General features: G+C 39.0%; 15 protein-coding genes across 19 annotated transcripts; 6 read left to right on the forward strand and 9 right to left on the reverse strand.

Annotated features, from left to right (window-relative positions):
- The first annotated feature begins 3,141 nt into the window (after positions 1–3,141).
- On the forward strand, positions 3,142–6,461 carry LOC126788278 (40S ribosomal protein S15a-5-like). The gene is made up of 4 exons (XM_050514251.1): positions 3,142–3,262; positions 4,113–4,290; positions 5,683–5,843; positions 6,006–6,461. Exons 2-4 carry the CDS (start codon positions 4,161–4,163, stop codon positions 6,102–6,104), a joined length of 390 nt encoding a protein of 129 aa, XP_050370208.1. The 5' UTR covers positions 3,142–3,262; positions 4,113–4,160; the 3' UTR covers positions 6,105–6,461.
- Positions 6,462–6,675: 214 nt separating this feature from the next.
- Positions 6,676–12,347, reverse strand: LOC126785971 (kinesin-like protein KIN-12F). The gene is made up of 17 exons (XM_050511664.1): positions 12,062–12,347; positions 11,907–11,960; positions 11,701–11,826; positions 11,398–11,481; positions 11,175–11,300; positions 11,007–11,066; positions 10,844–10,897; positions 10,637–10,729; positions 10,442–10,537; positions 10,123–10,271; positions 9,694–9,843; positions 9,444–9,573; positions 8,448–9,356; positions 8,262–8,354; positions 8,118–8,186; positions 7,258–8,031; positions 6,676–7,139 (listed from the first exon to the last, which is right to left on the reverse strand). Exons 1-17 carry the CDS (start codon positions 12,323–12,325, stop codon positions 6,897–6,899), a joined length of 3,474 nt encoding a protein of 1,157 aa, XP_050367621.1. The 5' UTR covers positions 12,326–12,347; the 3' UTR covers positions 6,676–6,896.
- An 8,687-nt stretch (positions 12,348–21,034) lies between these two features.
- LOC126786352 (uncharacterized) lies at positions 21,035–23,814 on the forward strand. Of its 3 annotated transcripts, none has more exons than XM_050512153.1 (2): positions 21,035–21,479; positions 22,250–23,814. In XM_050512153.1, the coding sequence occupies exon 2, from the start codon at positions 22,272–22,274 to the stop codon at positions 23,544–23,546; it is 1,275 nt and encodes a 424-aa protein (XP_050368110.1). In that variant the 5' UTR covers positions 21,035–21,479; positions 22,250–22,271; the 3' UTR covers positions 23,547–23,814. The 3 variants fall into 3 exon arrangements, with proteins under 3 accessions (XP_050368110.1, XP_050368107.1, XP_050368108.1); XM_050512150.1 differs by having other exon boundaries at positions 21,037–21,566; XM_050512151.1 differs by lacking the exon at positions 21,035–21,479 and adding an exon at positions 21,575–21,890.
- Positions 23,815–24,145: 331 nt separating this feature from the next.
- LOC126785977 (protein TORNADO 1) lies at positions 24,146–29,155 on the reverse strand. The gene is made up of 3 exons (XM_050511674.1): positions 27,618–29,155; positions 26,288–27,531; positions 24,146–25,932 (listed from the first exon to the last, which is right to left on the reverse strand). The coding sequence occupies exons 1-3, from the start codon at positions 29,119–29,121 to the stop codon at positions 24,523–24,525; spliced, it is 4,158 nt and encodes a 1,385-aa protein (XP_050367631.1). The 5' UTR covers positions 29,122–29,155; the 3' UTR covers positions 24,146–24,522.
- A 954-nt stretch (positions 29,156–30,109) lies between these two features.
- On the reverse strand, positions 30,110–33,575 carry LOC126789580 (heterogeneous nuclear ribonucleoprotein 1-like). The gene is made up of 5 exons (XM_050515779.1): positions 33,285–33,575; positions 33,122–33,208; positions 32,637–32,862; positions 31,234–32,419; positions 30,110–30,591 (listed from the first exon to the last, which is right to left on the reverse strand). Exons 3-5 carry the CDS (start codon positions 32,856–32,858, stop codon positions 30,578–30,580), a joined length of 1,422 nt encoding a protein of 473 aa, XP_050371736.1. The 5' UTR covers positions 32,859–32,862; positions 33,122–33,208; positions 33,285–33,575; the 3' UTR covers positions 30,110–30,577.
- A 9,449-nt stretch (positions 33,576–43,024) lies between these two features.
- LOC126787153 (uncharacterized) lies at positions 43,025–43,954 on the reverse strand. The gene has a single exon (XM_050513078.1). It carries the CDS (start codon positions 43,952–43,954, stop codon positions 43,025–43,027), a length of 930 nt encoding a protein of 309 aa, XP_050369035.1.
- A 2,266-nt stretch (positions 43,955–46,220) lies between these two features.
- LOC126788749 (probable inactive receptor kinase At5g53320) lies at positions 46,221–48,529 on the reverse strand. The gene is made up of 2 exons (XM_050514763.1): positions 47,362–48,529; positions 46,221–47,015 (listed from the first exon to the last, which is right to left on the reverse strand). Exons 1-2 carry the CDS (start codon positions 48,527–48,529, stop codon positions 46,375–46,377), a joined length of 1,809 nt encoding a protein of 602 aa, XP_050370720.1. The 3' UTR covers positions 46,221–46,374.
- Positions 48,530–63,160: 14,631 nt separating this feature from the next.
- Positions 63,161–64,845, reverse strand: LOC126788157 (probable serine/threonine-protein kinase WNK11). The gene is given in 6 exon segments (XM_050514121.1): positions 63,161–63,455; positions 63,457–63,663; positions 63,799–63,812; positions 63,814–63,890; position 64,136; positions 64,212–64,845. Coding segments are annotated over 6 exon segments (888 nt in total). The 5' UTR covers positions 64,740–64,845; the 3' UTR covers positions 63,161–63,394.
- A 4,770-nt stretch (positions 64,846–69,615) lies between these two features.
- LOC126788036 (truncated FRIGIDA-like protein 1) lies at positions 69,616–72,224 on the forward strand. Its single transcript, XM_050513989.1, has 3 exons — positions 69,616–70,506; positions 71,423–71,598; positions 71,684–72,224. The coding sequence occupies exons 1-3, from the start codon at positions 69,663–69,665 to the stop codon at positions 72,161–72,163; spliced, it is 1,500 nt and encodes a 499-aa protein (XP_050369946.1). The 5' UTR covers positions 69,616–69,662; the 3' UTR covers positions 72,164–72,224.
- A 3,163-nt stretch (positions 72,225–75,387) lies between these two features.
- Positions 75,388–96,095, forward strand: LOC126788391 (probable WRKY transcription factor 20). Of its 3 annotated transcripts, XR_007671361.1 has the most exons (7): positions 75,388–75,659; positions 76,995–77,141; positions 77,612–78,176; positions 78,258–78,423; positions 78,568–78,726; positions 79,508–80,115; positions 95,992–96,095. XR_007671361.1 is itself a non-coding variant. In XM_050514379.1 (6 exons), the coding sequence occupies exons 1-6, from the start codon at positions 75,447–75,449 to the stop codon at positions 79,980–79,982; spliced, it is 1,725 nt and encodes a 574-aa protein (XP_050370336.1). In that variant the 5' UTR covers positions 75,388–75,446; the 3' UTR covers positions 79,983–80,287. The 3 variants fall into 3 exon arrangements, 2 of the variants coding, with proteins under 2 accessions (XP_050370336.1, XP_050370337.1); XM_050514379.1 differs by lacking the exon at positions 95,992–96,095 and having other exon boundaries at positions 79,508–80,287; XM_050514380.1 differs by lacking the exons at positions 75,388–75,659; positions 95,992–96,095 and adding an exon at positions 76,496–76,578 and having other exon boundaries at positions 79,508–80,287.
- Positions 86,002–87,196, forward strand: LOC126787154 (uncharacterized). Its single transcript, XM_050513079.1, has 2 exons — positions 86,002–86,284; positions 86,505–87,196. Exons 1-2 carry the CDS (start codon positions 86,002–86,004, stop codon positions 87,194–87,196), a joined length of 975 nt encoding a protein of 324 aa, XP_050369036.1.
- Positions 96,096–97,675: 1,580 nt separating the features above from the next.
- On the forward strand, positions 97,676–98,795 carry LOC126787156 (uncharacterized). The gene is made up of 2 exons (XM_050513080.1): positions 97,676–97,880; positions 98,203–98,795. The coding sequence occupies exons 1-2, from the start codon at positions 97,676–97,678 to the stop codon at positions 98,793–98,795; spliced, it is 798 nt and encodes a 265-aa protein (XP_050369037.1).
- Positions 98,796–98,904: 109 nt separating this feature from the next.
- LOC126788395 (scarecrow-like protein 21) lies at positions 98,905–101,678 on the reverse strand. Its single transcript, XM_050514386.1, has 2 exons — positions 101,558–101,678; positions 98,905–100,844 (listed from the first exon to the last, which is right to left on the reverse strand). Exon 2 carries the CDS (start codon positions 100,716–100,718, stop codon positions 99,141–99,143), a length of 1,578 nt encoding a protein of 525 aa, XP_050370343.1. The 5' UTR covers positions 100,719–100,844; positions 101,558–101,678; the 3' UTR covers positions 98,905–99,140.
- An 11,101-nt stretch (positions 101,679–112,779) lies between these two features.
- On the reverse strand, positions 112,780–113,622 carry LOC126787157 (wall-associated receptor kinase-like 6). Its single transcript, XM_050513081.1, is given in 4 exon segments — positions 112,780–113,099; positions 113,102–113,323; positions 113,326–113,357; positions 113,615–113,622. Coding segments are annotated over 4 exon segments (582 nt in total).
- A 985-nt stretch (positions 113,623–114,607) lies between these two features.
- On the reverse strand, positions 114,608–120,296 carry LOC126787158 (putative wall-associated receptor kinase-like 11). Its single transcript, XM_050513083.1, is given in 7 exon segments — positions 114,608–114,996; positions 114,999–115,092; positions 115,094–115,646; positions 116,011–116,095; positions 119,368–119,392; positions 119,755–119,811; positions 119,928–120,296. Coding segments are annotated over 7 exon segments (1,572 nt in total).
- Between the last annotated feature and the right edge of the window lie 5,225 nt (positions 120,297–125,521).

Below are 125,521 nucleotides of genomic sequence, written 5' to 3' on the forward strand. Positions count from 1 at the left end.
CGAGCTAGAGTTGATCCTTCTAGCTCTTGCAACAACACAAAAATCATGTAAAGGAGGATACTTAAAGCTCATGAAACCCAAATCATGGAATTAACTAAGGCATCAGCTGTCATATTGCTCTCTTTCAAAATATGGGACAATTTCACATCTGTTATCTCTGTCATCATGCTACAACAACCATTCAGGAGGGAACAAAGAGGATGTATATCAAGATTGGAGCTATGCATAAGTTGCATAAGAATTGCAAAGTTTGATTCAACTTCTAGCTTAGAAATGTTTAGACTTGAAGCAAGTTTGAGACGATAAAATAAACCTCAAGTTTCAACATCCATAATTTTTCCTACAACCAAGATTAACTCGAAGGCCACTAATCCAAGCACCATTGTGGTCACGCAAAACACCACCGACACCAATTTTACCATAAGGAGAGACCCTATAACCATTAATATTCAACTTGTAATACTTCCCTGGAGGTCTCTTTCACGACAACATAATGTCCTTAAATCTGGAAGCGCCATTAGAAATTAGCTTGGCTTTCTTCAACTATTATTATTCTTTTTTGTTTGGCAAAGAAGAGACTTCTAAATTTCTAATATTAGCCGAGACATAATTTTCATATAATGTATAAGTATATGTATTTAGGGCCCGGCCCGGCCCGTCTCATTAGTGGTGGGCCTGAGCCGGGTCTTAGTACATTTAAATAAGTGTCAGACCGGGTATTTTTACAAATATGAAAATCCAAATCCGCCAAACTAAAACGGGCTTTTATGGGCCAAGCCTTGTGGGGGCTTGTATTAAAAAAAACATAATACTCTTATTTAAAGGTTTAGAACAATAAAAAGAGTTATTAAAAAATATTATAAAAAAGTCACAAATAAATTATAGTTTCGAAATATTGTGCGATATATATATTTAGTGACCCTGTAAAAATTTCGTCCATTTTGAACATAGTTTGACCATCCATACCTACGGTCAACAAAAAACGAGACGTTTTGACATAATAAAACCTCATTGACCAGGGGTTTGCTAAATGCGTTTCCTCATTGTGACCACACACGATTGATGACAAAAATTAGGTGATTTCAAATATGTAAACAGCTTTCTGCATTCGCATCTTGGTAATGGGTCATCCCTTAGAGCATATTAGGGTGTTTTGGTTTACCAGAAATTCTGATGGTCAAACAAGGCCCGAATTAGATAAAATTTTAAAATAGTCACTAACTATATATACCGATCACTTTGAATGGTGTTCATCGATTTTCGAGAAGTTTTCTTCATATAGTCGCTTCATAATGCAATAGTTTTATTATAAACCTAATATAAAAAAGTTATGATACAATAGTGGACACTTAGGCGATCGACAACTCCCATTCGAAATATGGTTGATCGACACCAGCAGATGTGATCGGTATATATATTTAGGGATACTGTAAAAAATTTGTCCGTTTTGGACATGGTTTGACTTTTTGTACCTACGGTCAACAACAAAAAGAGGCGTTTTGACATATTAAAACCCCTCATTGACCGGGGTTTTGCCAAATGGGTTTCCTCGGTGCGACCGCTGACAAAAATTAGGTAATTTTAGATATGCAAATAGCTTTCGGTGTTCGCATATTGGTAATAGATATTGCATTAGAGGATATTAGTGGTGTTTTTAGTTTACCGGAAATTCAAACGGTCAAATAAGGTCCGAATTGGATTAAATTTTTACAAGGTCACTAAATATATATACTGATCACATCGCCTGGTGTTGATTGATCCCAATAAGTTTCCTTCATATAGTCGCTTCATAATGAGGCGTTTTGACATATTGTGAAAACAAAAAAAAGCGTTTTGACATATTGAAACCCCATTGATCGGGGCTTTGCAAATGAGTTTCCTAAGTGCGACCGTGCACGATAGGTATCAAAAATTTGGTGATTTCAGATATCCAAACGGCTTTCGGCATTCGCATCTTTGTAATGGGTCTTCCCTTTGGGCATTTTAGTGGTGTTTTCGGTTTATCGGAAATTTTGACGGTCAGACGAGGTCCGAATTAGATGAAGTTTAACAGAGTCCCTAAATATTAGTACCGATAACATCAGCTGGTGTCGATTAATCCCGAGAAGTTTACTTCATATAGTTGCTTCATAATGTGATAGTTTTATTTAAACCTAGTTAAAAGTTATGATACATTAGTGGACACTTCGGCGATCGACAACTCCGGTTCTAAATATGGTCGATCGATACTAGCAGACATGATCGGTATATATATATTTAGGGACTCCGTAAAAATTTCGTTCATTTTGGACATAGTTTAACCGTCAGTACCTACAATCAACAAAACAAATAGGCATTTTGACATATTAAAACCCCATTGACCGGGGCTTTACCAAATGAGTTTCCTCGGTGTGACCGCGCACGATCGGTGACAAAAATTAGATGATTTCAAATATGCAAGCGGATTTGGACGTTCACATCTTGGTAATGGGTCATCCCTTTAGGCATTTTAGTGGTGTTTTCGGTTTATCGGAAATTTTGACGGTCAGACGAGGTCTGAATTAAATGAAGTTTAACAGAGTCCCTAAATATTAGTACCGATAACATCAGCTGATGTCGATTAATCCCGAAAAGTATACTTGATATAATTACTTCATAATACTAAAAATTTATTTTAAATTTTGTATAAAGTTATAATATAAAGAAATATACAATTTTAAATCTATTACTATTAACATATATAATATTTTATGTATAATTATTACTAAAAAAAACATATAATTTGATATATGTATAATATATTATATGCATGTATAAAAATTTATTTCTTGGCAGATTTTTGGCATACTGGATTAGGTTTCACACCTCTAAACTAAGTCTGATCATCTACCCACGGAAGCGGGGTTTGACGGGTTTTCTCGCAGGTCTGGCCGAGTAAAAGCCTATCAAACTTGCGGCCTTCACGAATTTTTCAGATCCACGTACTAAATGACGAGGTCTATATGTGCTGTGTACATCCTCACGAGTCACGACTCACGATTATGAAGTGAAACTCGCAATTTAACCATTTTATGCAACCAAATTTCTTTTAAGCCCCTACATCTGTCCAGGGTCACAGTTGTCATTTTGCAATGTACAAGGTTATAGTTCTCATCTGTTATAGGCACAAGAGAAGCATCTCAGTCCGCCTCCCAGTATTTCCTTGATTGCTTATTCTCCGATCAACTTGTTCGGTCGCTCAGAGACACTCCGGCTTCTTCTCCGTTACTCAAAAGGGTCATAGGTATTCCTCCATTTCTCTATGACTGAGTTTCTCTAATCTCTTCCCCGTTCTTCATTCTATTCTCATTTCTAATTCCCCCTTCATCCATAATCCTAAAACGGTCTCCATCATATAAAGCTGATAACAGTGAAATCGATAATGCTGTGGGTTCCCTTTTCTGGGCTATGTTGGTTTGGTTTAGTTCTGTTATGTTATGTTTTATTTTGTGTAGCTATAAGTTTACAGTAGTTATATCTTCTGTTGCTGGTTTTATTATTAAGAACTCAGATTGATAAAGATGGGATCTTTTATTCTTGAGTTGTGTTTTCTTTCACAAGTTTAAAGAGCAAGTGTTATTTGGGTTTGGAAGCTTACGTTTTGTGTTTAAATCTTAAACCCTGAACCCTAATTCTACTGTATTTTTGCATCAATTTTTGTTGTTCCTTTTAGTTACAGTTTCCAGATGGAAAGACTGGCCGACTCACCTGAGTGTTAATATGTTGGCTTGATTTGAACTGGAAATTTTAAAAGAATTGATGATTGTGTCATAAAGGATTTCCAGTATCAAAATTGGTTTTTCAGCACAGAGCACTTTAGTTATATGAAGTTTGGGTACGGCTGATTTTCTGTTTCTAGGTGAAGGTTGCTTGTTATATAGAAGAGAAAAGCATAATGGATGTGGGGGGATTTTGGTTTGCATTAAATTGGCAACAGTGCATCAATTGCACTATTATGATGTTGCTTTAGTCTTTCACAGATTTCAGCATTGGAATATATGCATTGTGATATTGGTTTTGAAGCTCACTGCCTTAAAATATACCAAATGGTTTGCCGCTTTTACCTCACAACAATCTCGTATTCTTCCTTACAGACTTCATCTCAGTCTGGGAATTTTGAGTTTGCATTTCGTAAAGACAAGATGGGTAGGATGATATTGAATAATGCATTGAGAGCAATAGTGAATGCAGAGAAAAGGCAGAAGGCTACGGTGGAATTGCAACCCATCTCCACAGTCATGTCATCTTTCCTGAAAATTATGAAAAATCGAGGTAATCATCTTATTCTCCTCCTTCTAGAACTTGATTAATAATTAGCTAATAAGCCAATTTTGCCGATTATCATCAGTCTTTAAGAAAATACAGAATTTAAATTGTATGAAAAATTGAGGTAAGCTTCAAATTTGGCTTCATTGAGTTTAAGTTTTCATTGCTCATCGTTGTTAGTACACATAAGAAAGAAAATGGTTGCCTGAACAAATTGGGCAGCGTTAGTCTTCAATACTAAATATGCCATCTCTCTGCATTAAAGATCTATCTAGCTTAACTTCAGTGGCCATAAAGTTGTCATTTTGAGGGTTCAGAAGTCATAAGTTGTATTGATTAAGAATAGATAAGTTACACAGTATGAATGGATGCAGCTTTATTTCACTATTGCTCATTTCCGTTAGCTCACGTAAACATAAAATGGTTGCCTGAACAGGTTGACTAGTGATAGTTGTCCATTTTCAGGAACACCCGACTAGTAGGGGCTAGAAAGCTTGATCCTGTTGTTTGATTTTTCCTTCCATCCAATCTTACCTTTTGTGTAAAATACTGTCTATTAGATTAGATTTATTGATATCATGGAATTTCAGTGATTAATCTGCAATTTTGTTATGAAACACAATTCTATCTTCATTTTGATGTGAGGCATGTTAAGAAAGTTTGAATAATGAGCCTCATATCTATGATGGCTTGAAGTTCTTTGGTCATGGTTTAGACTTTAGATCCGGATATGAAATGAATTTGTTGGAAAATTCTATGATTATAAGAAGATTTTCGATCTTCATTTTAAAAAAGTGGATTCTATGTCCACTTCCTCTTTGAGGTTGGGCCTCGGATACCAAACTGATGTATGAGCTAGTGATCAATTAATTGATATGTAGAAAAGAAACAAATAACGGATCAGGGGTCTGAGAAGTGAACATGAAGAATAACTGATGGAAGAATGAGAAGGAATGGAAAAAGGAGTGAATGAAAAACATGTGAGATTCAGGATGCTATAATTGTTGTCAATCAAGTCTGCCTTCTTATATCTACTACAATGCCTTAATACAGCTAGGAAAAGATGATTTCTAATACTTCTAGCCTACTTAGGATTTTTTTTAAGATACTTTTAAGAACTCATAAAACATTCTTTTTAAGAAGAATAATTAACATCAATGGAAAGTTGTATATGGAGTGGGTTGTGGGGGGAGGTATTCTGGGATGCTGCATTACCAATCTAATCTCAGTCAATACCTAATGGAGTGTTTGACTCTATCAAATGCATGGCAAATATTGTTTGTTTCAAATGACAATTATGTTTTGTTTCATTGTATGAAAATATAACAAATCCTTGTTATCTGCAAATGATACTTGTGAAAATTGTTGCATGTTGTAATGTTCCTGATTGCCTTCCAGGATATATCAAGGATTTTGAAGTTTTTGATCCGCATAGAAAAGGGAGAATTACAGTTCAACTTCAAGGCAGGGTTAATGATTGTCGAGCTCTTACTTACAGGCAAGATGTCAAGTCAAGAGATATTGAAGAGTATAAAAAGCAAAAGCTACCAACAGATCAGGTCCATCATCTCCCCTTACATCTGTCAAAGTTCTTGATTTCCATTTTCTCCTTTCATTATTGAAATACCTGTCACTGAAAGTCTGTCTGCATAGAGTATATAGCGAATTGAATTTCTTCATGAAAGTAATGGCTCAGAGTTTCTTGTATTCCTCCTGTGCAGTGGGGTTATGTTGTGATTACAACTCCTGAAGGTGTAATGGACCATGAAGAGGCTATTTCGCGTAATGTGGGTGGTCAGGTTCTTGGCTATTTTCATTAGTTATCTTGTCAGTGGAAACAGAATAGGTTCTGCTACATGTTGAGGTGCCTTCATCTGCAAGAATTTGTTGTTTTTCTTACCTACATATCAATTCTATGTCAGTCCTGTGCCAATTGATGATTTAGATCAATGGTAGAACATGATTGCTCCTCTATAGCACATATGCAATCACTTTCGATTTCACATAAAACGGCTGCTTCATCATCTTTCTATGTCTCGGTGTGCTTGCCATATGAAGACCATATGGTCTTATGATCTACCATCTCTAAATCCCACCCTGTAAACTGCACATGGAATGTTGACAATATGTATCTTTTAAAATTTCTTTTAATTTTACAAGTGTTCCTGATTAGGATTTGGCCTTGATGTGATAGGGACATGGAATGGTTATTGTTTCCATCAATTTAAGAATTTATTATCCAAGTGTCTGGCCTGGAGTGATAAATTGGTTGCAATTTGTTAACTGATAAATTGGTTCCGTAGAGAACTTCTTGTAATTCAATTAAATGAACAAAGTGCTAAACTGTCAATTGGGTAAGAATCATCCTACTCGGCAAGGTTTTCAGCAACACAAACATAATCGACGAGAATATGATAGAATTATGTAGCATGAATGATATGTATTAAGGGTACCCATGTATTAAAGCATACATGATAAACAATAAATAAAATGAATTCATAATAATGTTGAACGTAGCATGAACCCAAGTTGGGTTGCATGGCAGGTCCTCAGAGCGAAGAAGTTTCCCCAAGCCAGGTGAGTCTTCTTGCTTGATAATCAACAGTTACCAGTCAGTAATGCTCTTGATATATCGCTCCGAATTCTGCTCTCCATGCCTGATCATCATCTGGGATTGTGTTGTTTTGCGGAATGTCAGAGTCCTCCCGGTACATTGGTTGCAGAGCAGACTGAGGCAATTTACTTTCTGCCATGTACTGCTTCATGGTGATCATCTCCATCTTATGCTTTCTTTTGACCTTCTCTACTTGCTTCTTCAACATCTCATTTTCCTGATGCACATTCTTGAAGTTCTCCTGTGTTATGGGCATAAGACACTGAGATTAATACCAAGCATCACTCCAAAACTCTTAGTGCACCTATTAGCATAAAATGCAGTTAAAGTTTCATGTTCAAAGCCATAGTAGGAGTTACCTGTGCAACTGATGCTGCATGTTCAGCTTCTCTAAGCCGAACAAGGAGCTCTCCAGCGGCATGAACAGCTTCTGCAGTATCCCTGAGTTGAATCTTAAGACTCTTGTTCTCCTTCTTCAGAAGTTCCTTTTCCCGCTCCCTTTCCACTCTCATTACAGAGAGCTCTGCTGCTAGGGATTTGGAGAAACGAGATCCACGACCCTTTCGTCCGGCCTTTGCTGCTGCCCTCCTAACCTCTGCTATTCCTTCCATGATGGCACGGTGCTTTCCACTCAACTCATTATACTTCTCTTGTAGTTCAACATAGTGTTCCACCATTCTAGCGTGCCCAAGGACAGATCTATGAAGTGCATCATCCAATTCCTCTGTGCAATTCTTCTCCAAGTTCAGTTCCATCTCCACCTTCTCTGCTCTGCGGCGGATGGACTCAAGATCTATTCTCAAGTCATCAGTTAGGGATATCCAGTCACTCTCCATTTCTGTCCATCTCTCTCTTTCCTTCTCTAGTTCCTCCCCATTTAAATCTCGATATGAACCACTTTTTCGAAGTTGGATAGATCTTGACAATAAGGAGGATCTCAGTTTGTCAGTAGACCTTCTGACAGATGGATCATTTTGTACCAGCAACTTGCTTCTTAGCATCTGAACTTCCTTGAGAAGTGCTTCTTTCTCACTCTGATCAAATCGTGCATTCTCATACCCAAGATCCAACTCATTACGAACTTCCTTTTTCTCACATTCCTCTATATTCTCTTGTTGATGAAACCCGGTACACTGCAAAAATCAGTGATTAAGAGACCTTAAGAAAAAAGTGAAATTGTTGACCTGTCTTTGAATGAAGAAGTTAACATACTACCTACCTCATATGGTATCATTTCTTTACCAAACTCCGCAACTGAAGCATATTTCTCACGTTTGTATTGCTCTACCTGGAAAATTCAGATAATCATTAATGTAGATATAGAGAAGAAAATCATTGAGGTCCAAAAAATAAATAAAGTTACCAATTGAGTTACCTGCTCAATTTTAGCTGCTTGCTCCATGCAACGATTCTCAAGCTCCTCCCTCAATGTAGGTTCTTCCGTTACATCCGCGCCCTGAATCAAGGGAAAAAGAAAAAACTAAATTAAATCAGAAGGCAGTAAATGGGTTCATAGATGGCGGGGTTTGGTGGTTTAAGCTCAACACACCTCTTTCATTGCCTTAGAATCCTTTGCATCATCAGCTGCTACAGGCAATGTTTTCATGCTGTCCTGGACCTCATTGGTATCAGCATCAGGCACTCTTCTTTTGCAAGATGCACAAAGGAAAGAAACAGGAGGCTCATCTACTGACTGAGCTGAGGAAGGCTTCAGTGCCAAATGCTCAAAGGAGAAGGAGACTGTAGATTTGTTTAATGAAGAGTTCTGCTGATGATAATCAATCAACTTTAAGCCCCTTTGAAGGCTTGCAGCTAATGACTCGGTGGGACCAGAAAAGTTCCTGCTTGACCGCAAAGAGGATTGGATGTTTTCAAGGGACTCCCTAACCACATCAGACTCAAACTTGGAATTGTCTGGTACCTTGGTCTGACTAACTGAACAACTTGTTGCAAAAGTGACACTTTTCCTTTGTGTATTTCCAATTTTTGGAGACTCTGTCAATGTAGGGCCTTGAAGGACAGGAGACCGGCCACATAAGCTGATAGATATGCCACTTCTAGCTGCTGGATCAATAGCCCCTGAACTGGTATTGTTATCCGCCAATTTGAAGCTGGTCCTAGGAGGATGTTCATCATGAAAATCTTCCATATTAACTTCTTCAAAGTCCTCTACTTCTTTTTCTTCTGAGGAATGGAAGTCATCATCTTCACTTATCAAGTCAATTCCGTCTCCTATATTTTCCTCACAGGAACTATGTAGCTTCTCTAGCTGCTGACCTAATTCCCTTACATCCTCCTCATCAACATATACCTCCTCATCAGAATCATCATCTATGCAGGGTAAGAAAGAGCGATTCAGGCTAACACGTAACTGATTCAAGCTATCCCGCAAGTTTTCCCCTTCAAAATGTCCATTCCTACTGCCTGCTGAGGTAGACTTTGCTTTTATAAGTTCATCCTGCATAACAAGTAATTGAAAACCTCAAAATTGTATTATATTCAACCTGTGTGTGCGAATTTCACATTTGTCCAAAGAATATCATACCTTCAACTGACGAATTTGATCACTCAGATCATTAACAGCATCCTCAGTTATTTCATTTATTACTGGCTGGTTCCTGATAGTTTTCACTCGTTCTCCAAACCTTAGTGTTTGCAGTATCTCACCGTGATTGCTGCATTCACAACAAGAGTCAGTTCTCATAAATCTGTAAAATCTATCAACTTTCAAAAGGATGACAACACAATGACCACATGCATGTCTGCACATATGAGTATATGGCTAGAACATTTACTTGTTATCTGGGGCAACTGCACAGATGACTGTTAATTTTGAGTTGCCACCAATTGATTCCCGAAGTAAATGTGTTAAGCAAGAAGACTTGTACGGCACATCTTCAGATCTTCCAGAATCAGGTGCTTTGGCCAGAGTATTTACTAAAAGCCTGCACCAAATTAATACAAAGCCACATGATTGGACATTTGGACACAAGGGGATAACTTAACTTAAGCAAAGTATGAAAATACACTTATATTTATGATGTTTCCATATTCAACATTATGATCAATTTCTATGTATCAGAATGTTGAAATTGATCAGAGAAATTGTTTCTAATTTATCTTCTTTAGAAATGCGCCTAAAGAGCATTACACTATCACTGCATGTTGTCGACAATCTAGAATTCGATGGGACCATCATAATATACAATTGTTAGGAATCTTACCCAAGTCGTGATAAGGACTTCTTTACATATTTGCCTTCCCTTGCACATTGTCTACCTGAGTCCTCGTCTTTATTCCTTTCCAAACCAGCAAGATCAACAAAGCTCATTCTGCTTGTTTTTGAGCTACCAAAACACTTGGATGAGGTTTCCTGTGGAATCAAAGTAAAAAATAGGTGAATGAAGATACATGCAACAAATAATTATATAATTATTAAACCCCCTTCAGTCCTAGATATATATATATTCACAAGTAAACACAACCCTTTAAGAAAATAGAAAAAGTTTGGATCGCCAAACAGCAGATAGTATGAGATGATACCTTGCACCATGACTCAATGATGAAGGTACAAACAATATGGGACCTAGAACTCTTAGAGTTTGTGCTAGTTGCTCCAACTTTTCTACTTGAAAGCCCCTGCACCATATAGAGAGAAATTGATGAGTGTGGAAAGCAAGGAACAAAGAAATAGACATTTAGACCTTATTGACAATGGAAAAACTGAAATTTTCCCACCTTAATCAGAATTTGTGTCACATCCTCATAGCTGCTCACATACTCCTCGGTCAGATTCTCAACATACAATCCATTTTTGGGATCATCTTTGATCTACAGAAATTCGGGAAAAAAAACCCCATTAGTACTGTTAACATATTCTGGTGAAGCAAAAACAGAAAATAATAGAAACAGTGTGTGAAACAACTAAAAAGAGAAAATCTCAACCTCAAGGTTCCGCATGGTTGGATCAAGTAAGTCTCCTATCTGTTCATTATATACCTGTGATAAAGAAGAAATTCTCAACAGACAATACTACATAAAAACCCAAGAAACCTCAGGTTACCCTATAGTTTCCAATAGAATTTATATAAGAGTACAAAATATGTACCTCAAGAAACGAGCAACGGAACTGGTAGTTAAACTGTTTCCCTTCAGAGTTCTCCTGCTCCTATGTACAGAGTCACCCCAAACAAACATTCAGGAACACATGTTATATACAAGGTTAACTTTCAATATTTTAACTTTAGAAAATGAAATAGAAAAACAAGAGACATACTTTCTGTATCTCAGAGAACAGCATTTGAAACATACGAGGAACAATGCCCTGGCAACTATCAGGAGAGGAATCCTCAACCATGGCACTTGGCGGACCCCACAGCGTGTATGTCTTCCCGCTACCACTCTGAAAAATTTCAACAATACATAATCAGATTGGCATTACAGAATTCATTTACACTAGAAATGAATGCACCTTTTAGTCTAGGGTTATAAATGAATACCTGTCCATATGACAAAATCGAAGTGTTGTAACCGGCCAAGGCATTTTTAACCAAGGGCACACCAACTGTCTGGAAAACATCTTCCTGGTGGGAACCAAATAATACTCACGAATCAAAATCCACAAGCCTAGAAACTAAACCAGCTACGAAAAACTACCAATAAGACCATTTCCTCATCCTTCTATTGTTCAATTAATCCCTCTACAAAACAACACAGCACAATTCTCCATTCTTTTCATCTTTTGCTTTTCTTTAAACAAAAATCGAAAACCCTGATAGTTGAAGATCAGTTCGGTATCATACCTGATCGGATTTCGAATCAAAAACCGAATCAAACTCAAAAGCACGGTCCCCAACCGATATCGCATTGGGAGAGACCTTGTTAACAGTCCAATCTCCTCCTTTTGTAGGTCTAATTCTCACCACAACCTACCCAAATTTCAATCCCCAAATCAAAAAAATCAGTAAAAATAAAATCAAGCAATAACACAGTCCAATCTATCAAATACCTTCACTGCAGGATCCGAAGGTGCTTCGATTTCGTCAGATCCATCAATCTCACTCTGCAAATCAAACAATTTCAGTACTCAAATTTCCAGTTCAAGCTCCAATTTCAAATTACAGCACAACATAACAGTGATTAAGCTACTCTAAGCTTAGGTACCTTCGCCGGAGTGTTCTGAGTCGGAGATTTGGGCGAATCGGAGGGGAGCGGTAGTGGCTTGGCAGCGTCGTCTGCGGCGGGTTGGATGTTAGGGTTAGGAGGAGGGGTGTTTTCGGCACTGGGCGCGGCGGTTTTGGAGGCGAAGAAGGACTTGCCGTGCTTGGTGGAGATGGACCTGGGGAGGAGGTTGCGGATCGATGAAGCGGAGATGGTTCCGAGGAAGCGGGACTCGGCGGCAGTCTCGGTGGTGTTCTTCGGCTTCATTGTTTCTCTAGAGAGAGAGAGAGAGAGAGAGAGAGAGAGAGAGAGAGAGGAGAGAGGAGCTGTACAGATTTGAATTTGAAAAGCGGATGAGAGAGAGAGAGGGGGAAGAGAGAGCGTTGGGTTTTTAAGTGGGAGTTTGGAGATTGATGACCGTTATACAGAGGAATATTGTATGTGAAGATTTCAAATGGGAGTGGGTTTTTTGAAAAAAAAAAGAAATTAAGGGTGAGATTATTTAATGAAACCTGGTTAAAGTAATCCGAAAATGATAATTTTGTTGTACCGGAAAGGAATTTTTTTACGAATTAAACCCAAGATCAACTATGGATTTCAGTTCGCCGAGTTCTCTTGATACATCAAATATGAATTTTGCGCAATACAACGACGTTAGTGACTCCGTTAGTCGGCATACCATTACATATATAATTAAGAGTAAAATTGGTTATTGGTTTCTCAATTGGTTTTCTCTCTCTTACACTCTATCTCCTTCTCCTCTCAATGAATTGGGTCTGCAACTTTGAAAAATCTCACCACTGCCCAGAGGCGGACCTAAGAGAGCAATCTCAGCTGCTGCTGGGTGAATTTGAATGGGTCAGCTATGCTTTTTTATTTCTACTGGGTGGACTTTGATAAAAATAGGTAGAGATTGAGAAGTAGATAATGGGAGAAGTAGAGAGAAAAATAGATATGACGAGTGTTTGTAAATGATCACAATTCTATTCTTTTTCAATTGGAACTGATTATATGTTATCAATTATAATAAAATAATTGTTGTTGACCCATAATACTTCAAACAGTGAGAAAAACTACACATTCTAACTTGGATTACTGCTCAAGATGAATTATTAGTACTTACAGACATTTTAAAATCCCATGAATTAGTACACTTTTATTGTATTTTCTGAATTTTGTTTGCCTAATTCATGAAATATAGGAGGCTTATTATGTAGGTTCAGTGAGTGCTAAGAAGATTGCCTTATACTTTCTTTTTTCAGTCCATCTTAAATTTCTATACACAACTCCTTAATTTTCGATTTTTTATGTATACTAGGTAAAAATAGTGTTTAGACTTATCAAAATTTTTAATCATTCTTCATTTAAAAAAAAATTGCTCATCTATCTTTCAGACCTTAAATCCGCCACTGCCATTGCCTCTACAACTTGGAGGAGATGAAGTCTCTACCGCTGCTTCTAAGGGTCGCAGAAAGGAGGATAGATATTTGGATCTGCACTTTAGCTTTATCCTCTGTTATTAGATGAAATGGTTGATGGAACCAGCTAGATGGTGGATCGTTAGCCCGGACTAGCTTTATGACATGGGTGGATGGTGGGTGGGTTTGATGCCATCATCATATCAAAGCTTTAGAATGGGTTTAAACAGTCTGAGTGCAAAGAATTTTCGGAGCGATGGAATGGAAATCAACCTTTATTTATTGACGTTTTTCATCACAATTTGATAAGTTGATAACGCCACGTGTCATAAAGCTAATCTCTCCCTATATATAGATAGATAAATGAACACTCTCACCAAATCCTTCCTTGTCTATTTGATTTTCTCAAAGGTCCACATTAGGGACTCTCGTGCGAGCCATACGACTAACAATTGAGTCCTCCTCTTTCCGGAAATTACATATAAAAAGACCCGTCAATAAAGAGTTAAGTAATTAGTGAACTTTCATAATCTTATCTAAAATATGATTAAGATTACATTTACGATGACCGTTAGATTGAATAGTGTGCAAATGATCTCGATCATATGATATATATTTTTCGTTAGTTGTTTCAATATTAAAAAAAAAAAGATTGGTGGTGTCATAAAGAGTAAAGTTGGTGGATTATAATATAAAAGGAATTATTATGTTGTTTTAAAAAGAATTATAATATAAAAAATATTATTATCTTTATCGTATAATATTACCTATTTAGACATCATTATTATTTACATAAAAATATATAGATATTTCTCATTTTCACTAAATAAAATAATATAATACTAGATGAATAGTTACTTCCCCTTTGAACGTGACCCAATGAGTGGAAGTAAATGTCCACTTGCAGTGAACAATGTACTGACTTACTGTCCCGTGACCCAACAATACATATCTATATATATTAGGAAAAATTGCTAAAATAAATCCCATATTTGGCTGAAAATTGTCAATTTGCAACCCGAAGTTGCATTTTAGTCAATTTACTTCATAAACTTGGTAAAAGTTGCCAATTTGCACCATATCCATTAAATTTAACTGTTTTTATCCAATTTTACGTCACATGTCATGCACATGAGGGGTAATGTTGTCATTTTATATTTATATTTTTCTTTAAAACAAATTAAAATATTCTTTAAAAATGAGGATTATTATTTTTAATCAAATTATTTATTTACATCTTTTTTTTACATACTTAACTCTATTTCGAATTATATATTCAACATACCCACTCATTCAAATATAGTGTGTTGTGTATATATATTTTTATATGTACACATTTATTGTTAATTTTCTATGTATTTATTTATATGTTTTTAATATCTTTTAACATATTATATCACGTAAAATAATAAATATATAAATTAATAATATACTTCGAAAAAACAAAAAAACATAGTACCAAGTATTCCTCTTAAGTAATTTTATTAATTTATTTCATTATTAAATATGAATAACTATACAATGATAATACTGCCCCTCAAATGCATGACATACGACTTAAAATTGGATGGAAAACATTAAATTTAACGAATGAGATGCAAATCGGTAATTTTTACCAAGTTTAGGAGGCAAATTGACTCAAATGCAAGTTCGGTGAGTAAACTGACAATTATGGCCAAACTAATTTGGGGTCCAAATCGGTATTTTTGCCTATATATTAACCTAACGGGTGAACTTGCTCTAATAGCTGAAACGCTGAAAAAGCGACCCAAGGTGATCAAATGAGAAGATGAAGACGACCATCTATACCTCTGAAAAATCTGGGGATTTGGAGGATTGTCTTATACTCTTATTGGTCATCATGCACTACAAGAATTGCCGAACCATCTATTTCTTTGATTGCTTTAGAATTTTTTTTTCTCAGATCTTCATCCAAGTTCAAAAACCATTACTGGCAAACCTTATTAACCGACAGAATTCACTATTGCAAAACCTCACTTTCTTTATTATTATATATATATATAACATCACTACCATATTGCATAACTAGGTGTATAAGTGGGGGAACTCAAGTCCACCTAAGATTTTGGGAAAAAAAGTAACCAAGTATATGTTGTATGTACATATGTTATGGTTTTGTAGGTTTGGTTTTGGAGCTTTGTTAATATCAGCCAATCGAAGATTAAATCCCAACAAATGAAAATCTTTGAGTATTTTTTATTAACTTTCACGTTTTAATCTTCCTTTATTTCTTCTTTGAGTCTCTATTTTTTAATTTACTTTCAAGTTCCAATTAATCTTCCTAACTATTTAATAATAAGAAAAAAATGTGTTATCTCTCCTTTTCCTCCTTTTCTCTCCTTTTGCCGCAGCTGCTAGGGTTTCTGGGTCTTCTTGATTTCCTGAGCAGATTGGTGTGGTGTGAAGATCTGGATGATGCGCTAGTGTCTCAGGATGGTGGAGCTTTTCCACTCTCACTAGACCATAAAGGGGTTGACGGTAAGGTTGTGAGGTCTCCTCTCTTCCGGTCATGCCTATAACGACAATAGAAGAAGGGTTCTACCTATTTCCTATTCGTGAAAGGGGTTTTGGGGTCTTTGATTCCGGGTCCAATAGAGGAATGTACATGATTTATCGTCGTGCGTGTGACGTCGACAATTTGGTGGATGATCAAGTTCATGGGGTTGGGTTTTCCTCTACTAGTTTGATGGTGAAGGCGGCCATGGCAGAGACCAACGTTGGTGGTTATTTGGGGATGCCAATGGCTCTTGGGTGGTTCTCAATTGCTAGGTTTTTTGTTTCTTAGATTGTTGGTAAGTTTGACTTGGAGGGCATCTTTGGGATGGTCAAGTTCTAGAGGCTGGAATATCCATTTGGTTGGATTGGATTTTCAAGGCTCATAACAAAGTATAATTTTGAGTGGAGGATAGTCTTGATTAGCTTTGTTGCATCTTTTTTCATTTTCTTCTAAGTGTTTCAAGACTACTGAAATAAAGGTGTAATAAATGTCATTTAAAATGTGAATGTATGTTTGTTTATTTGGGATCTAGGGGCAGTTAGGTACTGAGTTTTAAGGGGATGCGCTTTTATTGTCGGACCTAATGGGTGTGTTTCTTCTTGTATGTATTGTTCACTGAGTTTTAAATCTGATTGACATTTCTACTAAAAAAATAAAAGTTCCAATTTTCCTTAAATTCTTAACATGTAGTTAATCTATTATACTTTCATTGAGCATTAATTTTGATTTAAGCTCTTTTGATCAATTTCTAAAAAATTTCTTTTCAGCAATCAACTAAACTTACGGTAATTTTAAATAGATTTATATTTTTATATAAATAAAGTATATATCTAATACATTATAGTTAAATATTTCATGCGCTGCAAATTTCTATGACTTCGGTCATTGAGAAAAAAAAATTCAAGTCCTCTCGAGTTGTGAATCCCACTGAAATTCACAAGTGTTGGTCGTTAGAAATCAAAGATCTGCGATAGCTTTCATGTAGCTTGATCACCTTGATGTCATCTGCCACAACTTGGTATCAGTATTTATCAACTCTGTTTCCATTTCCTTATATGCTATTACAATCGATATCAATGAACTTGAACGCACAAAACAAAGTTTTATTGATTAGTCTAGAGACTAGAGTAACTATCAAAAGCCCAACCTTCTTGCCAAGCACTAATTAGATTCGTAATTGTTTCTCGAAGCCCATATGCACGATTGAACTGTCTCGGTCTCTCTTAACTCTTAAGTCTCAAAGCAAGTCAAGCAGTGTTCATAAGTTGTATAATTAACTTGATGTTTGTATTGACGAATGTAGAATTAGGTGAAGCTTAATTTGTATAATTAACCTGCAACACGTGGATCTTAAAGTCAAGGATTACCCATTAATCTAGATAAAACATACACCTAAATGACCTAATTGTTATTCAAAAGAATTATAGACAAGACACCCCACCATATTATTCCACAGTTAACTTTCAAATATATATACACCTTTTTATGTTTATCTACATGTATCATTCGATTCGGTTTCAATAAGAGTCAAGATTTGCTGACATTAATTTCTTGAAAATCATATATGTAATAGCACTAGATCAATTTGGCCATTTGGGAGTCACTTCGCTACATGAATAATTATACTGTCTAATATACAAGTGTCATGTACCAAGTAGCCGTATGGAAATGCACCTTACAAATTTTTATATTTTAGAGAACTACATGTTTTTCGGTAGGTACTTTCTTATCTGATGGAGGTGGCAAAGGATTAAGATAATTAATCAGAATCACAGTCTTGCTTAGAAAGTGATTCAACAAAATCCGACCAATGCTTTTCAAATTCATGATCGAGTTGAGTTGGGCAGCACTCAGGAAACCCCCTAGTTAGTGTGAGGAAGACGAGGGCAAGACCATATTATGAATTTTTTTCTTTCTATTTTCCGACATGATCGAATAGATATAAATTACAGTCGAAAACTTCTTATACGTACAACCAACACCTATTTGATCGAAACAAAACGCAGACCAACCTAAAAATAGTAAAGCATGCATGGTTCGATTATCTATAAGCTGAGTGATGGAATGATCGACCATTTATGGCATCAACAACGAAGTTCTGTTATATATCTCTTGACATGAGTGAAAGAAGAAAAAACTTCAACAAGAGCAGTTAGGTGCCTAATGCCCTAATTATTCCTAATTACTCATCTAAAACTGATACCAGTGCAATTGGCATGCTGCTATATACTCTCAAAATCTCAATATATATATATATATGCAATGAGCCCAAACCCCATAAACTCTCTCATTTTTCGTATAATACAGCTGCAGATTTACATTAGTTTTTCGCATCGGATCCTCAAAATCTCAAGCCCCATCTTGAGTAAGACATGCAGATTGATATCCATTTGACAACCTGCTTATACCTAACAAAAATGGAATTTGAATTCTCTAGTCTATGACTCTATGCTGATGGTGGGATTAGTTGAACATGATCAAGGGTATATATTTGTTTTTACTTCGAGCATCTTAATTAAGCCTTGGTATGAATAAGTATGAACACATTTCAAAACCAAAGCCTCCATACGCCAATTATGGCACCAAAGGCTAAAAGCACTATATTGCAGCAAGAGGCATACAATGGCAAGTGATGAACACTTTAGTAGATGAAAATTTATGTATATGACATCCAAAATACGCGAGTCTTATCCTTCTACATCGACATCATCCAACAAAGAAGAAAAATAAACAAAAAGAATAGAGAAGAAACAAGGAAAGAGACGAATGATTCGATGAGGGGGAGTTGAGGGAGATGTGGACGGTTCTTCTAGAGCAATATAATCTTTGTCAATGTGGGAGACTCCTTCCGTGGCCAAGCGTCCCCCTAGCCTCTTTGGATAAATATGAATAGGACGCCCTAATATTGGCAAGGGGTCTCTAATATGTGATCTCTACTTCTCTAGTGGCCAAAAGTCTAAGTCGGAGGGGTTTGTATTTTTTTTTTCGAAAGAGATGGGGAGAGTGAGTAATGAGGGTCGTTGAATAATAGTGATGAGTTTGGTGGTGACCCTTTTATAAAGTCGACTGTATTTCATTTATTTGCCCCACCATAACTGCTTGTCACTATGCAAGTGTGACAAGTTTGGGTAGAGAAGTTTGTATTGTCAATAATTCCACGACTTACATAAAAGTAAACCGATTTTATGCAATGTGATGATATTTCATACGATATAGTGGATATACGATAACATACTAGTTCTCTATTTGTATGAAATTGTCTTCCTAAAGTTTAGAGTTGAAAATAGAGAATGACGAACTATCTAACATAATGCTATTAGATTGATGGTGCAAAATTTCGTATTCTATATTCAATTTGATTAGAAGTAATTGATTTCACAAAGTAATTGTTTCTACTTTAATTTCTAAGAATTTGATTGTCAGTGAGCGAACCCACAATCTCACACTTACAAAAACGAAACTTGTATCATTGGATAACTAGTCACATACTCTTGTGTTCGATCAAATTTCTCCCAATTGCTTCTTACAAAAATACAAAAGATGGTGAAGGCACCTTGAGTGGGGAAATAGCTTTTCCCATAAGTGGGAACTCTCCTACATGCTTTTAGAGTTTTAGGTTTAAACAAATCTAGTAACGGCTATTTTGCCTAACACGTTTTCAAAAGAGATATATTAAACATCTTATTTACAATCATTTGGGGAGGAGGAGGACAAACGAGAGTATTACAGCTAATTAAATATGTTTAGATCCAACTAATTAAGTGCTTTTCCGTTTTGTGTTAATATGTCCAATTGAAGCAGTAATCCAATCTATACCTGACATTTAATTTCTTACTTTCTAACTGATGAAGCTTTTTGCCCCCACAACCCTGATGTGTCATTTTTGACCGTTAACTACTTACTATATGCAACTTGTTTGGATCAATAATGCAGGCCTCATCACAGCATCTAATGTGAAACCTCTCATTATTATATTGTATTGAATGTAAATGTGAAGTGTACCTTCATTTTATCTAAATTTATAACTAATTCTCCGGGGAAGACTATGATACACCGAGAGAGGTATCTATCTGATTTCTCTAGAATGATAAATATATGTAAAAAAATAGTATATGTGTTAGTCGATGGGTTTTGGGTGTTTCTAAAATATACTCGAGAAACAACCAATACAAGTGGTCTAGTGGCATTGTCTGTGCTCCCAAATTGAAGTCCGATCTAAAGCTGTCAAAATGACCATTGTTGTAATGCATAATTGAAGCATTTCATATGAGCCGAAGGGATAAAAAGGACGACCTAGGAAGTCTTTGAGGAATTGAGGTAACACTAACAGTCAGCTAAGAAAAAGTGTGCCAAAAAAATTTACATACGGTTATCAAGTAGTGCACTCATCTCGCTACCAAACAAAGTGCTATCGAACTCTTACGGAGCAACAAACTATGTGATGTGAAATCATGAATACACTCAAAGCTTCATCACAATTGTGAGCTTAGTGACGAAGCAATTATAACAAAAAATTGAAAACTGCATTCAAAGATTTCTACTGGAACAAAACAACGTTATTACACAATCAGCAAAAACTACTGAGATACAAATAAACACCAACTTAGAGAACCATTTTTGGTACGAGCATAACCTCCTATGCAGCAACAAACTCTGTAATGTGAAATCATGAATACACTCACAACTTCGTATATGCATTAAACCTTAGCGATAAAGAGATTGTCACAAAAATTGTTTTCAATGTTCAAAGATTTCTACTAGAAAAAGACAACGTTATTACGCAATCAGCGTAAACTACTCAAACACAAATAAATCAGAGTCATTTCCGATACAAACATAACCTTCTTCTAAATAATTCCAATCTCGCTAAATATAATTAGATATTTACCTCATACATTTAGATATACAATTAGCCTCGTTTTCGAGCTTGATGATGGTGAACTCTGAAGCTCTTGATGCCAATGGAGCACTAAAACACAGCCTGACACACAAACACGAAAAGACTTGAAAGAGAGAGACAACAGCAACGGCAGTAGTGACAAGTCGTACATTTCCATTGTCCCCACCGAAGAGCGCGCACTGAGCTCTCCTCTGATTGGTCCGCCTCACTCCAACGCGTGGGACGGTGTCTCTGCCAAGCCCATCCTCCTCCTTCGTTTTCTACTTCTGTGAGTTCTATCCCTCTCTGGATCATAAAGCAATCAACACAAGAAAAAATTCTCCAAAAACCTTTTCTTGGAATTTTCATTTTATATATAAACCCCTCCATCACCCAAATTCAGAGCCTTTCCGACAACCCTCAACTCAACTCAACTCCCCTTCTCTTCTTTTATTCTCTCTCTCTCTGTCACTCACTTTCCTAAAGAAAACAGAGCACTTTCAGAGCTGAGATAGAAAGAAACAGTAACAGTAGCAGGGATCAGGAGGAATAGAGACAGATTTCAAGCATATCTGTTGATTGACTTTGGAGTCCCCAAAGGCAAAGGCAAGGCAGAAAAGAACAATACCACCACCCATCTCAGCTTTTGCTTTTGTTTACTTCTCTACTTGGTTGAATTCATTCATATTTTTGGTGCGTGGCTCAAAGGGGTTTGAATTTGAAGTGGGTTTTTTTTTGTTATTATGATCTGGGTCACTGTGCTTGATTGTGCTTTTAACCCCGTTTCGCTCCCCTTGGATTCCGGTTTGTGTTCTTGCTGTGTAGTAAAGTTGGGAGCTTTACTGGTTTCTGGTTTTAAAGGTCTTGTCTTGTTTTTAAGTTTGGGTTTTGGTTTGGAGTGAAGTCAGATATTTTTTGGGTTTTGGCTTTTGGGTTGGACGAATTAGTTCATCTCACTTCTGGGTTTTTCTCTGGATTTTGGGTTGTTTAAGTTCTGGGTTAACTGCAATTCTCAAGGTAAAGGTTTGAGTTTTGAACTTGTTCATGTGGGACTTGGGTCTCTGAGTTGTTTAAGTAACATGTGTTTAGTTTTATGTGGCTAAAGTTCTGGTCTGGTGTTGGGTTGGATTTGGTTTTGGTTGTGTCTGGTTGTTTGTATGTTCTTTAATTTCTAAGCCTCATAATTTATATATTGGGGGACTTGAGTTTTACTGAAACAATACTAGACTCTTACTTATGCTGGTAGGGTTTTGTATTTGGGAGTTGTCTTTAGTACAATATCGTCTTCAATTTTGCTTAATTTGTGAGCTATGGCTCTTTTTAATGTAGCATTTCAACCTGGACTGACTTCAGAGACCAATCTTTTGCTTTGTCAGGTTTCCTTTCCCTGGTGGTTTCATGGATTCCCCTCAATCTGTTGTGTCTCCATTCAAAACCTCTGTTGTTTCTGAGCCTGAGAAGCCGAAATCTGACTGTTTTGTTCGTGCCAACTCGGGACCATATTCTAATGGAATCGAGGCTGGTAGACAGGAAACCAATGTTTCTAATGTAGAGGACTTCATTGGTGTTGTTGAGGTTTATGTTCATCAGGCCAGGGACATACACAACATCTGCATTTACCACAAGCAGGATGTTTATGCTAAGCTGTGCCTGACTAGTGATCCAGAACTTGCAGCATCCACCAAAACCATAAATGGTGGTGGTCAGAATCCAGTCTTCAATGACAAGGTCCAGCTTAATGTTCGGACTGTTGATGCCTCTGTCAAATGCGAGATTTGGATGCTGAGCAGGGTGAAGAATTATCTTGAAGATCAGTTGCTGGGGTTTGCTTTGGTTCCTATGTCAGAGGTGCTCATCAAGAATGGAAAGCTAGAGAAAGAATTCCCTCTTTCCTCAACCGATCTCTTTCATTCCCCAGCAGGGTTTGTAAAATTGTCTCTCTCTTATTCTGGAGATTTACCAGAGCTGATGTCCTTGGCCGCAAATCCCATTATGGAGGACACAGAGATAACTGATTCTATTCCTTGTGAAGAATTAGATAAGATGGAGTTCCCAGACCCGGACATTGCCAATGAAGACCAGATGATGGTTTCTGAGTATATTAAGATCCCATGTTCTGAGTTTGAGTCTCGGAGCTCTGAGAGCTTTGTTACTGCTGATGGTGAAACTCATGTCAGTTCTGAAGTGGAGGTTCATGCTGCAGAAAGCTTCTCTACGGCTGCTTTTGGTTCTATTCAGGCTCAGAAGCTTGACTCTCCCCCGAGCAGTGTGTCAACCAATGGGGTTTCATCCCCATCAGTCCAAGCAAGCTCAGAGTCATCTGATGCTCCAGCAACTTCAGAATCTCTGAATCAGGAACAAGTTTCTGCCTCAAAAGAGAAAAGGGCGGATCTTAAAGATGGTGAAACTGGTTCATCTGGTGAGGTGCCAATTGACACAATCTCAAAACCTGTCGTCACCGTCAACATTCCAGAGCAAAATGTGGTGCAGCAGGATTTTGTAGATATGTACATGAAAAGCATGCAGCAATTTACTGAGTCTTTGGCTAAAATGAAGCTTCCTGTGGACATTGAATCACCAACCAGTTCAGGAAATTCGAGCTCTGATCAGAATTTAGCTACACCAAAGACAAATGGCTCCCGTGTGTTTTATGGGAGTAGGGCATTCTTCTAAGCTCCTAGTTCACTGGTTGATATGAAGACTCACAGGTGACTCTAGATTTTAGATCGAAGGCTAGTACTAGCTAGTAGTGAACTGTAATAATGTGTTCTATGTATTGTTGTGCTTTCCTTTGTATGTTGCGGTGTTTTTAGATGACTTGAAATCTGCCTTGTACCTGTTTCACAACCTGCTGTTAGTATATATGAACTAATGTTACATCTTCCCTCTTGCTCTTTGTGGCTACTTTTAATCTTAACCTTTTCATTATTGTGATATCCAATTTCATCTAACTATAGGCTAATGATGTTTATAATTATATGATTGATGTTATGGTCCCTACATTCACATGGTGATTGAAGTAAAAAGTTGTAAAGCCAAAGCTTTCGTTTGTTGTGCTTTCGGCCATTTCACATAATTTGCCAGATTTGGTTTAGGTTCAACTAGATCTTTACCATCTCCATCCATATGACATGGACAAGCTTTTAGTTAATCATCGATTGAATGATATCATTCTCTTTGTGCCTATTACATATGTTTGAGTTGTAGTTTTCTTGATGGAGCTGAATTTTATTTCCAGGTAACTGATATGGACAACAAAGTAAAAACTGAAAACCATCCTCTGCCTTAATGCTCTGTTATTTTTGAATTTCTACATTTAAGTGAGGGAAGACTTCTTTGCACCTCATAACACCAAAGAGAGTACACATGTTTTCCCAACCATATAAGATAGTTTCATATAATCAAAGTGGCACTTCTATTACTTCATGTGCTCTGAGGTTGATATGCCTCCTGCATATCCATGCAATTTGGCCATCGTCTTGGTACCTCACTGATATGGACAACAAAGTAAAAACTGAAAACCATCCTCTGCCTTAATGCTCTGTTATTTTTGAATTTCTACATTTAAGTGAGGGAAGACTTCTTTGCACCTCATAACACCAAAGAGAGTACACATGTTTTCCCAACCATATAAGATAGTTTCATATAATCAAAGTGGCACTTCTATTACTTCATGTGCTCTGAGGTTGATATGCCTCCTGCATATCCATGCAATTTGGCCATCGTCTTGGTACCTCACTCTCCATAAGCCAAACTTCTCTGCAATATCTTTTCCAGTTGAGCATCTCCGCTCCCTCAGGAAATCCAGAACCCACTGCTGTGCTGTTCTTTGATCTTGCTGGATATCTCTTGAGTTTTCTGCAGCTCTGCTCCTTCCCTGCATACGCCCAATTGCTGCAGCGCCGACAACTCCAGCTGCAACTGCCGTGCCGGTTCCTGCACCTGCTGCTCCATAAAGGAGGGAAGAATCAGCCAGGTGTGCAACTTCCCTGCTCAAATCAGGTATCATTTCACCCATCCCAGCAGCTAGATGAGCTCCTATCTTGAGAGCAAATGTCAGCAGTTTCATGAACTTGGTGGTGTATGGTGCTAAGGACTTCACAGTACTGTTATCAACCTGCATCATTTCACACCCCATCTGATCTTCGACAACATGCATCTCTCTACGGAATTCACACAACATGTGGAGTTGAATAGCATTCATTCCAGGAACCATGTTGGTGATCAATCTCCTGGAGTAGTTTTCTGTTCTGACAAAGTAGAACATGTTGGGCACTTTCCTCTCTTCAACTTGGACATTGTAGGTCACAAGGTAATTCACTTTGCGGTGAAGCTCATCAAGGAGTCTATGCTCATAATATCTCAAACCTTGAATCTCCTGTTTCAAGTCTCTGATTTCTTGCTCAATGATCTTCAGTCTCTGCAGAACTACCTCAACCCCTTTGGCGATTCCACCAAAAGTTGGTTCAACTGTTGCAAGCTCATCACTGTTGGATAATGCATTCTCTTCTCCATCTGTATTGCTGTCTGGTGGGATTTGCAGTTCTTGAGCAAGGTTGTATAGGTCATGATATCTGTGGTGCAAAACTTCTCGGAAATCATCATCTGATAGGAGGTCTCGAGCAAAGTCAAAACCAGCTCCCATTAGTTGTCTACCGAAATCTGAGATTGGATCCCATGTGTGCTGGTAATCGTACATGCTGTCTGCAGGAACAGAAAGTAGAGCCTGTTTCAGTTGTTGCAATGAAACACATTGTGTTTTCCTGCATCTGGGAGGTGTGAGGTTTCGGACACATTCTGGCCGTATCACGTTTTCAGTCAAGGTGATGCCATAGTAGAGGCTATGAATTGCTGGTATTATAAGCTGCTGGATGACTCTAAGCGTTTCTGTCAGGTTCTTGGTGGAGCATGCTAGAACATCAATGTAGTGACCAAGCTGTCCTCCCAGTTCAACTCTGATGTAGATTCCATTAATATTTATTGAGATTAGGTGCTTCTCAAGACTGTAAGTTGCTCCATGTTGGCTCTTCAAGGCCATGACTTTGTTGTGTAAATGCACCTGGATTTGCAACATACGAAGTTTGATGAGAACATAAAAATTCGTAACAGCACAAATTGTCATCACATTTCTAGTTTTAAGGTAATTAATGATTCTCTATTCATTTCCTTAGCATAATATAGATATCTCTGTAATGTGGGTATGATTGATATGCATGATTCATATGCCCTTATAATTTGAGTCTAGTACTGTTTGTCAATGTTATATAGAGAATAGCAGCATAAAATCAACATGACCATAGTAAATTTTTTCCACATTTCTCTTCAAACCTATTTTGCTTATAGCTTAAGAAAGTTTAGATAAATATCAATAGAACTGAAAGAACAATATATATAAGGATTGGGATAAGTCTTACCTGTAGTCGAGGAAAGAAGCCTGGTGTGAGAAACATGTGGCTTGAATCATCACATTCGAGATGCCTACCTGCAAAAATGCATTCAGGTCTGCTGAATTGCCATCTTTGTGGCTTTCCTCTGCCTTCTTCAAGAAGTGAGGGAATGAATAGCAATGAATTAGGGTCGGATGGGTCTTGTTGGTAACACAGTTCGAGTTTAAGCATCATCCTCACAAGGTCACTAGCATCTAGATTATCGAATATCTTTGAGCCTATTCCAGGAATTGGACTCTGTAGACTTCCTCTAAGAATCTTCTCCAAATCTTTCCTGCTGGTGAATCCATTATTCTCTGAGGAGCTTTGCTTTCTTACATCTAGTCTTATTAGTTGGCCAAGCACCTCCCCACAGAACCACTCACAATCCAAGATCAGAAACCCCAGTTCATCAAAATATATTAACTCTCCCAAGTGATGAAGGCAAGTAGCTACAGCTCGTCGTTTCATTTCCATCTTTGGTTTGTTATCATGTCTTGACCGAATTCTTAAGGACGGAACCTTCACTTGGCATAGCTCATCAAACTCTTTCCACTGCATGGCTGGCTTGTTGTATTTCTCTGACCTCCAGTCTGATAGCATTTGCATAAGATCATTGCAAAGCTGATAGATTCTCGGGACTCTTTGGAGAACCGTTTTGCTAGTCTTTATAAGGTGATGAGTGAGTTTACTCACTGATGCTGATGATCTTGCATCAACTGTGAACACTGTTGGGTAGAAGTCAACAAATCCCTGGAACTTGTCTCGCAATCTTTGGATTGAGTTTACTGCAACCTGCAAGTTCTGTGATGGCTGATTGACTTTGTCATAGTGTGTGAGCACGATAGTCACATTTGGTAGCATGCATTGCTGAACTGCTCTTTTTGAATTCGACACAATGAACCTGAGCCAGTACTGGAGGTCCTCTTCTATCTCGGTTGCATTCTTTGGCTCTCTATTGTTTGTTTTCCTATATAGACTGGACACTACGAGAAAGAATGATGCACTCCCATGCCCTGGAAACATGAGATCATGGAGGGAATAGAATTCATGCTGACCAGCAAGATTCCATATTGAAATCTTCGTGTCGTCATCTTTGAATGATTTGATCTTCACTCCAACTGTTCTAACCGCTTGCTCAACTGGGTTCACTAGAGATCTTACTTGGTCCACAAGGGGAAGCTTTGATAAATAAAGACTCTGCAATATTGTATTGCACAATGTAGTCTTGCCTGCAAACAAAATCCAAATTTGTTTTTCAAAAGCTAACAAGTAATTGAGAAAAAAAAACAACTTGTAGTCTTAGTTGGATGATTACCTGCATATTCTTGCCCACAGAAAAATACCCTGCAACTCTTTGGTACTGTAAGCGGCATGTCCTTCAGCAAATCTGTTTCTGGTTCTGCCTTCCCATTCTGACCCAATCTTTGATAGAGTCCATCAGTCTTTCCTGAAGCTTGCAATGGTGTTCTCGAAAGATCAATATCTTCAATCCAAGGATTTACCTGTAATGTCTCCATGATAGTCTGCAGAAGCAACTCTCCTTGAACACCCTTGCAGCCCTGTAAAGATAAGTATCTCAAGGAGGCATTCTTCTCCAAGCTCTTGAAAATTTTGACAAAATCATCTGATCTTAAACTCTCATCATCGTATATTCCCAACCGAGTCAAAGTCTCATTGGATGTCAGCATATGTAAAATGGCTGCAAGTCCCTCCCTTCCAATCTTGGTTCTCCCACCTCCAAATGTCACAGACTTTAAGGTAATGTTTGCTTGATATTTCAGTGCAGAAAACCGGCTCAAAGGACAGAGTATATGCTCAACTCCTATTCCTGCAAATCTGTTTCCATCCAGATACAAGCTCTCCAAACTCTGGTTCTTGAATAGTCCAGCGGCTACATATATGACTCCTTTATCTTTCAGGAAAGTTTTCGACAAGTTTACTTCTTTGAGGCTATGGTTTTGCTCCAAAACCCATCGAAACTCCTTGGCCCATCTTGACTTCAGCCGCACTCCACTCATGTCAAGTGACTTGACAGTTGAGTTCCAGCCAAGGGCACAGGCAACCCTGCATGCACCAGAAAGGTCCAGCCTGTAAATTCGAAGAGTACTGTTTTCAGGTAGAAACTCAACAACCTTAGAGCTCTGTTCTCCATCTTCTCCACTCCAAACATGAACTTCCATAGCTCTGTTCCTTGCTAAAACCGCAGAGATAAGTGGGGTTGCAGTAATGGAATTTGAGTCAAATATTGTTAGCAGCTTCAGTGTTGTGTTTACTTCAATCATCTTTGATAGCTCCTCTGCTCCCTTTGAGCCAATAGAGTCTTCCCATATCTGCAACTCTTCCAAGCTTTCATTCACTTTCAGAGCAGAAGCAAGAAATCCAGCTCCAGCAGACCCAACATTTGATTCAGTGAACATTACCTCTTTGATCACTGCATTCCTCTTCAGGACTTCAGATAGCTCTGATATGCACTCTCTTCCGAATCTATTTCTCCGAAACATGACCAGCTTGAGATTTGAGTTGCACTCAAGTAACACAGCGAGATCACGCAGCTGTTGGAGCTCCCATTCAATCTGGTGGAACTCCAAGTTTCTTAGAGACAATAGGGTTGCTTTGGATGCTCCTAAAACTGTGAGAAACTGTGTAAAGTAAGGGAGGCTGTCTTTTGAAATGTTTATGTTAATGGAGTTCTCGGTTTCCTGGTAGCAGCCTGAAGAGGGTTGTGAAAGGTAGAAGGAGATGTTTTGTAGGTTGAGGCTTTCAGATTTGAGAGCTTGCAGAAGCCATTGGAGACTTCTGAGGTTTTGGCTTGTTGCCATTGTTAGAATACTTGGAACTCTTCACAACTTCAGAAACATATATATCAGAAGATGTAGCCAAATCTTGTCAAGCATTCTACGATATATAATAGGGGGATAAAGCCTATTCTTTTTCGCTGTAATTGTCCAACCTTTACCTTTTAATGCAGTTGGTAATGATTCGTATTCTAAACTTACAGCTGAAGATTTAATGATTTATACCTGTATGTAGCCATGTAGGTAATCTTGGTGTACTGGTATGAACAGACCTCTACTTGTTTTGCATTGACAGTGCATGGCACCAGTAACTCTAATGTGATACATGGCAGGATCCATGCTGCAAGATTAATCTATTTTTGGACATGGCTGGAGGGGCAATGGAATTCTGTACTTTATTGACATTTGGGGCAGTGAGCAATGCTTCATTTCTCTTGTTTACACACTGAAAAGGACAAAGGGAATCCTATAAAGCAGAATGAAAAGGCAGTTTAGTGATGGTAGACAAACATCCCCTGAATCAGGGTGTCTCATATTATTGTGATTCTACTGTTCATCTTGAAGAGAAATTCTCAGGTGAACCACCAATCATATATCTCTATTTTGAAATTTGAATCAAGACCCAGTCTGGGGAGTCTTTCTATCACGTCCAAATGACAATGCAACTGTAATACTGACTTACATTCGGCAAATCCCCGGAACCCAAGAGAAAAGCAGCAATAAGAAATTAAGAATGAGGAAGGGGAGTGCAGAATTCACCACCCTTCTGCAGTTTCAAACACTCCAAGAAGGCCTAAACACCAATATATTCGAATGATAAATGCTGGAGAATGGCTATAGGCAAAGCTCTAGTAAAGTAGAAAAAGAAAAGAAAATGGTGGATGAATAATGAATTCACTGAGGTATATAGGTTATAGTTCCAGAAAGCAACCACAAACAAAAGAGTAATATCAGTGTTTTTGCAGACTTGTATAAAAGCCTAAAAAAAATCAATATCAAATATTTTGTGTTGGGAATCCCAGTTGACTAGTTGGGGCATCCATAGAAAAGGAGAAGAAAAACAAATCCAATACCTTCATAAGAAATATAAGAGCCAGCAGCTTAGCCAGGCTTACAGCAATAAAAAGAAAAGCATCAAGATAACACTCTTATCTCTTTCAACATACTAATCTGCCGTCTCGCTGGAGATGCAGAGTACATAACATGTCTTCCTGAGTATGTATCCGCAGTCTGATTTTACACCTCAATCAAATTCCAACAAAGGAAACCTATGTAACATAATAACAAAATTCAAACCTTACACAAAACTCCATGCTGATATGTCTAATTCAAATTAAGGAACCCCATTAGAATTGCATGATCACATTCCTTGTAAGCTCAAAATCTTTATAAGGGAGATATATAATATTCACAATCCGTCACTGTTTGACCGGTTTTGCTTCACTAAGATCACCCTCTTGATACTCAAGCAACAAATCTCCTAAGCGGCAATTCCTGAAGAACATAGCATTCAATCAGAAAGTGGAAACAGAGTGAATTCCATGAAATAAAATATACCAATCAGCATAAGGTTAATTTTTCAACATAAGTGTTCGGCATTGTCGGCGTAAAATCTGGAGAACTGCTTTTAGCAACTTCAATGTTAAAGGAAAGTGGAAAACCATGGATGGCCAAACTATTAAATATGTAGGTTTTGGTACTGGAAGGCTATACTTCTACGGTTCTACCTATGTTCTACCTATACTATAATAATCAACAACATAAATAGAATAGAATGAGGGAACAAACTAAGTTACTGAATTCTTTTCAAATGATTTATTGTTGAAGAATTGTTCTCTCTTACATGCATCTATACGTAAAGTATGCTATGAATTATATCAATGAAAGCACTATAGATGTCTCCATCTCAGGTATAAACATTCAAGTTGTTTCATATGAATTCAAATGAATCATTCAATCTCCTGATTTCTCTTCAAACTAAAAATAAATGACAGTATAAAATGAATAAAATCGCCAATTTTCATACCAAAAGATCTTCTTTCGGATTAATAAGTTCTCTGTACAATGTATAGAAAGAAGACAACTAAGCTTATGATGGTACTTTTGTTAAAAATCTTATTAAGTCAGGAGTGTTACCTCTATTTGGTTGTCTACTGCTAACATTGTAGCTTCCGATGTAATCCTGGGAATTATTGGCTGTGGCACCGGGAGCAATATCACCCAGCCCATAGCTAAATGTACTAGAACCTTCTAGCACAGGAGTGGAAGAGTGCCAAGTTGAATCACCATGAACTGAACCATTATGGTAGAAGTCTCCATATGACCCCTCATAACCAGCAGTCGATGTAGGAAATGATGATCCTGGGGTTACACCAGTCCCATTGATTCTTCCATATCCTGCTCCTTCCAACCCAAAGCTGTTACTTCCATTCCTGTAATTACTGGGACTAGAAAAGCCCGATAGAGTCCCTCTACCTTGAGTTGAAAAGGAACTGGGGCCCAAAGTCGAACCACTAATGCCAAACCCCCCATTTGGAGAGCTAAAGTAAGCCCCCGAACTCCCAGGGCTCATGGCATTGTTGATGCCACTATTTCCCCAGACATTCCGAGTAGGTGAGTTTACTAGAGAGGTGCTCCTTCCATTACCAGCATTATATCCAATAGGGTTAGTGTACCTGTTGGAATTTCCATTATAAGTGGGGCTCAACATCAGTGCATATCCTAGACTATTACCGAAGTTGGAATTCCCACCATAGTTTGAGCTCAACCCTGGCTCCAAATTCATACCCATTCCATATCTACTAGCCCCAATTGGAGAAAACCCCCCACTACGACCACTAGAAATTGGACTGAACCTGTTATCCATACCAACACCAATTCCCCCAACTACGCTCATATTGTAACCCTGAGCATAATTGTTAAGTAAGTTACTGGCCCTACCTGGACTATAGTTGTATCCTATCTGAGGGCTCCGGATGGGTCCTGGAGATTGCTCTTTAGGGACTGCCCTCTTGACCTCAACCATCTTTCCATTGAGTTCATGGAATGTTTTATGCAGAACTCTATCCACTGCCTCCTCTGAGTCATAAGTGATAAATCCGAAGCCTCTAGGCCTTTGGGTGTTGTGATCATACATTACTACAACATCAGTGACAGTACCAAACTGATCAAAGTATGTCCTGAAGTCATTCTCAGTGACTGTGGATGCTAAACCCCCAACAAAAATCTTTCTCGTGCGCCCAGGTCCAGGAGAACTATGTGCACCCCCAGATCTGTTTAAAATGTGCTGATCCTCCTTAGGAACAGCCTTCTTTGCTTCCACCTGGATTCAAAACAGCAAATGTAAGTAAAAGAATTGATGGACAACCACTAAAGCATCAACATTTATCCAATGCAGATTCCACAAATTAATTGCATTTCAACTTGGTTCATGTCCAGAGAAATATAAAGCTCATGCATTTGAACTCTACAAATCCTCTAACACGTTGCATAGAATGCCAGCTTAAGTAGATCCTGCAAAAAGAGAATTGCAAACTCACTGTGCGGCTATCGATCATGTGCTTATCCTTAACGACCCTGTCTGCGACAGCAGGATCATCAAAGACAACAAAACCAAAGCCACGAGCACGACCGGTTGCCCGATCCCTCATGATCACAGCTTCCACCACCTCTCCATACTTCTTAAAATATTCCTTAAGCTGTTCCTCATCTGTGTCCCATGAAATCCCACCAATGAAGATCTTGCCGATATCTGGTTCCATCCTTCTATGCAATTCAAAATCAACAAGACAACAACCCAATTCAGTTACAATAACAAAACACTTGGAAACATACACAATTCAGCACATATTGACAATCCATAAATCAAAGTTCACAATTCAATACGAAAGCCGAAACCTTTACTCATTAGCATAGTCCAATCCAATACAAATACACTACTCAATGTCCAGAAGAGCAAAACAAATAGATCAAAATGCAGACACAAGCAATCAAACTCAGGAAAAGATAGATTGCACAATCTAACCTTGTCCAAATTCAGACAGCAGGAAATATAAAGATTCAAACTTGGAACATCAGACCCTCACCAACAACCAGATCAACAAAAGGATTCCTAGCAAAACCCAACAGCATGAGAAAGAATCAGAGACCCAATACTGAAAAAAACAAGATCAAGATGGAAACTTTACCATTCAAAGGAGGACCCAGATAAGAGAAAATGATAAAAACTAAGATCTAAGAAAAGGAATATAAGTAATGGAAACAGAGGATGTGGTGGTCATCCTCCTCCTCTCTCTCTCTCTCCTTGGGTACAAAGGCTGGCTCTATCTCCTTTTCTATTCTATCTTTCGTGGCCATTCCACTTCCTCCGTTACATATAAATTAAATATGAGAAATATAAATAGAATGTGAAGCTGTAAGGTAAGGGACAAATTCTTATAAATAGACTGACAAATCCACTGGTAGGAATATATGGAGGAGCCAAAGGAGATCGATCACAGCGGATGTTTCTTTGCTCTAACAAGAGAGGAGAACATGAATTTCAAACAAGAAAAGCGTAATGATTTGAATTGGTGCAAATTACAGCTCCTATTAATAAAAGGAGCATTTACAAACACCATGTCAAATTTTTCATCTTTAGATTTTATGTAATTTACTTAAATAAGTTTTTTTTTAAACGCCGAATTATCATATAGTAAAAAATATAATGTACGAAATAATATAAATAAATTCTCACTCTCTAATCGGAAGCAACAATAATTAAGAGTTTGCGAAATGAAAAACTCATAACAAACTAGAGAACTCTAGAAATAGAAATCAACATCTTAATACTGATCTCTGCAGTCAGCCCAAAGTAACTAAACACGTTATGTTAGCATAGCTAACTTATTCTTGAGATCGAAAGAGACTTCAAACAGAGAGAGAATCTACCCCAAAGGCATCCTCTGAAACAACCACATCTTCATGGGCCTCCAAAACTTCCAGCTCAACCACCATAGCAGCATGTGAACCACTGGGCCCAACGTCATCCATCTACAACATCCTCTTAGGCCCAAAATGCTTCTTGCGGGCCCGCTGCGGCCTAGTCTTGGTCAGCTCGGTCTTCTTTGACCCAATTTTCCCTAGTCCAGTCTTCTTTGCCTTAGACTTGGGCTTGTTTTTTTTCCCGGGGATCCGCCCAACCTCTTTCTCTTCGGTGGGCTCACCATCTTGATGGGGAGGTGAAGATCGGCTGGAAATTGTAGCTCCAGGAGCACCTCCGTACTCAACGACACATCACCATTTTCCTCCTGCACAAGTGGATGTGCTTCCACAGCTGGAGTTAGCAGTGGCGGTCCCACTTGATAAGCTTTTCCAAACTTGGTGACTAACTCCGCCATTGTAATGTCAAGAATCGAGAATGTTAACGACGGAGGAGCAGAAGTGCCAGAGGAGTTAGCTACCGACCCAAGCCCGACGTCTAAACCCAACCCGACGTCTAAACCCAACCCGACCCAGAAATGATTAGGGTTAGGTTTTGTGAACATAACAATGCTCACCATTGTCGAGACGCTGGCCAAGCCGCGCGCTGCCCCCACCTCCTTGCTGCCGACCTTGGCTCCCACCGGATTGATATCAAGAACGCGAGGTTCCAATGTATCAGGCAGACCACAACAACCAATAGCTTCGTGATCAAGCATTCCACAGATCTTGCAAAACCCCATCGTTATATCATATCTGAAAGTTAGCATGGCTAGGATTTGAGCCGTGTCGAACTCATATAACATCGGGGGATATGCCTCCTTGATCGGATCTGATAGATTGTGGGTCATACGAAGCCTAACTCAATGCCCTCGATTCACCTCCTTCCCAAACACCTCTTCCACAACTCCCAACGATTCTTCGATCAACTTAAACACCTTTGGGGTCATCAAAGTCGACGGCAGTCCAAATATCTCCACCATGATGGGAAATCTCAAGATTGGCACCTCCGCCGGATCACAAAGCCCGTCAAAAGCTGCATCAACAAATAAAACCCTATTGTAGTACCAAGGGCCATTATCAACCACATAATCCCTCTCAGCCTCCTCCGTGAACTTCATCACATATCGATCACTCTACGCACGCATCTAGAGATGATGTTTGTATCCCCAGATGCACGTCAGAGCCTCGATCACTGCTTTCAAAGCCAGCTTCTTCTTCACAGCGAACAAACGTCCCACAACAAAAGGTTACCATGAGATAGCATTATCACCTGCAGCTCCTGCAAAAGAAATGGAAGTAAATAAATTGTTCAGAAAGTTTTAAGCTAAAGAAATCGGTGTTCATGAAACATTGATGTGATTATTGTTCTCCTTTTTTCTTACGTACTTTCATCGTCATTGTTTTTATTATTTCAACTTGTCTCCATTCATTTAAAGGATTTTTATTATTATTATTATTATTATTATTATTATTATTATTATTATCAACCTTAAAGGGTTTTTTTCGTTGATCAACAATGATCTTCGTTTATCCAATTATCTATGTGTTCAATTTATATGATTTGCTCTTTAATTGATGGATGAGGGTTGTGAAAGACTTTTTGTATTAATTGAACCAGAGCGATTCAAAACAACATATACTTTCTTGATTGTTTGTTCATAGTCTAATTCCATTGTTTGTTTATAATAGTTATTTAATTTTTTTCATCTATGTAAGTATGAAACATCCATTCTGTTGTTGTACTATCTGAAGAGAAATAAATTGAAATATGTGATTTTTTATTGATAACTTGTAATCTATGATCTTTTATTGAAACTTGTAATCTATGATTTTTTTAAATTGTAAAACTGGTTTGGATTTGATTTGGTGCCCTATCATCATATTTGACTAAGGTTGGTTGGATAACTTTCTATTTAACTCATGTTTGAACCTAATCAAATTAGTTTTACAAAATGAAAACATGGGGAATTAGTTGATAAAATATTTTACTATATATGGAATAGTTTTGTTGATGTAGAAGCTGGATGGGTTAGGAGGTAGAAAAGGGAGCTAGATAGAGGTTAGATAGAAAATAGAATAGAGATAGAGGGTAGGAAAGGGTGAACATAACAAGGGAGAACAAGAAGAGAGTAGGAAGAACAAAACTCAGGGTTTAAAAAATCAATAATCAAGTTTGTACTTAACTCAATACAAAACTCCTATTTATTGTAAGAACATGTTATAATTCTAAAACAATTAGGAAGACAACTCATAATACTACTAAATAAATCTTATAACTCTAAAAACAAATAATTCCTAAATTAACCAATCTTGAACATAAGACATTCTTGTAATTTATATTCTAGTGATACCATGATGGACTTGGTAGTTGTCATCAGGTCTGTCTTATTTTGTGTAGAATTGAATTTAAAGATTTCAACAAACTACAAAAGTGCAATCTTATTCATGCAAATTTGGGACTGCTTCAGACCAGTAAAGATAAACAGGCTTCTGTGTTGCCATTGTTCTGTTGAAACATGTCTTGTCTAAATTGGTACCTTAAGCAAATAACTAGGTGTAACCAAATAATCTTTTGAAAGATTTACCACAATTTGTAATCCAATGGTTTATAGACATTTTCATAGCGTGTTGATTGTAATTATTTAGGATGAAATTTTAGATTTATGATGACCGGGGTGCTCACAATTCTCTGTCACTTGGACAAGTCTTGTTTCTTTCCTAGAAGCATCTTAGATATTACTACTGATTCTACATCATTTGTGCATGTTTTAACATTCGGTTTCTTATGTGTTTACCATATAGTTAATAATCACAAGACTTTCAATAAAGAGAAAGAACGATATTTTTCAGGGTTTTCGACTCTGTTCATTGGTTAAGCTAATTATCTTAGGCTACCATATATATGATCGTTATGTGTGAATGGTCATATATTGAGTTTGTAATCAAACAACTTTAGATAGGATGAAATTGAAGTAGGAGGAAAGGCATTGAGAACATACTTGTTCAAATGATCTCCTAACTTCAGTATTACTACTTGAAAGTCTTCAATGTTACCAATAACATACTTTGAAGAAGAAAAAACATAATTCTTTTCTTCCTACTACGAGTCTTTAATTTTAGATATCCTTAGATTTTTAATTACTTGAAGCAGTTTTGTTCTTTCATCTCCCCATACTATCTTAACCATAGTGCATACCCATTTCTTTTTAACCAAGCTTGTATCACCCAACACGATTAAAGTGTTCAATGTCTTTGCTCCATCCAAATGACTTCCTAATTCTTTTATGGTTTAAGAAGTGTTTTTAAGAAAACAGAGTAGTTTCACTCGATACATCTCTTCTTATACTTTCGTGATCAATTGGTGGATTAGACATGAAATGTACTATGAATACTCACTATTTTTTTAGGGGAATGAATTTACTTCATTTAGCAATAACGTCATGCACGGCCACAAGAACTAAATACAAGAGGTGACAAACTACCTCTCATACAAGCTAAACCTAAGTAAAATAAATAAATGTGCAAAAACACGTTTATTATACAAACGGAAGCCTGAAATAAAATCCAACAAGCGAACATAACTAGAAATCAAATGCAAAACAAGCAAAATAAAACTCCAGGAACCCTAGAATTATTGAAGCACCCAACTCGAGCCTATGTCATCAATTGGGTACCCTACATTGGATGCTTCTAAACTAGAGCCATGGGTTACAAAAGTCGTGCTAGGCCCAAGTAAAGTGTAGAGAAAGAAAACTAACCAAACCACCAGACTTTAGTGCAGAGCCCAATAGGCTGGCCCATTGCCCAAGCCCAACATGCCTCACCCCAACCTACCGTATGGTCAAGCAGGAAACTCTGTCGACTGGAACTAGCGTTGCTTAACCTTTGGTGGACGAACCCACCCCTCCACAAACACAAGAGCAAATAATCTAGATCAAGATTATGTCACCTCAAAATCTGACACAGTCTTGGTTTTCAAAGGGAGAAGACAAAGATGACAGATAGAGCACCACAACTGCGATGAGATCTTGGCTGGATCAAACTCAACTATTGTCGGAATTGATCACTAAGGCCAAAACAGATCTTCAGGCCAAGCTCTGCCGCCCATTTCCGAGCGCTGGAACCGACTTCAACGCTGACGAACAAACCTTGCGAGTTTCCTTAAGATCTAAACATATCCTATATCTCCACTAGCGTACGGAGCTTGGATCCGCAACCGTGCTCAACCCGAGGGGGAGCGTCGTTGCCTTAGTTTACCGCGGAGCTTCGTCTTGTCAATATAAGATAACGCCACCTCCACGACGACTCATAGCTCCGGAAAAGAGCAAAGCTTATTTTTCCGATGGCACGTCTAAAATTACGTAAAACTATGCTTACTCACTAATTGATTGATAAAATCAATGAGTAACTATTCACATGTGTTGAAGTTATTAAAACTTTAATATTGTAGAAGTGAAAATGGAATTGGTCTACTCGTATTATTACGAACCCCTTTATATAGGGGAAATATTACATGGAAATATATCAATCAGTTTAATGGCAATGAATAAGAATTGTCCGTTACATAATTCATATCCATAATTAACTATATATTAAATACTGATTGCTCAATTGCCTCCGTCAGTTACTTTGACGAAGGCATACTAATAAGGATATAATGTTTTTCCTTTAACACTCCCCCTTGTGCCAAGTCAAAGACACAGTAGTGCGTGAACTGTTGCCTCATTAAAAACCTTGCCAGATGATAAAAACCCAATGGGACAAAATGAATCTTGGTCTAAGGAAAAAAAGAGTACAACACACTAATGACATGTGTGGGTCCTTAAAGTCTACCCCTCCCTATGACTCTTATTTTAATCAAGAGAGTTCGGAAAGCTTTCGCATTCCTATATCTTTTACATGTTTCTCAAACATAACTTTAGGCAATAACTTGGTGAATAGATCTGCCACATTCTCCTCAGATTTAACTTGGTTTACTTGAATCTTAAGGAGAGCTTGTTGTTGCTGATTGTAGAAAAACTTTGGAGATATATGTTTTGTATTGTCACCCTTGATATAACCTAGCTTCATCTGTTCGATGCAAACTGCATTATCTTCATAAATGCACGTAGGCTCTTCAGTGGTAGAACTTAAACTACTAGTTCCTCGAATATGAGTAATGATGGACCTTAGCCATACGCACTCACGAACCGCCTCATGTAGAGCAATAATCTCTAAGTGGTTCGAAGAGGTAGCCACAAGGGTTTGCTTGGTTGATCTCCAAGATATTACCGTTTTTCCAATGGTGAATACATAACCAGTTTGGGAACGGCCTTTATGTGGGTCAGAAAGATACCCAGCATCAGCGAAACCAACCAAAACATTATTTGGGGTTTCAGAGTAGGGGATAGTAATTTTGTCATCGACCTTTTCTTTAGGAACTGCAATTCCATTCGCGGATCCTCCTATCGTACTATAAGGAAAGAATAAACCCAAGTCAATGGTTCCTTTTAGGTGTCGAAATATGTTCTTGACACCACTCCAATGACGCTGCGTAGGCGCTGAGCTAAATCTAGCTAACAAGTTCATTGAGAATGCAATATATGGTCGAGTACATTGGGCCAAGTACAATAATGCGCCTATTGCACTTAGGTAGGGAGTTTCAGCTCCTAATACCTCTTCGTCCTCTTCTAGTGGGCGAAACGGATCTTTCTTTATATCTAAACTTCGACCGATCATGGGAGTGCTAACAGGGTGCACTTTGTCCATGTTAAATCGCCTAAGCATCTTTTGGACATATGCAGACATGTGGATTAGAATTCCACAAGCTCGGTGCTCTAGTTCAAGGCCTAGACAAAACCGATTTTTCCTAAGATCTTTCATCTCAAATTCGGATTTCAAATAGCTCGTGGTTTCTCTTATTTCATCAAGTGCCTATTATGCTCATGTCATCAACATATACAGCTACAATAGCAAATTCGGAACTTATTTTCTTTATAAATACGCAAGGGCACAATTCATTATTCTTATATCCTTTCCCAATCAAGTAGTCACTTAGACGGGTATACCACATCCGCCCAGATTGCTTTAGTCCGTAAAGTGAGCGTTTCAACCTGATTGCAAACGCACTCTGTGGTTTAGAGTCACTTGATTTGGGCAATTGAAGGCCATCAGACACTTTCATATATATCTCTGAATCTAGATCCCCATAGAGATATGCTGTAACCACATCCATAAGCTGCATGTCCAGTCCTTCGGAAACTACCAAACTAGCAAGGTAGCGAAACATTATGACGTCCATTACGGGAGAGTATGTCTCCTCGTAGTCAATTCCAGGGCGTTGTTAGAAACTTTGCGCCACAAGGCGAGCCTTGTACCTTAGGACTTTGTTCTTCTCATTACGCTTTCTGACAAAAACCCCATTTATGTCCTACAGGCTTTACACTTGGTGGGGTTAGCACCCGGACCAAATACCTGTCTTTTTGCCAGTGAATCTAATTCTACCTGGATTGCGTCTTTCCATTTAGGCCAATCTGCTCTTTGTTGACATTCTACAACAGAGCGTGGTTCGATATCATCATGATCTATTATTTCATGAGCAAAGTTATATGCAAATGCATCATCAATGTGTATGGAAGATCTTTCCATCAACTCATGTGCACTCTCATAATTCATTGAGATTTCTTTGTTCTTTGGAATCATACCAAACATCGGAGCGTCCTCCAGTAATGATTCATGGACATAACTATAATCAGAGATAATCTCATGAGAGGGATTCTCCACATCGATGATTAATGGATCTGGTTGTGCCTTAGTCGCCCTTTTCTTCCTTGGGCGAGTATCAGTCGAAGCAAGTGGCCTCCCCTTCTTCCTTTGAGGAGCCACGGCCTCAACCACACCTCCACTAAGTGTGGTTGCAGTGCCTCCTACTACGGCACCATGCCCATTGTTTAGGGACTTCTAACCTTGCAGGCATATTTGCAGCTGGTATATGTGATCTTGTCACTTTAGCGATATCAGAAAACGCATCAGGCATCGAATCTGCTACGTTCTGAAGATCGATTATTCTTTTCACTTCACTTTCACATTGTGGAGTGCGGGGATCAAAATGAGATTGAGTGGGGACAAACCATGATAATTCCTGTCGTTCCCTTTGAAAATCCTTTTTCTTATCTCCCCCTAACGACGGGAAGACTGTATCATCAAAGTGACAATCCACAAATCTAGCGGTAAAACGATCGCCTGTCAAAGGTTCCAAATAGCAAATAATTGTTGGGGATTCATATCCAACATAAATACCTAGTCGTCTCTGGGGACCCATTTTTGTGCGTTGTGGGGGCGCAATAGGCACATATACAGCACAACCAAATATGCGTAAGTGTGAAATGTCAGGCTCATATCCAGTAATCAACTAGTACGCAAAAAATGGTTGGCTAGCAGTAGGTCTTAAACGAATAAGCAAGGCTACGTGCAATATTGCATAACCCCATGCACTTATAGGTAAATTAGTGCGCATAACAAGTGCCCTAGCCACCATCTGTAATCTTTTGATGGTGGCTTCAGCGAGACCATTTTGTGTATGCACATGGGGAACATGATGCTCTACATCGATCCCAATAGACATGCAATAATCATCAAATGCTTTTGATGTAAACTCTCCAGCGTTATCAAGCCTTATAGACTTAATAGGGTGATTAGTGTGGTGAGCCCTTAAACGAATAATTTGTGCTAGAAGTTTTGCAAATGCAGCGTTTCGTGTGGACAATAATGCAACATGTGACCAGCGAGTTGAAGCATCCACCAGAACCATAAAATACTTAAATGGCCCGTATTCTGGATGGATAGGTCCACAAATATCACCTTGTATCCTTTGTAAGAATAGAATATTTTGTTTAGTATCTTTAGCATAGGAATGTCTCGATCCTGTTTTTGCCAAAGAACAGGCTTTGCAAAATGACTGATGTGCCTTGGAAATAGTCATTGAGGCAGAGGGAGGGAACACTTCTATTACTTTAGAAGGTAATAACTGCATTGGAGCAGTGTAACGAGCACTGTGCATTGTATTTGGTTGATGTCCCCTTTTATTTTTCCCTCGAAAGAAAGGATGTCCGTGTGAATTCTTTAAAATATGGACCATCATGTCCCGACCAGGATGTCCTAATCGGTCATGCCAAAGCCTGTATAAGTTAGTGTCCCAAATTTCATCATTGGTGACAGCATAGGATTCAATAATCCGAATGGTAGTAAGATATAGTCCATTGTCTTGACTCTTCATCTTCTCTAAAACGCATGTACGTCCACATTCAAGAGAAGTAAGACACAAATATTCACTTGCATTCTCACAGTAAGTGTTCAGATGATAACCGTTGGTGCGAATATCTTTGAAGCTTAACAAGGTTCAAGGGGCTCTAGGTGCATATAGAGCATTGGTGATTTTTAACAATGTGCCATTTGGCAAGAAAAATTGGGCAGTTCCTCGCCCTTTTACTATTTGGTCCGATCCAGTCATAGTAGACAAACATGAATTATAAGGAATTAATTCAACAAATAATTGTCGATTCCTTAATATAGTGTGGGTAGTCGCACAATCTGCTAAACACTCTATTTCTCCTCGATTCATTCCTACAATTAAATTTTGATATGATCATTAAATATATATCTCATATGCAGTAGTCTTCTATTGTAGGTCGAATGATATACTTTTCATTCCAATTTTTTTTATATGGATGTATTGCTTTACATCATTAATAGTGCTATTTCCGAACTATGTATAATAATTTTAAAAAACTTGAGCAACCTCAAATACTTCAGAATAAAATCTGAAAATTTATTAATAATCCAACAGTAATCAAAATAAGTCTCATACATAGAAATCCAATTTCAACAAATCATTATTGACAAAATAAACTTTAAGACCAAACTAATAGTCTAATTAAAATAAGGCATTACGCCTTCACACTCAACTTGGAAATAAATGAAAAAAAAATTAATCAAAATCTGGAGTATCACATGACTTGGCATGGTCCATCTTGCCATTAAAGTCTGAGATTGTGAGGTTGACATTAGGTTCAGGACCTTCTTCCTCTATATAGTGAGCCTCTTGTTCTCTAGACTCTCTATACCTCTTGTAATTGGCTGCGACTCTGTTACTTGCATGGCAGTTCTTATACCAATGAGCAGTGTCTCCACACCTATAGTAAGGTTCATTTCCAACTCTTTCCCTTTTTTCTTGGGGGTTTTTTGGTGCCTTTTGCACTTTGTGACCACTAGGTCCAGTGCCACCATGGCCACTAGAACCTGTACCACCATCTCTGCGCCATATATTGGGAGGACGTCCACGGCCCATTCCATGGCCCATACTACGGCCTCCATATCCTTTTCCACGTGGGGTATTGCCCCCACGTGTGTAAGGGTCAGTACGTCCAATCCCCTTTACTTTAGAGTTCTTTCCATCTTTCACCTTGCCATAGTTAGCCTCGGGAATTTTCTTTGTCCCAATAGGTCTGACATTATTGTTCAAAAGAACTTGATCATGACGCTCAGATACTTGCAACATAGAGATCAGTTTATGGAAGGTAGTGATTCTTTTGTTGTCATACTCCAACCTATACTGGTTTGCTAGTATAAAGGCCGAAGTAGGGAAAGTGGATAGAGTTTTCTGGATCATATCATCTTCTGTGAGTTCCTTGCCACAGAAATTGAGATGTGCTTTCAGGCGCAACATATCACTGTTGAAGTCATTAACCCTTTTGTAGTCAAGTAAGCAGATTTCATTCCACTGGACAGTTAATTCTGGGAGCAAAGTGTCATGAATATTCCCAAAACGTCCCTTTAGGGCATCCCACAGTTCTTTGGGTGTTTTCAACTGAAGGTACTCCCATACCAAGCTTTGATCAATATGCCGCCTCAAGAACATTAGGGCATTGGCTTTGGTTTTTGCTGACGGTTCATCTTTTTTGTTGGTGGGAGGATAAATGGTGGTTGTGTAGTCATTTCCCACAAATGTGGTTTCAACATCAGAAACCCAACGGTGGTACTCAATTCATTCTGAGTCCAAAATGGCAAATTCGGGTTGAGTTTGGTCAGTCATCTACAAAAACAAGAGTAAATGTTTATTAATTTCCAAGAGTGTGCTTTGGATTTCGAGACCAAATTTCATGGTGGTCACATATTTTCTTTCGATGCTTTTTGTGAAAATGTTTTATCACATAGTTACGTTATAAAACTTTGTAAAGCACATGATTTTCATTATCATGAAAATAATATATAAGTCGTGCTAAAATAATAATATTGATGTTAAGAACCTATGAAACATGCATATATTTAATTATTAAGCATGTTATAAAGTATAACACATTGATCAAATATGCCACAATCGTAAAAATAAAAATAAAATAAAATAAAATAATAATGGCATAAATTTACCATGCATAATTGAAAACATTACTATATAGCATATCCGCGTGTAGTAAACCTGACAAACAAATCATCTTGTAAACATGCGTATTTACGTACTTTAAAATAAATAACACATATGGTAAAAAAAAATAGAAACCAACTTTCACATTTACTAATTAAATTTCTAAAATTGTAAAAGGAAATGATTACGATAAATTACTAAAAAAACAAACAAAAATTGTAAAAAAAACTAACCTTGATTTACCAGAATGGTAAATATTTCAGTTTTTTTTTTCGAAACGGGTCGCGGGTCGGGGGTTGCGGGTCGCGGGTCGGGGTTCGTGGGTCAGAGTTCGCTGGTCGTGGGGCGCGGGTCGCGGGTCGGAGTTCGTGGGTCGTGGGGCGCGGGTCGCGGGTTGCCTTGTGGAGATTGTAGATCGCGAATCGGAGCGTCGCCGATCTTGCTTGCGGCGTGTATCCTGTCGCGTCGAAGATCGGGGGTCGGTGATCTGGAGGTGATGTCGCGGCTGGGAAGAGAGGCTAGCGCGCGGCGGGAGCGGGAGGCGAGCCGTACCGATCTGGGCCGCTGGTCTCGCCGATCGGAGTTGAGCGGTTGGTCACGCCGATCGGAGGCGCAGGTGCTGCTAGGGAGCGGCGATAGGGAGGGAGCGGCGACGGAAGAGAAAAAAAAACTTGGGTTTTCAAATTTTTTTTTGTGTGTGTTTTGGCCAGAATACTGAGAGGAAAGCTAACGTGGTGATAACGTGTAGAAGTGAAAATGGAATTGATCTACTCGTATTATTACGAACCCTTTTATATAGATGAAATATTACATGGAAAGATATCAATTAGTTTAATTGCAATGAATAAGAATTGTCCGTTACATAATTCATATCCGTAATTAACTATATATTAAATACTGATTGCTCAATTGCCTCCGTCAGTTACTTTGACGAATGCACACTAATAAGGAAATAATGTTTTTCCTTTAACAAATATGACACCAATCACCTTACCTTTTTATATGAAACAAGCAATATTTGATCCGTCTTAAAACAAAAGAACGTCTCATGATTACCCTATAAAAGTGCATACGGATAAGTTTGATTAAGATAGTGTGATATAAATCTTCTATTAATAAAATAAGAAGAGGAGTTTGAACTTCCTAAAAAATCATTATTTATTAAACTCTTAAATCTAATTAGTTATAGTTTGAAGGATATGATTATAATTTGCAAAATGTAAATTTGAAAAAAAAAAGATGAAATGAGAAAAACAAAGAGAATTTCAGTATAAATAGATAAAACTCCTCACGTTTAACTCTCTCCCACATGCTCCACTTTTCACTCTTATGTTCATCTAAAATTTTGTTTTTCACACCCAGGGTGTGTTAATAGTTAGATAAATTATTACCTCACCGATGCTTCTAAAGAAATCATATTTTGATTGATTTGTGAGACCATGGTGCATATAATTATGTTGTAAGAATTTTTTTTCACTACGGAGAAGTCTACAAAATGTGATAAGCTTATGAACCACACGTGTTGATTCATTAATTATTTATACACCAAGTATTGCACCTATAGGATGCGAGCATATATTTATGAACAACAAGTACTGATTCATTAATTTGCTTGCTTTTTAAATTCATTATCGAGCACACAAATATATGATTATAACTTAGGGAAAACATGCAGTGATGTTATAAGTTTGTATGTGTTGCCTTACATGAACATCTTGAAATGGCCATATATTTGTATCTCCTCTGCCACGGTGCCACCTTTACTTGCATAGGAAAACAAATTGATTATTCATACTCAACCGGCTCGCTTGTTTACTGGTGAATATAGAGAAAAAGGCTCTATGATCATCTACAATTCAGTCTAAAAGAAACCGAAAATATGCAAGCATAAACGAAAACCTCCAACAAGGCAACAACTAGTAATTTGATCCAGGAGTATCCCAAGTCTCAGGTATGATGGAGTGAAGCATACAACAGTCGTCTTCATAGGTTCCACACTCAGCAGTACAATCTGATGTATTCAAATTATCCTGCATAACCTCTTCAATCTTCTTATAAATTTCTGCTACAGTTGGCCGATTTTGTGGCAATGCTGATACACACTTGAGAGAAATGTTGAGCAAAGGAAATGCCCACTCCTTAGCAGCTTTAGCAACCTCCTTGTCAAAGACTTCACCAGTCCACTCCTCCTTAACTGTGGCAGTAACCCATTTAGGAAGGTCTATTCCATTTTTTTCTACAGTTTTACCCGTTAGTAACTCAAGAAGAATCACCCCAAAGCTATAGACATCGCTTTTCTCTGACAACTCTTTCTCTGGGGCTGTATAACCTATGGCGAGGATGACACATCCTTTCAAGGGGTCAAAGAACTTTGAAAAACCATACTCACTGATCAGTGGTTCATCCTTTTCATCAAGTAGGATGTTTGAAAGCTTTAGATTCCCATGAGGGGTGCACTCATCAGTCCTCTGGTATATAAAATTTAAGCCCTTTGCAATACCGCGTGCTATAGACAGCCGCAACCTCCATGGGAAATCCCTCTTTCCTTCAGAGCATTCTGTAGATTATTGATCAAGGGAATTCAGATTTATAATGCAGGTACTGATAAATGGTTCCTATTTTATGTCTTTTCTAAACTTTTTGTTTTTGATTTTCCTAAGCTCATTTTACCTTTCTTATGAATATATGAGCACTCGAGCTGCTTAAGCCTATTTCTTGCCACTAAATCATTGAAATTACCTACACTATGAACTATATGTGTTTTGAGATAGGAGTTTAATCAAAAGATTGTTGTGTGTGTTTGTGAAACTATGAATGCAGTGCAGAAGTACAAAGTAAAGTTCTTATTGGCATATGGTGACTTGATTCATTTTCAGCAAATAAAAAGTTTGATCTCAACTTACCCTCAAGCAGATTCAGGAGACTCCCATTGCTTTGATACTTGTATATCAACAACTTTTCATCATTGGTAGAATTGTAACCAATTAGAGGCAGGATGTTGGGATGCTTTATCTTCCCTATTTGATTCATTGCATGGCTAAACTCCTCAAATGGTACTTGCAACTTCTTCAGCCTTTTGACTGCATACAATGCATTGTTTTTCAGTATTACCTTATAAAGACTGCTGCAAAAGCTCTGGTTTCTCAAGTCAGCTGTCGCTTCAAGCAGGTCCTCCAACTTAAAACTTTCCTGCTCTTCAACAAAGAACACGAGCTCTGATCGATTCTCTACTGGCTTCTCTTCCTCTCTGACCTTATAAACTGGAGGGGAATTCGGAGTAGAGTACTCTCGAAGTGACTTCAGAATCTCCATTTGAGTAGCTAACTTAGCAGCTCTCCTTCCCGCAAAGAATATGAACACTAGAAATAGTCCTATCCCACAAAATAATGGTAACACTGTCTTCCATCCTGTGTACTGCTTGTGTTCATCATTTGGTGCAGGAGGAGAAATAGGGCTCCCGGACTCTGTCATTATCCTCATCGGATGCTCTGCCTTTTCTTTTTTCATGTCACCATATCTCTGAGATGTCCTTAATTTCTTTAAATGTGGATGAAACATATGTTCCTCTCTCGAAATTGGGATGTCCCTGGTAAAATAGTTGTTGGAGATGTACAATCTTCTTTGATACTTCAGTTTATTTAGAACCGGAGGTACCATCCCACTCAGAAGATTGTTGCTTAAATCCAAATAGGTTAGTCTTCTGCAGTACACTATTGAGTATGAAATAGTTCCTCGGATGTGATTTCTGGCTAAGCTAACAACTCGTAGATTCGGGAGCTTGCATAGTGAATCCACATCAAGTGTGCCACTAAGACGCAAATTTTCAAGCCTTATTTCTGTAATGCTATTGCCCTCGAGGTTGCATTCCACACCCTTCAGCTTATGCTTGCAGGAATATTGCAGATTGCAACCAACCTTTAATACATTTTCAGGATCAACAGCTTTAACGAACCTCAGCAATGAATCAAATTCCGATGACTCACTTCCCTTACATACTGTGGTGCAGAAGGAAAGAACTCCGATGAATAACAGCCCCTTGAGCAATAGATTGAAGCCGCTCCTGTTCTTCATTTTCGTTGGCTCTATTTCATTGTTGGACTGAATTCAGAAACGGAAGCAACTGCATGCGGTGGTTAATATTTTTTTGTTCCATTGAGGAATACCTCACATAAACGTCAAGGTTTGGTGTATTATTGTGGTGCGTCAGATGAGGACATGCATGTTTTGTATATTACAAAGTTAATCTCATCATATATGTGGAATAACCAATGTTGTAAATAGCTTGGTGATCGTTACCTTCTATGTACTTATGTGATTTATTCCACTATTTTATATTCAATGTTATTCACTGCTGATAACCAGAAAGGGTTAATCAACCATCCAACTTGTTATATTGTCGTATATTACCTTTCCCTTTTGGACTGGAGGCAAGTGGTTACCTACAACATCTTAATCAAGGGCCAACATAGATAGGATGTGAGAAAAAATCAATGTGTCTTCTGGAAATTCTGAAAACAAATTGTGGCAGTTTCCCTTACAGCCAAGCTTTGAAAGAACAATTCTAGAGCCATTAATTATCTGCTGTGACTTCACCTACAAGCACCAGATATGCTTATTCTCCAGAGGAAAGAATATGTTTTTCTCATTATCTTGTAGCCAGGCACTTTGCTTCCAACGTCATTGGGTTTGGTGACGCCAACAACATGAACAGAAAGAGCTATTTGCTTACGTTCATGTCACTTCCATACTCTTTTATCTTTTTTTTCATCGAAGTGCCAAATTTTTAACCCGCTACAACGTCCAATTTACCATTTTCATCCAAGCTTTTGCAAATGCCAAGAGTCAAGAACAATAAATTAATTATAACAAGGTATGTGACAAAAGATTATATTGGAAAATAGGGAGATTTCTCGTGTGAGTCGAAAAGTTATCTTAAGTCAGCGCGATTAAAAATATAAATTAGGATACCTACGGTCAAGATTTGGGCTGTCATTAACCTTAATTTGAGGCAAATGGGTGTCTAAATCTTTGATCCAGTTCGATTGATCCACCTTGAGGGGATTTCACCTCTTACTTGCATATTCGTCGAGAAGTCTTTACCTGGATTTCCTTTGCATATACCTTTCTTTCACCTCATTGATCTTTCTCAGTGAAGTATCACTTTATTTGAATCCTGTTTGAGTTAAAATACACATTTTTGTTCCGGGAGAATTACTATTCTACCCTTGTGTGTGTCTTAGCCTAATAGGTTTCCTGTTAGGAGATAGATTAGCATCTCCGTAATAGATTAGGACTCCGAATCCTACGGGATTGTGGTTTTGTAATACCTATATATAGGCCCCCATATCATTCAATAATACACAATTATTTCATCCTGAAACACGTTATCAGCACGTTGCCCTAAAACCCTGAACTTTTAGAGCCCTAGAAATTTTTTCTCTTCTCCACCGCCGGCCGCCGTCGTCTCCGGCCTCCGGCATCTCCTCGTCGGCGCAGCCCCTGCTCGCCGTTGTTGCAGCCCCCCCCCCCCCCGCTGCTACCCCCGCAGCCCCGCATCTTTGCGCGCAGACAGCCTTGCTGCCCCTGCAACTTCTGCCTTGCTGCCCTGCACGTAGCCCCTGCTCGCTGCCCCTGCACCCACGCACGCAGCCCTGCACACTGCCCCTGCATCACCCCTGCATGCCCCCGCATCGCAGCCGCATGCAGCCCCGCACGCAGCCCCTGCACGCACGCTCGCGACACTTGTAGCCCCGCTCGCGACCCCTGCACCCCCGCTCGCGGCCCTTGTAGCCCCGCTCGCGACACCTGCAGCCCCGCTCGCGACAACTGCAGTCGGGCACAATAGCCATTTGGCTTTATACTATATTTTCTTTTCCTTTTCCTTTTTCCTATTTCATTATTTAAATGTTCATTGGAACGTTTTTATTTCTAACGATATTTCACGTGCTCGTATAGGAAAAATCATTGCTCGTCGTACTATGGCGATGACATTCATGCCGCGATGCACGATACTTTTGCCATCTACATACGATTTCGATCGTATCCTCCCAAGATTTTTATGTCATCAGACGAAGATCGAAAAAGGAATTCAACAAGCAACTTCATGCATGACGATCGATTTGCAGAGCAATTTACTTATATGCGGTCTATTTGGCAGACCAACAAGTATGTTTTTCTTAAAGTTACTGCTTTTGAAGATATATATATATATTATCGGGCGCTATTAGCCTTTTTCATGTCTTCTTTTCCGACCTTTCTTATAACGCCGATGAGACCAAAGAGGGATATGATTCCCCTCTTGGTCGACGTTTTTCGTGTGACGGTCCTGGGGGAGTCACGTTATTATCTAAAAATGAAGATATCGATTTCGTGTGGTCGCCTGAGTGCACCGCTGTTTTGGGTGCGATCATGAGAATCGCCGATATGCATCGATTATTTTGTGACCATATACATCACAACCTTCTAATTCCGGTTACATACTTGAATAGTTTCGATTATTTGAAACCTATACAACCCTCGTTTCTTATGGATGCGTCGCCATCGCGACTGTTATTTGAATGTTTGAGTTTTCTTAAACTCATGTCTATAAACGATAATCTCAAGGTCTATGTACTCATTTATTTGAGTTGATTCATTACTCTGATGCAGCACTATTTGCTGACAAAAAGATCCCAAAACTAACGAATTCTATGACATTGTATTATCAGAGTTGATCTTGATGCATACTCCACATCAATGAAACGCATGCCATTTTTGGCACCTGTATCTATTTCTTGAGGGAATTTTGGAGATGGAAACGTAACATTCTTCCATTCTCAAGTAAGCACATTTTTGAGCCTCAGGCTAAGGCTCCGCCCAATCCGATATGCAAGATTTTGTTGCTACAGACTTTTGATTAGTCAATCTATTTTGACTATGTCTTCTGCTTACTATTTTTCAAGTATGACGTTTGCATTGCCATGATTATTGCTCGACTTTAGCTTAAGTCGTCTATTGGAATTGGAAGCTTGTTTGTGTTGTATTAAATATTGGCATATTCTATAAAATTTCTCGTATTTCTTGTTTATAAGATGGACTCGTGAGAATTTTATTTGCCTTGGCTTAGCATGCATGGTCAACGTTTGCAACTCACGTGGTTTTTAAATTGGCCGCTTTTGGGTTACATGGGACCCCAATAGCACTACATTGTGATTTTGGACCTTGAAATTTGGAAAACAGACCTCGGAACGTCAAAATTGACGTCGTTTTTTCCGGTTACTGTTCCGGCGTTTCCGGAACGTTTTCTGGCGTTTTACCGGCGTATTAGCCGCCTTCCAGCCATATTCCGGCGTTTCCGGCACACCCATCCGGTTCCGGACGGCGTTCCCTGTCGGACATGAAGTTACGGCCTCCATACCGGCCAGGTCCGGCCACCGTCGGCCGAATTTCCGGCAATCGGTGCCGCCGGCTTCCGACGACTTTTTCCGACGATTTTTTTTCCGTTGTTTCTCGTCATGTTTTCCGCATATTTCAGCAGTTCTTGCTGCCACGTTTTCTCAGTCCAAATTTCACCCGGTTTTGACTTATATTGACATGGTTTTCCGGTTAATTTTCCGGTTTTCTCCAAGTCGTTTCATAGCTCAAATGATTTTATTATTATTGGTGACCACCCGCACCAAGTGGAAGGTTTTCCACCGTAATTGTTTGGTATTCAACTACTCTAATACCATGTTTTTCCAACTCTTAAGTTGAAGAATGTAGTTCTATTGCCATGTGATACATTCGATGGGATTGCCATTTGTTTCAATCCCCTCTCTTACAATATCCTACGACGTATTGTGTAGAGAAGTTCACCGTGTCGTTGACTCTCTTAATCTTCATTTTGAGAATGTCCCGCCGTGAAATCGAGTGTCTTGCTAATTGCATAACCACCCACACTGTCCTACGGCGCAGGTAGTTGTTTTACGGATCTCGTGCGGAGATTGTGTTGTATATCTTCGTGCCTTGCTAAGTTTTAAAGGCCATTCATGCCAATGATGGATTTTCATCTTGATATTTGTGTTAAGAATGGAGAGGAATAAATCTGTCTGATTTCATTGACAGTATCTTTTTCAAGCTTCGACAGTAGCTTTGTTAGCTTGCAGACATAGTTTTGCTTGCCTGCAGCAGTAGTTTATGTAACTCAAGATTCTTTGAATCATGGGTTCGGTTTTACTGTCTTCTCGGTTTTGATATGATCATTTTTGGTCATTTTGAACAAGATATGATGATTCGAGTTCTTTGAAATTCACATTCTCATCTATTTTTCATGTTCACGAAGCGATTGGAGGACCATCTCACCCATGCTCCACACGGTGAGGCCGAGCCTATCCGTGCCATGCACGGTGAGGCCGAGCCTGCCTATTTCGGCGGCTCCATGGCATTAAGGCCGTCGGTGGCGGCATCCCCTCCTTCAAAGGAGCTTGTGATGCCTCCCGTGTCTTCTAATGCCTCCATGAAAATCTCTGATGCCAATCGCTCATTTTGCAAAGCTTGTTCTTTTGCTAGATTTCAAGGAAATCCTTATTTGCTAAAGCTCCAACCGAGAACATTCCATTCTTACAAAGTATTTAAGGTGACATTAGTGGACCATATCCAACCGAATACATACATTTTTTGGTATTTTTATGGTATAGGTTAAGAGCATCGACGTGTTGGTCACACGTCGCTTTGCTTTCCACAAGAAACGCTGCATTCGCTAAAGTTTTTAGCTATGATCATCATACTAAGGGCTCACCACCCTTCCCATCCTCTTAAATCTATTTGATTGGATACCGTTGGAGAGTTCACCTCCACGACTTTGATGATTTCGTTTTGCATATCTACTGGGATCGTCGTTGAACATATTATTCCTCATGTTCATTCACTGCACGATCTAGCAGAGCTCGGACTTAGTTATGGGTACTAACCTGCCGATTTTTGCATGGAGATATATAATGATGTTGCATGCAGCGACACTTATTCATTTTAGACCCATAACTTGCCAAGCGTTTAGTGCGTATTAGATGGTTACTGGATACGATCCCAACGTTCTTTTCCTTAAACGCCTATTTGGTTAAAGTTGTTTATGTGCCTCTATTGTAGTTATCTCAATGGGTCTACTTAAAACGATTAAGTATTCTGGTTGGTTATGATTTATGGATCACCAACACTTGTCCGCTATTTCCAATCTACAACCGTTGATCTCTATCCTGCGATATTAGCAGACGGTAACTTTGATGAGACATACTTCCTGTCGTTAGGGGGAGATATGGAATGCTCCCATTCCGGTTTTAACGCCAGGAATTGACGTGGTGTGGCACTATGTCTCATTAAGATCCTACACTACTCAAAGTGAGCAAATGTGGAACGCATTATCGACCTCCAGAAAGTCAAAGATTCGATGCTCAATGACTTTACCGATATTGCGAAAGTGACGAGATCGCACATAAATGCTGTGGTGTTGTCGGCGCCCGTGGCATTGCACCACAAAACAAGGGCGGCAAACGCAAAGATGGACTAGTAAGGGTCATAGCTTCGGTCTTGGCTCCTGCCTAGATGAGGGGGAGACCATTATTCTCTAGAATCAAAACTAGAAAGAAGCGAAGTGCGTAGGCACAAGTATTTTGCCCATCATCAAGAGATATTCTCTAAACATGTGTATCAACTAAGTTTCTGTGGGACGCTACAGACTTATTTTGTTGATGTTAGAGAAGAATAGAAATCTCACATATTGATCGTATACAGCGCGCGCGTGTGTTTAATGGATTGATCTCCCATGATTGATGATGTATTCGCTTATGCTCTTATTTCGTTGTAAAGCATCAACGATGAGCAACTTGACCGAAGTGGAAAGAATCAATACAGGCTGAACTAGACTTGTTATGTTGGTCGTTGTTCGTAAGTGTAATGAGAAAGATGAAGTCATGCAATATATGCAGGACTTATGACGCAAAGATTGTCTCATTATCCTAGTATTGAGTACGATGAGTTATATTCTCTCATTATAGACATAATTGCTTTCCGCTACTTGATCAGTAGTAGTATCCATGAAAACTGATTTGCAGCATATGATAGTGGTTATAGAATATCTGTAAAGGAATCTTGACGCAGATATGAGAGTGCCCGAGGGACTTTAAATGCCTCCAGACCACGGAGAGCTTATGTAATCAGATTGCGACGTTCGAGAGAATGTAGTACAATCGGTTGCAAGAACTCATACCCATATGTGTTCATATGAAGCTAATTCTTGATTCTCTATCCCGTCTAAGTATAGATGATGAAGAGATTCAATGAGCTATATATTCATACATGCTAGTGTTGTTTGGGACACTATTGCTTTCATTATGACGTGATTAACTATGCGCCTATGCATTGTCATTGGACTTGCATTGCTTCTTTGACATGGATTTAGTTCTACACTTAGTGAACCAACACAAATCCTATCCACACCAACGCCGCCAGCAGCTCCAGCAATATCAACGTACGCCTTGGTGTAGCAGTCGACACTGGTAGCGTAGAGGATGCGTACGGTTCCATCTTGGACCAAAATCAGTCCTTCATTGGTCCATTCCCCCATTCTTTTCGCGAAAGACACATTAAATGTGACAAATCAGAATCTGTCCAGTTTCGTAGGTCAACTTCAACGAGACCTGCAGGACAGCTCGCTAGATGAAATATGGTGAAATTGGTACCGTTGGAAAGGTCTATGTGTCTACTTTCCAGGGACATCAACCTTTCATTCATATCTATCATATTGAGTGAGTTATGGCCGTTTTAGCAACGTAGGATAGTCCTGTCCGGAAATTTGCAAGTCAGTCAACTTCGACAGAGCATTGTGAACTTCTCCGATCGGATTAGTTGTGAACCTTATGTCACTGGAAAGCCACGGGTGTCTACTTTTCAGAACATTTTACGGTTCGCTGATACCTATTTTGACGAAGAAGTTATGGCCGTTTAAGTGAATTAAGGTCATTCTATCAGAGAATCTGATTTTCATTGCAAACTCTTGTTTTGAGTTGTTATGCCATCTTGTTTCCTAAGATCTAAGTTTGGCTAAGTATAGCATTTATGATCTAAGGATGTGTAGCTAGATTAATGATTAATCATTAGCCCAAGACTACGTTTGAGAAGCATGTAATGAATGTTGTGTACGTTGTTCTTTGTACTCCATGATTATGGCACTAATCAGGGGGAGTTGTTTCGTAGACTTCAGGGGGAGTCTACCTCACATGATGCTATCAAATGTAGACGGTGCGTTGTGCTCTTTTTCCCTTCGATCAAGCTTTTGTTTTTACCCAAGAGGTTTTTATTTTGCTTGACAAGGTTTTTACCGAGGCAACGATGTGTGCACCATGCAACCTAGGCATGCGACACAAGGGGGAGTGTTCCGGGAGAATTACTATTCTACCCTTGTGTGTGTCTTAGCCTAATAGGTTTCCTGTTAGGAGATAGATTAGCATCTCTGATAGAGCGTTGGTTAAAACGTCTATAATAAACCCTGTAAAACATCATCATTAGTATAGAATAAGCAGGGATCGTTCTTTCCGGGGAATTGAAGGGAACTCTAAACTTTTAGTGTTAACAAATAATGGGGGGTTTGAGATTGATTATTAACTACTAAAATAAAACCTAAATTACTATTTACATGATCGACTTCTCTTTAACAAACTTAAACCAAATTTACTATTACACCACATAGTTACAAGTTTGAACCTATCATGCATTCTAATTCGACCAATTACATACTTTTTAGACACCAATACAATTAGAGCCTTAGGGGATCATCTAATCATGCAAGATTTCAATTAACATTTAGACTGACTTAGGGCCTAATCTAAATTTATATGCAATCAAATTCAATAACACTTAGAGTAGAAATCAAACAAGATTACATTTAAGCACCAAATCTTTATTGGAGACATGTTTCATGTGTGGCGTCACCCACCATGATTTCACATTCAAATTTCCAGAATTTTTTACCACTTTTAATCAACACAAACCGAACCTACTTAGGGCATGATTCGATTTGTGTCAATATGGTTGATGAATCTAGCACTCAAACACAATCTTAGGGATTGCATCCAACCACTAAATTCATATGCACATATCTGAAAATTATCTAAAAGTATGAGAAAGATGATTAGAACACAACAATAGAAATACAAACTCATTAATTATAAGAACATAGATTCGGCATAGTCTCAAAAAAATATCAAATACAATCTGAAAATTTTAAAACAAATACAAAACCAATATTTCCACATAAACAACAACTTACAATCTTCATAGACAAAGAATTGTAGATTAACACAAATAGACGAAGTCATGGAGATGAGTTGCGAGAATCACACGTTGTAGGAACCTTGGAGGTGTGTCTTCAATGGTGAAACTCGGTGGAGATGATGATGGTTTTGGGGTGGACGGCTTGGCTAATTTGTGAGGGAAGTTTATGGTGGTGTTTTGGTAGAGTTTTGGCTCTTGAATGCTAATGAGAAGTGATGATATTTGAGAGGTGAAGTCATGTATATATAGAGGAAAGATGGAGAGTTTGAAATTGCTTCTTTCTTCCTATAATAATGTCATTCTTTAATCCCTTAAATCATGGAAAGTTTTATTCCATAAAACATACCATGCTTTGATCCCTAAAACATGTCATGCTTTAATCCCTAAAACATGCCATGTTTTATGCCTTTAATGATCATCTTCTATTTAATTGTTGCATGACTTGGCTCCATCTTTTTTTCTTTAATTATCTCTTCAATCCAATCTGAAAATAAGAAAATAAAATCATAAGTAAGAGATAATTAGTTTCAAAACCTAACAAGGATTCCTAGTCAAACTAGGACTCTAGACCAATTATGCGTTTTTAACTCATGTAAGCAAAAAAATACATCCAATACCGCCCAAGACTCTTATTACGACTCAATGACTCAATAGTACAACAATAAGGGCTAAACAAAATACAAATTGAGGTAAAAACATGTTAAGAACGTCGCACAAAGTGCTTCTATCAATCTCCGTAATAGATTAGGACTCCGAATCCTACGGGATTGTGGTTTTGTAATGACTATATATAGGCCCCCATATCATTTAATAATACACAATTATTTCATCCTGAAACAATTTTAAGTTAATACGTGTTCGAGGCCAATTCATGTGGCCCAACGCGGTTTGGCTCGAGTATTTCGGAATATATGCGGTTTAAGGGTTACACTAAACTTACTTAGCGAGCAAGTAATCTATAAGGCTACTCCGGTTATACATCGAATTATTATTGATTACCAAATATATGGAAATTAATGGCATATTATTTACCTACAAAAATGGAGGTAGGAGGAAGATTTCGTATCAAAGGAGTGGTGTATGTGCTTTGCAAGTAATCTCATCAATTAAGGCACAAGGGCCGTGTGTTTGAGTGAGGAAGGAAGACGATTGTAGGTGAGAGCCAACGTGATGTCCAGAGGATTATGCATGGGTTTTGATCAAATAAGGATCACATTCCTTAATTAAAGGATTGTATTCATGAAGAGATATGCACGGCCGGAGGAGATTATATTCCTTAATCAAGTTGGAGGCATTCACATCCTGCATGCAAAAGGTAACTACTTAACCTAGAAGATATCCCTACGTCGATCAAGATCATGTGCTATCAAGGATTACCTTCCTTAATTATTGGATTCGAGAAGATGCGCACGAACAGAAGATCATATCTAAAGGCAATTAAATCTCTATTGCCTACAGACGTATTCGCTAAGGCAATCTCTATGGCTTAGATATGTTTCACTCCTAAAAATGTTATTATCTAGTATAATTACCTATGATGTAATCGTATCAAAATCTACTCAAATGTTTTTTTTGATATACCTAACCCGTCTGTCAAAGAGTCATACAAGGAAGTAAATCTCATCCAAGAGCAAACAAGCCTATATAAATAGAGGCTTTAGCGAAGAAGAACGATAACAACTCTCAACATACAAATCAACACATTTGCTAAATCTGCTAAATAAGACTCATTGGGCAAACCCTATTCAAGTTCACCTTGAGGCAAACCTATGAATAGCATCCAAACCGCTAAAGGTCTCATGCCCTTGGCAACTTGCAACCTGTTTCCCTATCTTAAAACTATGCTTACTCACATCTCAACGATTAAGTATCGATAGACGACTCGCAAAGAGACGCGAAAGAAGGCTTGGACATACCAGACGACCTACACATCGGACCAAGCGAGGTTACAGTTCTCATCCTCATCACATTCACCGACATTAGAAGTTAAAACAACGCAATCACATCCAACAGACTCTTATACGCAAGTACTGGCATGCCTACGCATACACACGCTCGAATTAGGAATGTTCGATTACCTAAACTCACAGGGAGCACGAACAAATCGACCTCTAAACTTAAATCTATCGTTGGGAAATTTAAGCGCCTCTTAACTTAAACCTGTAATTAGAAAATGCTAATTCTTAATGGATAAGTGTCTTTCTTTTATGTATTCTTTTTATGTGAGGATTTTGTTCATCATAATTCTAGAAAATGTAGCCATCAAAGACCGATAAATTTACTACTTATTATTTGGTGCTTCCTATTCACCGGTACTGTTCGGTACTGTTCCTAAGGACGAAATTATGATTTTGCCATTGGTTTTGCGGTATTTGTGATCATGTCATTCTCTCCAATATAATCAATCATGATCATAAACACGGGTAAAAAAACTCCTCCTCTTACTCTTTCTACTTCCTCGGCCATCCAATCAATCAGAAACCTTTCTCAGGTTGGTTTTGGTAATTTCATCGGCTATCTAGAAAGTGTCATTGAGGTAATAGGTCAACAGAAGAAGCAATCTTTCTCCAGCTGATCCAGAGGGCGGCCCTAGGTTTTTATCTTACGGTGAGGCTCTTATTTTCTTATTCATGTCGCTGATTTGTTATCAAATTTGGTGTCTTCAATTGGGGTTTCGTCAATTCCCATTTTGTTGGGTGGTGTGATTTTGGTTTTCTACTCTCTCTTTTCATTACGTTGTGTATTATTCTTCAATATGGATTAGGTTCTCTTAAATTAATTGATGTGGTTTGTTATTCATGTTCATTGATAATGTTTCTTTCAATTGGATTTTGATTTAGTTCAATTGAAATGAGAGGGAGAACCTGGAGATGAACCAATGAATGACTATATTAGATAGATGCACCTCAATTACAGTGTCTGTTGTTGATGTTGTTTGTCAGCTCTCGAGCTATGCTTAATGCTCTCACAATTCAGTTAGTTTGATAGATGTGGGATTTAGACATATTTTATCATATGTGAATAGATGATGGTTCATGCATATTTTGTCATATGTTTTGCACATTTGAATGTGATTCGAATATTGAATACATGATGATCTTCTTCAGTTAGTAGAGTAAATAAAAAGAACTTAACAAATTGATATATAAGAGTTCATGATCTATATGAATATATTCCAACTTAATATGTGAATCATAGTCCACATGAGTACCTACCAATCCAGTAGAAATGCCTCGGCTGCAGAGCCTTAAACTTGCTCTGATATTAAATTGAAAACTTCATGTATAGTGCTTCAATACACATTTTTTGCTGTGTTTTGAATTACTAAACCCAATAACTCTTGAATTACTTAATGTTTACGACTTCTCTCTGTGCTCTAAATTCCTCTAATCTAACAACTTAAGCACTTTAGAACATGTCGTAAAACACATTGATTTTGGCAGAGAAAAAGTCACACTTCAATGATTTTCACCCCCTATGTGAAAGCTTTTATCTCATTGAATAAATGCAGCTTTCAATCAATGAAAAGAGGCATCACAAGAATCTCAATATTTTAATTTACCCTACTACTCATATGTCAATATCAATATATATAGTCTTTGTTGAGAATGAAGCTTCACTCTGAAATTACAGAGTGAAGTTTCAATTTTGGCACACTTTTCGGTCAAATTTTTTCACCATAAGTAATTCAATATTTAGGTATGTTATTCAAGATCGTCTCTACAAAATTCATCTAATTCGGACATCGTTAAGGTATTGAAATTCGATTAAATCAATGAATAGATTAAAACTGTTAAATGTGAACTGTTCGTGTAAATCTCAATTTTAAAAGCTCAAACCATTGTCAAATTGGATGAAATTTTGTAGAAATGATCTTGAATAACCTACATAAATATTGAATCGTTTATGGTGCAAAAATTTGACCGAAAAGTGTGTCAAAATTGAAATTTCACTCTCGATAGGGACTGTATATATATATATAATCCCCTTCCAGAGCGGAGCCCCGCTTTGAAATTAAAGTGCGGATATCCTTATTTAACTAGTTTTCGGTCACTTTTTCGCATCTCCACCATTCAGTAGTTAGATATGTATGTGTAGATCATCCATACAAAATTTCATTCAATTTGGTGACTGTTTGAGCTTTCACAATTATGATTTACAAGAACGGTTATAGTTGGACAGATTCGGTTGGTTCATAGATTTAATAGTATTTCGATACCTTAACGATCACCAAATTGGATGAAAGTTTGTATGGATGATCTACACATATATATCTAACTACTGACTGGTAGAGCTGTGAAAAAGTGACCGAAAAATTAGTCAAATAATGACCTCCTCACATTAATTTAAAAGCGGGGCTCCGCTCTAAAATGGATTGTAGAACTTGAAGAAATTCTAGGTTCATTTCAAGTTTCAAATGACAGAAGGGTTGATGGGGAAGGCACACACAGTCCATCTAGGTGACAAGGTGAGTCAATCTCTAAGATCAAGAGCCGTCCATTAGTTGCTGAATAGTTTTTTTTAATAGTTTGGCATACTTGTCGTAGTTCTTATAGTTTCTACCTTTGGTGTTCTTCAAATTGATTCATATGATCGATATTATATTTTTGCTAGAGATGACGTGTGAGATATAATGCCCGTGGTCTTTTGTTTTTTGTTTATTGAGTTTTATACATGTCTATTGATTTCAGGAAAGGTAACCAAGTGATGGGGTGAGGGTGGATTTATTGTGGCAGTAAGAGGGAAGCGGTAGAAACAATGGAGTTCAGTTTCTTACTAGGATGGTAATTTTTCTAAACTTAAGACTTATTTTGTATTTTTTTATTTGGTCATGTTTGAATTAATTTTGGTTTTTTTTCTCTAGGAATATTTGAATATAAAGACATCAATTTGCATATATACTTCCTCATCAACTAAAGCAAAGTGGAGTCAATTTCTTTAAGCATATTTCGCTCTCTACACATCTATTAAAATTGTGGATAACCAGTGTCTGTTTCTAAATAATCCAAACTTTATTTTTGGTCTTCTTTCAATTTTTAGCGGAACTGAATATGTTTGCAAATTAAGGTTCCGTTGGTTTTGATTTCAGTTTGGATCATTTCAATTCATTGATAGTTGGTCTTATTGTTTTGGACTTCAGAAACCTTGAATATGTGGTGTTGGTAGTGTAAGTTATATATAAATATCACCACTAGTCAATCATAGTGATTTTGCAGCTTTAATGTACTTAAAGAGTGTCTAATTTTGTCAGATTTGTGATTTCAATTGTCAGAGTTGATAGTTTTTGCAATGTTTCATTAACTTCACGAACGATGACGCTCATGATTTTGCCATATTTTTAGAAGTGGACTTCAACTTAGTATAAAGAAAACTGATTGTACTCTCTTCCCCTCTGGGTTCTCCTCAATTTGTCACTTTTGACAGTGATTAGAAATCATGTGCCCTGAAAACTCTTTAATTTTATTGAACTAAAGCCCTAAACTCCAATAACATAACTATATATTGAACTAATACACTTCTACCCTAAGTATTTCAAGTTTTATTATTTTGAATAGAATAGCTCCGATATATATACATGTATGCATATATTTTCCTTTGCCTTTGTATCTTGAATTATTAAATTAAATAACACACATAAACGTATACAAATCCCACATCGAAGAGCGGGCATGTCCCTAGTGTACATTGATCACCTTATAAAGGTGGAAGTTAAACTAGTCCAACAGAAACAGAAGAAACAGGAGCCTTTGCCAGCGAAACCATATCCACATCCATATCTTGCCCAACAGAAAGAAATGTATGACAGCAAAACCACTAAGGAAATCAACAAAGAGAATCGATATTGGTCGGCCACCTCTACCCTTTTCATCATTAGGGTTTGCTTCACGCCAAGAGACGCTTTACAAATCAAATCCCCTTTGCTTGTTGTGAAGGTCATAAAATTATCTTAGCTAGGCCAAGGCAGCTGGCTAGCTCATTGCTCATTCAAGTGATTCAACTAATTACTCCTCATTTCTCTTTCATTTTCCTTTGACTTTACTTAATTAAGCTAACTTTGAGTTTAATCAATTCATTGTTTTGATTATCCATCTGATTAACAAGTCCAAGATGTGACACAAAGAGGATTCTCTCACTTAATCCGCGAAATGCTTTCAACTTTGTCGCTTTGTCCAAAGAGCTTCTCTCTATGGTTATATCTAGTTTGTTTTGTTTATGTTTAACAAACCATACGCAAAGGTGCTACTACGTAAGAAAAACGTTTGGAATCCAAACATTAAACATTGATCTTCATATATACATATGCAAAAGATTCATATGTATTCTCCCAAATGTACAGATCGAGCAAAGAGACTTCAACGTTCCGATGATTTAACCAACCAAATATAAGACTCGATATATATACTTCAGTTCCTATGCAAAAAGCCAAATAAAATCATATGCACAGAAATTATACACACTCGTCTCTGATGAATAGGAGCTTATTCTCCAAACATATTCACTCTACTAATAAAACATATATAAGAATATATGAATTTAAAGTTCAAAGACGATCATTGAAACCAAAACAAAAGCATCCACTCCGAAATACCATACTCATTAGTAGCCTAATAAACACATCAAACAATTAATATATGCTATTCATTAAGTATGTAGTTATTTATTTTCGTCATCATCGTTGTTATCAACCTCATCAAAGAAAGGGTCCTTGAGGACCAAGGCACCTCTCGATAAATGCCATCACCTCCGGGTCCTTGATCTTGTTCATGGCCTGAGGTCTCACACCAGAAGTTACCTTCTTGTATATTATGGCAATATTATTGCATTCCCCATAGGGCATTTCCAAGGTCACCATCTCTAGCACACACATTCCGAATGAGTATATGTCAACCATTTCAGTGTAATGCTCTTCATAAAGGGTTCATCTGTTATACATACACTGATGTGTGGTATAGATTGAATGTCATAACATGCACATGGGGTGTGTGTGATAATGTGTGGAGGATGAGGCTGCTGCATAACATGCAGCAGCGTAGGCTAGAATTTTCCCTTCATAAAGCTCTGGCGCCATAAATTTCTGGTGTTCCGAGCACTAAATGAGGTGAGTGAGTCTTCCCTACTATTGCAGCCATCCCCAAGTCACCAATCTTCACTTATTTAACCAATTCACCGCAATTCGGCAAAACTTTAGAAAATATGTAAAAGAAACAAGAAATTGTCAAATTAGTCCAATGATAAAACAACTCTATCCGACCAGTAGCAAACAACATCCTTTCTTGAACTGTCTTTATCTCTTAGATCTGCTCTTTAAACCCTAATCTAGAATACGCATGCAAAACTTTTGAATGGTTAGTACCATATTTTCATGATAGTTCGCCATATATATTGAGAATATACCCTAATCCTTGCCCTAAATGAAGAACTCAATTATTTACGCACTCTCATGATCTCATCTTATTGGAAAGTACCGTACCTGGCCAAGATTCCCATTAACAAATACATTGCTGCAGTTGAGATCCCTATGAATCACACAGGGCGCATGTGTATGCAAATATTCCAATTCTTTCAAGATCTGAAAGGACCAGTTCTTCAAGGCCTTCATCGAAACGTTCTTGTGCTTCTTCCTGTACTCTCTCAGATTCCCACTCGTACAAACCTCGGTCATGAAATTTAGAGTATTCTTCTCCTCGTCTCTCCACACGTTATGAAAAGCAATAATGTCCTTGTTCTTCAGGGACTTCAACAATCTCACCTCGGAGTAAAGCCTTTCAGTCATGGCGGAATCGTTGATGAAGTTCCTCAGTTTCACCTGGTTCCATGCCACCTCTATGCCCTCTTCTTGATCAAAAGCTCGGTATACCTTTTTGACTGCGCCGGAACCCAGTAGCTCGTCGTAACGGCCGTACCTGCGGGTTGGGTCGACTTCGACGAAGGGCTCGTTGTCTCACTCTGACTGGTTTGCACCTTCACCCGGCATATCTGCACACAAATGATGAATCATGGTTACAAAGAAAGACAGAGGAAATATATAGATCGAGATTCCAACTCTGACGAGAAATCAAATGGAAGCAGTTGATTTGAACTTAACGGGAGAAGATAGAGAATAATGAAAGCAAGATATATATACCGTGGAGCTTTCAGAAGCAGAGGTAGTTATGAAACTATCTTTTCAGAAAGGAAGAGATAATCGATGAAAGTAAAAGCTAGGTTTAGCAGCTGCGTATGGTATTTATAGGTAAACATATGTAATATATGTAGGAGTACGTGTTGTTAATGAAGGAGAATAGGTGTGGTTGACAACTTGACCGTGACTACTTCACAGGTTACTGGAATAGTGGAACTTGTGATCGTAGATTCCTTTATTGTTTAAGCTTAACTAGATAATTGATAAAAAGAATCTGCATGGAATCTTCCTCTCTGTTTTTTTTGGAACAAACAACGGATCGATTTCTTTTGAACATGCAGTTACGGACGTTAACAAAAGTTAGAACGAGAAATTAAAATGAGAAACACATTTTGATTTGTAATCAACTTCTTCAAAGTGCAGAAGCTCCACACGGCCAATTAACCAGAAAAGTAGTCTAGTACGCAAACAACACCCATTAGAAACTACATAGACAAATTTCTTACACATCTCCATCTCCACTACTATAACTGGAGACCCTCGTTTAGTCTTAATAGCTTCACAAAAAAATGGATATGTTAGAAATGATAACAGAGAGTGTAACGACCTTAAAATTTCGAGCAGAAAACTCAAAATTTCAACGTCAAAAAACACCAAAACAATCTCAACAAATCGAAATCGTTTTAAATGCACAGCGGATCATTACTGAGTTCACAATATAACTCAGACAACCAATTATTACAAACCAAATTTATAATTCAACATTTCATAAAATGGAAATGTAATAATCCTCACAATCTCTCACAAAACTCACAAATAAAACATCACAAGTTCTCACACACAAATTCATACTAGAAACCTCACCACAAGCAGGATAATGAACAACTTCGAGTCTCCGGAGTCGTCTCTCAATCTCCACTAATCGACACCTGCGGAATTATCCCCTACACCATCGAATTGGTGCACCGGGATTGTAAACACAAACCCGGTAAGCTTATAGCTCGTATGAATAAAATGAAAATATAACTCGCATATCAATATATACGAAAATCCACAAATCAACAAATATAAATGCACTCATGAGTCAATGGACGACCCATCTGGTTGTCCCAAAAATATATGAATGAAAGTGCTCATGAGAAATCGGGCAACCCTTCTGGTTACCCAAATACATTTATAATATGGGTACTAATGAACGCTGGTACACATCTGTTACCCCTCACGTAGTACACCGCCGATATTGGGCAACCACCAGTTACCCAACATCAAACAATATGAGTACTCATGAGCCGATAACCACCCGTTACCTCACATGCAGTACTCCGGCAGACAGACTAGAGCTCTAACTGTATCGTAACTTTCGCCCGGCCAAAGGCTAGGTTCCGACTTGCTAAACACGTACAATAATCCCACCTCATATTGTACCAAAATCAAGTCCAAGGACAAATCAACATTTTAACAATCTCCATGTTAACATCACGTACAATAATTACACCTCATATTGCACAAATCAAAATCACATGCTCGATAAATAAATCTCGTCATCAAAATGACATCATCACGATAAAATCATAACAGTATATTATATAGCAAACTATATATATATGTACCTATTTACCATTTATACAATATATATATAATCCGTTATATCATATACATGTCATATTTCATAAAACACGTCCGAAGACAAAACGTTTAACAAATACCATGTTAAAACCACGTACAATAATCACACCTCATATTGTACAAATTAAATCACTTGCTCAAAATATAATTCTCGTCATCGAAATGACCAATTCATATTGAATTCATAACAGTATACAATATAACGAACTATATATATATATATGTATTTATTACCATTTATACAGTATATATGTAATCCACTATATCGTATACATGTCGTATTCAATATTAAAAACTCTTGAAAAATCTTGAATCTCCGCAAGGGTAGATTCGTAAATATGTGAGATTTTACTCACCTTATCAACTCGAGCGTAATTCCACAATTTCCGAAAATAATTTATTTCTTTGATTTATCGATCACCTTGAAAATGATAAGAAAAGAATTTAGAAACGTTTTGTAAACCTTTAAATGCCGAAACAGTAACAATCTGTTACTGTTCAGCAATTTCTGGTTTTACGAATTTACTGTTCACTGTGTACTATTCATGTATTACTGTACAAATACACATCCAATATGTATTCATGTACGAGTACATACTGTTTACGTATTTCTGTACATACGAATACTATTCAAATGTAAATACTGTCTCAGTAAATATTAATTACTGATTTACCCTTCTGAAATTACTTTTTATATTTAATGAAAATAATTTACATTACATTTACCATACATAAATAAAATTTACTTTTATTGGATGTAAATTACTTTTTACATTCACTGTACGTAAAAATAAATTTTAAAATTTACTGTGTCGGAGTCACTGTTCACGCGCCGCCGCACGTGACGGCGCGTGGGGTGCACGCGCCACCTCCGGCAGGCCGCGCGTAGCGCTCACGCGCCACTCACTGTGGCAGCGTGTGGGGCACACGCACCGAGCCTAAAGCCGGCCCTATTTCTCTCCCTTTCTTTCTCCTCCGCCCCTGCACGGCCCAAGGCCACCTCCAGACCTCCTCACGTCCTCACACGCGCCGCCTAAGGCGGCGGTGCTCCATTCTCCACCTACAACTCCGATTCTCCTCCAAATCCTTCCAAATCGATTCGAAATCCTCCCAATCACTCCCAAAACATCACACAATCACACACAACAATCAATTTCATCAAACCTTACCTAAATCGCACGGTGGAGGCTTCGATTCGTCGTCGGTGATGCTTGAGAGGACGGCGACGTCGATCGAGCAGTGGCGAGCGGGTGCGAGGCTCAACGAGCTTGAGGGTTGCAGAGGAGGGTCACGCGGTGCTCCAGGGACCGGCGGTGAGGGACACGACGGCTTGGAGGCGGAGATCGTGGTGCGATGCAGAGGGAGGCTCGGGGAGAGAGAGAAGGGTCTCGGCGGCGAGCCAACGCGTCGCGAGCTCGGGGGTTGGAGGGGAAGGTCGCACGATCCTTCTGGGCTCGGCGGTGCGAGCCATGGAGGGTTGAAGGGCGAGATTGCCGACGGGGTCGTTCGGAGGGAGAGAGAGCTCGAGAGAAGAGAGAGCTCGAGGGAGGCGCGGGTTGGAGAGAGAGAAGGGGGTTTCCAAAATTGGAAACCCTAAACTGATAAATTTTCCTTTTATACCCCTTTCTAAATCGGAAACTAACTTCCGTCATTAATAACTTTTACGTACGACGTCCGATTCGAAGGCGTGATGCGTACACGAACTCGTATCGACGAGCTCTACAACTTTCGTGAAGGAAGTTTTCGCAACCGAGCGACGGAATAAAAATCGATATATACGTTGCGGTATCGTTATGTTTTTCTAATTAAACGTTCCGAGAACGTTTCCGTTTCGTAATGTCACAAACAATCAAGTTCATTTTAATTGAATTTCATAACTTTATAGAATTCAAATCAAACCAATATTGTTTTGAAAAATAGGGTCATTACAGAGAGTGATAAATTGAAATAATAATATTTATGAGGGTAAAAATAATAAAATAATAAAATAAAAAGAAAAAATTATAAAAAATAAGAAGAAAGAAGTTAAATCCGAGCAAATGCACCGGTAAAAAACTGGTATTTTTAATTGAAAGCTAAATACAGAGCTATGTTGCAAAAGTTCGCAATGCAGCGCGATTTCATGAGTTAAACGTACTCAATCCTCGTAGTTTATAATAATGTCAGATTATTATCAACGAGAAATCGTGTCTCACTAAGTACAACTTGGTAATGATGCTTGCAAAGCAAGCTAGGTTGGCGTTTTATTATAAATCCTCAATCACTAGTCATCATAAGGCTGTTTAAACTTCAAAGCAAGGTACTATCCTGATTCCTCTTTTATTGAAGCTCATTTAGGTGATGCTCCTTCCTTTGTATGAATGGCATAGCATTATGGAAAGTAATCATCCTATCTTGAAAAGCGCAAAAATTAAATGGAGAATTGAAAATGACGGATTGGTTGAAATCTGGAAAGATGGCTGGATTGCCAATTTAGAAATTTTGGCTTCCTCCCTGGTATATATATAAACTACTAAAACTAGTTATTACACACGTGTGATGCATGTGCATATAAGGCGTTTTCTTTAATTTATTTTATTTTATTTAGGTGGAGGAAAAATAGAATGTGAAATTGTGGGAAGTTATGAGGAAATTATCCAATATTTTTTCAGTTTTCTTTTTAATATATATTTTATATAATAATTAATTATTATTATAGTCTTTATATATTCAAAACTGTTTTAAACTACACAATAGTCTAAAGTTATTATGTGATTTCACGCCCATTTTGATTGACAAAATAAGTTCCGATTATAAGAATATAAGAGTCTAGAACTATAAATAGATAATAGAGACTATTTTAGAGAGAATTTATTTATGATAATCGAGTTCTGATTTCATATTGTGCATATAAAATTATGTGGTTGACAATTAATGCAAGGTACTTCACAATGTAATAAACGTAGTAAGATTTCGTTATGCGTAGAAAACAGTAAAAAATTTCTTATATCGTCAGTGGCAAATCAAGAAATTTCCGTAAAGGATCAGAAAATCCAAGAGTAAAAAAAATTCGATCGGAAAATCCATTATATCTCGAGTCTTTGTACGACACTAGATCCCTACCTAGTACTTTCGAGTCCTCGAGGCTATGTAATCTCGAACTTGTTTCTTTTGGTTCCGACGACCCAAAAAAACATGGCTCCGACGGCCGAAACAATCACGGCGGCGATGCAACAAATAGAGCCAAAGAAAGAGGAACTAAAGAAGGCCTTCGACGAGCTTCAATCTTACTCCGACGTCTTCTCTCTCTTCTCTCTCTCCTGGTCCGACCTCGACTCCCATTTCACCTCCCTCCACAACTCTCTCTCCCAAAAGCTCCACCTCCTCCAAACCCTCGAGTCCCAGCAACCTTCTTCCTCGAATTCACAGACCCAGATAGAAAAGGACCCGACTTTGCCGACCCAGATAACAAAGGAGGCAACTTTGCCGACCCGGAATCGTGTTAAGGTGAATTATAGTGATGAATGGGAGTTGGTGCCTCCTCGGCCGGAGTTGGTGGGGTTTTGTGAGAAAATGGATGTAGTTGGATTGAGAAAGTATATGAATGAGACCAAAAGGAACCGGGATATGATCCGGGCCGAGCTTTTCGGGGCTTTACAGCGCGCTCCGGACCCGGCATTGATGGTTTTGAATGCAATGGAGGGGTTTTACGTGGAGAACAAGGGTGATAAGGACGTGGAAGTGAGTAATGTGAGGAGGACTAGTGTTGTGTTGTTGGAAGTGTTGTGTGGAGTTTCGCCAAATGTGGGGGAGGAGGTGAGGGAGAGGGCCAGGAAGTTGGCATTGGAGTGGAAAGGGAAGGTGAGTTTGGAAGGGGAGAATCAATTTGAATCTATGGGGTTGTTGCATTTGGTGTCGGCGTTTGGATTGGTGTCTGAATTCAGTGTGGATGAGCTTGTGGATCATATGGTTGTCGTTGCGAGGTATAGGCAAGCTACTGGCTTGTTCAGGAGGCTTGGCTTGGGAGACAAGGTTACAGGTAGAATTTCTGTTGTGATGCCATTGTGAACAATTGTGACTGCTGTTTGATTTGCTATGGATGTTAGTCCATGAATTTAGTTTATTTGCTTAGCCATGGCTTCATTAAACTAAAATTTTGATTTTTGGTTCGAAGTTGATGATTCTAGTTCTGATATTTGAATTATGTTCGATTGTGAATTGCGTTTCTATTGGTCTATGATGTCTTAGTCTGACTGATTAAAGAGTTACAAATATAATTGCGGTTAAACTATAGAGGCTACTCTTTATAGGAAGAATGATAATAATGAGATTGAACTTGAGGCAGAGCGGCAGATAAGTTTAGCTTTTGCCTCTGATCACGGAGGCCAATCCATATAAATGGAGGACTGGGGATCTGGCTGAGCTGAGCCATCTATAATCAAGGTTTGGGAACAAAGGTGTGTAAGAAGTCTGAGGTGACAACATAATTTTTCTTGGAATAAAAAAATGTTTAAGCAAGCTGTTGAAAGACGGGTGTGTAAGAAGAGTGACGAGAAAATAGAACCTTGTTTTGTCTCACTGGTCGCTATGTAGTTTTTATGTCTTATTGGGACTCTACACTTTCCTTTTCATGTGGAAACACTTTGCATTGTTTGATGTCACAACGGAAAATGACCAACTTACTTCTTTTAGGAAGTTGTAGAAGCTAGGGTATGTGAGAATGTGGACTAAACAACAATATACACCCATGCTTGCCTCTTGTTTCTGGTTGTAGAAGCAAGGCTATGTGAGAATGTAGACTAAACAACTCTATACACCCGTGCTTGTTTTTAGTTTCTGATCTCCTGCCAATATCACTGTTTTCCGTTCTTGGGTTGGCCTTTTTAAATGCACAAATTGCGGACTTGTTGATTGTTTGGTGCCGATTTTAACTGTAAAATTTTGTGTGTTTGCAGATCTGATTCAGAAACTCATGAGCAAGGGCAAACATCTGTTTGCTATCAAGTTTATTTCTGAATTTGATATGACTGATATGTTTCCACCCGTTCCCATCTTAAAAGCCTATGTGAAGGAGTCTAAAAGGCTGGCCAAGAAAATTTCTGAGGAAGGAAATAACTCTAAGAGGGCAGCGGTAATTTGACATTCTCTTACAGGTGGTCTTAGTCTTTTAAATTTATCTCTTTGTTTTCCCTTAGATTGATTAAGTTCCTTTGCAGAATGAGGCCATAGCCAAAGAAAGTGGTGCTTTGAAATCAGTCGTTAAAATTATTGAAGATCTAAAGCTCGAGTCTGAATATCCACCATCTTCTCTTGAAAGGCGAATTGACCAGTTGGAGAAGGAGAAGGCAAACAGAAAACGCCAAGCAGCAGCTCCTGGTGGGAAGCCTTTTCAACTACAGCAGCAGTATGGTAACAAGCGTCCTCGAATAACTGCTCCTGTTGGCTCCACGGCAGTCTCAGCTAGCGCTGCAGGTTTGTTGGTAAAATCTCCTACTGCATATATGAGCTCCGCAGCTGCACCCTATGTCGTGTCGGGCACTGCTCCTCCAGTTGCCCCTTATGTGGGTTCATCAACTAGTACCCATTTATACTCATCCAATCAGTATGCGCCCTCGGGCCATTACCACAATCTAACTGTCTATGGTGGATATGGTGTACCCCCTCAATACCATCCATCTTACCATTCTCAGCAGTAACGTGTTACTCTTTGTTTCTATCATAGTATACCTAATACTATGCTATATTATCTATGGCAATACTGGTTACCAGAAAAGCAAATCTGCTTTTTTATCTACCAACTTGTTGTACAGCAACTAGATTGGGTAATTAAGATCTGTGATTGCCTGATTGTTTTCACATGTCTAATTACTTGCCGATTATTCTTGCATGCCCAGATTTTTTTTTAAAACCTTTAGAAGTACTCAGCAGGAAAGTAGTATAACTTTTTTTGAATATCATTGTTGCTGAACACCAACTCGAGTAGACAGAGTTTCTATTGACCTCTGGTTGCATCTGCTTTCCTTGTATCTATTTTCATAGTATGATTTAGTTATTCGTAGTGTATACACCCTGTGTTGCCAGTAAATATGGCAAATACGTTTTTCCTTTGATCAAACTGGAAAAAGCTATGCGTTTCTGGATGTGATTTCAAGTAGTATTGCTGTATTGGTAAGCAAGACTTTTTTCTTTGCGAAAAACTGTTTATTGCATTTTTAGTAGTACATAATGTTTTTCATTTGCTCTCTTTTACAGGGATTTTTTTTCTCTCTCTTTTTTAATCAGGATCTTGAACTCTTTTGGTGCAGACACTTGTTTGTGATCTTATTCAATCGTACTTGCTTCTCATTGAAAGCCTAAATTGCATCTATACCTTACCCCTTTTTTTATGGTTCCTAATATAAAAAAGCATGAGGAAAATTCTGGTTACCTGGAATTATTGTCATATCCCTTTCTAAATGTGTTTTTCCTGCATTTCGGTGCTGAACATAATAGAGCTGGATGTTGTTACCTTTCTCCTCGTTTCTTATCTGCATCTTGGCAGTGTGTATGTCATGGTTTCCTTGCCTTGTAGGCTAGTAGTTGCATATAAGGCAGAAATCTTATGAGGTGGGGGTCTTCATTTTGACTCCTTGTTGAGTCATTTGTCTATTGGATGGAAAATGGGTATCTCTAACACAAGAAATAGGAAGAACATTGTGATTTCTTCCATTAACCTTTATAGAATATAAATATGAGCTGGTTCAATATGCCTTTTTTTCTTCATCAATTTTTGTTCTTAGCTACCTGTTTCGAGAATGCAAGTCAATTCTGATCCACCAGTATCTCTCTCTGGATCACTCTACTGACTTCTAAATCCATGTGTGTAAGATTCCAGTTCCTTTAGTGATCAAGGTCTACAATTTGATCTCAAAATTATGATTTAGGATAAGGTAAAATGTTTTTTTTGGGGTAGAGTTATATATTACTTATCTTCAACCATTTGATCTAGATCCCTGGTAGATGACTAGATGAGTGTTGGAGCTGAAACTTTGTGATGATGTAGCCTTTAGTTGTAGGAAGCTCTTCTCTAGTTCTTGTTCTTGGTTTTTTTTTAGACGGTTCTATATTCTTTTATATATGTATTATTTTTCATCTGTTAGGGGCAGCGTATTCATCAGATTATTTGTATACAACATTACAACTAGTCTTCTTCTTGACAATCAGATGTAAGTAACTATCTATACAAACCATCATCATCAATGTTTTCGAGCACGTTTTGTCCATCTGTATAGTGACAGATTAATCTATAGCCTTGTACCGCATTGATCAGTACAGTGATAGATGTTTTCTGCATCTGTATCGTGACAGATTAATCTAGTCTTGTACCACATTAGATTAGTACAGTGATAGATGTCGAGCGGTCACCTTCTGTTTGTATGATCTGCATGGTTCAAAATTGGGCACTGTTTGAAAGGGAAACCATAGTGGTCCTTGAATTGCATCATTGTTTCTCATAACTACTGTTTACTCCAACGGTTGGAAACTGAGGGACAGCTTCTGCATTTGGTCTCTCAACTCCTTTAAGATTGGACTAGTCTCTGTCAAAACAGTTCAAGGAAGTCAGTCCTTGCCTACACACTACACAGAGATGACTGAGATATCTATACAGATGCATGCTTGTTTTTAACCAATCCTGTATAGCGTGAAAGATTGTTGTACAGAATTGGTGAACTACAGGCATAAGGCAATTTTCAGTTCAAGTTACTAAAATCGGAGATTTTTGAACTTAATATCATCGGTTGTATACAACTTATGTGTCTAAAAATTGACTGTATACAAATGTGAATTTAAAACATGACTACGAGTCGAAGCTCGTGTTGATTGGTAAAACTTTGGTACTGCAAGATTGACAACATGTTGAAAAAAGTCTTTGGATGATGTTGAGAGATTCATCACAAGTAGAAATAATTCAATGAAGCTTGAATCATTTAACCCAACAACCCAACCGATTGGGAAGCAGAAGTCATCAGTCCTAGCAGTGATGGTACATTTTACCTATTTGGATCCTTGCTTTTACCTTCTTCCACAACAGTTGGTGACTAGGCATATGTGAAATCCAATCATTATCTTAGTCCTCATCCCCAATAAATCAGGTTGGTCACATAAATTCTCACCTTCCTTTCTTTCTTATTCTATGCAAATCTCACCTCTAATTTTCCCAAACATTGTGTTTATGATGCTCCCCAATCATAAATGTTTGCCCACATAATGTCATTCATTATTTCCATCTCAGAATAATGTAAGCTTGAGTAAATGTTATCCAATCATAGATGAGAGAAGTATTTTAAATCTAATTAAATATGAGATTTGTGGTCAAATTTACATTTCACCTCATTCATTCCAACTTCATGCTATCTTCGTTTCCTACGAGGGTTAAAACACAAATGTAACAATGAAACAAATTACAAAATGCATCTATACACACGAATATACAAACACGATTTTTGGAGGAATTGTGTGCAAATCCTTCTCATTTGCTCTAATTTGACGCAATCTTTTATTACGTATGAGCATTAAATCAGATACAAGAAAACTATCAGAAGATGAGTCAATACACGAACAGAAGTCGAAACGACGTAGTTTTAGGCATAAAACCAACACCTGAAAAACGTCTTCGGAATTCAAAAATACACCAACGTAGAAGACTGAGTTTCAGTGGAGTCGAAACGACGTAGTTTTAGACATAAAAACGTCTTCAGAATTCAGATCCAGTGCAGCAAGTCAACCCACGTCTCTCTCCTCTCTCTTCTCTGACAAGTGACAACACCACTACCTTCCAAAACACAGCAAACAGACATCCAAATGACCATTCTACCCTTCCCTCCTCTTCCTTCATTCATTTCTAAACACAGCAAAAAAAAAAACCTAATGCCCCCCCAACACTCCCTTCACCTTTGACTCTCTCTCTCTCTCTCTTCTCCGCACCCCCACACTCCTCCGATGGACTCCACCGCACCGGACCGCCCCCCGCCTCCGTCCGACGAGCCCGATCCGTCTCCCACCGACTTCTCCGCTTCCCGCGCCGGTGGGGCCAAGTACAAGCTCATGCCGCCGGCCAAGCTCCCGATCTCGAGGTCCCCCTGCCTCACCATCCCTCCCGGACTCACTCCGACGTCCTTTCTCGAGTCGCCGGTGCTCCTCTCCAACATGAAGGTCCCGCCTCCTCTCCGACGTCGTTTTGCTGTTTCTAATTTTTGAACTCCACCCAATATAGAAAAAAACCGAAATGCTCTCTTTATTGAATCTTAGGCTCTGTTTGGCTGCTTCATAATATCGTAGTTAATTTTACTCTAGCAAGTGAAAATGTGTTTCCTTTTTTTTTTTTTTAATTTACAAATTTCTGAGTGGCCAGGTAGACTATGCTGTTAGCGGTGGGAATTTTGATGACCTAGAATTGATGTTGATTGAGCTGAATTGATGCTCCTAGTCGGAAAATTCGGGTTACTATTTCTTTTGTTTTGGTGATTTTTGTTTATGGGAATGCTGGTTTTTAAATGTGGCAGTGAGGTTTTATATGTGTGTTGATGGGACCTTTAGATTCTGATGCTTTTGTTGCTTTATTTTTCTTCTGCTTCTAGAGTAATGTATTGGACCTTAATATTGGGTGGTTTACTCTTTATGCTGGAATGGATTATTCGAAAGCAATGGCGTTTTGGAATATTGCAACTCTCCTTCAATTCGGTCGTTTTTTCGATTAGTATCGTCGGTGTTGTTTTTCACATGATGGATCTTTGTTTTTGCCGCTTTGTTGGTTGGTTTTAAGACCTTTTTGTTATGTCTTTGTTTAACGGTTGTGGTGGGATGCGAGTACTTGGAAAATATTTCTATTTTTCTTTGTTTAACGGTTCATGTGAGATGCAAGTACTTTAAAACATTTCGTTTTGTGTGTGTGTGGAATAAGGAATAAATGCGTCATCAAGGAGGAATAGGAAGTTTAGAAAGATAGTGGGTAAAGGTGACGACAACTGTCGCAATTGTCAGGTGTTTTTATGGAGGACTTGGCCCTTCATTTGTGCTGATTATAGATGATTATCCGTGTTCAAAGGATATTGCAATAGCTTCAGTAATATTGGTAAATGATTCGTGTCTTTAGCTCTTGGCTCTCTTGTAATGTTATTTTAGGAAGTCATCGTCTTTTCTACTTTTGTTATTCTAATTTGTTTTGGTGAGGGTTGAGTTTGTTAGTGGTCTAAGATAGATAGTAACATCTACTAACTGCTTATTTGAAGGTTCCCTGTGATTGTCAGAGTTTCCAGTTTTTGAACAGATATAGAACTGTGTGTCAAAGTAGTACAGATCTTTAGTTGGTCAATGTAAAGGGCTTTAATCATGCAGTAATAACTCATAGGCTTGCATCAGCTTCTCAATTTTCAATTTCTGTTGTTTTACCAAGGATTTGTTAATTTCTACTTATTCAGATTCTTTTATGAGATTTCTTTTCTGCACTTGCCACCACTGTTGATAAAATGAAAGTTTGCTGTCTTGCAGGCAGAACCTTCTCCAACTACTGGGTCCTTTCTGAATCCTAGAATGGTCTATGGTACTGCGAATTCTACTTATTCAGGGACTGTGGTTTGCTCAGATGAAAGAAATTCTGGAAGTTTCGAGTTTAAGCCCCATTCTAGACTGAATATGGTAATATGTTTATTGATGATTGATTATCCTTTTATAGCTGGAATCTCGAAATGTTATATTCCATTTATATCAAAATATTGATTAAACAGTTGTTTCATGATTAGTTGAATTTTCTGTGGCCTCTTATGCACAGTGACTTAAACTTGCAATATGCAGACATGTAATGCTATAGAACCTTAAAGTTCTATAGCTTGAGCTAAGGTCATTTAGGGTGATATCTGTACTCCTTGTGTTGTGAAGCCCTGTTTGCTTCTGTCAGTAACACTCTATTTAAGTTTTATATCACCGTGTAAAGGTGAATGCTTACAACACGAAACAATGTGCTCTAAGATGCAGAATTAAGGAATTATGTGAGAAGTTGTAAGTTAGTGCCCTTATTGAGATGGACTTCTATAGTTTCCCTCTAATTTTGTAGAGCAGAGATATCTTGATGTGAGGTTCTGTTGCCTAATGATCTTTATTTATTCTAGGTTACCACAGATTATGATGAGCAGGCTGTGCAAGTCCGAGGTCAAGGTCAAGGTCAAGGTCAAGGTCAAGGTCAAGGTCAAGGTCAGTCTCAATCACATGTGTCACCACCTTTGGTTAAAAGTGAGATGGCAGGCTCCTCAAATCAATCAGGATTATCAGCTCCTACCCATATGGTCTCTTCAAGAGCTAGTGCACCTGCTGAAGGTGATGCAGATGATACAAGTCTGAGGGGAAATCCAAATTCTGGTGTCCAAACATCACAGCTTGACCATAAAGGAAGTGGCACTTCAGTATCTTCTGATGATGGCTATAACTGGCGAAAATATGGACAAAAACATGTTAAAGGAAGTGAATTTCCTCGCAGTTATTACAAATGTACACATCCCAACTGCGAAGTGAAGAAACTGTTTGAGCGATCTCATGAGGGACATATAACAGAGATTATCTACAAGGGTACACATGATCACCCAAAGCCTCAACCTAGTCGACGATATAATACTGGTGCTATGATGAATGTCCAGGAAGAAAGATCTGACAAGGCTTTATCTTTGAGTGGCCGAGATGGTGAGCACTGAAGTAATACTCCTTAGCTCTTTATGAATGAGCTAATGCCTTCATTAATTTTCTGTTCTTTTCTGATTTTAGACAAGTCATCCAGTATGCATGGGCAAATGTCTAGTACCAATGAGCCAAGTAGTACTCCTGACCTGTCCCCTGTCAGAGGAAATGATGGTAGTGTTGAAGGAACAGGCTCACTAGCAACTAGAATACTCGATGAGGTCGATGATGATGACCCATTCTCTAAAAGGAGGTATAAAATCTCACATGTTTTATGTTTTTTTGGTTGCCGATATATTTTTTTTCTATGCGTAGGCAGGAATGTGTACCAGTGCATTCCCACTCAAAGGGTGTTTTTTCTCCCTAACTATTCAAGTGCCAAAACCTTATTGAGCAGGAGGATGGATGCTGGTGGGTTTGATGTAACACCAGTTGTTAAGCCTATCCGGGAACCACGAGTTGTTGTGCAAACTCTGAGTGAGGTTGATATCTTGGATGATGGTTACCGCTGGCGTAAATATGGACAGAAAGTTGTGAGGGGAAATCCCAATCCAAGGTATGGATGATGCGGACAGTTGATAGTTTTGGTGCTCGCTGATATTATCTGTTTCAACATGTAGCTTCAGTAGTTCCATGATGTGGTGCTACTGATTACCCCATATTTAGTGTTTCTTTTTTGTTATTTTTTTAATTATTCTTTTTTTTTCCTCTTTTTTGTCTTGTTATTACTTTTTGGTGTGAATACTTCAATACTCGGGGAACATAATAAATTTTAGTGACTATGATATCCAGTGTACAAATATATTGTATCTAAATCCCCTCATGAAAGTTGTTTTAGAAGTTAGATTTCTTTAGCGTGTTGAACTTTTTAGATGTTTTTGTAATCTCTTTCTCAACTGGATTTCAGTCATGGAATGAAGGTGTTATCAGAAACAGTCAGAGGGCATATAAGTAATAACTCCAAGTGTTCTATTAATCTCCTACTGAAATAGACTCACCACAGGATGTAAACTGTATATTGTAGGATTTAAATATTATATTCTACAGTGATAAATCTCAAGCAGGTAATTTGTATAATAATCAATATTGGATTTAATGTAACTGCTTATTTGCAGTTGGATATAATTTGTCTGGTTATCATATTTGGATTATTGATGGATTTAATTTACTTTTATGAAGTCAGTGACACCTTATCTTATGCAAGTGATTATTCATATCTAGGTACGATTTGCAGTTGCAAGTGTGATCAATCTCCCTCATCTGCATGGCTACTACTATGCTAACTGCATTTCTTCCCAATTGGTTAATGGTTTCTTATGTTCTTACATGTCATGCAGGAGCTATTACAAGTGCACAAATGCTGGATGTCCTGTTAGGAAACATGTGGAGAGGGCATCCCATGATCCGAAAGCAGTTATAACTACATATGAGGGAAAACATAATCATGATGTCCCAACCGCAAGGAATAGTAGCCATGACAGTTCGGGACCAGCAAACTTGAACGCCCCTTTGAGGATTAGAACAGAAGAAAATGACACCATAAGCCTTGATCTTGGTGTTGGAATGAGCTCTGCTACTGAGAATAGATCCAATAATCACCTGCAATTGCACTCTGAACTAGCTGAAAGACAAAGTTATCCCAATTCCAGTTTTAAGACAGTTCAAACTACCCCTGTTCAATCATACTATGGTGGTCTAAATAGTGGCATGAATCAGTATGGATCTAGAGAAAACCAAAGTGACATTCCACCTTTAAATCATTCCTCTTATCCATATCCACAGAACATGGGAAGAGTACTAACAGGTCCGTAGGATTGCTTAAGATTATGGCAGGAAAAAATAAGCTGCTTTCCCCCTTCTTTTTGGATGGGCAATGTTCAAAAAGGGCATCTCAATTGAAAGTTCGTATTGTTCTTCTCTGTCTATTCCAAAGATGTGGTATTAGGTGCCTGCTTGTGAAATGACTACCCTCTTCCAGGGATTGAATGTGCAACATTAACTTGTAAGGGAATACCATGTACATATAGGAATTGATACTGGGATTATATTGAGTCTCTAACTGCCTATTGTAATTCAGATGCTAAAATTAAATTTATATGAAAATTTTGTTTCATCTAGCCTTTGTTGAGGTGGTGATACTGAATAGAGTACTATTTGTTATCTAGCTTTGTAAGCTAAATGCATAACTTACTGGAGTTACTGCTGCTGCTTTTTAGACTTGATAACTTGTTGTACCTTGTGAATTTTATTACACCCACACCTTATTGTTTTGCTCTGCGTCGAGTGAATCTTATCGCTAAAATACATGAGGCTGCTGCATCTTACTAATTGGGTATGAAATTTGTGTCAAATACTCAAATGATGGAAGGTCTAAATTTAACAAGTGCATTTGCATGTTGAATGATGAGGGTTTAAGCTCTATCATCTCCATTGTCTGAATGTCATGGTCCCAGAATTGGGGGACCAATGAGACCCTGTGTGGTCAAGTGGTCATCACATCTTGCAGTCTAGAAGAGTTGGGAAGTGTCCTCATAGATTAAAATGAGACCCTTCTTCCTTCCCTGTGATTTGAGCTTTAATTGTCGTTCCTTTTGTAAGGAGACGATGACAAACTGTTCATTTTTTTGCCTTTTACGAAGCTAGTGTGTCCTTTTTTTTTTTGGTAAAGAAACTTGTGTTGCTGCCAGTGAAGCAACTTGGGAAGCCAACTCCCTCAGAAAATATGAGGTTCTTTCATTTTCTCATACTCGCAGATAGCACAAAAAGTTTATCTATTTACTGCACGCGCATATTTTAAGCCTATCATTCAACCTTACATATAAGAGTCACCGAATTTCTTGACGAGATTGGGTGGTAGTAATCTTACTTTAAAGGAGATGAGATTGGAAGTACTGGACAGTGGACGTTATTATTCTCCAAAAAGTTCAAGGTATCAAGGAAGTAAACAATGGACGCTAAACATATAAAGATATAAATCATATAATGATACTATGTTAGACCATCACCCTAGTTTAGACCATGATAGTTTCATTCCCAAATCCCAGCTATTGTACCCAAAAAGCTTAAACGATCAGTAAGTAAACAAGGAACACATATCAAGCCGATACAACCTATCAGACCGAAAAAATGCTGATGCAACCTAGAGTTCAAACTTTATTAGTAGAACCTCATTGCATGATTCACATAACAGATCAAAGAAGAACAAGTGAATCTGCATGCTCTTGCCTAAATTAGATTTTCTTCTGTAACATGTGGATCTACTACTTATTCCTAAAAATAATATTGGAAGAAACTAGAAGAGGGTTCGTGACAATTGGGTTGTTTGTAACTTTGTTTCTCTGGTTTCTTGGTCTATTGTGGAACAGGACCCTGCGTTGACAGTATCCAAATGCCTTTTGTATAAATTATACACAACTTGTTAGGGTTTTACCCCTAAGCTAGAGAGACTACAGCTAAAGAAATAGAAAAGAAATAAAATAAACTTCAATATTTTCTTCGATAACTTGAAATGAGGATACAACAGATTATATATAGACTCTATTGACCGGTCATGTGCCTAGCACGTGGCTAAATAACACTAGAATCATAACAATTCATCCCCCTTTGGCAAAACTTGACCTCAAGTTTTAATTTCAGAATCAAAGTGGCACACAGAAGCTTGTCTTGCAGCTACAAGAGTTCTATACCAAGCAGTAAACACAAAGAAGAGGTAAGTCTTGAAAGCATCAATATTGAAGTCCAAATAATACTGACAATAGTCTTGACCCCTTCCACAACCAGTCAACCTGCAAATGCGAAACACCATCCCATAAACTCTGAGTTCAAACCACTTGCAAGCCAGCTTATTATCTCCAGAAGTGATCATCAATACATCTTCAGAAATGCAGACACATATAGCAGTTTTGAAAGTAGTTGTTACTGAGCTTTCCCGATAAACAAATACATGCAAGCTTACATTAGGTGCAAGAGATGAAACTTCCATTGCAGACTCATGTTGCTCCATCTCAGTGTAATGTTCATTCGGGAGATAACAAGATAGTAAGGTACTCCATGGTGTCTCATATAAGCATGAGATGAGAAAGATGTTATCCCACAATTGCCAACCACTTTTTGTATCCTCAGCCTTGACACAAGCTGCCAGCACATTGACATCCCAAAAGATTGCACTAACTTCAGTGATACTAGCAAAATTCTTCTCATATACACTCCTTCTGCCTTCAAAATATGCAATAGCTTCAGCAACATTGTTATGAAAATTTGTAGCATCTGTGCATATCGTCAGGCCAATGTTTTTGCTAGCTCTATCAATTTGCTCAATATATGTGATCACATGCCACAGTACGACAACCTGTAAGCAACCAAAAATCAGGTTATGTAGGTCGTGATGCTCTTCCCTTCCATCAAATGAAAGTTTGTGGCCCTTTAGAGTCCACCCATGATCATTGTTGCCCCTGTAAACCTCAAATACACACTGAGCCAAAACTGAAGCAATGATAGTCTTCACATATTGAACTGATATTAACAGAGCACCCAGAAGCGTCAGAAAGGTACAAAATGAGGCACCAAGAGCATAATGTACGTTGACTGGCGAGGAAGTTGTCGTTTCATCAAAATCAATAACACTTGTCTCGTCATGTAGCAGGGTAATTTGAGTGGTAGCTCTCTGAGCAATGTCTGCAGCAATATGTAGTACCCATTTGTTCACAAACATAGTACCCTCAAGACCAAACAAAATGTATGTGAACCAAGCTATTATGGAATAATTGGAGATTTCATATGCCAAGTAACTGAAGCTTCTGTGCCAGACTTTAACCACCCACAAGGAGTACAAGATCATGGGAAAAGGTAGATCACATGTCGTTCTATCAATAGACAAATAAGATGAAGCCATCATGTCCAGATTCAACGGAGAAAGATCAATATCATCCTCTGTAGACACATACTGGCTTGTTTCCATGTTGCTCACAGTATCTTCAACTAACTCTGAGGAGTAGTAAGAAACATAAATCTGAAGAAGTCCCTTAACCAAAAGATGCTTCTCTGTATCCTCCAAAGTGGGTTGTATTAGCAAGGGCAGAATGTTGAACAAGAGCTCAACACCAAAGTCACAAGCTTTACAGGAGTTGTTACAATGCACTTGTAGGATAATTAAGAGGTCAAAAGCCAAATTATGGTGCAACCCGACTATTTTTATCACAACAAGAGTGTGCATTTGAACATCTGAACATGGATTAGCAATGTACCACATTGAAGACAGATGACCACTACGATCATGAACAACAATAATGCTCATATACTTCTCAATTGACAGCCTGGTATACTTGTTATCGTGGAGGTTCATATAAGATAACGGGCTCGGGCAATGTGTTCTACTGATTCTACTTGTTCCTTGGCAGATGGGTCCTTGAACATGAGCAGGGAGCCATGTGCTTGAGAAGTCCATAACATCCTCTACTCCAATGACAACCTTCTGTTCAATTTTTGGCACCCTTATTTCATCAATAGCCTTTTCATTAGTAATATCAGGGCCAATACCTAAGTAGCGCTCTTCCTTCTCAAAAACCAATTTGGTGAGCAGAGTTGATTTAGCAGTTTTCACGAAAACCAGATAAGTGATTCTAACACCATCAATCAATAATATGCTCGAATCTTTTAAAGAGAATGGCTTAAATCCCTTGCGTACCTCTTCAACATCATTCACAAGAAGCTTCACATGTACAGGATGAGACAAGATAACCACATTCTCATAACCATTTGCCTCCCAATTATACTCCAAACTAGACCAATATATTATGTTATGACCACGACACACTATGACCCCATTACTATTCACCAGTAAACTTACAGATATTGTTGGAATAGGCATAATGACTTCACTTCCTGGCACCGCACTGTAATGCTGGAGCTCTTCCTTGACAGTAGACTGCAGCCCTTTTGCATTCTCTTCACTTGCAGGTTTGACATGAAATTTCAATTTCCATTTCTCCCATACTTTCTTGCTCACCATTTCAGATTTCCCAAACTGTCCTTTCTCCACAGTTACATAGCTTGGTTGCTTATCCACTGGCCTAGTGCTACCCATAATATAGATATCATCATGCACACTAACCAGCTTGGTTTCTTCATGTGAATTGCAGTCTCCAAAATCCAAAAGAGGCTTGCGCTCCAAAGTGTTAGTACTTAAGCCAATAATTTTATCTGTCAAATGATAGAAAGTTTCCATATGGTCATGAATAGCATCCATTATTTCACAACAAGTAGCAAGTCCTCCTCCTTTGTCACGAATGCTCTTAACAAAAGATTTGGACAGTCCATTCTTCTTGAACCTTAAAGCTTGAAATAGCCCTCTTGATTGTGACTTACCATTAGAAGTCGGAACTAAACCCTTGCCACGACTTGCATCACACAGCCCATTTGACTTGGGCATTCTATCAAACAGGTAGGGTGCAACAAGTTCCCTCCCTTGTTTACCAGAATTTGGTCCCTGAATATCTTGCTGAACACTAACACCATCCTCATCATCCTTATTATCCATCTTAACCTTCTCACTGTAACTCTCTCCCTTCATGTTCCTTAATTTCTCATCTATTCCATTCAAATTAACAACAAGCACAGAATCCACACCATCACAATCAATACTGAGATTAGGAATATAAGTGCTAGTATCGCTTACTGAACCAAATGACGCAGGGATGTTGTTTAACTGAACTGAAATGCTGTTCTCCAGCAAAAGAGGCCTAGTTGAGCTCCCGAATCTCATATCAGTCTTGAAATCTTGAGTGATTTGGGTGACAAGGCTTTGGAATTGGGGTTTGCGCATCAGGAGCTTGTTGTGATTCAGGTACTTGCTAGTCTTGAGAGACGCGATAGTTCCTGGCCCGCGTCTGTGTGACTTCTTCACTCCTCCCGTGGCTGCAGTGGACTCGAGAGCAACTTGTTTACAGCGAGCCTTCCATAGATGAGAGTGAATTTGTGGTTCATGTGAAGGGTTTTGTGAAATTACTGGTTGTGGTGGTGGTGATGTCAATTTAGAGGTTTGCTCCAATCGGGATTGCTCAAGTATCTGCATAGCATTTTGCATCTTCGACTCGAACGACGCCAGGGATTTCTCCAGTGCACGGCTCAAAGCAAGTTGAAACGCTGCTTCCTTTTCTCTTGCAATTCGTAGCCTCTCTTCTTCCTCCAATAAGAGTCTCATCCTTAAATCACTTGGATCTGGTGGACGCGGCGGTGGTGATGAGTGTGACAGAGGATTAGGATTTGGCAGTAATGGCGGAGGATAAGGATTCATCGGGAAAATTGGTTGATACCACTGTTGCAGCTGCGGTGGGTACCCGAGATCAATGCCATACGGCAGAGATGGATACCACTGTTGCGGCGGCGCCGGGTACCAAGGATAAACGCCATACGGCGGAGACACCGGTTGCCCAGCCCCCAGATTCATGGCTCTGGATACCACTTGTTAGGGTTTTACCCCTAAGCTAGAGAGACTACAGCTAAAGAAATAGAAAAGAAATAAAATAAACTTCAATATTTTCTTCGATAACTTGAAATGAGGATACAACAGATTATATATAGACTCTATTGACCGGTCATGTGCCTAGCACGTGGCTAAATAACACTAGAATCATAACACAAATACATAAGTGCTTACATTCTCTTTACTTAGGTAACGTCAGAAATCACTTATTCCATAGGTACGGATCGTATATTGTGACTAACAAAACGATCTTATACTGTGACAGTAACAAATATATCTTGTGACAATAGGGAGCTCGTGGGAATTCAATGCCTTTGTTTGGTTTCAAAACTTTGGATGCTTAAATTTGCAATGCAAGGAGAAAGTGTGGAATTCACACAGAAAGTTAACTCTCTCAGTCTCACTCACTCAGAGGTCTTCAACAAAGAGATGCATGCAATGTGGGTTTCATTGACGGAAAATATCAAGTGTGGAACCAAGCTTTCAGATGTTGTTGGCCTGCGAGAAAGATGTGACAGAAGTAGGAACTCCGGGGAAGCGAGTTCGGATGGTGAACTTGTACTTGCTCATGGGAAAGATACCCCATTCCGGGAACTGATGTACCATCCAAGCTACACACAGGCACAGCTCTTTGGTAAATGTCTTGCTCTCATTTTTGCTTATTTAGAGGGTTTTTGAGTCGAGATTGCATAGCTGCACAACTACTATATAAGTCTAGTTTGAGTAGACAGACTCGTAATGCTCCATATTGTGAAATAAGATGCTGTATAAAGAGAGACGATCTGACATTTAAGACATTGTTAAGAAACTCCTCCAAGATGGTGAAGTTGAGATATTAATTTTGTAGTTTACAGCCAGCTATCTGGACAGTTCCTCTAAAACTATCTTTATATTTGCCAAATGGTATGAACTAGAGTTTGTGAACCTAAATTTTCATCTTGTCTTCCTACCAGAGCTAAGCAGTGGAGACCCTTCAAGGGATATCATTGAGATGATTGTTCGAAAAGCATCAATGAATCCTTCAAAGCCATCAGGCAAGATCAAAACTGTCTTGAGGGTGAAGAACTCCGTAGAAACACTTGAAATGTTTGAGAAGTACAGAGAGAAGGTAAAGAAGGTGGCCAAAGAGAGATGCATGAGGCACCCAAGAATCACAGTGGATGGAAATGAGCTTATGAGATTCTATTGCACAACAATGGCCTGTTGCAATGTAGAGTCAAGGAGAGTCCCTGAGCTTTGTAATGGTCCAACTTGTCGAGTGTGCAGATTAATTCATTCGAGCTTTGACACGGAATATGTATTGGAGAATGGTATTCAATTGAGTACAAGTAGTGAAAACACCATTGCAGTTACAAGGGCAAGCAAGGCAAAGAGGGCAGTAATAGTTTGCAGGACAATTGCAGGGAGCATTGTTAATGTGGATGACCAGGAATATGACGAGTCTGAATCAATTGGAAACCGAAATTTGCATTCTACCACCACAGAATATCTACTAGTGCAGAATCCCAGTGCAGTACTTCCCTGTTTTGTTATAGTTTTTAACTGATATGGTCGAATTTTATGTGTGTATCACTAATTTGTAAGAATAATCTATTACGTACCACTGTGCTAATCTCATGTGTATTTTTATTTTTTAGTGTCAACTTTATATGAATATGCAATCATCTGTTAAACAATAGTCTTAGTTTTTGGTAAACAATTATCAGATTCTTTATGGATAATGAGTACGTATTACTAATGAAGCATAATCATACAACATACTACTGCTATCACTAATCTTACAATATACTACTGCTATCACTATAGATGATATCTTATGCTCTTAGCCGACTGAAGCAGAAGACTGACTAATAAGAGAGAGGTTCCTAGACCAATAAAATCATAAGCAAATAGCTGTTGGTCTTACCTCCATGCACATGAGGCAACAAGAGCTTGATTATTCCAGCCGAGATATAAGGCTCCAACCCCTTCACAAGCTATACTTCTCAGAATAGCTCTGCAGTAGGGTCTTGATAGTGGCATTTTATTATGGTGCTAAGTGGGTAAGGTGAAAATAACCCTGCCATGATAGATCGTGACCTCCACTTACTGAGAAGTTCAGTGCGTTCTACTCTTTCAACCCCTTCACAAGCTATAATGTTGACAATTTCTCGCGCCAGACAGTGCTGCTCAACATTGATCTGCAAAGAAGGTAACAAACAATTGGTGATGTCAAGATGCAATGCAAAAAAGAAATGAATTGTTAAGAATAGATATTAAGGCAGTATTTATGTGGGATATATACCAGGGTCATGGATCTAAATCTAGTGCACATAATTTTAGGTACTCGAGATGAGGAATTTGTAAATTTGTACAGGAATCAACCCGAAAAGTTTGATTAATCCAAAGAATCTCTATCTCTGCCCAAACTCCAAACATTGCAACATACTCATGATTTAGAGGATACAGAAAAATTCTGACAAGGTTAGACTCAGTATCCTAAAGCTCACACCACACCAGCAAACACAGGTTGAACAAAAACAATTGAAAATCTCCTGAAAACTTCAAATCAAAAGGGCTTCTACTCATCAAGACTAAAACCCCAATCTGCATCCACCTCCAAAACACATATAATAGTCTACCTAGCTCCAAAGACAGACATTAATCCCAAAGACGGCAGATTCAAAGCAAGCAAATTTAACACCATGTTATCACAAAGCACATTCATTTCATATCAAAGGATCCCACATCTTGATCACATAATAAAACAAACAAGAAGAAACATATACAGGTGCATCAAACATACTAACCAAGAATCTTACTTTAAAGAAAGACTTGCAAGGAATTCAGTGGAAAGAGAATAAAGAATCCCAGTTTCAACATCGTGTACAGATATACTGTATTGTGAAGCAAAGCATCTTACTTACTTGAAAGTTATTTGCTCACAAACCCAGATGGGTGCACTCTGAACTAGCTGAAAGACAGTTATCCCAGTTCCAGTTTGAAACTACCCCTCTTTGGTCGGTAGGATTGCTTAGTGTCACATCCCGCCAACTTAAGCTAAATTTTACCTTGAGCATTCTAGACGGATCCGGAATATGGCGGAACACTTTGGAAGATCATAGAAGATCCTAGAAGGCATTAGAAGTCTCAAGAAGCCTTGGGATATTTCCGGACATCTCTAGAACATTGGAGAGGCTAGGTGAACTAGACCACTCAAGAATACTCTAGAACACTCAAGGTTCATCTTAGAGTTATGTAGAATTGTATAGAACTCTCTAGAGTCATCTACATTGTACATAGTCCTAGAAATCTCTAGAACTAGCCAAGTATGATGAGGAGGCCTATAAATAGCAAAGCACCCCTCTCATTTCATCCATCAAGCAATCAAGCAAGAAACAAGCTATCAAGCATACTTGTAAGTTCTTTCTTGTTCAATATAAGTTCTCTTTCAAGATATTCTTCTTTGCCTTTCAATTGTTCTAGCAGGACGTTTGCAAGAGTAAGGCTGACTTAGCATAAGAGAGTTGCTAAGGCCGCACGAGTTGCATAGCGAAAGAAGTAAGCTCGTGACAGTTGGTATCAGAGCCGAAGTTCGATCAAGAGGCTAGCTCGACACAATGGCAAAGAATGGCAATCCTGTTGGTAGTGGTTCCGACGACACGCAAGAGAAGGGTTATGAAGAACTTGTCAACCCGACGGTTCCAAAGAAGGAACGAGTGAAGGACATGTTAGCTGCAATCGACTCACGCCTAGCTCAAGTGGAAGAGAGCGTGAGTGGCATGGGAGCCCAGGTGGAAGACTTGGAGGCGGAGGACGCCGCAATCCACACTGTGATCAAGGGCATGATGCTCAAGCTAGAGGAGTCCTTGCGGGGCGAGATAGACAAGGTTCGCGAGGAGTTCATGGGGGAACTCGCCCGGATGCGTGAAGTGCAAGAGAGGGAACACAATAGCATGCTTGCACGCATGGAGGAGATGCAGGCAGATTCTGCACGCATGGAGGCAATGCAGGCAGATCTTGCCCTATGCAAGCGCGCACTAGCCGCGGGGGCTAGCACCAGCAGCAGCGTAGAAGCCAAGCGGATCGAGGTGCCAAAGCCAAAGAGCTTCGGAGGCATGCGCAACGCTCGAGAAGTAGACAACTTCTTATGGGGGCTAGATCAATATTTTGAGGCCGTAGGCATCATGGAGGAGGACCAAGATAAAGACCGCGACTCTTTATCTCACCGACACCGCCATGTTGTGGTGGAGGAGAAGGCGAGGAGATGTCGAAAGAGGTATGTGCACCATCTCTACCTTTGATGACTTTGTTAAAGAGCTCAAGAAGCAATTTTATCCCGAGAATGCCGAGGATGAGGCAAGAGCTCGCTTGCGAAGGCTCAAGCACACCGGGCCTATTAGTGATTACATTAGAGAATTCACTAACTTGGTGCTTGAGATTCCCGACCTATCCGACAAAGATGCTCTCTTCAATTTCATGGATGGTCTCCAATCATGGGCCAAGACGGAACTTAGGCGACGTGGAGTGCAAGACCTTGCTACCGCCATAGCCGTGGCCGAAGGCTTAGTTGATTTCTCAAGTCCAAGAGAGTCCACCAAGCCAAAGGAGAAGAAGAGCAACTATGCCAAAGGTGGGGGAGACAAAATCCAACACAAGGAGGAGCCCCGCCGTGAGAGCTACTCGGCAAGGTTGAAGGATAAAGGCAAGTCAAGGGACATGCGGAGCTCGGACAAGCCAAACGACAACAAGTGCTTCCTATGCGATGGTCCGCATTGGGCTAGGCATTGCCCACAAAGGAGAGCACTAAGCGCGCTCTTAGGAAGTCATCAAGGAGAGAGTGAAGCCGAGGGTGGCAATGGAGGTGCACACTTGGGGTCTTTGCAGGTGCTTAATGCAATCCGCTCTATACCCAAGGTCCAAGCCAAAGGTTTACTCTTCACAGACATCACCATAGGTGGGAAGCCAACAACGGCAATGCTCGACACGGGGGCAACCCACAACTTCATTTCCATTGAGGAGGCACGCAGGCTAGGACTAAAGGTAAGCAATGGAGGGGGCTCCATCAAGGCGGTTAACTCACCTGCCCGCCCCATACAAGGAGTAGCTCGAGGAGTCAAGACAAGCGTGGGAGCTTAGTCTGGGAGCCTCGACTTCTCGATAGTACCGATGGATGACTACAAGGTAGTCTTGGGGTTGGATTTCCATGATCAAGTCAAGGCATTCCCGGTGCCATTCGCCAATAGCTTATGCATTATGGATGGCGAGAGGTCGTGTGTAGTGCCAACAACCCGAGGAGCAAAGCAAGACATTAAGGTCTTGTCGGCATTGTAATTCAAGAAAGGCATCAAGAGGGAAGAGAAAAGCTACTTGGCCATCCTTAATGAGTTTGATGATGAGGAGCCAAGGCCACAAGATGACATGCCCAAGGCGGTAGCAGCAGTTCTTGAAGAGTTCAAGGATGTATCGCCCACGGAGCTGCCCAAGAGACTACCCCCAAGGAGAGAGATCGACCATGAGATAGAGTTGGAACCAGGGACAAAACCACCTGTCATGGGCGCATACCGCATGGCGCCTCCCGAGTTAGCGGAGCTAAGGAGGTAATTGAAGGAACTTTTGGACGCGGGGTTCATTAGACCTTCGAAAGCCCCATTCGGTGCCCCGGTCTTATTCCAAAACAAGAAGGACGGATCTCTACGTATGTGCATCGACTATAGGGCGCTCAACAAGATCACGGTAAAGAACAAGTACCCTATCCCTCTCATTGCCGATCTCTTTGATCAATTGGGTCATGCACGCTACTTCTCAAAGTTAGACCTTCGTTCGGGGTACTACCAAGTGCGCATTGCGGAAGGAGATGAGCCGAAGACCGCATGCATCACAAGGTACAGTTCTTATGAATTTTTGGTCATGCCATTTGGTCTAACTAATGCACCGGCGACATTTTGTACCTTGATGAACAAATTATTCCACCCCTACCTTGATCGGTTCGTAGTCGTCTACTTGGATGACATAGTGGTGTATAGCAAAACCATGCAGGAGCATGTGGAGCACTTGCGGGAAGTGCTTAAGGTTTTGAGGGAAAACCAACTATACATCAAGATGGAGAAATGCTCATTCGCTAAGCCGGAGGTGTCGTTCTTGGGGCACAAGATCAAGGACGGCAAGCTTATGATGGAGGATTGCAAGGTGCATTCCATCCAAGAATGGGAGCCACCCACCAAGGTACACGACTTAAGATCTTTTCTTGGGCTAGTTAACTATTATCGCCGCTTTATCAAGGGATACTCGGCGAGGGCTGCACCATTAACCGACCTTCTCAAGAAGAACAAGGCATGAGAATGGACAATGGAGTGTCAAGAAGCCTTTGAAGACTTGAAGAAGGCAATATGCGAGGAGCCCGTACTTAGCCTACCGGATCACTCCAAGCCATACGAAGTGCACACCGATGCTTCCGACTTTGCCATCGGTGGAGTTCTCATGCAAGAAGGGCATCCAATTGCCTATGAGAGTCGGAAGCTTAATGACACGGAGCGGCGCTACACCGTGCAAGAGAAGGAGATGACTGCCATCATTCATTGCCTTCGAGTGTGGCGACATTACTTGCTTGGGACAAAGTTTGTGATCATGACCGACAATGTAGCAACAAGCTACTTCCAAACTCAAAAGAAGCTAAGTCTAAAGCAAGCAAGGTGGCAAGACTTCTTGGCGGAGTTTGACTACACCATGGAGTACAAGCCCGGGAAGGCGAACGTGGTAGCGGATGCACTAAGCCGCAAGGCGAAGTTTGGAAGCATCTCTCAAATCACTAGCCCATTTCTAAGCAAGATCAAGGAGGGACTAAGGGTAGACCCTCAAGCACAAAGTCTCATTACCTTAGTAAAGGAAGGCAAAACTCGGAGGTTTTGGCTAAACGACGACCTTCTCTACACGAGAGGCCGCCGCATCTACGTACCGAAGTGGGGGAGCTTACGAAGGGAGCTAACCAAGGAATGCCATGATTCTAAATGGACTGACCACCCAGGTATGAAAAGCACACTTGCCTTGTTAAAGTCCATGTATTATTGGCCTAGGATGCGAGAGGGGGTCGAGGAGTATGTGCGGACATGTCTAGTTTTCCAACAAGACAAGGTAGTCCAGCAGCAGCCGGGAGGCTTGCTAGACCCCTTACCCATACCGGAGAGACCATGGGAGAGTGTCTCTATGGACTTCATCACTTGCCTGCCGAAGTCCAAGCAGTTTGGGAGCATCATAGTGGTAGTGGACAGATTCAGCAAGTATGCAACATTCATGGCCGCATCAGCCGACTGCACTGCGGAGGAGACAGCAAGGCTATTCCTACGCAATGTAGTCAATCTTTGGGGAGTTCCAAAGAACATTGTCAGCGATAGAGACCCGCGCTTCACGGGGAGATTTTGGACGGAACTGTTCAAGATGTTGGGGTCAGACTTGAACTTTTCAACAAGCTTCCATCCACAAAGCGACGGTCAAACGAAGCGCGTCAATGCTCTCTTGGAGCTATACTTACGGCACTACGTGAGTGCCAATCAAAAGGATTGGGCCAAGCTTCTAGATGTGGCGCAGTTTTCCTACAACTTGCAGCAAAGTGAGGCCACCAACAAGAGTCCTTTTGAGATCGTTTTGGGACAGCAGCCTACTACCCCTCTATCCCTTGCCACTCACTATGAAGGGAAGAGTCCAGCCGCATTCAAGTTCGCCAAGTCATGGCATGAGCAAGCGGAGTTAGCTCGAGCGGCGTTGCACAAGGCTGCCAAGAGGATGAAGAAGTGGGCGGACAAGAAGAGGAGGCATGTCGAGTTCAAGGAAGGCGACCTTGTACTTGTGAAACTCTTGCCGCAGCAATTCAAGGCCTTTAGAAAGGTGCACAAGGGCTTGATCCGCAGATATGAAGGGTCGTTTGAAGTTATCAAGCGCATAGGCAAAGTTTCATACAAGCTCAACCTCCCGCCCAAGTTAAAGATATATCCGGTCTTCCACGTGAGTATGTTGAAGTCCTACAATGAGGACGAGGAAGACCCATCGAGAGGAATATCGCATCGGGCACCTACGGCGGTAATCACCAACTTTGACAAGGAAGTTGATGAAGTACTCGCAGATCGGGTCATTCGACGCCGAGGCGTGCCAAGTTACAAAGAGTACCTCATCAAGTGGAGAGGTCTGCCCGATACGGAAGCAAGCTGGGAGTCTGAGGATACGCTTTGGCAGTTCAAGGACAAGATCCAGCAATACAGCGAGGCGCGATGAGGACATCGCGAGATTTGGTGAGGGAGAATGTCACATCCCGCCGACTTAAGCCAAATTTTACCTTGAACATTCTAGACGGATCCGGAATATGGCGGAACACTTTGGAAGATCATAGAAGATCCTAGAAGGTGTTAGAAGTCTCAAGAAGCCTTGGGATATTTCCGGACATCTCTAGAACCTTGGAGAGGATAGGTGAACTAGACCACTCAAGAATACTCTAGAACACTCAAGGTTCATCTTAGAGTTATGTAGAATTGTATAGAACTCTCTAGAGTCATCTACATTGTACATAGTCCTAGAAATCTCTAGAACTAGCCAAGTAGGATGAAGAGGCCTATAAATAGCAAGGCACCCCTCTCATTTCATCCATCAAGCAATCAAGCAAGAAGCAAGCTATCAAGCATACTTGTAAGTTCTTTCTTGTTCAATATAAGTTCTCTTTCAAGATATTCTTCTTTGCATTTCAATTGTTCTAGCAGGGCGTTTGTAAGAGTAAGGCTGACTTAGCATAAGGGAGTTGCTAAGGCCGCACGAGTTGCATAGCGAAAGAAGTAAGCTCGTGACATTAGGCTGAGTTTGTTTCCTTCCCAAACTGATTCTCCAGAGTTTCCACATACATGAGATATTGCCCTTTAATTTCCCTTCTCGGTCTCCCATTTAATTTTTGACACTTAGCAATCTCTGTCTAATCAGCTTAACATGTCGTTAGTCTCTGACTCTCTGTAAATCTTCGTTAACCCCTTACTCAACCCTAGTCTAACTAATCTTTAATATAAAATCATAAATTTATATTTACAAAAACTGTGGAAATTCCCAACCGTCAGCCTAAATACCGAAACCAACGATTCTCTCATCATCGAAAAAAACGATTCTTCTTCTTCTTAAGTCGTCTGAAACTCCCTCCCTCTTCTTTATCCAACTCTTCATTACAGATCTTTACAAGAATGAAGGATGAAGTCAATTGTTCCACCTAAACTCTAACACCTTCAGTCGACGTGATAGTCAGTACGTGGTCTTCCGAATTTTTTTCTAGAAGAATTGATCGTCATGTTTTCAGTTTGACTATACAAGAACGAAGTATATAATCTAGCCTAACTTTTGAAATGGAATCTTCCTTGTTCATATATAATTTAGAGAGCGAGATGAGATGTCATACAAAAAGATTATTTATTTTGCACTTTCTTCCTCTCTAGTCAGTAATTATAGTATTTAAGCACGTATCAGACCTCGGCCTTCTTTTTAGAATGCTAATTTTGTTGTGTTAAGTTTTGATAATAAGAAATATGCATTTGTTCGATCTGTGTATCAAACCAGGTGGAATTTGACAGCAAGGGAAATTAACATGAATAAGGTTATTAAGGTCAAGTACTTGACTTCAATGGGGGACAGTAGCTTGAAACAGGTATGTCTGCATTTCGTGGATATTAGGAAGCTGGTTCAAGAAACAATACACAAAACAGGAGACGAGCTTCAAGGTTTATGCAATGGCGGGCTAATAGGATATCATGAGTATAGAGATACAGAAGGTGTTAGTCTTGCATCAGTGGAGGTCATTGCTGGTGATGAGTGGTGACCAGTGTACATAATAATTCGTTGTCGATATGTAGGAACATACTTTAGAATTTCTATGTGTTAGATATGCTTGCGCTTATTCTTTGTAGTGAGCAGGAGATTGAAAGAGTTAAAATCTTTTTCCTCAATTTTGTGTTTCAATTTTTGCTGATATGGTACTTTGTTGAAGTAGATAGTTGCTTCAGTTTGCACTAGCTACTTGATTTATAACTCTTCAGTTTCTGTACTTCTGGTTTAGAAAGTTCTTGTGTCACTATTAATTAAACGAAACATTTAGCCATCTATATTCTCTTAGCTTATTGTGAGCTGTTTGGTAAATATTGTGTTCTTTGTAGCATTGAAAATACTTGTGTCCCATGGGTTTCATTCCGTCAAACAAACACTGCCTCATGAGTCATGAATAAGATTTAAGGCAGGAAAAAATAAGCTGCTTTCCCGATGGATGGGCAATTTTCAGAAAGGAAATCTCAATTTTCAGAAAGATCTTATTGTTCTTCTCTGTCTATTCCAAAGATGTGGTATTAGGTGCCTGCTTGTGAAATGACTACCCTCTTCCAGGTAATGAATGTGCAACATTAACTTGTAAGGGAATACCATGTACATATAGGAATTGATACTGAGATTATTATTGAGTCTCTGACTACCAATTGTAATTCAGATGCTGAAAATTAAATTTATATGAAAATTTTGTTTCATATAGCCTTTGTCGAGGTGGTGATACTAAGTAGAGTACCTTTTGTTATCTAGCTTTGTAAGCTACATGCATTACTTACTGCTGCCGCTGCTTTGTAGACTTGAGAACTTATACCTTGTGAATCCTATTACACCCTTTTTTTAGGCGTCGAGTGAATCTTATTGCTAAGATGCATGTTGAGTGATGAGGGTTTAAGGTCTATCATCTCCATTGTCTGCATATCATGGTCCCAGAATTGGGAGATCAATGTAGACCCAGTGTGGTCAAGTGGTTATCACATCTTACAGTCTAGAAGAGTTGGGAACTGTCCTCATAGATTAAAATGAGACCCTTCTTCCTTCCCTGTGATTTGAGCTTTAATTGTCGTTCCTTTTGTAAGGAGGCAATGACAAAATGTTCATTGTTTTGCCTTTTTAGGGAAAGCTAATGCGTCCTCTTTTTTTGGTAAAAAAACTTGTTTTGGTGCCTGTGAAACAACTTGGGAAGCCAACTCCCACAGAAAATATGAGGTTCTTCATTTTCTCATACTTGCAGATAGGCAGATAGCACAAAGTTTATCTATTCAGTCTACTGTACAGGCACACTACAAGCCTATCACTCAACCTTAATTATAAGAGTCACCAAATTTCTTGATGGCTTGGGTGATAGTAATCTTACTTTAAAGGAGATGAGACTGGAAGGACTGGGCATTATTCTTCTCCAAAACGTTTGTGGTATCAAGGAGTAGGTAAACAATGGACACTAAACATATAAAGAGTATAATCATACTAAGTTAGACTATCACTCTAGTTTAAACCAAGCTGAAACTATCATTCCCAAATCCCAGCTATTGTACCCAGAAAGCTTAAACTATCAGTAAGTAGACAAAGAACACACATCAAGCTGATACAAACTTTCAGACCAAAAAAAAGCTGATACAAACTAGAGTTCAAACTAAATTAGTAGAACCTCACTGCATGTTCACATAACAGATTAAAGAAGAACAAGTGAAACATTTGCATGCCTATTAGATTTTCTTCTGTAACAAGTGGAGCAACTACATATCCTAAAAATAATATTGGAAGAAACTAGAAGAGGGTTCGTGACAATTGAGTTGTTTGTATCTCTGGTTTCTTGGTCTATAGTGAAATAGGACCCAGGGTTGAAGGAATTCAAGGAAGACACGTTTTAGCTCGTTTTTAGAAGGGGTGACAGTATCCAATATCATCCTTAAATGCCTTTTGTATATTTACACACAAATACAAAAGTGCTTGAATTCACCAGTTTGTCTTTGCTTAGGTAAGGTCGGAAATCACTTATTCCACAGGTACGAATTTTCTGCATAGAGTGCTAGTAACAAATATCCCTTAAGACAATAGGACCTCGTCGGAATTCAATGCCTTTGTTTGGTTTCGAAACTTTGGATGCTTAAATTTGCAATGCAAGGAGAAAGTGGTGCAGTGAGAAGTTTAGAATTCACAGAAAGATATCTCTCTCTCACTCTCACTCGCATACTCAGAAGTCTTAAACGAAGAGATGCATGCAATGTGGGTGTCATTGAAGGAGAACGTCAAGTGTGGAACCAAGCTTTCAGATGTTGTTGGCCTGCGAGAAAGATGTGACAGAAGTAGGAACTTCAGGAAAGCGAGTTTGGATGGTGAACTTGTACTTCCTCATGGGAAAGAAACCCCATTCCAGGAACTGATGTACCGTTCAAGCTACACACAGGCACAGCTCTTTGGTAAATGTCTTGCTCTCATTTTTGCTTATTTAGTACTGTATGATAATTTCTATAGGGGTTTTGAGTCGAGATTGCATAGCTGTACAACTACTATAGAAGTCTAGTTTGAGCAGACTCGTAATGGTCGAAATTGCGAAACAAGATGCTGTATAAAGAGACAATCTGAAATTTAAGACATTGTCAAGATGGTGAAGTTGAGATATTAATTTTGTAGCTTTCAGCCAGCTATCTGGACAGTTCCTCTAAAACTATCTATTGATGTTTGCCAAATGGTATGAACTAGAGTTTGTTAACCTAAATTTTCATCTTGTCTTTTTACCAGGGCTAAGCAGTGGAGACCCTTCAAGGAATATCATTGAGATGATAGTGCGTAAAGCATCAATGAATCCTTCGAAGCCATCAGGCAAGATCAAAGCTGTCTTGAGGGTGAAGAACTCCATAGAAACACTTGAAAGGTTTGAGAAGTACAGAGAGAAGGTAAAGAAGGTGGCCAAAGATAGATGCATGAGGCACCCAAGAAGTACAGTAGATGGAAATGAGCTTATGAGATTCTATTGCACAACAGTGGCCTGTTGCAATGGAGAGTCAAGGAGAATCTCTGAGCTTTGTAATGGTCCAACATGTCGAGTTTGCAGGTTAATTAACTCAAACTTTGGCACGGAATATGTATTGGAGAATGGTATTCAACTGAGTACAAGTAGCGAAAACACCATTGCCGTTACAAGGGCAAGCAAGGCAAAGAGGGCACTAATAGTTTGCAGGACAATTGCAGGGAGCATTGTTAATGTGGATGACCAGGAATATGACGAGTCTGATTCAATTGGAAACCGAAATTTGCATTCTACCACCACAGAATATCTACTAGTGCAGAATCCCAGTGCTGTACTTCCCTGTTTTGTTATAGTTTTTAACTGATATGGTCTAGTTTTGTGTTTAGTCACTAATTTTCAAGAATAGTCTATTACGGTGCACAGAGTTTATCTAATGTGTATTTTTATTTTGTAGTGTCAACTTCATATGTATATGCAAGCATTTGTTAAAGACTAGTCTCAATTTTTGGTCAACAATAATCAGATCCTCTATGGATAATGAGTACTTATTACTAATGAAGCATAATCTTACAATATACTACTGCTATCAGTATGAAGGATATCTTATGCTCTAAGCCGACTGAAGGAAGAAATTCAAATTAGAAGCGGAAGACTGACTATTAAGGGAGAGGTTCCAAGACCAATAAACATAAGCAAATAGCTGTTGGTCTTACCTCCATGCACATGAGGCAACAAGAGCCTGACTATTCCAGCCGAGATATAAGGCTCCATCTCTTTCTTCAAGCGTGTACTTCTCAGAATAGCTCTGCAGTAGGGTCTTGATAGTGGCATTTATTATGGTGCTAAGTGGGTAAGGTGAAAACCCTGCCATGATAAATCGTGACCTCCACTTACTGAGAAGTTCAGTGCGTTCTACTCTTTCAACTCCTTCACAAGCTATAATGTTGACGATTTCTCGCGCCAGACAGTGCTGCTCAACATTGATCCGTTCTTTGTCTTCCCTTGGCAAAGCCGCATCAATTGAATCGAAAACAGCCCTATAGTAGCTGAATGCCTCAGCAAAACGGGGACAGAAAGGGGCTGTGTTGGTGTTTGACTCTTGCTCAACAAGAGTCACCACCTTGGGAGACAAGCTCTTAACCACCCTCAACAGCCGGTCCCTATGATTTTGGATGCTCACACTCTCATCTGGCATGTGGTGCAGTATGAAGGCAAAATTCACTGCAAGTGCCTCACCCACTTGAACTCCAAGGTCCTTGATCTGAACTTCAGAAGCACAAATTCCAGCGGCATGGAATTCAAAGGGTACCCTATATGACTCTGCAAGCCTTGACAACCTCTTTCCTACAAGATCAAGTCCCCCTCCCCGTGCATAAGCTGATGTAGAGTCGTCTATTCCAGTCAGCCTTATATGTGGGGGCCCTCCAGGTCGACTAGCTAAAGCTTGAATCAAGGTGATCCACTGGCTGCCTTGAGCAATCTGAAAATCAATTATATGAACTCTACTTTCATCCTTCATGGCTTCTGCAATCGCCCCATTAGCTGACACGTACCCAAACTTGAAGTATGGGCAGACTTCATATAGTATGTGCATGTATGATAGGAGTTCATTACTGGCAGGCTCTTTGCATCTTAAGGATGCATAGATGCAACCTCCTGTGGAGGCCAACCTTGCAACAAGACCTTCCAGCATGTAAGCTCCTAAACGTTGGATTGGCTCACCTGAAACTGATACCATCTGACGTAAATTTGACATCAACCATTCAGTTGTTGACATATCATTTTCTGCCAATGCTTTAGCACAAGCATAGAGCACCTCTTTCAAGTCACCCCTGGAGATCATCTCCATCATCATTTGTTTCCGATTCTGCTCTTCTGCCCAAACTTGGTTATGCCTAACCTGACTTCTGATGCCAAATATGTCAAGGGCATCCGACTCACTTCCAAGCAAAAGACTTTCGAATTCCTTTATCTTATGGCTCAGGCCACCGACATCATTTGTATAGCAAGACTGGTTAACTGGAGACCCACTAGACTGGTAAGACTGAAAATCTGGTTGTGAGGTCGGACTTCCATTCGCTGAGAAACTTAAACTAGATGGAGAACTTGGAACACGGTAATTACTGGTTGCTGAGGATGATTCATACTGTTCAAAGTTATGAGCTGATAGATGACTCCCATGGATGACAACATCGTGGATTGGAGGGAAGCCACAGGACTCTGGCTCTTCAACTGGCTGTTCACCAAATCTGTGAGAAACACTTCCATGTCTCTCTGTTGCCCGCATCTTAAGTAGCAGACAATATCTTAACCCTCTAATCTGAAATCTTTTAAAACGAACCAAGTACAGTCTATCATAAAGAACACACCTTATTATGCAGCTCCATCACCTCGAAATGGGTGGTAACAAGTTCTGCAGAGAAAGTTAACAAACAATTAGTGATGTCAAGATGCAATGCACAAAACAAAGGAATTCTATAGATCACAGTAGATATTAAGGCAGTATTTACGTGTGATATATATCAGGGCATGGATCTAAATCTAGTGTACATGATTTTAGGTACTCGAGAATGAGGAATTTGTAAAGTTTTAATCAACCAGATAAGTTTGATTGATCCAAAATTTCATAGAATCTCTATCTCTGCCCAAACTCCAAACATTGCAACATACTCTCATGATTTACAGGATACAGAAAAATTCCGACAAGGGTTAGACTTAACATTCCAAAGCTCAGTAAACCCAGGTGGAACAAAAACAATTGAAATCTCCTGAACTTCAAAACAAAAGGGCTTCTACTCATCAAGACTACAACCCCAATCTGCAAACCACCTCCAAAACACATATAGTAGTCTACCTCCAAAGACAGATCATAATCTTAAAGACAACAGATTCAAAGCAAGCAAATTCAACGCCATGTTATCACAAAGCACATTCATTTCATATCAAACGATCCCACATCTTGATCACATGATAAAACAAACAAGAAGAAACATATACAGGTGCATCAAACATACTAACCAAGAATCTTTCTTAAAGAAAGACTTGCAAGAAATTCAGTGAAAAGAGAAAAAAGAATTTCAGTTTCAACATCATAAACTGTATAGTAAAGCAAAGCATCTTACTTACTTGAAAGTGAGTTGCTAACAAACCCAGATGGGTGCAGCTTTCGTAGACTTGTTTGCCTTCGCAGTTCAAATGAAGATCCAAACTTTGTTGGTAAATGGAACTTTGTTTCTAGCACACAAAAATATCCGGGTTCTGCTTATAGCAATCTTTGCTTGCACAAATCACCTCACTCTTATCTTGATTTACACTGCTGCCACTGACCGGTGAGAGTTCTGGATAAATAAACGGCGAAAAAAATCTATATAGAAAGTTTGGATCTTCATATAAAGACCCTGTTTTGCATGCACCAATTTTGTTGTCGATGCTGATCAGTGGTGGATCCAGGATTGAAATGTCACCTGGACTAATTTCAAGGGTGGACATAGGATTTTATGAAGTGAACTATAACTTTGGCCGAAGGCAAAATTTTTTTTTTTTCAGGTTTACAACATAGAGTGTATGAAGTTCATATAATTAAAAGTCAATTAAACATGTCGTTCTACAGTAGAACGGTAGAAGTGTAGATGAGGGCAGAGAGAACTTCGGGCGGTCGGGCCTTCGGTAACGCGGCGGCAGGGAGTGGTGGTGACGGGCTCCAATGATTTAAAAGAAAAGTAGTCGAGTAGAAGGAAGAGCTGAAGAACATAAGAAATACGTCTGAGAGAGAGTGAGAGAGACTTCGTCTAATCGATTGGTTTAATTCTTTTTTTTAATAGAATCATGGTGGTGACGCACTTTAATGATTTAAAAGAAAAGTAGTCGAGTAGAGGGAAGAGCTGAAAAACAGAAGAAATACGTATGAGAGAGAGTGAGAGAGACTTCGTACAATCGATTGGTTTAATTTTTTTTTTAATAGAGGGTTTGATTTTTTTTTCTGGACTGAAATCTCACATGGGCTGGATCCGCCCCTGATGCTGATAATAAAATGGTACGTACAGGTTTCCTTCAACCTTTGTTAATTGATTATTGATCATTCTCTTGCACGCAGGGCTGGGCATGGCTCCGATCTCATCCTGTATTTTAAAATAAGAGCCGAGACAGATCATGATTATGTGTTTTTAAAAGTGATCAGACTCGTATCCCGTTCGAAATCGGGACAGAATCGAGTCCCGTTCAAATAATGTAATAATTATCTCATGATGAAAATAAATAATTAATCATTTACTATATATTACGTTACAAGTTCAATTCTACATGCTAATTAACTTTAGAAACATATCTTGAGCTTAAATGCATTAGATCATCATTTAAGACTATATATCTTAATTAACAATGATTTATCTAATGCTTAGAGAAGAAAAATAAACTCTTACGGAGGTTGTGGTTGTTGTTAACCTAATATTTCTTAATCAATTTAACGGTCGAGATGAAACCACATTATATATATATTAGTTATTTTTTAATTTCATATTAATTCGGAACAAGACGGGATTGAACGAGATTTACTAAGCTAATGGGATCCGGACAAGATGAGATGTATTTTTGAAACATAAATCCCATCTTGTCCTAATAAATTTAGGAACAAGATCAGAACAAAATCGGGATTACAGGACCCCAGCCCTACTTGCACGGCCTCTGGCTTTGACTTGTTAAAAGGTTTAAAAACTGTTAAATTCCACATTGATGGAAATTAAGTGATAGTAATATGTTTGACAATTGATTAGGAGTCCCACGTTAGAACTTCAAAGTCAATGTCTCCTATGTGAAATGGTGCGGTCTTATGTGGGGTGCTTTGAACAGTACATCATGCTGTAAGATTGAAGGAGTTGGGTTCCGATATAGAGCAAAGATGGATTCCAATAGTGATAAGCAATTCTAATCTATGAGACTATGACCTGTTGAGTTTCGAAGTCACTTGTGACATGAGTAGCGTTACCATTTTGCAAGGAAGCAAATTAGTCTGCAGCTAGAGGCATATGGCTGGAGGAGTAACTAATAATCAAAGAGGCGCGCTCAGTGAAACACGATTAAGTAGGAGAATTAGTGCATGGCTGCATGCTTAAGATGTACTCGATAATCATATAAAGGGGAAGGGACTAGTGAAGCGATAAGAAAAGTAGTTAGCATGTAAAACTAGTGAATCTATTAGCGATGGCTAACAAATCCTCAAAGATGTGTCGTAGTTAATTTCGATGTTTTAAGTACATAATGCTTACTTCTTGTCTTCTTGACTCCTTTAACGCACGCTCACGAGAATTTGAGAAACTAAACTAGGGCATGTTTCGGATTTCTCTCACAACCGGACTGGTCTCAGAAAGGTAAGGCTTGACTTTTGAGAACAATTAGGTACGTATATGGTTGATAGATGAAGGGAGGGAGCTGAAATGATGATGACATTGTACACAAATTCAAGATAAGGAAAGTTAGCGTCGCACATAGCTCTTTGACTCTCCCGGACGTGTTGGTGATAATGTGAGCAAGGGATCACTTTTTTGAATAATAAACCAGAAAATTAGGTATTCGCTTATCAAAATTTCTTGTATGATATAAAAGTGAAAGCGAATCATGGCACTTGGAGAAGCTTACATATATTAGGGAAACGTGGATTGAATTTGTTGCAATCCTTTTTCATATATATGAACAATATTGTTCGCTGAGAATTTAAATTGGATTTTAATTTACTCTAAGGTGGCGTACACTCCACATCATAAATATGCATGCAGCGCGCTGTTGCATGCAATAAATAATTTTCTGAGAAGAAAATCCATATATCTTTTAGTTATCTGTGCGTGACTAATGAGATGTTAGATGTATTGATATACATACTATATACATGAACCTGCGTGCTTAATGAGGTAATGTTGGCTTTGATTCTTTCTCTGCAACCTTGACCGCCGGGGCTACTACTATGTAGGGGTGTAATTTGGTTCAAACGGTTCGGTTTTTTGCTCAAATCGGAAACCGAACAGAAAATGAATTTTGGTTCGGTTCGGTTTTTTTCAGTTTTTTTTTTCAATTTTTTTTAAGCGGACTGAATCTAAGGCTCGTCAATGGGCCTTGCGGGCTTGTATAGGGAAAACAATATAATATTTTAATGTAAGGGTTTTAAACAATAAAAAAAATTATTATAAAACATTCTAAAAAAAAGTTACAAATAAATTCTAGTTTCAAAATATTGTCGATCGATACCAGGATGTGATCGATATATATATTTAGGGACCATGTAATAATTTCATCCATTTTAAACATGGTTTGACCGTCCGTACCAACGGTCAACAAAAAAAGAGGCGTTTTCACATAATAAAACTGCATTGACCTGGGCTTTGCCAAAGGAGTTTCTTTGTTGCGATCACGCACGATCGATGACAAAAATTATGTGATTTTAAATATGTAAACAACTTTCCTCATTCGCATCTTGGTAATGGATTCCCCCTTAGGGCATATTTGTGTTGTTTTTGACTTTTTGGTATACCGAAAATTATGACGGTCAAACGAGGTCCGAATTGGATCAAATTTTAAAATGATCACTAAATATATATACTAATCACATCGGATGGTGTCGATCAATTCCGAGAAGTTTTCTTCATATAGTCGCTTCATAATGTGATAGTTTTATTATAAAACCTAATATAAAGGTTATGATACATTAGTGGACACTTCGGCGATCGACAACTCCAGTTCGAAATATGGTCGATTGACACAAATAGATGTGATCGATATATATATTTAGGGACCATGTAAAAATTTCATCCATTTTAAACGTGGTTTGACCGTCCGTACCAACGGTCAACCAAAAAGAGGCGTTTTCACATAATAAAACTTCATTGACCGGGGTTTTGCTAAATGAGTTTCCTTGTTGCAACCACGCACGATCGATGAAAAAAATTATGTGATTTCAAATATATAAACAACTTTCCTCATTCGCATCTTGGTAATGGATTCCCCCTTAGGGCATATTAGTGTTGTTTTTGATTTTTTGGTTTACCGGAAATTCTGACGGTCAAACGAGGTCCGAATTGGATGAAATTTTAAAATGATCACTAAATATATATACTGATCACATCGGATGGTGTCGATCAATTCCCAGAAGTTTCCTTCATATAGTCGCTTCATAATGTGATAGTTTTATTATAAACTTAATATAAAGGTTATGATACATTAATGGACACTTCGGCGATCGACAACTCCAGTTCGAAATATGGTCGATCAACACCAGTAGATGTGATCGATATATATATTTAGGGAACCCGTCAAAATTTCGTCCGTTTTGAACATGGTTTGACCGTCCGTACCAACAGTCAACCAAAAAAGAGGCGTTTTCACATTCTTATGAGAAAATGCCATGAACTTATCATTGTCGAACTAGGTGCCATTGTCTGTGACAAAAGCCTCCGGGATACTGAATCGGCAGTAGACACAACGTCATAAGAAGTTTATCACCTGGTCCATGGTGATTTTTACAATTGGTTCTGCCTCCATCTACTTAGTGTGGTAGTCTACTGCCACAATGACGTACCTGAATTGTCCCGGGGCGACAGGTAGTTCCCCAATCAAGTTAAGTCCCCACTACGCGAAAGGGACTGAAGAGATGATAACCGAGAATGGGATAGATGGGCGACTAATGTAGCTGGCGTACTGGTGACATTGTACACACGCCCCAACTATAGCATTTGCATCGACGTCTATCGTGGGCTAGTAATATCCGGTCCAAAGAGCTTTAAAAGCTAGGTTTTGCGCTCCTGCATGGTTGCTGCACACCCCACCATGTAACTCATTTAAAACCTGTCGGCCTTGCTCCGGAGCCAAACATTTGAGATGTGGGAAAGATTGACCGCGCTGGTAAAGTTTACCGTCTCGGACCATGTAGAGGGTGGCATTATGTCGTAGACGTTTCGCTTCAGTTCCATCAACTGGCAACCGTTCGGCCGTCAAGTAGGCGATAAAAGGGTCAATCCACGATGGTGGGGGAGCATGCTCAATGGCGAAAATCTCCGAGTAGGGCCAAGAAATGCTTGGCTGTTCTAGAATTTCCACATGGACGCCGAACTTCGCCACCTCCGACTCAGAGGTAGCTAGTAGGACAAGGGCGTTTGCTTTAGCATTCTTAGCTCGGGCGATCTGCTTGATTTCAAAGTGGTCGAACTTCCGAAGCAGTGACCCAGCCAAATTCTGGTATGAGGTGAGCCGGGGCAGGTTGGATTGATAATTTCCATTAACCTGGTTGACCACCAATTGGGAGTCGCTGTAAATCTGGACGTTGGTGGCCTCCAATTCTCGACACAACTGTATCCCGACGATCAGCGCCTCATACTCAGACTGTATTGTTGGAGGCTTCAAATCGGAACCGGAAAGCATAGTGGTATTCATTCCCCTCCGGTTCAATGATGATCACACTTGTGTTGCTGCAATTTTTATTAGCTGAGCCATCGATATAGAATTCCCATGCCGGTGTCGGTGCGGCCGCCGCTGCATTGGTATACGGGGCATCTTCGGTGGGGAAAAACTCAGTGATGAAATCGGCCGCGGCATGCTCTTCAGCGTTCCGGGGCCTGAATTGAATGTCAAATTCCCCTATTTCAATCGACACTTTACCAATCGCCCGGACGTCTCCGGCTTCTGAAGTACCTGACGTAGCGGTTGGTTGGTCAGTACATGGATAGTATGGTCCTAGAAATATTATCGAAGGCGTTGGGCGGTGGTGATCAGTGCTAAGGTGAGTTTATCTATCTCAGGGTACCTCATCTCGGGGCCATTCAGACCTTTGCCGTTGTAATACACTGAGATTTCCTTGCTCTCCTCCCATCTGACTAGGGCGGAGATCACCATTATATGTGAAACTGCCAAGTATAGGAATAAAATTTCCCCGGGCACCGGGGTTCATAACACATGGACCGACCTTAGGTATTCCTTGATACAGAGAAAAGCCATCTCTTGTTATGGGCCCCACATGATATATTTCTTGTGTTGGGTCTACTCGGCCGGTGAGGCACTGAGTCTCGCTCCTAGTCGATGGCGATTTCATGTTCATTATTGCTTGGACCATTTCGGTGTTAGCCTCTATGCCTCTTTCACTCACCGTGAAACCTAAAAGCTTACCTCCCGCTACGCCCTTCACACACTTGGCCGGGTTCAACTGCATGCCATAGTAGAGAAGAAAGAAGAATATCTTGTCAAGGTTGGCGATATGTCCCTCCGGCATTTTGCTCTTGATGGTTATGTCGTCCACAAATGCCTCCATGGTCTCGCCTATTTCCTTCTCAAACAACCGAGTGACTGCCCTCTAATAAGTGCCCCAGAGTTTTTCAAGCCGAACGACATGACCTGATAGCAATATAGACCCTTATCAGTCAAGAAGGTGGTGCCCTCTTAATGTTCCGGGTGCATCTTGATTTAGTTTTAGCCCGAATAGGCGTCCAGGAAACTTAGGAACCAAAAACCTGAAGTCATGTCCACCAGCTGGTCTATCCGGGGGATTGGGAAGCTTCATTGGGAAGCTGCCAATCGGGCAGACCTAGTTCAGGTTGGTGTAGTCCACCTAGAGACCACCTAGGGTAGTTGACCTCCCGGATGAATTTGATGTCCCGGAGTCGCCTGACCTAGGCCTGAATGACCTGATATTTCTTTTGATTAAAGGCCCGACGTTTATGGCGCACCGGCGTTGACCCTTCCAAGATATTTAACTTGTGGGAGATGAAGTCGGTGGAGATTCTGGGCATGTCCGTATATGACCAGGTGAAGACGTGTTGTTGTTCCCGAAGGTTTGCCACCAGCTGGCCCCAGAGACTTGGTCCTAAAACCGTTCTGATACAGATCTTTCAGTCTGGATGTGTGTCTGATAGACTTATCCATTCGGTCTCTTCGACGGTTTCCGGACGCGCCCGCGAGGGTTGCTAGGCGGCCTTCTTCTTTTGTAAATTGGTGAGCTCTCGCCCCATCAGGACCATGTCTCGCGGATCATCAATGGCCTCCGTTGGAGCCACCGGTAGCATCTTATATGGTCTTCGTCCTGCCGAGATGAAGTCGAGATGGTTCTAAAGCGTGTTGATCTTATCTCCTCTAATTGTCAAGATCCTGCCGGGGGTCGGCACCTTTAGCATAAGCATGTGGTTGGCGATTATACAATGGAGGCCCCACAACACATCCCGGCCCACGATGAAGTTGTAGGAGGATGAACTCCACTATGAGGACCCGAGTGGTGATCCTTGTTTGCTTCGAACCTGAACCAAGCGACGTAGTCATACGGTTAGAGCCAAGGGGCTGCACAATCTCTCTATAAAAGCTGGCCAATGGGTCATGATTACTATAGAGTTTTGTCCAGTCCCGTTTGAGCTTGCGGTAACAGTCGGCGAACATAACACTGACCGTCGCCCAGGTGTCAACTAATACCCTTTTGCACGAGTAATGGTCGACTTGTGTAGTTATCAACAACGGGTCGGTTGGGGAGGTCCAGATGGGTGCTTCCCCTCTGGAGAATTGGATCGTGTCCCAGGTAGCCGATGCGGCTTTGACACCCTGGGTGAGCTCGTAGAGCTATAAAATTGGTTGTCTTTTTGCCGATTTGTGGAGCGGAGCCCGGATCGCCTCACCACGCAGGGTTGCTATATCTCCATGAACTTGTATGGCGTTGGTGTCCGTCGTCGAGGACTTGTACAGGTCCAGCCTACCAATTATGACCAGTTCTTCAATATCGGTTTGCAATGTATTGCAACCCTCATGTCCTGAGTCATCATGGTAAACGCAGTATTTCCCCATGTTCCTCATCGGCTTTTGTCATACCGACGCTTGGGGGGTCTTGGCAGGAGATTTTTATGGCACTCATATATGTTAGCGTAATACATGGTGAGACTGGTGAAGACCTCATTCTGGGAGCCCTATGTTGCCTATATCTCGTCGCATCGTGCCCTCGGGTGGGGTACGGGTCGACTCGACCTCGTCTCCCCTGGCGGTCTCGGTGCTTATCTCCTCTACCCCCATCTTGGGTGTCCTGTCTACTGGCGCACTGGGGTTGATCTATCTTGTCCCATGCGGACCGGCGACCGCCATCCCGGGCGTTAATTTGCGTGGACGAGCCTGTTCCATTTGGATTTCCATAAGTGCGGTACTCGGCTTCCGCCTACCGTGTCGCCGTTTCTATTTTTCTAATACATGTCTGCAACTTCGGAAAAAATCATAAGTAATTGTAAAAACTTATTTCTCTGGGATTATAGTTCTCAATTGTTTTTTAGGATGCCTGTTACAAATGTCTAGAAGACACCATTTGCAAATACCCAACCTAACTACTTCTTTTTAGCCAAAACTTTTACTACACTGAAATCTATCAGAAAAGCCTAGAACTGGTGTTCAAATTTGAAAATTCATAAGTAGTTGTAGATACAATTTTTATGTGATTTTAGTTCTTAGATGGTGTTTAGGATGCCTATTGTAAATTTTCTAAATGCATTAACTACAATTGTGCAGTCAAACTATATCGATTTTTATCCAAAAGTTTACTCGTCAAGGACTCAGTTTACTAATTTTTCGATTTGGGACTATTTGTTGTTAAATCTCAAAGTTTGTCTAAAATGCTTACCTGTTTTGGTATGATTCTAAGCTTGGTATTTATGTTTTAATATATAGTTACTTGGTTCTAAAGTTGAAGGTAGATTTCAATGGCTTGAGTTGCTTTATAGTTGGCTGAACTATTAGACGTGTTTATAGTGTTTCAAAGTACTTCTTGTTTATCATTTTTGTTATAATCTAATTAAGTCCTTGAGTTTCATTATATTTGTTTCTTTTAAATGGTTAAAGTATTGTATTTCAGTAATCAAAGGTTGTGTACCACATAAAGTTTCAGTTTTCTTTAAAGTACATTGTATAGGCACAAACCAGAATTTTGACAGAAAAATCTAGAACTGAACTTGAACTTTGAAAATTCATAGCTATTTTAAGAAAATCGTTTTAAGGTGATTCCATGTTTGAGAGTTTCTTTAGTGTGTCGTCTAAAAGTCACTAGAAGAACTTGAAGTCAAAATCCTAATGGTTGTGTACAGTTTTTAACGTGAAGGTGACTGCCATAAAGTACTGAAATGTGTTTTTGTATTAGGTGAAACTGTTATGCTTAATATTATAGTTAAGTCTTATTTTACGTTTTGAAATAGAGTTAGCGTATGATTGTTCCCTCTGATTGCATTACATTCTTTACTCAATCTTGCATGGAAAATATGAATTATATTTGGATTTATTTCTTATGTAGGGACATGTACATTGACGATAGTTTGGAATTTAAGTAAGTGATAAAGGGGAACCTCTATGTTTGTATGGTTGTTGTTTGTGTGTTACATGCTTGTATTACATGACTGTTTCTTTGCTGCAGTGAATTGTACTTATGTATTGGTCTGATAATATTCATGTTAACATATAAGGTTTGTGGGAATGGTTAGTGCTATGCATATGACACTTGGGGTAAAGAAGTTAGGATTAAACTTTTGCGTAGTTGAGTCCATAACCTCAGCATGTACCATGCACCCATGTATGCTCATGATATTGTACAATTAGTATAAGATATGAAAAGGTAATTCAGGGCTGGCGAAAGGGGAATGGACAAGATGACTAACAAAATGGGTTATGAGAGTTAGTGAGAGGTAGTGCGTGTAAATAGATGCTCCAAGTCACCCTTGTGGTAAAATACATGGTATGAGACATGTATGCTTAATTGTATTCGGCTATATGAACTATACGGAGTAGATGAAAGTTGCATTCATCTATATACTAATGTTGAATCGGTTATGTATTGTTTGGAGAGGTTTTACCTTCTACTGGGCTATTTATGGTTTATACTCACCCCTTATACCATTTTGCAGGTGATGAACAAGTTGTTTGAAGTAGAATTTCTTTTAAGAATGTTGTACCGGAATGTATGTTGTTTTATATTATCAGAATAAGACTTGGACTTGAGTAGTCCATTCTTGTAATGCTTGAACTTTTACCTTACATAATAAAGAATAATTTCATCCTATGTAACTATAATCTCTATTCCAATTTCTTTCATATTCTATTATGGAAATTCATTCCGTAATTGGAATATGAGTTACACCTCAAAAAAAATTTATTTACCAAAAATCGAGGTGTAACATTCAGATAGGCATGGCCCAAATAAAAGGGGATATGCTTGGGATCAATAGGCGTGGGTCTGTTCTTGCTCTTGATCCTCAGCAAAAAGTGATGGATGTCAACCTTGTTAATTCCTTGCTTGATGTACTTAATCACGTTGTGCGTTAACTTAGTAGCGGAGCTCAGGCATTGAATCCTTGTGATGGGATTGTAAAGATTTAGGAAGGCCTTGTTGAGCTAATGATGGTGAGGATGGAGATGACTGGCATATTGGCCAACCACTAGACAAGCATTGCAAACCAAATGATGTATACCCTGATAGAGTCTAGGGAAGGAGATGAATTTTGGCCTTTTAGGCATGATGGATTGGAAGAGGGTGTATTAGAGGTGAATTTGCATGGCCAAGTTCCTTTCGAAGTAAGTACCCAATCTGGCCATGGCGAGGATGTGGCAAACAAGAAATATAATCTAGGCTAAGAATGAAGAATAGGGTGAAGTAAAGGTGAATTTGACTGGCCAAGTGGAGGATGTGGGAGTAGGAACACAAACTATTCATGTAGACGAAGTGGTGGATGGAAATATAATTAGTGTTGAGGGTGAAAAGGAAGAGGGTTGAGTAAACTGTCTATTTTTTGAAGACCTCATGCTCCTTACTACCATGTCTCCTCTTCATATTATCATTTTGAAAAGAAAATGGCGTACTAATCGAGCTCAAATCTTTTCTCGAAAGAGCTAAAACCTTGAGTTATTTATAAATCATTGAATCTAGATGAATATATAAATACAAAATATTCAAAAATTATTATGATAATGAAGAACGTGAGCCAAAGTTTAATATCATGATTATTAACTTTAATTTTTTTAATATAAAAAAACTATAAAAAAATTAGATGCCCTAAAATTAAAGTTCGGAAACGAAAAAAAAACACAACACGAGGCCTTCCTTGGTCATATCCACAGTCAAGTGAGTATCATCTAATATCATAGTTTTAGACATATAATTCTACTATCATCTCTTACTCCATTGCTACTTCTTTCATAGTTGGACGCTTTTTTTTTAAGTTTGAGCAACATTTTGCAAGGTTAGCAACTTCGATGATCACATTTTTCCAACTATCATCAACAATTCAAGCATTAAGGATACAAAAAAATTATTCTCCTCCAATGAAACAAGAAAATAATTTGCAAGACTCGTGGTTTCGTCTAACTGTAATTTAATGATTGGTTTTTTTTCTAGTCAAGAGTTCAGCAAGGACAACACCAAAGTTATAAATGTCACTATTGTCTGTAAATTGGTTGGTTTGAAAGTACTCGGGGTCCAAATAACCAAATGTTCCTTGAACTTGTGACATGGTAAGATGACTTTTCTTAACTAAAACATATCTTGATGTCCCAAAGTCTGCTACTTTGACCTTATATTTAACATAAGAAAATGTTAGAAGATTTGATATTCGGTGATAAATCGGAGTAGAAGTTACAGAGTACATATACGAAAGAACTCCCGCATCTTCAGTGGCAACACGTAAGCGCATTTTTTATTTTGATGTTGAATATAATGATAAAGGGTTCCATTGGGTATGAATTCATAAGCCAAAAGTGGAATTACAGTTTCTAAACAGCAACCCAATAATTTAACCACATTTCTATTAATAATTTATGAAAGAACAACAATGTTATCATTTATGAATGGTCTTACTTCACCTCCAATAGCTATTATAGAATGGTCTTACTTCACTGCGACAATCTTTCCATCTGCTACATTCCTTTATAAATAGTACATTTCCACCTTTTCCTTTATAAACTAAAAGATCTCTATTACTTAACGTTTCACTTATCTAAATGACATATATACGGTCTCAATCTTGCAATCATAAAGGATTGATTGGTGTCCCTCCGACATAAACCCCATCAATGACCCAACCCACATAAAAGATAAAATTATATCAGTGACTCAGTCTCAAATTAACCAAGCAAGCTACTTAAAGACAGCCTTTGAAAGTTGAGGGCTCAAAAAAGCCCAACAATCCCCAGACTCTCTCCCTCCCTAACCTGACCATCGATAAACCTTCTCATGGGACCTTCAAATAAAAATTTAAGCTTCGACTTTACTAAGGAACTCTTCATGTTTTTACAAAAATAAATATACATTATACTATATACATAGAGGATACGAATAGAGCATTGTCCTTCTTGGAGCAAATGCCAAAGTGGTGTTGGTCGATAGAGGTTTTCAGGTAGACCTTTCAGCGGGTCTGGGTGAAGTATGTTGAGTATGAGCAATGGGCCAGCCTATTGGGTTTTTTTTTCTTTCTAAAACCTAGTATGTTAGGTTTGAGTCAGTTCTTTTCTTATATATGTATCACTTGAGCCTAGCATGACTTTGGTGTCCCCTGGCTCTAGTTTGGAAACAACCAATGTAGAGTACCCAATTGATGGCATATGCTTGAGTTGGTAGCTTTGATAATTACAGGGTATGTGGAGTTATTTTGCTTTCCTTATGTATTTGATTTCTAGTTATATCTACCTGTTTTGGATGCTTTTCAAACTTTTGGTCTGTTGACTAAGCTCTTAGTGCGCATCTATTTTTCCTTATATTAGGTTAGATAGTCTTTGGAGTTGCATGTCTTTCTAATTGCTTGAACATTGTGGTCGTTATGGTGTTGTCACTGATGGATTGATTAAATAATATAAAAAAAATATATTTGGTATAAAACATTCTTAAACTACAATTAATTGGGAGATAGAGATTGATTAACATGTTGGAAGAAGTTTAACTAATGACCAAAACTTCTTTAACTTCTTCAGAATTTAGCCAAATGGTATTTAGAAAGGGGTTTTGTAGCACCTGTAAGACTAGCAGTGTAGGAGGATACAAACACGTGGGAGATGTGTTTTTGAGCTGGAGTTTGAAATCCTTTGCCAAAAGAGTTAAAACCTTGAGTAATATATATCATTGAATAATGAATCTAGATGAATATAATATCATGATTATTAACTTTGGTCATATCCACTGTCAAGTGAGTATCAACTAATATCACAATTCTAGACATATAATTTCACTATCACTAACTCTATTGCTACTTCTTTCATAGTTGGACGCTTTTTTCTTTTCAAGTTTAAGCAACATTTTGCAAGGTTAGCAACTTCGATGATCACATCTTTCCCATTATCATCAAGAATTCGAGCATCAAGGATACAAAATAGATGATTCTCCTCTAATGAGACAAGAAAATAATTTGCAACACTCCTGGTTTCGTCTAACTTCAATTTAATGATTGGTTTTTTTCCAATCAAGAGTTCAGCAAGGACAACACCAAAGCTATAAACGTCACTCTTGTCTGTAAAATGGTTGGTTCGAAAGTACTCGAGGTCTAAATAACTAAATGTTCCTTGAACTTGTGACATGGTATGATGACTTTTCTCAATTGAACAGATCTTGATGTCCCAAAGTTTGCTACTTTGACCTTATATTTATCATCTAAGAGAATGTTGGAAGATTTGATATCTCGGTGATAAATCGGAGTAGAAAGCTGCTTAGTGCAAATAAGAAAATGCTCCTGCAACTTCAGTAGCAGCACGTAAGAGTATTTTCCAAGTGAAAGGAAATTGTTCATTTTGATGTTGAATATACTGATAGAGTGTTCCATTGGGTATGAATTTATAAACCAAAAGTGGAATTTCAGTTTCTAAACAACAACCCAATAATTTAACCACATTTTTGTGAATAATTTGTGAAAGAATGACGATTTCATTTATGAATTGTCTCACTTCACCTCCATTAGCTATAGACTTCTTCACCGCGACAATTTTTCTATCTGCTAACATTCCTTTATAAACAGTACCTTGTCCTCCTTGTCCCAGAACTCTATCTACATTAAAATGATATGTTGCTTTCTCCAACTCTTTTGAGTTGAACACTTTGATATTCTCAACACTAACTTCACTAGAAGATAATTGTTGCTCTAACAACAAACCACCATTTTGTTTGAAGAATTTCTGTTTGCGTTTGGTTATCTTTCGCTGCTTAATAGCTCTTTGCAACCACCATGCACATGTGTGTATAAGCAATAATGCTAGGACACTAAAAATAACTAAATAAATCAAAAGAAAAAGAAAAAAAAAGTACTTGTAAGTGTATTTATAAAACTTATATCATCAACTGAAAACCATATAACTCTTTTTTTCATGAAGTATTTGTAAAAATTATACAAAAAATTACCAATAATTATATAATCATATCCACATTTTTAGTAATTTCTCACTTTTTTTAATGAACTGTTTGTTGTACATAACATTGATACCAGCATATATACTATGCAAATTATTGGAAATTATTCAATGGATAGAGGACATTTTTTTCATCCTCTTACATTTTCAAAGACGTTTTCTTTATATCCTTAATGACAGTTTTTGCAGTAGTGAATATACGAAGTAATAATATATACCTATAACACATAAATGACCCATCAATATTGTAACAATCAGCAAAGCGACCACATATGTTTGGATACTTTTCACACTCGTCAATGTCTACAATTGAAAAAAAGGAAGATGAAGAAGTCAAGAAATATAAGTGGTAAGTAAATAAAGACTAGAAATACATATAAAAAATCATACAGTAGAAATAAGTTGGACCAATAATAAACCACATATTAATGAAAAAAACTAGTATTTGTTGTTAATAATAATAAATTGAACACACAAAAAAATGATTTTACACATTGAGGTCTCTAGGCGAATAGGTACTAGTTTGTGGATAAAGTTCAGTTCCTATTTTCCTTTTTTAGGGAAAAACATAAATTCCATTAGGCAAAAAGTAAATATATCCAATGAAACGCCTAGTCAAGAAAAACAAAACTCCTATACGAGCTCACATAGCCCTTATTCGATTGAAACGAAATACAAAAAAGCTAAAGTTTAAAATGGTGTACATATGTGAGTCCAAAAAATGGGACACTAAAAAAGTAGAATTAATAAAGCTGAGCAAAGGAAAATCCTAAATTAAAACCGTTGCTCCTATACGACGCTAGGGCAAAGCTATTATTATGAAAAGATTGGCGTCTAAGATCTTTATTATAGTACATTTCACCAATCTAAATGACATACAGTCTCAACCTAGCAATTATGAAGGATTAATTAATTAAGGTGTCCCTTCGACATAAAAAGAGAAAATTATAAAAGCAACTTAGAGTCCAAGAGTCGCTGAGTAAATCCCCCCCTAGCCAGACCAACGACGAACGACGAACGACGAACCTTCTCATAGGGCCTTTAAATAAAAATTACAGCTTCGACTTTACTAAAATGACTCTTGCTGGATAATAATTTGCTATCTTTTTACAAAAATAAAAAATATATATACATTATACTATATATACATAGAGGACACAAATCAAGCACGTTTTCCTTCTCGGAGCAAAAACCAAAGCCCTCCTAGGTTTTTGTAAATGTGGCGGCTCTCTTGCTTCGACAGGGCGTCGCTCATGCTATGCTATGGTGGCAGCGCTCCTCCTTGCAAGGCCCATTCACAGTTTCGAGGCTAGGGATTCTTAGATCGAATTTTTTTTTTAATTCTGGGATCAAGGAGATCGGCGGGTTGATGGAGCGCTCGTCTTGCTTTTGGGTGAGTGACGATCTGGGGGTCGACGAGGGAAGCAATGATTGGTGTTGAGGGTAGTGGCAACAATTTTGCTTGCTCTTGGTTGTTGTTAGGTTTGATCGAGGCTAGGTGTGGCCTAAGCTGTCCAAGTAGTGTCACCTTCATCTAGGGTGTTGTTAACTACTATGGTGGAGGCATGAGTTTGACTGCCACAAATTAAGCAAAATTGGTGGTTATCAATGGAGGTTCTTACCTGAACCTTACAGTGGGTCTGGGTGAAGTGTGTTGGGTTTAAGCAATCGGCCGGCCTATTGGGTTTATTTACTAAAACCTAGTAGGTTAGGTTTGGGTTCAAACTTTTGGTTTGTTGAATAAGCTCTAAGTGTGCATCTATTTTTCCTTATAATACGTTAGGTGTCTTTGGAGTTGCATGTGACTCTAATTACTTGAACATTGTGATCGTTATAACGTTGTCGCTAAATGAATTTGATTCATTTAATTTCTCTTAAAAAATAAAAAAAATAAAAATTTATGAACTTTCTGATTTTACTTGTGGATTAGAGTTTAGTTGGATAGGGTTAATACGCATATTAATTTTTACAGTGAACAGTGTTCTAAAAAGCGGTCTAGGCGGCGCCTAGGCGCTAGGAGGTCACCCACCGCTGTGCTTTTTGCCTCGGTGGCCATCTGTGGCGTTTTGTGAATTAGGCGGCCGCCTAGGCGGTTCTGGGCAGTCCTAGGCGGTCTAATTGGCCATATTTAGTCTTAGGCGGTCAACCATCATTTGACATTAAAAAAAAACCTAAAAGAGACCGCAGCTCTTATTCTTTGTCTATTTTCTGAAAACTGAATCTCATCAACAGAAGAAGAGGAAAGAAATATGAATATTAAGTTTGAGTCCGATACTGAATGTGTTAGGAAATAATTTAGAGAGAAAGAAATTGAGATTTAATATTATTGCATTTGTTTCATTATTTATCTTTTCTTCAAATATTTTTTATGGACTTTCTACTTAAGTTAGGTGAATTTAGACTATTTTAAGTATTTTTAAAATTAATATTAAACATCATTATATTTTTTAATCATTAAAATAGTTTAAATATATGTATAAAAATAAATAAATATTTAATAATTTGAAACCGCCTAGGAAGCCGCCTAACCGTCTAGGCGCTAGAAGGTGGTTGTCCGCCTGCATACCACCTAACGCTTTTTAGAACCTTGGTAGTGAGAGTTTCTTCTTGGTTTTGTATGGTAACTTGTATATATCCATATGTTTCATAACACAAGACGAAAATTGATGTATGAGCCTTATGACTGTTGATATATCAATGAGTTTATATCTCTTTTACTCAAATATAAATAAAATAAAATAATGCACATTGATGTATGGTAATTTGGACAATATATGGTTTAGAGATTTACGTACCTTTACAGCCATCAATAAGATATGGATTCCCATGAAAGCCATCTAAGCAATTGCATTGGCTGCCTGTGCAGTGTGTTCTGTTGTAATAATCGGTCCGCCATGCATCTATAGCAAAAATGTTATAGTTAGACAAGTCCCAGTCTAGCACTATAAGGACGGAGTCCATCTCATAAATGGAAGAAATATTTGTTGTATTTGATGTAAACCAATCTTGGTCTACCAAGAATGCAGACTTGCACATATCATTCTCCACAACACTTTCTAAGTGTCCAAAATGAGTGTAGAACACCTGAACATCTCAAGGAATGGTGGTCTGGCAGTAACGAATACTAGTGCAGCTGTTATTTAGTAAACTAGTACTATCAGCACTATCATCACAAATGGATAAGCAGCCACTGATTATTGACCTCCATTCCCAGGACATCATATAGGCCACTGCCCCACAACTCATCGAAGTGAATCTATTCCCCTATGAAAGTACAAATGGGGTTCCCCTGCAAACTCTCAAGCGGGAGGGTGCTCATCCTTTTTTTTTTAGGGGAATGAAATTACTTCACTATCAATGATCATTACACTCAAAGGTTATGATCTCCTGCACAGCCAGAGAGATTACATTAGAAAAAGCTAAACTAGATTTTGAAAGCAAAGCTAATCGAGCAAGCGAATGCGCTACAGAATTAGCAGACCGTCTAACATGAGACAAACGCGCTCCACTAGTCAAACACATACTCCAACGAAGATCCTCAATAAGAAAACTAAACGTTGAATGGTCTAACGTACCTTGTTGAACAACATCCACTAGAACCTGACAATTAGATTCAATAATCAGAAGACTGAAGGCATAACGCCTAACAATCTTCAGCCCTCCATCACAGCAAGGAGCTCAGCATGCAAAGGAGACTGAGCTCAGTCCCAATAATAAGAGAAAACTCCTAAAGAATGTCTAGTATGGTCACAGATTGCACCTCTCAATCCCAAAGTGCCCTCAGAAAAATGAAAAACAGCATCAACATTCAATTTGAGCATCCCAATCCTCGGTGGTTGCCAAGGAAGACAAACCCAAGCCCTTGGACTCCTTGTATCAGAGTGCACCTGTCTAAACTCATTCCACCAACTAATAATTGAAGGCATCAATACACAGGCAGTTTTGGCATCATCATCCCATACCTTGGAATTCTTGTTACACCATATAGCCCATAAGCTCATCAATAAAAGGGGAAAACCCTGTGGGTTATAGCATGACATCGCACTAACCAATCATAAACTTGAACCTCCTGTCCTGGAGCCATAATATGAGCTTCCTAAATGCAAGATACAACATGACCACAGTCTCTAAGTACATGGATCGAGGATTCGACCTCCTCCTCACAGAATGGGCACTGGGTATCAATGTCAATACCCCTTTCACTGAGCCTACTACGAGTGGGGAGAATATCCGAAGCCGCTTTCCACACACAAATCTTCACCTTCTCTAGAACAGGAGCTCTCCATATCTTATTCCATAACAATGAGCTCGGGTTAGGAGAGGCAGTCTCTTCCAAAATCCGACGCCGAGCTAAATGGTATGTAGACTTAACTGTAAACTGACCCTTCCTATTAGCACCCCAAATCAATTGATCCGAATGAGACCACACACTAATAGGAAGAGCCAGGATCTGATTGACAATCCCAATTGGAAACAACTCTGCTAGCAACGCTGAGTTCCACATACCATGTCGAGAGAATAACTCAAAAACCCTCTGCACCCTAGGGCTTCTGTACTAAGCCAAAACAACACCTTCCAACCAGGGATCCTCCTAAACACTAGTAGAACAACCATCTCCAATCTGTCGACGGATCCCCTGGCGCAACATATCTCTTCTAGTAATAATACCTCGCCAGGCATAAGAAGGGGACGCATCAAGTTTCACACCCCAAAAACTATCAACTGGAAAGTAGATAAATTTGAGAAGCCGGCTTGGTAAGGCATCAGGCTTCTAGAAAATCCTCCAACCCTGTTTGGCAAGCATAGCAAGATTGAAAGCAAATAAATGACGAAAACCCATACCACCATGAGCCGTCGGTTTACAAAGAGCATCCCAAGCTCTCCAATGCATCCCTCGTTTGTCATCTATTCCTCCCCACCAAAACTTGGCACAACACTGATGAAGCTCCTGTATCAAATTCAGAGGAAGAAGATAAGTATTCATCATATACAATGACATAACGTGAGCAACTACCTTAATCAAGACTTCCCGGCCTGCTGCACTCAATGATTTTGATCTTGTCGGCGTGAATTCGGCCGGGAATCACGGCCCGTGATTCCCTCCATAAATCACAGAGTAATTAGTGGAAATTAGTGGGTAGAATAATGCTAGATTTAGCCTATATAATGTAGTGTAATCTGTGAATGATTCATCAAGCAATATAATCAAACCATTTCAAGTTGGTATCAGAGCTCATTCGTGCTCTGTTTTTCCTGGGTTTTTTCCCAGTTTTTTTCCGGCCGGTTACCACCGGGGTGCTCATAGCTGCCTCCTCCCGTACCGCTGCCTCACCGCTGCCCTCCGGCCCTCTCTGACGTCGCCGCTCATCCTAGCTACATTCCCGACGTCGTCGACTGCTGCTCTGACGCCGCTGCTGCCTCCCCGACCTCTCCCCGGAGCTGACATACGCCGGGGAAAAAACAGGGGGACAGTCTCGGACCGGTTTACTCTCCACTTCTGACAAGCTAAGTGAAGTTTGGTTATGGCATCGTCGCTTAGGGCATCCATCTTTTAGTGTTATGAAAACATCAATGCATTCTTTGTTTATTAGTGTGGACGAGTCTTTGTTATGTTGTGAGACCTGTGTTTTCATCGATCTACTTATTCCCCTAGTACTTCTCCTAAAAGTTTGCTTCCTTTTGAATTAATTCATTCTGATGTTTGGGGACCCTCTAAAGAGTCGACTGTGTTAGGAATGCGTTATTTTGTGTCTTTTATTGATGATTGCACACGTCTTTCATGGATTGTTCTTCTTAAAACTAAAGATGAGGTTTTTCCAGCTTTTCGTGCCTTTCATGCCTCTGTCCAAACACAATATAATGCCACTATTCGAGTTCTTCGTTCTGATAATGGGAGGGAATATGTGAATAATGTCTTTCAGGAGTTCCTTAACACACACGGAATTGTTCATCAAACAACGTGTCCTTACACACCTGAGCAAAAAGGGGTCTCTGAAAGAAAAAATTGTCATTTACTTGATATGGCTCGGTGTATTCTTTTTAGTGCCCACATGCCTAAATACCTTTGGGGTGATGCTGTCATTATTTCCGCCCACCTTATTAATCGTCTTCCATCTCGTGTCCTTCAAGGGAAAGTTCCATATGAGGTGCTTGCATCTCATGTCTCATTACCCTCTTTTCATAATCTTCCTGCCTGTGTTTTCGGTTGTGTTGCTTTTGTTCATCTTCCCTAACATCAGCGTTCTAAGTTGGATGCCCGGGCAGTTAAATGTGTGTTTGTTGGGTATGGAGTACATCAGAAAGGGTACCGGTGCTATCATCCCCCTACCCGGAAGTACTATGTCACTATGGATGTTACCTTTTTTGAGGACATGAGTTATTTTCCCTCTTCTGATACTGCTCTTGAGGGGGAGAATTCATATTTTGAAGAGTTGTATCATGGAGAGGGAGAGACAAGTGAGCCAGTCGATATGGTAACAGGTTCTGTTAAGATTACCAATGTGTCAGCCACACAGGCACACCCGGAGGTCATCACTCGAGAGATTTAGGCACCAGAAGCTGAGTTTTCAGTAAGATTGAGTAATTGATTGAAATCACTTGCAACCACCCACCGTGCATCCACTCAGCCACGCAAGGATCTCAACAATTCCCATGTGGTATGGCATTACCCCATATCGGGATGACCATAGAAACTAGTGGACTTGAAAGCCTCCATCTCCGGCCTGACAATATTAGCATTGATGAAAAATACTGAGTATCACAGATCCGCACTTGGATAGAATCATTCCAAAGCAGAGCTAAGCCCCCCACCCTCTCTACTCGATCGAAACACTCCATATGCGCCATCCCCTCAGCTCGCTGAAGAGATACATGTTGTCTCATGTTACACTTCGTTTCAATCAAGAACACCAAACATATCTGATGCTTCTGAATCAACAGCTTTAGGGCATGCCGAGTTCGTCGATTAACAATCCCGTGGCAGTTCCAAACGAGAATGTTCATCGTATGCAGCCGAAGAGGATGTTACAACCAGTGAGAAAGCAGATCGGCGATGTCAAAATCAGAGACACCAAGACACGACGGCCAGGGTTTCGCAAAACTTCGCAGAAACGTCACTCCGAGCTTCTCAGAGGACTTAACCCTTACTTTAGAAAGGTACGATTGGTACAGATGATTTGGAGGGTGCTCATCCTGTCATTGCAATTAATGAAGGAAATAGGGTTCAAGACCTTGGTTGTGCCTGCAAGAGATATTTCCATCACCTCCTTCGGACCATCAGACAAGCGCAGATATGGTTTAGGAATATCGGTGTAGTTTTCGGGTTAATCTACTATACATCAATGTATGTTATACATTCCACATCCGACGGTTGACAACGGATATCATTTTTCTGACCCCACTCACAAAACAATATTGGCCGTCGAATGTGGGATGTATGGCATACATTGATGTATATTAGAATTTTCCGTAGTTTTCACACCATACTTTGGAATGATTCAGTCAAGTAACACTCTGAAGTTCTCATTCCAAAAGGGTATGGGATTTCAATGCCCCCACACTCCGGTTGGCAATTATGCCTTGCTATGTGTGGTTTTTTCCTATGTGTTGCTAGTGTAGTACTATTATTAATTGACCAAAACAAGAGTGTAGTGTGGAGAAGAATCTGGTATACCGTTTTTTTTCCTCCTTGATCTAGCTACATGTGCCTCCTATATATATAGTTGGAAGTTATGAACAATTAGCAGGTTAGGATCCAAAATGTTTTTTGGCGGCCGGCTGCTTTCTACTTGTCGTACACTCTTAACCAATATGGCAGTAGTTAATAATAATGAGTCGCGCGCCCAAATGTGTTTCAACATGATCAGGGATGTCAGAACAAAAGACGAAAAACATTGTTTACCTCAATCACAAGAAATTAAAAGGATATGATGGGGGATGTATTTAACTATAATAAGAGTTTTCTTGGAAAAACTTGCAGGCGCGGCCTTGATTAGAAACCAAGAGCACTCTAGCTAGATCGGATAATCCAGCACCCTCTGATAGGAAGAAACCGGACTACGAACACATCTTCCTAATTGGTTGTGAGTGCGACTCCCCTCTGCTTGTGGAGACTCTTGTGGTGGTGTTTCCTCGCTCGGAAGAAGTGGTATAGCCTCGGGTTTTGCTCGGTTAAAGTTTGCATTAAATTCATAACTACCAAACATATGATTATAGGCCGAGAAAAAATCAATCTCGGTTTCAGAGTTCTCTCTATTTTGGATATGCAAACAGGGACGGATCCGGCCCAAGCGGGATTTTTGGGCCTAAAAAATTTCATATATATATCATCTAGCCCAAATAAAAAAAACAGATAGATTTGTTCTCTCTCTCTCTCTCTCTCTCTCTCTTTTCGTTCAGTCGTTCCCTTCGTGTTCGATTCTGTCTGAGTCTCTCCTCGCGTCAAACCCACTCAGTCATTCCCCACTCGCCTTGACAAGGCTTGCCGTCTCGGCTACAAGTCCAAGGAGGTTCCTCCTCTTTTCTCTCTCTAATCTCCTTATTTAATTTGTTTGATCCATACACAATATGTTTGGTCTGCCATTTTGAGCATATTGATTGTTGAAAGTATTGTGTACTTCTGTTATTATTTGCGGTGATTGAATGATACAGTGAGTAGTGTGGATTTGGTAGAACTTGATTGTTTCTGATACCCAGTGTGTATTGCTGGCCAAGCAACGTTCAAAAGACTGAGCATCCTTTTGTGTGTTTCTAATACCCAGAGCATACTTTTGTTATTATTTACAATTTCAATTTGATTGATTCCATACGGATTAGTTTATCTAGTTGTAGTTGTGTTTACCTTATTACATCGAATTGAAATTTGTGTTGAGCAAAAACATTTTTTTTCCTCGTCTTCATAGATTTCACATCTCAAATTTTTTGTTTTTTCCCTTCAGCCAAATTCGAAGCCCTCCCGACATTCTGATCCTAGATCCGCCCCTGTATGCAATGAGCTGATTGATCGAGTTTACCACAGATTGTCTGTGTAACCGGCCCGGTTATCATGGTTATAACATAAGTACTGATAATTGGGTGAAATATTGGTATAGTATTGGCATGAAATGTGTAATTGTATTGAGACGACTAATTATATTGAACATTTTTCCTTGAAGAGCAACGACATTTCTCCTCTATTGAGTAAGAAAAAAGCTGATCCCATCACAGAAGAACTACGTACATTCATGCACTACAAGAAAGTAAAGACTTCATTCGCAGAATCACGAATTTATCTGGTGACACCTAACCTTTGCTTCTCCCTAATGATCATTAATTTAACAGGCCATGGTGGTCGCGATCGACTTGCAGTTGCTTTCCAAAAATTGTACGTCGTGTAATTGGAACCCTAGCTTGGTAGTTTAAAAAGTTACGTAGTGCCGCCCATTTTCCAGCTCTGTAGATACCAACCTATACTTCACAGTCGTTGTATCACAGTAATAACTTATTCGTATTTCAAATGCCTGTGCTATACTGTATAAGGAACAATCCGTCAAAACGTACACATATTGATGAGAATCGAAGAATGCTAGCTCCATCATATTCATCACACCAAGTCGAATGAATCAGACCTTCACAATTAAATTTCCAAATTTCTAACAAAGGCTGAAAACTATGCACGTCTATCTCAATTGATTAGCCAGTAAAGAATCTTTTCCATGATTGCCAAGGGAGAAATCCACCTGCAACATAAAA

This window comes from Argentina anserina, chromosome 3 (genome assembly GCF_933775445.1).
Source record: "Argentina anserina chromosome 3, drPotAnse1.1, whole genome shotgun sequence".
Classification (NCBI taxonomy): domain Eukaryota; kingdom Viridiplantae; phylum Streptophyta; class Magnoliopsida; order Rosales; family Rosaceae; genus Argentina; species Argentina anserina.

Bases quoted from the DNA above. Each gene is read 5' to 3' on its own strand.
- LOC126787154 (XM_050513079.1), top strand. From the start codon at position 86,002: ATGCAAGGAGAAAGTGTGGAATTCACACAGAAAGTTAACTCTCTCAGT. The intron at 86,285-86,504 runs GTAAATGTCTTG...TGTAGTTTACAG, and splicing joins CACACAGGCACAGCTCTTTG to CCAGCTATCTGGACAGTTCC.
- LOC126788395 (XM_050514386.1), bottom strand. From the start codon at position 100,718: ATGCGGGCAACAGAGAGACATGGAAGTGTTTCTCACAGATTTGGTGAA.
- LOC126785977 (XM_050511674.1), bottom strand. From the start codon at position 29,121: ATGGCAACAAGCCAAAACCTCAGAAGTCTCCAATGGCTTCTGCAAGCT. The intron at 27,532-27,617 runs GTAATCATCCAA...TTTTGTTTGCAG, and splicing joins CTGTGGGCAAGAATATGCAG to GCAAGACTACATTGTGCAAT. The intron at 25,933-26,287 runs GTAAGACTTATC...TTGCAAATCCAG, and splicing joins GCTTCTTTCCTCGACTACAG to GTGCATTTACACAACAAAGT.
- LOC126788391 (XM_050514379.1), top strand. From the start codon at position 75,447: ATGGACTCCACCGCACCGGACCGCCCCCCGCCTCCGTCCGACGAGCCC. The intron at 78,177-78,257 runs GTGAGCACTGAA...TTCTGATTTTAG, and splicing joins ATCTTTGAGTGGCCGAGATG to ACAAGTCATCCAGTATGCAT. The intron at 78,424-78,567 runs GTATAAAATCTC...CTTATTGAGCAG, and splicing joins GACCCATTCTCTAAAAGGAG to GAGGATGGATGCTGGTGGGT.
- LOC126787156 (XM_050513080.1), top strand. From the start codon at position 97,676: ATGCATGCAATGTGGGTGTCATTGAAGGAGAACGTCAAGTGTGGAACC. The intron at 97,881-98,202 runs GTAAATGTCTTG...TCTTTTTACCAG, and splicing joins CACACAGGCACAGCTCTTTG to GGCTAAGCAGTGGAGACCCT.
- LOC126787153 (XM_050513078.1), bottom strand. From the start codon at position 43,954: ATGTTCTTGAGGCGGCATATTGATCAAAGCTTGGTATGGGAGTACCTT.
- LOC126786352 (XM_050512153.1), top strand. From the start codon at position 22,272: ATGGATTCCCCTCAATCTGTTGTGTCTCCATTCAAAACCTCTGTTGTT.
- LOC126788749 (XM_050514763.1), bottom strand. From the start codon at position 48,529: ATGAAGAACAGGAGCGGCTTCAATCTATTGCTCAAGGGGCTGTTATTC. The intron at 47,016-47,361 runs GTAAGTTGAGAT...AATAATCTACAG, and splicing joins TCTCCTGAATCTGCTTGAGG to AATGCTCTGAAGGAAAGAGG.
- LOC126789580 (XM_050515779.1), bottom strand. From the start codon at position 32,858: ATGGAACCAGATATCGGCAAGATCTTCATTGGTGGGATTTCATGGGAC. The intron at 32,420-32,636 runs GTGAGTTTGCAA...TTTTGAATCCAG, and splicing joins ACATGATCGATAGCCGCACA to GTGGAAGCAAAGAAGGCTGT.
- LOC126785971 (XM_050511664.1), bottom strand. From the start codon at position 12,325: ATGAAGCCGAAGAACACCACCGAGACTGCCGCCGAGTCCCGCTTCCTC. The intron at 11,482-11,700 runs GTATGATACCGA...GGTTCCCACCAG, and splicing joins TTGATTCGAAATCCGATCAG to GAAGATGTTTTCCAGACAGT. The intron at 8,355-8,447 runs GTGTGTTGAGCT...CCCTTGATTCAG, and splicing joins ATTCTAAGGCAATGAAAGAG to GGCGCGGATGTAACGGAAGA.
- LOC126788036 (XM_050513989.1), top strand. From the start codon at position 69,663: ATGGCTCCGACGGCCGAAACAATCACGGCGGCGATGCAACAAATAGAG. The intron at 70,507-71,422 runs GTAGAATTTCTG...GTGTGTTTGCAG, and splicing joins CTTGGGAGACAAGGTTACAG to ATCTGATTCAGAAACTCATG. The intron at 71,599-71,683 runs GTAATTTGACAT...GTTCCTTTGCAG, and splicing joins ATAACTCTAAGAGGGCAGCG to AATGAGGCCATAGCCAAAGA.
- LOC126788278 (XM_050514251.1), top strand. From the start codon at position 4,161: ATGGGTAGGATGATATTGAATAATGCATTGAGAGCAATAGTGAATGCA. The intron at 4,291-5,682 runs GTAATCATCTTA...ATTGCCTTCCAG, and splicing joins GAAAATTATGAAAAATCGAG to GATATATCAAGGATTTTGAA. The intron at 5,844-6,005 runs GTCCATCATCTC...CCTCCTGTGCAG, and splicing joins AAAAGCTACCAACAGATCAG to TGGGGTTATGTTGTGATTAC.